The 144,179-nt window shown below is 46.7% G+C and overlaps 1 protein-coding gene across 5 annotated transcripts; it reads right to left on the bottom strand.

The window, feature by feature from the left end:
* Positions 1-23,156: 23,156 nt before the first annotated feature.
* Positions 23,157-143,707, bottom strand: LOC310823575 (KH domain-containing RNA-binding protein QKI-like; the record flags this gene model as incomplete). 5 transcript variants are annotated; one of them, XM_083696459.1, is made up of 7 exons in its annotated part: positions 23,157-23,269; positions 26,833-27,147; positions 27,672-27,759; positions 37,333-37,476; positions 64,039-64,155; positions 87,644-87,786; positions 143,566-143,707. In XM_083696459.1, the coding sequence occupies 7 exons, from the start codon at positions 143,705-143,707 to the stop codon at positions 23,187-23,189; spliced, it is 1,032 nt and encodes a 343-aa protein (XP_083552585.1). The 5 variants fall into 5 exon arrangements, with proteins under 5 accessions (XP_083552585.1, XP_083552586.1, XP_083552587.1 ...); XM_083696460.1 differs by having other exon boundaries at positions 26,851-27,147; XM_083696461.1 differs by having other exon boundaries at positions 23,157-23,266; positions 26,851-27,147.
* Positions 143,708-144,179: the final 472 nt, after the last annotated feature.

Genomic DNA, 144,179 nt, shown 5'->3' with positions numbered 1-144,179 from the left:
GTCCACCAACTAGCCTGCCTAATTTGACTGCAGCCTTGCACTTCGCCAGGAGAGGTCACTGTAACTGAAGCTTCGAGTAATGAACCCATTTTCGAAACAATTGGCTCAAGTGGTTCAGTGCTTCACAAAAGCTTCATTTGACAATCACTAGGGTTGGGTCATCAGTCCCCTGATTTAATACTTTGTAGAGCCACCTTTTGCTGCAATTACAGCCATCAATCTGTTTGGATATGTCTCTACTAGCTTTGCACTTCTAGTAGTGGAATCCTCAAGAAACAGCTGGTTTTATTCTGAAGTAATCAAAACCACTACAATTGATGTCAGCTGGGGGGCAATTAGCCTGGTGTTTGATCTGGAAGTTGATTGGTTGCACCTGAGCAAGTTTATAATGGTATACTCTAAGGGGTTGATCACAAGATGGCGGCGCGCATGCATCGCGACGCTCAGTGTCTCTCCAGAGTTTGCGAACTAGTAGTTATTTGCTTGTTTATCTTAAGTATTCTCGCTAAAAACAGTTTAGCGTACATATCGTACAGCCGACAAGAACTTCTGGACATCGGTTCCGGCACTCCAGTCATCTTTATCGACGATATACCCGAGATTAGCAAAACAGCGGGTCCAGCTAACTCCGCTACACCGACCGGAAGAGGCCCCAGACCGGCTCGGAAACGAAAACACAGGCGAGGGAGCCGAGGTGGGCTGAGAGCTAGGCTAAAGCTAACTCCACACCGACTCTCACTACCTAGCCTTTTCCTTGCAAATGTTCGTTCCCTGGCAAACAAGATGGATGAACTGCAGCTGCGGATCACCACCCACAAATGGATTAAGGAATGTAACATCATGGTTTTCACTGAAACCTGGCTCAACAGCGAGGTACCCGACAACGCTATCGAGCTAGCAGGGCGCTGCGTTCTCCGAGCAGACAGAACAGCAGGCGACTCCGGTAAGACCAGAGGTGGAGGTTTGTGCATTTATGTGAACAAGACGTGGTGCACGGACACTACCATCACCGAGAGTCACTGCTCAGCTAACCTGGAGTTTCTCATGGTTAAGTGTAGACCTTTCTATCTGCCCAGAGAGTTCACGTCTACTGTTATCACGGCAGCCTATATCCCCCCTGATGCTAATGCTAAGACTGCTATGAAAGAACTGTATGCTGCCATTAGCAAACAACAGACTCTGCATCCCGAGGCAGCCTTCATTGTCGCGGGTGACTTCAATCACTCCAACTTAAAGACTGTACTGCCCAAATTCCACCGAAATGTCTCTTGCCCCACCAGAGGAGACAGGACATTGGACCAAGTATACACCAGCATGGCTGATGCGTACAAAGCCGTTCCCCTCCCCCACCTAGGTCAATCAGACCACCTCTCATTGTTCCTACTGCCCAAGTACTCAGCACTCATCAAACGAGTGAAACCTACAGTGAGGACAGTCAAGGTCTGGCCAGAGGGAGCTGACTCAGCGCTCCAGCAGCGTTTTGGAAACACTGACTGGGGTGTGTTTGCCACTCAGGCCACCCATGACTCCCACACGGACATTGATTCATATGCCTCATCTGTTTTGGACTACATCAATTCCAACATCAGCAGTGTCACCACACTCAAGCGGATCACCACTTTCCCTAATCAGAAGCCATGGATGAACAGTGAGGTCCGACTCCTGCTGAAGGCACACGACATTGCCTTCAGATCAGGGGATGCTCGGGCCTATAGCTCATCCAGGGCTAATCTGCAGAGGGGCATCAAAAAGGCCAAGCACAACCACAAGCTGAGGATAGAGGATCACTTCAGAAACAACTCTGACCCCCGACGCATGTGGCAGGGCATCCAGGCCATCACAGACTACAAACCAACTAACACCTCACCCCTCTCCGTTGACGCCTCCCTCCCTGATGAGCTGAACCACTTCTACGGCCGCTTTGACAGGGACAACAAGGAGGTGGCCATCAAGGCTGTGTTCCCTGCGGATCACCAGCCCCTCACTCTATCTCCCACCGACGTGTGTGCGGCACTGAGCAGGACTAACGCACGCAAGGCTGCTGGTCCTGATGGGATCCCCGGACGCGTCCTCAGGGCCTGCGCTGTGCAGCTGACTAAGGTTTGGACTGACATATTCAACCTGTCCCTAGCCCAAGCAGCTGTCCCCGCGTGCTTCAAAACCACCTCCATCGTGCCGGTGCCAAAACACTCCACTGCAACGAGCTTAAATGACTTCCGACCAGTGGCACTCACGCCCATCATCATGAAGTGCTTCGAGAGGCTGGTCTTAGCTCAACTCAAGACCTGCCTACCACCCACACTGGACCCCTTTCAATTCGCCTACCGGCAGAACAGGAGTACAGAGGATGCCATTTCAACGGCACTTCACTCCGCCCTGTCCCACCTCGACAAGACTAACTCTTATGTGAGAATGCTGTTTATTGACTTCAGCTCAGCATTCAACACCATCATCCCCTCCAAACTGATCTCCAAACTCAGGCAACTGGGCATCAACCCCTCCCTCTGCAACTGGATTCTAGACTTCTTGACCAACAGGCCGCAGTCTGTTAGGCTTCACAACCACACCTCCTCAACCCTCACCCTGAACACCGGCGTTCCACAAGGCTGTGTGCTGAGCCCCCTCCTTTACTCCCTCTTCACCTACGACTGCACACCTGTACATGGCTCAAACACCATTGTTAAGTTTGCAGACGACACAACGGTGATCGGTCTCATCAGCAACAACGATGAGTCGGCCTACAGGGAGGAGGTCCAGCACCTAACAGTGTGGTGCAACGACAATAACCTGGCTCTCAACACCAAGAAGACCAAAGAACTCATTGTGGACTTCAGGAAGTCTAAAGCTGGCGCACACACCCCCATCCTCATCAACGGGACTGAGGTGGAGCGAGTCACCAGCTTCAAGTTTCTGGGTGTCCACATCTCTGAGGACCTCTCCTGGACCCTCAACACCTCCACCCTGATAAAGAAGGCTCACCAGCGTCTCTTCTTCCTGAGGAGACTAAAGAAGGTCCATCTGTCTCCTCAGATCCTGGTGAACTTCTACCGCTGCACCATCGAGAGTATCCTTACCAACTGTGTCACAGTATGGTATGGCAACTGCTCGGCATCGGACCGGAAAGCACTGCAGAGGGTGGTGAGAACTGCCTCACTCCCCTCCATCGAGGCTGTCCAGGGCAAACGATGCTTGCGTAAGGCACGCAGCATCGTCAAGGACATTTCTCACCCCAACCATAGACTTTTCACCCCACTCCCCTCCGGGAGGCGCGACAGGTCTCTCCGCACCCGAACCAGTAGGTTCAGAGGCAGCTTCTTCCCTGCGGCTGTCACCCTACTGAACTTGAACACTGCACCGACCTGACAACCTACCACCCCTGCAACCCCCCCCCGGACAATTGCACTACTACTCCCCTCCCCTGCTCTTACTCAATACCACTGCTCTTCTGTACATACCTGTCCATACTGTTCATACTGTTCATAATGCACATATCCTTATATTTTCTTTAACACTACTGCACATACCTGTTTATACTGTTTATACGGCATTCCATATTTATATTTATTCTGCTATCTACCTCATGTTACTGTTAATACATATATACTGCTAGACTGCATTACCCATACAGCTCATATGCTGCTACACTGTTCATACTGTAACTATTTATTCTGCTATAATGCTACTGCTACTCATATACTGCTATACTGCACTGCTTATATTATACTGCACTACTTACTGATCATATATTGCACTACCTGTAAATACTGTGCATTGCACTTTCTGCTATTTTGCACTTCTGGTTAGACACTGCATTTCGTTGTCTCTGTACTTGTACTCTGCACAATGACAATAAAGTTGAATCTAATCTAAAAAAAAAAACTTAACCAAACCAGGTATTTCACTAATTATTTTTTACATTTTTATTTTCACTTTGATGATGAGGGTTATAATGTGTACATACAGCTCAAAAAAGTTAGATTTGATTTATTTTAATTTCCAGGGTGTAATGTGACAAAAGGTAAAGATTTCACAGGGTATGATGACTTTCTATAGGCACTGTAGCTCTGTTAGGCCGGCTATTAGCATCAGCATCAGTCCCTCTTGTTAAGCTTGTGTGTGGTTTTCTCTTTGGTCTTGCACCAAACTTATGCCAGCATATGGTGCCCTCTTGCTCAAGTTGTTTAGCTTGTGAAGTACCAAGTACATGGAAAAGTTAGAGAGTCATCCAAAGCCAGTGTTACTTCACCATGTTGTGCTGGCTGTGGATTTGTAGGGCTCAGTGTAACAGACTCACCGGTGGGCATCCAGGGTACTGTGTTATCCATAGCATCTCTTTTATCTTCCAGTGCAAAAATCCTGGTTTCAAGTAGGGCTATCTTCTGTAATAGTTGATGACACCTGCATTTCGTACCCGTAAAGTCCACTGCGTGAGGAGGCATGTTCTGGACAAGCCTGACTCTGAGTTTAAGTAATCCAGGTAGCTAGCAATGATTAGCGATTATGCTAACACAAACTTCGAAGGCTCAAATAACCGAATAATAAAGATTAACGTGTACCAAACATGAAAGGTAGTTTCATAAGCAGCTAGAAACGACAGTAAAAACGACAGTAAGCAACTAGAAATTACTAGTGGCAGAATTGGTATAAAATGGGATGACAAGAGCATGTCAACGGGCATTTCCATAAGACCCCACGGAGGACGGATCCCTAAGAGACCAGGAGGTCTAGCCCAATCGGGGAATCCATGACCAAAGTCCTCTCAGGAGAGAGTTTAGACTTGGGAGCCCCCAACCTGGAGGCTGATGGTATCGGAGTAGACTCCCTCTTAGCTACCTTGAGACTTAGTCCTCACTCTCTCAGTAGTTGTCATTGCCCATAACTGTCTGTGGTTGCGACTCTGTTAAAGGTTTGGAAGGGGTTGAGTGAAGCGTGGGTTGTCGAAGTCCCTCGGCTGAGGGGCTCGGTGCTGCTCCGGAGAAATCAGCTGGGCTGATAGAGGAACCGAGAGTATTCGGTGGTTGCAAATGCCGATGCTGGATGGAGCCTCTCTAAATTTATACTAAGTTAGACAGAGTAGGGACAGATAGGGTAAGATTTAATTTATTTAATTTACTTTAATTTATTTTATTTCTTAAATTACTTTATTGCTACATTGCATTACCATGCTGTAACGCTTAAAGCTTAAATAAAGTACAAATTTGCATTGAAAGAAAAATAAGTATTTTAGTTCTAGTCAGAAGTTTAGATAGAGTTGAAATAGTCACCAAGTTGTGTTATCCTCCTTGTTAAATTGTAAAACGCTTGATTTCAATGCGCATATTACATCATAGGATCTAAATGGTTATTCTAGCCTCTTTTTAAAATATCCCGTTTGGATGAATTGTCCTCATCGATAAATTAAATTCCTGCAACTACACCAACTGGCACTCATATAAGAATAGAGCCGTCCTTAACTACTGGGGCTTTCACAGGCTGTGTTCCATTGCTTACAGAACAAAGCCAGAAAGAGGAAGCAGGGGAAACTGTGGGAAGTAGATGGTGAACAGCAGGGTGAATCTATTCGACACCAGCCTAAGTATATCTTTAGAAACCTATTAGGGTAAGACCTTTTAGGCTGAGGATCTAACCCGTTGAACAGAGAGCTGGTCCGGGACTCCTCTATAGGGTCAATTACCGGGAGCCATTTTTGGCGGCCAACGTGGAGCAGTGCTGGAGCACTGATCGAGTGATGATGACCCGGAGGCAGATAGCCGCTGGGGCTTATGAAATCCAGATAGCCGTTTTGAGGCTTAGGAGGTCCGGATCAGGAGATCCAGATCAATAGAGGAAAAACCCAGGCTGGGCAAAACCTGGTTGTGAGCCCACTAACTCCCATGTATGAATCAGTACAGGAGCTGATCGGGAGGAGAGATTAGACTGCGAGAGACTCAGTCTAATTGTATGTGTGACTGGGGTGAAAGAGCGCTCTGCAGGCGTTTGCTTTAACCCTATGATAAGTGACCTAAAAACCTTCAAATGGGGTCTGGAGTGAGTTGGCCCCTGCTCTATGAATTAGAATTCGGAAATGCATCGAAACCCTGGTGGGAGGTTTATCGATAAAGGAAAATCCTGGTAACCACCAGGTTGTGAGCCTCCTAACGCACTTGTGCGGATCAGGACAGGAGCTGATTGGGAGAAGAGATTAGACTGAGAAAGACAGTCTAGTTGTGTGCGTGTCACTGGGGAGAGAGAGCGTGCGCTGAGCAGACGCTTACTTTAAACCTACGACAACTGCCCTAGAGAGCCTCCAGACGGGGTCGGGAGAGGCCGGAGCTGATTTCAGTGGGTATTAATTTAGAATTCAATCCAGATGGCGACCGGAGGGGTTGTTAATGAGGACCTCGAGCTAGTGAGTATGCGCTTGGAGAAGGGACACAATACAGAGGTTGAACCTGCAGTGGTGCTCTCTCTGGTAACGGGATGGAAAGACTGGGATCCGGCCGTGAGAGAATGGGTCCGTACAGCTGCTGTAGCCCGTGGGAATCAGGCTCCCTGTAAAGATTATGTCCCAGCAGAGGAATTCAATAAGATAATACCGGAACAAAAAAAGGCCCTATTCCAGTCCCGAAAGGCGCGGGAGCTGGAGTGGGGCAAAAAATAATGGCTGCCAAGCCACGGGTCACCCTGGAAAATGCCTACTGGGTAGGGGAGGACATCTCCAGACATCTTTGGTGTCCCCTATCTAGTGGACTCCGGGGCTGAGGTATCCATGACTCGCAATAAGCTTAGAAAAGAAGGGTACCTAAAAGTAATGCTGGCTGATGAGACGATAAGGAAAGTGCCGTATGGTACCTGGAAAGGTATTGTATGGTTACTAGGACCAAATAATCTAATGTCAGTTAAAGATCTGGCAGACACACAGAGGAAGAGCATCTGGAGTGGCTGCGACAGGTGCTGGAGAGACTGACCGCGGCAGGTCTTAAGTTGAACCTGAAAGTTAGTTTGGGAAATTCCAGGTGAACTATTTGGGTTTCCAGGTTTCCACAGATTTGGGTCTGTCCGATGGCTACAAGGAAAAATTCCAAGCCCCGAGACACTGTACTTTGTTCCGCATACATGATGACATGAGATTTCACCCCTTTATTAACATGAATAGCTACTGTAATAAACCATTTGTAAGTGCATTTATTAAATATGAAGAAGGCTTTGTGAATGTATTAATTCATGTTTACTATGGTGCTAATTCATGTTTATGAATGTATCCATATTGTGAAGTGTTAACAACAATAAACAACATCAGTATGTTTTTTACATTAATTGAACAAAAAGGCCCAATGATGTTACCGTAGACAGATCTAGTGTTTCATAGCTGCTAATATGATTAGCTCCCATTGTTTTTAGAAACAGTCTCATTTAAAGTTACCCTGAAGATGGTAATAAAACAGACTGTGCTTTGTTAATGCATCTGTAGGGAAACATTTATTAAAATAACTATGGGTATCAGGAACACTTCACAACCAAGCCCCCTAAATGGGGAGGAACGAAAGAAAACTGCAATAACCAGATCAAATTAGTAGTAGAGATAAGGCTTTATTGAGGAGTCATTTTAATGAACTACAAAGAATCTCAAATGAAACAAATCATGTAGCTGGTTTTGTTGTTTATGTATTCAAACCTCGAAAGTCATTTTACATTATTTTTTTCTTACACACATAGAAAAATACATTAGAAACTTGTAACAATGGCTACAAATACACAGTTAGTTTTCTCATAGGTAATCATTTGGGTATGGCTACACACAATCCATGGATTAAATGTTAACAGTAAGTCAAGTTTTGACAGCATAAACAAGCTTAAAAAACCCCCCCACCAGATCATGAATGTTGCTGTCAACATGAGACAAATAAAATCTCTAAATAGCATAACATGAACGTTACTAAAGGATGGGATGTCATGCTTTATTGATTATGATATGTCTCACCCACAAATTAAATAATTTGTTTGCAACCATTCTTTGATCACCAATTATATGACATGCAAAAAGTAGGTCTATCATTTGCCTTACTTGAAAGTAAACTTTACGACTACTACTACTACTACTACTAATTATTATTATTACAGTAATAATAATCATATGCAATTGCACTACAGAATCAATGATGAAACTTACTGAGACAGAAAATAAATGGCACACAGGAAAACACAGTTTGAGACACAGAAACTCCCCCATACACCATCAGAGGTCATTCTGTTGCATAGTAAATAAAGATGGGGGATGTCTAGCTATGTTTTGGTGCAGTCTAGGGAGTACACGCTTGACAGTCAACCACATGTTAGCACAATCACACAAACCCTTCACCTCAATTTAGCACAGCAAGTGTTGAGTCACCAGTCTGTGTAGTCAGTCTAGTCAGTGAGAGTGCAGGTCCCAGCTACTCTACTGGAGGTTCATTAGAAGAGCAAACATAGGAAACAGGCTTCTTACACCTCTTATAATGTGTAATGAGTGGGACACAGTCTTTTAGAAACAACCACGGCCACTTTACTCCTGAGAAGTAAAGAGACTGCCCAGGGCATGTCAAGATGTTTTTGTGTGAACAACCATGGCGCAATACCGCGTGTGCTAATCAGGACACACTACATTCCTAACTGGTACTAAACTGTACTCTGAGAACCCTTAATAAACAATCATGATGAGATATCAAAAGACCAGACATTTTCTTCGGAAAGGACGTGTAAGACACTAAGGTCTATATTTTAACAGCGCTTACAGGTCTTAGCACAAACGTGGGCGCTGGCGAGGGGTGCTGGCTGTGGCGGTGGTGCTATGGGGTGTGTATGAAATATTTGTGCTATTTTCAAGGCCAGAACTTTTCAGTGCAACTGATGGCACTTGACATGCTCATTGTCATGAACATGCCTCTATTACCGCTACTCCACCAACCTGAACATAGACGAGATACTGCTTCAGCACTGTGGTATTTTCACCAGTTACCTCCAACACAAATTGCCGATATGCCTGCGTTTGGACTGAATAACTGGAACAATCATGGTAGTAGATCTAAGGGCTTCAATTGAGATCAGGAGTCCCTGCACCAACCACATCGTTTTTTTTCGATAAAGCTGTAAGTAAGCTGCTGTGCTTACCCTAAAAAGTCTTACAGACTTAAGTTCAAATTAATTGATAGTGTGCATACGCAATAAGTACAAATTTGTTCTTGCATGCTTTAGATGTATTGAATTCAATAGTAGGCCAGCCCCGACATTTCACCAGCATCCCTTGAAAAAGACAGCAATGGAAATGGCTGGTCTAATAATGAATTTAATAAATCTAAAGACTAAGCAAGAACAAACATGTACGTATTGTGTGTGCACCCTATCCTGTTCTACCACAGCACCCTATGTTAACTACTCTACAGTGCCTATAGAAAGTCATCATACCCTGTGAAATCTTTACCTTTTGTCACATTACACCCTGGAAATTAAAATAAATCATATCTAACTTTTTTGAGCTGTATGTACACATTATAACCCTCATCATCAAAGTGAAAATATATATTTTTTTAATTCTGGACATTATTAAAAATTAATTAGTGAAATACCTGGTTTGGTTAAGTGATCAGCCCCTTAGAGTATACCATTATAAACTTGCTCAGGTGCAACCAATCAACTTCCAGATCAAACACCAGGCTAATTGCCCCCCACCTGAGATCAATTGTAGTGGTTTTGTTTACTTCAGAATAAAACCAGCTGTTTCTTGAGGATTCAACTACTAGAAGTGCATGGTTCTGCAAAGAATTCACCATGGTTGGAAAAGTACTTTCAAAAGGCCTCCGGGATAAAGTTGTAGGAAGGCACAAGTTAGGTGAAGGCTAGTGATGGGCAAATGAAGCTTTTGTGAAGCACTGAACCACTTGAGCCAATTGTTTCGAAAATGGGTTCATTACTCGAAGCTTCAGTTACAGTGACCTCTCCTGGCGAAGTGCAAGGCTGCAGTCAAATTAGGCAGGCTAGTTGGTGGACAGGAGGCTTTTTATTACACGCACGCACGCACGCACGAACACACACACACACCTCAATGAGCAGTGTTGGAGAAACTACTTTACTGTTGTAGAAAAGATCTTTTGTTCTGAAGCATCTTTGCTTTGATCACCCTTGGATTTAAAGTATTGTAACGACCCTGTGAAAGGCCCGTTAGCAATTCTGCCAAGGGAGTTACCGCTCTTGGTGTTGTGGCTAGCGCGGCCGGTTTGTAAGCGAAAGATTGCGAGTTCGATACCCGCTTAAGGCAAGCTGCTCTACCCCGCCGTTCGCTACAGTATCTTTGCTTTGATGAAATTCTTTGATGCACACACACACTAAGACTGAAGATCATGTTCTATTTACAAATAAAGATTGATGAATGTGTGTATTGTGTTATTGAGGAGAGAGTGCTGGGGAAAATATGGCATAGGTTGGGTGTGTTTGTGTAATTATGGCAGGGGGTGATTATGTGGGATGGGGAACACTCAAAGATTACAAGAAGAACACTCAGAGAATACAAACGCAATACCAACAACTCAACAGCAACAACGCACCTACTACGACAATCCACAAATTGTGCATTGTTTAGAGCGGTTATAAAGTGTTGAGGCACTCAAATTCTAAACTGTCGCAACCTATCACCTGTCAGAATCGAGACGAGGCAGTGCCAGTGGATCACTTGATTGGACCGCGAAACAGTCAGGTGATTCATTCAGGCAACGAAGCAGTTGCTGCTTCGGACGTCATATGTCACGTGATTATTTTCGCACCAAAGCAAGCTTTGAAGCAGTGGTTCGATGGAATTGTTGTTCAGTGTTTGAAGCACGTATCGAAGCTTCAGTGTCGCACTGCCATCACTAGTGAAGGCTACAAAAAGATTTAGATGGCTTTAGCTATCCCTCTGAGTACCGTTCAGAGCATCATTAAGAAGTGGAAGGCGTATGGCACCACCAACACCTTGCCTAGATCAGGCCGTCCGTCCAAACTGGATGACCGAGCCAGGAGGACATTGATCAGAGAAGCTACCAAGAGGCCAAAGGCAACTTTGAAGGACTTACAAGTCTTTATGGCTGGGACTGGTCTGTCTGTGCATGTGACAACAATCTCACAAGCTTTACACAAAGCTGGCCTGTATGGCAGGGTAGCAAGAAAGAAGCCTTTTCTGAAAAAGTGCCACACTCAGTCTCATTTGTGCTATGCAAAAACACACCTGGAAGATTCTGTTGCCATGTGGAAAAAGGTTTTATGGTCAGACGAGACTAAGATTGAACTTTTTGGACTGAACTCCAAGCGCTATGTTTGGCGAAAACCAAACACAGCACACCACCCAAAACACACCATACCTACTGTGGAGCATGGTGGTGGCAACATTATGTTGTGGGGATGTTTCTCTTCAGCGGGGACTGGGCAATTGGTCAGGATTGAAGGGAAAATGGATGCTGCCAAGTACACCCAAATTCTTGAGGACAACCTGCGTCCCTCTGCTAGACAGCTGAAGATGGGCAGGTCATTCACCTTCCAACACGACAACGATCCTAAACATACCGCCAAAAGAACAATGCAGTGGCTGAAGGATAGAAAGGTGAATGTCCTTGAGTGGCCAAGTCAGAGCCCTGACTTAAATCCGATAGAAAATCTGTGGATGGACTTGAAGAGAGCAGTCCATCGCCGCTCACCACGGAATTTGACTGAACTCAAACAATTCTGCAAGGAAGAATGGGCAAATATTCTCCAATCTAGGTGTGCAAAGCCAGTAGAGACATATCCAAACAGATTGATGGCTGTAATTGCAGCAAAAGGTGGCTCTACAAAGTATTTTTTTTTAATGGGTTTTGATTTCAGGCTGTACGACAAATATAGTAACTATTTCAAAGGGGTATGATGACTTTCTATAGGCACTGTATATTCACATGCTGAACTCTACCTGAGGTCACACATCGATAATGTGTAGTGTATGAGTCAGATGAGGAGGTGGTGCAGGGTGAGGTGGGGTGGGGTCAGGGGCAGTGGTGGAATGCGAACTTCTCCCAGTCTGACTGGAGAGTGTAACAACAGGGCTGATTGGCTGTGTGTACTGACCTGGTATGCAGCCTGAAGGCTGATGATGACACATTCACATATCAGAAACGTACCATGAGTAAAATAAGGCACTTTGTTCAATTCTCCCCCTTCAGTTAAATGCTCAACCCTACATTTAAAATGAAAGGTTGTTTTGGTCTTGAACACTTCTCCATCCGTGTAAAGAAAACAGGATTGTTTTCATGACAAAGGGTTTCATTGTTCATTTTTCTTTACAATACTTCTTGAAGGTACAAAAGACTATGTTTTTGAAAAAAATTAAAAATTCTCTTCGCCAGCAGCACCCATGTGAAATAGAAATTTTCTTTCATTGCTGTTTTCTTTCCGCTTTACACAATTATCTACAATTTCAATACATTTGTACATCAGATAGGCAAGCATGGCTTATACATCCTCAAATAAATGGTTGACAGCAAAATCTCCCTTCATGGTAAAACAAAAGAATGCCAGATAACTGGAGTGTAAATTATTGTAAATACAGGTTCTGTACCTTCTCTGCTGTTGAAACGTTCTGTTTTAGCCACAAACTCACATCTTAAATGACACCTCCTCATTTTTCATGTCATAACCAAACCAGTGTAGCGACAGAGCTAGTGAGAGGGATCCTCTGTCAGCAGTGATAGATAGGTGGGCAGAGAGGGAGAGAGGTGCACAGTTGCTTAACAATGATTCAGTGCAGTCTAGAGCCAGGATCGCCCCCCCTCAAAAGCAGACGGGACAGGCAGGAGGTGACCGCCAAGTCATTTGTCCATTTGTCAGGTGATGAGAAGCTGTGCCTTGATTGACTGTTACACGCCAAGGCTGCTTTGTGTGTTCTTTTTTTCACTACCAGATAAGTAATTTGCAGGCAGGCAATAGCCAGGTCATTTGGGTGAAGAGTTCAAAGGTCAGAAGGTCAAGGGTTAGTTGCCAGTGGAGGCTGGGTGGGTTAGAAAACAAACAAACAAACAAACAGAGGGGAAGGAAAAAATAGAAGGAGAGAAACAAAAAGGAAAGGAAAGAAAAAAAGACAGAGGAGATTAGTCTCAGCTAGTGACAGCAGGATGATAACATGACTTTATTTACCACAACTGAGCCCTGAAACCAGTCAACCCACCATAGGATTGTCTGTAACTGTCACCAACACATCTACCCGTCACCTTGCACAATATGTACCTCATGTCTTGCACAATATGTTTGAGCAAACCCAGATCCCTGGACTGAACGTGTTGTGGAAGAAAGGAAAAAGGGGTGCATTTGTTACGGTTCCCCCTCCTAACCATCCCTCTGGCGCCACCTTGAGGCCCCGGCGATCATCGCTGGAGCGTCCAGCCCCCAGTCGACAGCGCACCTGCGACCCATCCCCAATCAGCACCCTATAAGAACCCTGCCCGCTCAACACTCCAGTGCCAGAACGTACTGTGATCTTACGGTAACATTTGCGCATCGAAACCTACAGACGCTTCAGCCCTCCTATATATCCTGCAAATTCCTTGTGCCTTGTCTTCCTCCATGTAACCCAACCTGTTCTCCTGTGTTCCCCATCCAAATACCTCGTCCTCCCTGGTTTTCCCCTCGTCGACCCTTCCACGGACCTAGCCCCCTTATCTATTACCGGACCTCCCTGCCTGCCCGACCGCCTGCCTGTTCGACTACCCGTCTACCTGCCCGACCCCCTGCCTATCTGACTACCTGCTCTCCTGCCGACCCCTGGACAGAACCTCGACTACTCTCTTTGGATTCTCCACTTGTCCCCATTCCCCTTTCCTTTACTATTATCATTAAATACGCCTTCGGGCTCCATCTACCCTCTCTGTGTGACGTCGTTTGGTTTCTCAGACTTTCTGTGTAACAGCATTACTCTATTAGTAAAGATATTTTTTTTAAATCATATGGTGGGTAGATTCAATCCAAAAGTTCAAGAAGAACTATTTATATACTGTTGTAAAATCAAGAGCATGATTTACCATAATGAAAGGCATCCCCCTTAGCTCACTCAATAAAAAATGCATCAAGGAAATTAAAATAGGACAATTACAGTAACATTTCTAATAGTTAGTAGCAGTCAAGTGAATGGACAGGAGATTTGGACAGAGGGACAGTTCAAATTAAATGAGGAAGGACAACAGTCAGTAAAGTTTTTGTTATCTGACTGCTATTAAGCATTAGAGCTCTTCAGAGGTCAAGCTGCTAGTAATGATGGAAGTGAATATTATGTTTCATTGTTGTAGCAGAGATTAATTTAGAAAGGGTACAATGAGAAATTCAAGAGGATTCCACATTGTGGAAAAATAATTTAGGGCCAAAGTATTGTTTGTTGTTTTTTTATTGTAAACAAGTCCTAAACACAGGCGGAGTCGGTGTCGGTAAATAGGGAAATCTCCCGTTTATTCAGAATGTTTGTTTTCAAATGTTCGTTGGGACTTTCCAGTCCCCGCTTTCCAGCCCCTCTTCTGAAAAAGCAGAGGCACACACTACTTAAGCACTAGTCAACGAGGCTTATTTGCAACAGGTGTGCAACGAAGCCTCGCCGACATAACCATGGCCACGGTCCTGTAGCTCCCTCTACAGGCCGAACCCCCACCGCCCGACACAGGCCGGGGACACGACGGCCGACAACCTACTCCCCCCCCCCCTGCACGGGAGAGGAAGTCTGCCACGACCATCTGCGCCCCCGGTCTGTGCGCGACCGAAAAGTTGAAGGGCTGCAACGCGAGATACCACCGGGTGATCCTCGCGTTCACATCCTTCATGCGGTGGAGCCACTGGAGGGGAGCATGGTCGGAGTAGAGGGTGAAAGCGCGACCCAGCAGGTAGTAGCGGAGGGCGCCGACCGCCCACTTGATGGCCAGGCACTACTTCTCCACCGTGCTGTACCGGCCCTCCCTCTCCGAAAGCTTGCGGCTCAGGTACAGCACCGGCCGGTCAGCCCCCTCCACCCGCTGGGTCAGCACTGCTCCCAGGCCTCTATCCAACGCGTCCGTCTGTAGGGAGAAAGGGAGGTTAAAATCAGGCGCATACAGGACCGTTTCTCCACAAAGAGGTCCCTTAAGGGCCTCGAACGACCCCTGGCACTGGCCCGACCATTGGACCGGATCCGAGGCACCCTTCCGGATGAGGTCCGTCAAGGGACTGGCCAGCTCTGAAAACCCCGGCACGAACTGCCGGTAATAGCCAGCCAGCCCCAGGAAGGCCCTCACCTCCTTCTTCGTCTTGGGCCGCGGAGAGGCGGCGATGGCCGCAGTCTTTTCAATCTGCGACCGCACCTCCCCCCGACCCAAGTGGTACCCCAGATACCGGATCTCCCTCCGCCCGATCACGCACTTTTTTGGGTTGGCCGTCAGCCCTCCTGCCTCAGGGACCGCAGAACAGCAGCCACACTCTGCACATGCTGCGCCCAGGTGTCACTGTGAATGACAATGTCATCCAGGTAGGCCGCAGCATAGGCAGAGTGCGGCCGCAGAATACGGTCCATGAGGCGCTGAAAAGTGGCTGGGGCTCCGAACAACCCGAAAGGGAGCACTGTGAACTGGAATAGCCCGAGCGGAGTGGAGAATGCAGTTTTCTCCCGGGATACCGGCGAGAGTGGAATCTGCCAGTATCCCTTCGTGCAATCCAATGTCGTGAAATACTTGGCCGTACCAAGCCGGTCCAAGAGCTCGTCAACCCGGGGCATCGGATAAGCATCGAACTTGGAGACCGCATTAACCCGTCTATAATCCACACAGAACCGTATAGCCCCATCCTGCTTGTTGACAAGCACGATGGGGCTACACCAGTCACTGCGGGACTCCTCGACCACACCCAGCTCCAGCATGGCTTCCAACTCCCTGCACACAATGTCTCGTTTGTGCACAGGCAACCTATAGGGACGCGTGCGCACCGTTAAACCCGGCTGCGTTTCTATATGGTGGTCGATGAGCGTAGTCCGACCGGGCAGGGGAGAGAACACGTCGGCGAACTTAGCTTCCGTGGCCTGGCTAGCAGAGAGATGGTTATCAATACCGACCGGAGTGCTAACTTTCGATTTTGGGACTTCCGGACCGAACTCCTCTCTCTCTGGAATTATTGTAGCCAGAGCAACAGTGACCACGTCGTTCCATTTTTTTAGGAGATTGACGTGATACACCTGCAAGCTATCCCCCCGGTCCGAGCGTACTACCTCATAATCCACGTCCCCCATGCGACGTGTGACCACAAACGGCCCTTGCCACTTCGCGAGTAATTTCGTGCTGGAGGTGGGTAACAGTACGAGCACCTTGTCTCCCGATGCAAATTCTCGTAGGGTAGTTCCCCTGTCGTATAGGCGCTTTTGACGCTCCTGGGCTTGCAGCAAATGCTCGCATGAGATGACCCCCTAGGGCGTGGAGCTTTGTGCGCAAGTCCAGGACGTATTGAATCTCACTTTTACTGTCACTAGACCCTTCCTCCCAATTTTCTTTAAGAAGGTCTAGGACACCCCGGGGCTTATGCCCGTAGAGTAATTCAAACGGGGAAAACCAGGTGGAAGCTTGGGGGACTTCCCGTACCGCAAACAACAGGAGATCTAGCCATTTATGCCAATTCCGACTATCCTCGTGTACAAACTTCCGGATCATTGACTTCAAGGTCCGATTGAACCTCTCACAAGGGCCATCAGTGGCCGGGTGGTAGACACTGGTTCGAACCGCCTTGATGTTCAACAAGCCATACAGTTCTTTGAGGGTGCGTGACATAAAATTAGTGCCCTGATCGGTGAGAATCTCTTTCGGGATTCCCACGCGGGAGATTACTTGAAACAATGCCTGCGCTACACTCCTGGCAGAGATATTGCGCAGCGGTATTGCCTCGGGGTATCGGGTTGCGTAATCTATCAAGACCAACACAAATCGATATCCCTGTGTACACCGATCAAATGGGCCGATAATATCCATCGCAATGCGGTCGAATGGGTTCTCGACCAATGGTAAGGGCCGCAAGGGGGCCCGTGGAATGGCCGGGGGATTTACCAACTGACATTCGCGACAAGAAGCGCACCACCTACGCACCTCTGCCCGAATTCCCGGCCAATAAAATCGAGCCATTATACGGTTCAGTGTCTTATCATACCCTAAATGGCCCGCCATGGGGTTGAAATGAGCCGCCTGGAAGACCATTTCCCGGCGGCTGCGGGGAACCAACAACTGGGTTACTTCCTCCTGACTATGTGAGTCACGACTTAATCTATATAACCTGTCGCTGATAATCGCAAAACAGGGGTGGGCGCACACTGTGTCTGGCCGTACCAAAGTACCATCAATTGCTATCACTTGGTCATAGGCCGATCGTAGGGTCTCGTCACGAGACTGCTCGAGGGGGAAGTCGCCTAGCAGCGGATAGTTCGGCGGGGAAATCTCGGGTTGAGACCCCCCCGCCGGCAGTGTCGCGAGGCACCGCCTCAGCACAGAGCACATTACACGCCTCACACCTCCCTCTCTGTCATGCACGCACCCCGGTAGCCCTCTTTACCGCTTGAGGAAACCCCTCCCAATCTACACCTAGAATCAGGGGGTGCGTGAGGCGCGGGCTAACCGCCGCCTGTACACTATGTTTTTTTCCCTCATAATGAATTTCGATAGCGACCACAGGGTATTCGTGGATGTCCCCATGCACACACTTCACCAACACCCTCGACGCCTTCAACAATGCCCCCGGTCGAACCAGGCGCTCCTGAATCATGGACTGCATGCAGCCCGAATCCAAGAACGCCTGGTGCGTATCATGCTGTATCCTTACCGGAACACGATACGCCGCTCCTGGTCCGGGGGGAGGGCCCAGTATGTCGCCGATGCGGACGACCTGCCCCACCTCCATCACCGGGCACTCGGCCTGCACATGGCCCGGCCGTCCGCATCGCCAACACACCCCCCCTGTCGCTCGGGGTGCTGCCTGTGGGGCCAGGGCTGGCTCCGGATGTGCGCGCCCCTGCCATCTAGTCCTCGGGGCGGGCGCCGGCCTTTCCCCTTCCGGTCCTTCGGCTCCTCCCGTGCGCCGGCCCGCCGCCCCCTGGCGCGGGGCCGGGGTTGGTCGACCTAACTCCCGCGGTGGGAGGGAGAGATGGTCCTCTGCCAACCCTACGGCGGCCGCGAGATCCTGGGGACGGTGGTACTGGACCCAGGCGGCGGTTCGGGCCGGGAGCCCCGTGAAGAATTGTTCTAGCACCACCCGGTCCCCGACCTCCTCCGCCGAGCTGTTTCTCGGGTCCAGCCACCGCCATGCGCTGTCCCGCAGCCGCTGGGCGTAGGCAAAGGGCCGGCTCCCCTCCTCCATCGTCAGGGCCCGGAACCGGCGACGGTGTTCCTCCGGTGTGAGGCCCAGGTGGTCTCGAATTGCCCGAGCCAGGGACGGGTAGTCCCGTTGGGCGGCCGCTGGTAGGCTGTGGGCAGCGAGCTGCGCCTCCCCTGACAGGAGGGGCAGCAGATGGTACGCCCACTTGCCGTCCGGCCACCCCGAGATCCTCGCCGTCCCTTCGAACACCGCGAGGAACGCCTCCGGGTCGTCCAGGTCCCCCATTTTCTGGAGGTGGACCTTGGGGGGACCTTGTGCCGACCCGGGCGCCGGCCCCGCCTTGATGGCCCCGACGAGCTCCCGGAGGAGGGTACGGTCCTCAGCCCTCGCCGTCGCCATCTCCTCCACCGCGGCCTGGTGCTCCTGCTGCAGGTGGGCCTGCTGTTCGAGGATCCTCGTCATCCCGGCAATGGCCGCACTTAGTGTCTCCATTTCCTCTGTGCCCCACATTGGGCGCCAATGTAAACAAGTCCTAAACACAGAGGCGGAGTCGGTGTCGGTAAATAGGGAAATCTCCCGTTTATTCAGAATGTTTGTTTTCAAATGTTCGTTGGGACTTTCCAGTCCCCGCATTCCAGCCCCTCTTCTGAAAAAGCAGAGGCACACACTACTTAAGCACTAGTCAACGAGGCTTATTTGCAACAGGTGTGCAACGAAGCCTCGCCGACATAACCCTGGCCACGGTCCTGAAGCTCCCTCTACAGGCCGAACGCTGCATGTCCCCCCACATTTACTCAATAGCATTTTTTATTGCCTTTTCAAAGAATGCTTTCTATTTACAACAAACATGAACATCTTTGCCTTAATGACACAAAGCCACACTACATGGTATTTTCAAAGCAGCATACTAGCCATGGATGTGAGGATGCTAAAGCTGTCACTTCAGCCGGTGTCCTCAGTTTAGGAGAAAATAGACAATTCAGGACATATATTATAAAATGCACTTGCATATAAACACTGAAAAGGTCCTGTCTTTTGTATAAAGTATATTCCTAAAACATACCCTAAAATATATTTAAAAATATAGGACATTTTCTAAAGTGGTGCTATTAAGCTGCTATGGTGCATATTTGTGTTTCCTACAAATAGCTCTCCAGAATATCCTTGCTATATATTTGCAAAATACAGTAAAATCTGACATTTCATGTACATTCATGCTTTATTTTATTTATTTCTCTCTCTCTCTCTATATATATATATATATATATATATATATATATATATATATATATTTCAATAAGTCATGGAAGTAAATACGTTTTTTTTTACTAATACTTTTACTTACTTATACTTTTCTTTGCAACAACAAAAATAAAAAAGAAGCTTACAGTAAAAACATACAACAAATTCATATACATTCCTGCTTTATTCTCTCTCTCGATATATATATATATATATATATATATATATATATATATGTATATACAGTACCAGTCAAAAGTTTGGACACACCTTCTCATTCAATGGTTTTTCTTTATTTTTTATTATTTTCTACATTGTAGATTACTATTGAAGACATCAAAACTGTGAAGGAACACATATGGAATTATGTAGTAAACAAAAAAGTGTTAAACAAACCAGAATATGGTTTATATTTTAGATTCTTCAAAGCCACCTTTTGATGACAGCTTTGCACACTCTTGGCAAGGTGTGTCCAAACTTTTGACTGGTACTGTATATATTTCAAGAAGCCATAAGTAAATACTTATACTTTTCTTTGCAACAACAAAAATAAAAAAGAAGCTTACATAAAAAAAGAAGAAGCTTACATTGTAAAACATACAAACAATTCTCAAGCGAAGAGTACTCTGCCCACTTCACTGTGGTCTGTATAAGACTCTGCAGCTTAAATGATACATGTATTCACTTGTTCATTTTATCTAATGTTCTGAGGTTTGTTGTAGTTTTCACTATTTAAACATCTGAAACATCTGAAAACGTCTGCCCAGGGGAGATGAAGAATGCTTTTCTGAAATTGTTCAGTGCAAAATTTGTGCCATAGTCTCTCTTTTCAAATGAAGCAAAATTCAACAGATGGAAAGAAATAAGAAATGTGTGGATTCTTTACCAGATTGAAAAGAGATAGTAAATCTGAGTAAGAATTTGGGAAAACATATATTGTTGAAAGCAGTTGCAAAATGGTTTTAAATTGTCCAGATTGAGGGGAATAAAATGTACCTGACATTTGATTTGCATGTTTGATACTATCTAGTTCAACATACACTTTATTAGGTACACCTGTTTGTTAACGCAAATATTGTTAATTGGTGTGGGGGATATTTTCTTGGCACACTTTGGGCCCGTTAGTACCATTTGAGCATCGTTTAAACGCCACATCCTACCTGAGTATTGTTGCTGACCATGTCCATCCCCTTATGACCACAGTGTACCCATCTTCTGATGGCTACTTCCAGCAGGATAACGCGCCATGTCACAAAGCTCACATCATCTCCAACTGGTTTCTTGAACATGACAATGAGTTCACTGTATTCCAATGGCCTCCACAGTCACCAGATCTCAATCCAATAGAGCACCTTTGGGATCTGGTGGAACGGGAGATTCGCATCATGGATGTGCAGCCGACAAATCTGCAGCAATGATGCTATCATGTCAATATGGACCAAAATCTCTGAGGAATGTTTGCAGCACCTTGTTGAATCTATGCCACAAAGAATTAAGGTAGTTCTGAAGGCAAAAGGGGGTCCAACCCGGTACTAGCAAGGTGTACCTAATAAAGTGGCCGGTGAGTGTATGTTGTGAACTGATAAAGAGGCACACATTTCAGACACCGTCTTGACCACTTCCTCCCCTGCCTCCACCAGAGGCAGCCTTGTACTAACACACAGGCTTGATAGTATTGGCCTGGACTCAATACACGTACTACATCATTTGACCCCCAAATGTCACCGCTGGGGACAAATGCTCAAATGTCAATTCTATTACATTGCATTATCAACCTGTTTGGATTCAGGGCTGACCAAACTTTGAATGGAGTAAAACTGTTAATAATCAGGGTGTTGGGCCAAATCTATGAATAGATGGATTCAATACAGGCCTTTGTGCAATTTCATGTGAAGTTTGTTTCTCATTAATTGTGTCAGTGTTACCTATCCATTATAACTTAGTTTTCATTTATTGTTAAGGTTTGACCTTTCAGTAATAAAACCCCTTGTATATGCACTCCTTAAGTAACTCTAATCATTTGTTTTAGAGCAGTTTTGATTGAACCATACTTTTTCGGAGGAAATTCAGTCTGATCAGCAGTGTCAAAAGCTTAGTATCCTTTGACCCAGTTTATAATACATGCACATACCTGTATGTGTAGTATATCTGTAGACATGTGTACAGAACTGGTTGTATCTGTAGAATAGAATAGAACTGCAAAAGCATGTCTTATGGATTTGCTGGTGAATGTGAATGACAGCCATAAAGACATCTTGTATTTGTGACAGAATGGGTTTCAATCATGCCCAACAATATAAAGTGCAACATTATTACTGTGCATAAATACAGTGATAATGTTTATTGATCCACATCATTTAGCAGCAAAAAAACATTAATGACTGAGTTCAACTTTTAAATTTCACTTGATCAAAATAAGTGAATAGTAGAATGATCTGTTGTTGATGTCCTATCTGTAATTGGTATTATTGGCATCAACTTATCAGGCACATTATAAACTGCCACTTATTTGGGTATACGTAAACAGCTGTTAAATACGTGCTCCTAAATGCTCCTGTCAATGTGTTAATACAAAGACTGTGGTGTGGTGCATAGGCACACTGCACACCTGTTGTGTTTACTAGAGCAAAAGAATACAACAGAGACCACTGGTCGACTACAGAGCCTGCAAATTCCTCATTGAGCAATTACGTTTGCATGTGTGTAATTACCGGTATATAAAACATTACTTCTCAAATAACTACTTCAAATCAACTCTGGTCTGACTTTCACTTCTATGTGGACTTAAACAATAGAGTCAAAATGTGTGTCTTTCTAGTGCTCAAAATGTGTTCTTGTGAGTAAAAGGTTTGGCACACTGTGTTTGTGTAGACCTGTGTTCGGTCTATAGCCTACCATGTGACCATCTCTCCCTACTCATAAGGCTGGCTTTGACGCTTTTGACAACAAATCAACTGACAATTTGTATCAAAAAGTAAGAGAAAATGGGAAGATATTGCAGTCCAATTCGACAGTGAAAAAACAAATATGACATGGCAGGTTTACACCCACTTCTGTTTTGTTCTTCACAATAAAATGTGTCAGATTCTTTCAATTTGATTTATATGAACAAATAAATACAAATGGAATAGTTTATCAGTCAATGGTACAAGTGAAGACTTCAGTGCATTGAAAACATTGCAACCTTCTTATTGAACAGAGGGGGAAACTAAAACACTCATAATTGTATTTTTCTTTCTTTTTTGTGTAAAGAAGGGGTGGGTCCATTATTTGTCATGAACATCATGTCTGATTCATAAGGTCATCAAAATAATGGAGTTGAGTGAAGCAGTGTTGTGTTTTTTAAATGCAGGTGTGTATGTTTGTGTCCCTAGCTAAACAACAAAAGCACTACTGTGGTGTGGTCACTATTCATCAGAACCATATTGTAAAACCCTCCACACGCTAACTCTGAGAACAAACGTATCTAAAATCAATGTTCCCATCTCAGAGGCTGAGAATAGGGAGGGGAGTGGGGGGTGCAGTATGTTGCATCACATCACAAACCTAGCAACTAGCTTAAGAATTTGTACATGTTGCAAAACAGATCAGGACCAACAGTGAGCAGGCAGATAAAACACAAAAGCATAGGAGCTAAACTAACCTCTGTCTGCGGTCACAACCCTTTGGTAAGGATGGACCCGCAATTCGTGCCTTCGAACTTTAGCAGTCACTGCACCTGCTCGGATTGCAACAACATTACCAAAACAAGGATTAGGTACATCATCCTTTGCCATTTCCATCTCGTCAACTCGTCATACCATCAGTGTTTGTATATGTACTGTATATGACCAAACACATCTAGAAAATTATGCAAATCATTAGAAATTAATGTTAAGGCACAAATTATACTCATTGTTTTGTAACAAGTAGATCTCTCACATAGTAGTATTCCTGACCATGGAATAACCTAGATCATATAGATCCATTCATAAGGATCCATCCAGATTCACAGACATTAGGCATTTATGCGCCCACGCACACACACAAGCTTTACTAGTTACATAATCTCAGGTTCAACATCAGGAAGAGCATCTCTCCAGTTATTCCTTTTTTTAAATACAATGCCCTCCATAAGCATTGGAAAAAGTAAGTAAAAGTCTTCTTTTAGCTCTATACTCCAACAGTTTGGTTTTGAAATCAAACAATAACGAACTAACTACTTACTATGAGGTTAAAGTAGAGATTAACATTTAGTGTTTTTTTTTTTAATTCAGTGTTTTCTTTTTTCAGATTGGTTTCCTATTTCAGGGAACCAAAAATATTGGAAAATTGGCTTGGCAGGTGTTTCTGGTTAGTCAGGTGTTTTTCCGTCACATTATGTATGCAGGCATAAGAGAGCTGTCAATGTCTAGTATTGATTTTAGGCCTTGCATTTGCCTTTGGAATCTGTTATTGGTGTCTTAACATGAGGACCAAAGAGACGTCAATGAAAGTCAAGGAAGCCATTATGAGGCTGAAATGTCAGAAAAATCCATCAAAAACATAGCTAAAACATTAGACTTACCAAAGAAAGAAAGCACTGAGCTCAGCAAACGCAAACAGGCTGGTAGGCCAAGGAAGACTTCTACAGTGGATGACCGAAGAATGCTCACCATAATTAAGAAAAAAACAACAACAACTGTCCCACAGATCAGGAACATTCTCCAGGAGGTAGGCGTGAATGTGTCAGAGACTATCATCCGCAGAATACGTCACCAGCCAAACTACAGACGCTTCACTGCAAGGTGCAAACCACTAGTTATCCTCAAAAAGGATGGTCAGGTTACAGTTTGCTAAAAAGTACCTAAAAAGCCTGCAGAGGTCTAGAAAACGGTCTTGTGGACAGATAAGACTAATATTATCATGTACCGGAGTGATTGCAAGAGGAAAGTTTGGAGAAAAAAGGATCAGCCGAAGATTTACAGCATGCCACCTCATCTGTGAAACATGGTGGAGGAGGTGTTATGGTTTGGGCATGTATAGCTGCCACAAGAACTGGCTAACTTGTCTTAATTGTTGATGTTACTGCTGACAGCAGCAGCAGAATGTATTCTGAAGTGCACATAAACATCTTGTCTGCTCGAGTACAAGGAAATGCCTCCAAGTTAATTGGATGGCGCTTAATCATACAGCAAGACAATGACCTCAAACATACTGCCATAGCATCTAGGGAGTTTTTCAGAGCCAAAAAGCAGAACGTTGTTGACTGGCCAAGTCAATCTTCAGATTTAAATCCAATTGAACATGCATTTCATTTCCTGATGATAAGATTTTAGGGTTAGACCTCAAAATTAAAAAAAACAACTGAAGATGGCTGCAGTACAGGGCTGGCAGAGCATCACCGGAGAATATACCCAGCGTTATGTGGGGTCAATGGGTCGCAGACTTCAGGCAGTTATTGTATGCAAAGGATTGTTGACCAAATACTAAACATGAGTACTTTATTTGGACATTATTTGATTTTTTCCAATACCTTTGGAGCCCTGAAATAGCGAGTATGTTAGGGAGTATGTTTAAAAAATGTTGTACTTTCTAAATGGTGAACCCAATCTGAAAAAAAAAAACCATTTAATTAAAGCTGAGAATCTCTACTTTGACCCTATAGTTATTGTTTGATTTAAAATCCAAACTGTTGGAGTATAGAGCTAAAAGAAGACAAAATGTTTTCCAATACTTATGGAGGGCACTGTATAATACTGATCACTCACTTTCTGGTCAAAGCCCAGAGATGAAAGCTTTTAGGCACATTTGCAGTAGTAAACAATATCTTATTTAAAAAAAAAAAACAAGTAGAAAAAAGGCAATGAATTAAGTGATTAGTAAAGCGAGACAGTATTGTGAATTTGAAAACCCAAACATCAGTGAAACAGTCTAGTAAGTATATGTACACATGCATGTATGTGTGAGTGTGTGTACACACACCTACAAACCAGACACACACATACTGTATATGGCATAAAGATCTGTGCCTCTTTGGGGGGAGGATTGGCCAGTGTAAACGTCAGTAGTGAGGGAGCCGTCTGTCTGTCTATTATCTGTCCGCCTATTGTCTGTCTGTCTGTCTCACAGTTCATCATTACTCAAAAGGCAGCTTTGAAACAAAAAGTGCATGTGTGTTAACACTCAGATCGGGTGAGGGGCTCAGTAAGGATCCTTGAAACTCTTTGAGCCTTTTGTGGGGAAAGCCACACCTAAAGAATAAAGGAAGGGAATTAGTGCCAGGAGTGTCTCTGGGTCCTTTGAGAAGCGACACACACCAGGGCCCTATTCCCAAAGCCATTTTAGGACAGTCCATTTTCATCGTCATAAAAAGCACTTTCAAAAGGCTGTGCTAACTGGGGACTCTGCAGCAGTGTGGGGCTCAGTGCTTTTTCTCCCTCATCATCATACACAAACATACCAGGGCAGGAAATAAAAAAGGGTAATCAGTAACACGCACACACGTGTGTGTTTTGTGAGGGGGAAGGGGGAGAAGGGGGGTGTATTTCTTTAAAAAGGAGGCCGGTTGGAGTGCTCTCCTCGCTGCACAGTGATGGGAAAGTGACAGGTCTGAAACCCCAGGTAGAGGGGCAGCTCTTCCGCCTTTGAGGACGCTGTATAGGTTACACAAGAGAGAGAGAGACAGTGTGAAATCTTCGCCAGGCTCCACTGCTCCCCTCTCATCAACCCCCTCCACCAAAACTCCCCCCACCCACCCACTTTCCCCCGTTCTCCCTTCAACCAAACACACAGTCGAAGGCTAGTTCCACTGTACTGGGACGCAAATCTAGCTGCTACCGGCTGAGAGGAAACACACAAGTGTCTAAAATACAGTTAACCCAATAGGACAAAGCTGCTGTTGGCATTTTGATGTGCAGTTCTAGTTAACACTGTGCCGGTGGGTGCAGTCTCTCTTAATGGGAGCCACGTGCTGTTTGTAATACAATATTTTCGAATACGATTTTTCTGAAGTCCCTTAACAAAGCCATAGGGCCACATAAAGCCACCTGCTTCATTTATGCAACACATCTTTTTTTGTGTGAGAGAGAGAGATGTGTCTCGTGAAAGGTAAGACTTGGAGAGAGCTGGAGTGTTCATATTGTTGACCCTTCTCTCTAAGTGGGGATCTCCAGGGGGGCCTGGGAGGCCGCTGTGGGGCAGGAGAGGGAGGGGGGAATTATTCTGAGGAGGGCTGTTTCTAAGAAGAGTGGCGCAGTAGCAGCGTGGGGTTTGGGTTCCACTGGCCGTGGGGGTGGTGGTGATGAAGGGCTGCGGGACACTCACAGGGGCACGCATGCTTACCTAATACACCGCTAGAGTCGATGGGGTACTCAAGGATGGAGGTGGCAGGGGCCAGTGTGTAGGGGTAGTCGTAGGGTGATGCGTATATGAGCCCGGATTCAGGCCCCTGGGGCAACAGGGTGGCACCCGGGTGGGACGAGCCGTTAGGCATGCAGGTCTGGATCTGTCGTATCAGGGGCATGATGGTGGGGCCGGCCGGAGTGGGTGTGCGCAAGGCACCCTGGGGCAGAACGTTGGCGGGGCCGGTGATGAGGCGGGGTGCCTGGGCGGTCGCTGCAAGAGAGAAGGCAAGGGCAGCTGGAATGAGCGGAAAACAAGGGGGGGGGGGTAAAAATACAAAGAGGGGAGGAGATGTGGAGGTGTGTGAAAAAAAGGTGGAGCCATAACACACGTTAGTATCTGTCATGCATTTCATACTGCACAATCAAAGCATATCACATACTGTAACTCGCAATAGGAGAATCAGCTATGCATACTGTTGGACAAACTAGCTTAGAGCTTACACTACATGTACACTACACAGCAATTAGCATTATCTGAGGGAGGTATTCATGAGTAACCATTCCATCTCAGGTATTGGGTTAGGGTTGTTTGTGACCAACATGTGATTAGAACACAAATACTCAAGAGAGAGACACTAAATGGACACCCAGTCCGAGCCAGACCACCTCTTTCACTCTGTGAAAAGATTATAAACAGACGGACTGATTTGAGTCCCTGTTACCCACAGAACCGCTGGGGAAACTAAAGCAGCACAATGCACTGAGGTGAATGTGGCAAGCCAAGGTCAGTCAGAGAGAGAGAAGTGATGTCATTCTTACGTGACTTGATGTTGGCATCTCGGTAGGTGCCGTTGAGGATGGCCAGTTCCATCAGCTGCATCTTCTTCAGACTATCTTCCCCCTCGGCCTGTCAAACAAACACACACACACACACACACCATGAAAATCAACAGATCAACAAAATGACAGCCAATACAGAGACAGTCAAACACACAGACAATCACTTTACCACCAACCCTCATCAGACATCAACTACAGTACTAAGCTCCCAAAAAGTTCCATTGTTTCCAGTGTGTTTCTACTGTATTGCAGAATGAAGTCATTTGCTGGGGGGGGGGGGGGGGGGTCTTATCTGCTCAGCATCTGTCATATTCACATCATCTTTAATCTGATCATCTGCAAACAGTCGTAAAATAATTTGCTAATCTGAGTCCAACTCTTCTCACATCACTAGGATGTGACCTCATGGGGGGGGGGGGGGTGTCCTTCAGTGGTCCAGTTCAAATGGTGCGCTGTCCTTGAGTGGTACAGTTCGATTCTCTTTGAGCAAGCAAGGGAGGCGAGGTGAGGTGGTCTTTCTGTTTTGGACTGAAATAAATAAAATAAAATAAATGAAACCCCTGCTAACTGTATGCCTGCAAGGTATACTGTAGACAGAACTTGCACTGGCCAACTGGCCATATACACACTAAACACACACATTCTTGGTTTCTGTCTCTCTCTCCCTCTCTCTCACGCACACATGGGGGCTCAATTATCTCTCCTTGAAGGATACAACTCACTCAACATCAGTCTAAGATGACAGCAGGGAAGAGTTTCTCTCAACAACTCAACTTTCACATTCTCTCATCTTCAAACAGAGGCTCTCTTATTGGGCTGCTGTTTGACTCCTTTTGAAAGTAAAAAAAAATGCATGACCTTGTTCATAATTCATTTCCAGCTGGCATTCAAATTCAAATTCTGTCTGCTTGTGGTGAGATTGCAACTCGTTGTGTTTGATAAGAGCGTCTTAATCTCCATCACTATCAGACCCAAACACTGGATGTTGAAGGATATTGATACAGCTACAAGATTTGAAATATAAAATGTCATGATTAAGGATGTGTACAGTAGCCTACAAAACATCTGTAATAAAATACACTGAAGTGATATAGAAAATATATTACTGTCAACATGTCTGAAGACTGCAACTCCAAAATGCTGTGATGGTGACCCGCTGAGTTTTGCAGAATTTTTAATACATACATTTTAATACATACATCTGGCTTCACACAAAATGCCAAAATAGCATAGAAGTCAAGCACGCCATTATACAGCAATAGCCCTCCGTGTGAAAAATTGAAGTTGTCTTGACCTTCTGTCAAGACAACTTCAGAACAGGCCTTATTTCTGACGTGACATTTTGTTTCGCACACCTGAGGGTGGCAGCTGCTGAAATGAAATATCTAAGCAAAACAGAACGGCAGAGGTAGATTCACTTCTCAAAACATTTTATCTTGTTTTTTTCTCAACAGATCGAATCCCTCACTACTAGGGGGGAGGAGAGGGGAGGAAGGGGGCAACAGGGTGAGGATGGAGATAGATAGCTTGCTTCCCAAAGCTTGGGGGTGGGGTCACTGCTCTATCCTGTGGTCTGAAAACAGGGGCAGTTTGGGGAGGAATTCAAGCCTCTCTTTTTACAGTCACATGACCCCTGCTTCTTTTAAAGGCCCGGGACAAGAGCCAACAGGTTACCTTGGAGACGCATATTCTAACCCCTTTCCACCCACCCCCCCCCCCCTTTTCTCTCCGATCCCTGATGTAAGAAAGAGAGAGAGGAGAGGGAGGAAGGGGGCCCGTTGGGTGAGTTCCCAAATATGTCTGTTTGCTCAGGACAGGGTGGGTCACCCAGAGAGAGAGAGAGATTCAAAATACTGCAGTCTCCAAAATAGACAGAGAAAGAGAGTGGGGGAGATAGTGTGTGAGAGAGACACAGAGAGATGAACTCTATGTGGAGGGGGAGAGAGCCCCACAGAGAGCATTATCCAGCCCTGCAGGAGCAAAAGCCCGGCTCAGGATTTCCACACTCCAGTTGTAAACAAAGGCTCTTTTGATGGTCTTTCAGCCTCAAAGACCTGGATGACTACTCAATCATGTGAGAGAGGTCCCTGTTGTTCACACATACAAGAACTGGAGCCATATACGGAGCCACACACAGTCTCACAAATTCACATTGCTACACATCAGTCACATGCATAATCTGACATGAATCAGAATCACAGAGCGACACGCACGCACGTACACACGCACACACACACAGTCTCACGCACATCTGAACTCTATCCAGAGTGGCTCCCTCCCTCCTCTGCACTCTCAGAAACAGCGAGCAGCAGAAAAACATGTCATGTAAGAGAGAGCCTATTGTGCTGCAGAGGGAACAGATGGGAACTCCCACAAACCAGTGGGCTTTTGTTCAGCCACTCTCAGCACTCTCTTCACTCATAATACAACAAGGGCACAAAATACCAATGCTTCCCCTCACTCACCTACTGTAACAAACGGGTGACTCTCTCTCGTCTTGGTTTGTACTTGATTTTAGTTGAATTCCCACAACCCCCTAAGGATGTGGACGGACTGCCGAGGCCTAGCCACCTCTTTGAAAGACCTGCGAGTGAAAGTGTACATCTTTAATTCTGTCTACAATGTGAGACAGTCAGATGTCTCTGACTAACTCCTCCACTGGACATGTTGGGAAACATTTAGTGCCGGGATTCAAACAGAATCCATGGTAGCATCTATGTGTGAAGAGAGTCTACAGTAATGAACCCTGGATCGGACCCCGACGACCCCCTTGGATTATCCTTCTCTCCCCTACCCCTCTCCCTGTTTTTGTTATTATTAAATACGCCTTCGGGCTACACATTCCCTCTCTCTGTGTGCTGTCATTTGGTTCCTCAGACAGTGTAACAAGAACATAGAAGAGAGAGTGTGAGAGACTGAGGCAGATATGGAAAAGAGATAGAAAGGTGACGTAAAGAGAGTTGTAGCCAATTGCTCGCCGTTTCGCTCGAGACAGCCAGCGTTTAAAAAAAACAAAAACTGTCAAGTGTAGATATTCCACAAGCGGAGGAGCTAAGGTGCAGGTAGCCTGGAGGTTAGAGAGGCTGGCCAGCAATCGGAAGGTTGCTGGTTCGATCCCCGCTCCAGGAGGGAGCCGGATGTGAGCTGGTGACTGGAGGGTTACTGGCATCATATCCAGGTGCCCACTGCCGTTGTGCACTTGAGCAAGGCAAATATGGCTGACCCAGAGCCCAGTGCTCTGTTCTCCCTGGGGGTGTGCATGTGTGTTGTCTCAGAAGGGGGGGTGTGCAGTGCGTGTGTGTTGTCTCGAGAATTTATTGCGTGGCATAATCTTTCTTTTCTTTCTTTCTAAGGAGGTGTTTGACAGGCTGGGCTGCAGAGATTCAGGTCCCAGCAGCTTATGTGTGTGTGTTTGCTGAGGTTCGCCTGCGCTCAAACATTGCAGTGGCACAACTGGCCATGCCATGCAGAGGGAATGGGACAGACACACACATCATTTGAATCCCACTTTATCTTTGGGCCCTGACAATTAAAGCAGGCTGTACAGTGGCTTCGGAAAGCATTCAGACCCCTTCACTTTTTCCACATTTTGTTGTGTTATAGACTCAATTTAAAATGGATTAAAACAAAACATTTTGCCATCAATCCACACACAATACCCCATAATGACAAAGCAAAAACACGTTTTTAGAAATTTCTGCAAATTTATTAAAATTGAAATACAAAAATGTCTTCAACAACTCAATCAACTCAAGTTGAATTGAGTCCATCTCAATGCAAGGATAATAGTTCATGTGATTTCGGAATGAATATCTTTTGTTTTTATAGTCTGCATAGGAATCAATGATGCATCTACCACTAGTCTTCACACAAGGGAAGGTGCGTAAACTGCATTGCATGTGCTGGATTTGCACTACTTAACTTAATGTTTGGTAGCAAAACCAAATGAACACATTTCCAGCCACTTTCTTTGCTGCATCACTTGAATTCATTGTTGCAAACACAATTATGGATGTGAGATAGATTCTTTTCCATGAAAGGATTCTTTTTGGCCACCAATTTTGTAGAGTGACTGAGATTATGTTGTCCCATCGACTGTGCTTTTTCCTCTCCACCATTCAACTTTGTAGATTTTTGTAAGTCTCCCCAAGTCTCAGGGTAGCATTCCTGAGCAGTTTTGTTCCTCTCCATTTGCGCAGTTTGTAATGACAACCTGATCCAAACAAACAATATTAATACAAAATGTAATACAAAAGTATACGAAATATTTATTCTGAAATCACATTAACTATTATCCTTGCATTGAGATGGACTCAATTCAACTTGTTGAGTGACTTGAAGACATTTTAGCATTTGAGTTAATTTTAAGTGTCATAGCAAAGGGTCTAAATGTAACGTCCCGTCCTGTGCGTTAGTGTTGTTTGTTTTTCTTATTCTTTTAATTCCTGTTTTACTCATGTTGTTTTTCATTTCTGTCACTTCGTTATCTGCCCTTGTGTATTGTCTACCCTATCTTGATTGATTTCACCTGTTCCTCATCATCATTCCCTGTGTATTTAGTCTGTGTGTTTCCCCTGTCTCGTTGCCAGTTCGTCTTTGTACCTTGAGTCAAGTGTTCCAGCGTTCTTTTCGAGTGTTTAGTATTCCTGGTTTTTGATCTTTGATATTATTCCGACTTTGCCTTTTGGCTGCCCCTTTTTGGATTATCTGCCTGTATTTTTTGATTTGCATACTCGTGTACCAAACCCTACTTTGTCTTCTCCTTTCCTGGATTACCTGCCTGTATTTTTTAACTGTCTACTGTTATGGAAAATACATTCATAGAACTATTTTCAGGTTATACACTTTCATATGACTGATACAACTTGTGTAACTACTGTGATGACATTTTCTCTTGCCACACCTCTAAAGTTCTATAGCCATTGTTCTGAGAAGCACTGTATGATTTACCATATGAACAGCGGTGATCTCTGAGGGAGTGGTAGGAGAGAGCAATAATGGGGGGACAGGCGCATCCTGTCGATAGGTGTGAAATGTTGAACGGCGATTAATCAGTAAAGAAAGCCTCCCCATTGTTCATTCTCTCCCGCCCTTTCTCACGTAAGCACAAGGCCATCAGCCGATAGCCTTGTAGGCGCCTGGCAATATGTTCAAACTGTATAAAAGACAAACCTGATCATTGTCTCTTTAGACTTGTGCTGAACGGACCCCCGGTTCTACGCTGGGCTGCTGTTACGCTCTTGTCTCTTGTTTGCAAGCAATAAATACCGGACTCAGATATTGTGGCTACTCAGGACTTGTTTCTTGATTCTTACCTCCGAAGAGCTAAAGTACAGAGTGGTAAATCCTAGACTTCCACCACACTACCCGTGTACCGAACCCAACTTTGCCTTGTCCCTTTCTGGATTATCTGTCTCTCCATCATTGTCTACCTGTGTACTGAACTCTTTGCTGAATTAAAAGGATTACTCTTTTGGATTAAGCTTGTGTCCTGAGTCGTGCGATTGAGTCCTCTGCTTTGGTCTACTGCATTACACTGAATACTTATGTACATGAGGTATTTCTGTATTTCAATTTGAATAAATTTGCAATAACACAACAAAATGTGGAAGAAGTGAAGGGTTCTGAATACTTTCCGAAGCCACTGTATATCAGGTTGGCGGGGGCCAGGAGCCATGGTGGGCCCTGCTGATAGACAGGACTTTAATTAAAGCAGTCCCTTCACCCAGCACACTGTTAGCGTTCAGACCCGGCTAATGCTACTGCTAGAGAGGGGACAGAGGAGAGGGGACAGGTGACAGGGGAGAGACTTGGAGTAACACGGACCAAAGAGGGAAACTGTGTTTTTGCTCCAGGATGCTGGTGTCTCCAGTTTGATAACCAGAACACTGCTGCCTGTTGCCATGGGAGCCTGAAGGTGAGTGACATCCCTATTCTAGGTGGCCAGGGGGCAGTTGCCATGGCAGTCCAGTGAGCCATCGCTTTATTACTGTAGTGTGAAGGCGGCAGAGTTGTCAGATCACTAAACTCACTCTGAATACAAATCTGGTCTGGAGAACAACAATCTAACCAACAGAAGAGTAACATGAAATACTTTCGCGTCCATTAATCCTAATGACTCTTCAGTGCAAAAACAACCTAAAAAAGAACTTGAACAGTTGATGTACTTGTCAAAATACTTCCCCAATTCTGGGGTGTCAACACATTTTACCACTCAAATTCAATGACAGTACCAATGACAAACTTCTCTTCCAGTTACAGCTATGCTATGTCTACACTGGTCAGGGACGGGAGAAACATGTTGGCACTGTGATGACAGTCACATGACTATCATTTCCTCCTTTTATATCCCTTATTAGCAAGTACAGTTAGTGAGTTACTTCCCCCAAATCAGCCCTGACCAACCCTCCGACACACAGTTGGTAACCTCTCCCAGTTGATCACAGCTCCAACCTAAATACAATTCTCTCTCTTTTGTCCCCTGTCCCCTCTCACTTGTCCCCTTGCCCGTCCTCTATCCCGTCTCTCCTCTCCTGTCCCTTCTGCTGCCCCCTCTCACCTGTCTTCTGTCCCCTCTCCCCTGTCCCAGTTGATCACAGCTCCAACCTAAATACAACATCCCATCAACCCAGCCAGGTCCCTCATCACACAGACCTGACCTTGCCGTCTTGTGTTCTCTCTCTTTTGTCCCCTGTCCCCTCGCCCGTCCTCTATCCCCTCTCTCCTCTCCTCTGTCTCCTGTCCCTTCTCCTGCCCCCTCTCCCCTGTCCCAGTTGATCACAACTCCAACCTAAATACAACATCCCACCAACCCAGCCAGGTCCCTCATCACACAGACCTGATCTAGCTGTCTTCCATTCATTTACAGTAGGAGTGATCATTTGATCAATAAGGCCAACTGGCCTACACTGGTCATGCGCTCTCTGTTAGCAGGCTAAACAGACTATGTATGACAGCTTTCGTAACCCAGACAGCATCTGTGACCCTCCATAGGGGCCAGTCACATGATCCCAGTGGTGGAGACCCTGCCGTGTCACATTAACTGTAAAAAGCCCCCTCCACACCCCCACCCACTCACACACACATACACAAATCTGTGAATAGGGCATTCAATAAATAACATTAAAAATGTCCTAAAGGAAGCTTGTGGACAGCAGACTAAGGGCGCTTTTACACCTAGTTTGTTTGCTAAAGTTCGACTCAAAGTTTGCTTGGTTGTTAGATTGTATTTTTTTCCATTTGGTCCGATTCGTTTCACATTGCCCAATTGTAAGCACACCACAGTTCTATACAAAATCATGTCCTGATGCGGGATCGTTCGCTCATTGGCCAGAAATTTAGCGGGGGTTCAACAAACAAATCGCACACCATATCAAATCTCACACTTCACAACAAGAAACAATGGAGCAGCATTGGCGTTGTGTTACAACTTTGGTGTGTAATAATAATGTGCAATAATGTCAGATGTCAAGGGGAGGGGTGGGGGTAGTATAGAGCTCGAGTTCAAAGGGGGTGAACAAGGAGTACAGTACAGAGGTGATGCTGCCTACCCTCACCACCTGGGGTCTACCCGTCAGGAAGTCCAGGATCCAATTGCACAGGGAGGTGTTGAGACCCAGGTCCCTGAGCTTAGTGACGAGCTTGGAGGGGACAATGGTGTTGAATGCTGAGTTGTAGTCGATGAACAGCATTCTCACATAGGTGTCCCTGTTGTCCAGGTGGGATAGGGTGGTGTGCAGGGCGTAGGCAATGGTGTCATCTGTGGATCTATTGGGGCGGTATGCAAACTGAAGAGGGTCCAGAGTGGCAGGTAATGATGAGTTGATGTGCGAATGAATTAGCTTCTCGAAGCACTTCATGATGATTGGGGTGAGTGCAACAGGGTGGTAGTCGTTGAGGCAGGTTACCTTGCTCCTCTTGGGGACTCGGGTGATGGTGGTTGCTTTGAAACAGGTGGGGATTACAGACTGGGACAGGGATAGATTGAATATGGCCATGAAGACATCTGACAGCTGGTCGGTGCATACTCTGAGGACACGGCCAGGGATGCCGTCTGGTCCGGCAGCTTTGCGGGTGTTGACGCACTTGAAAGCCTTCCTCACGTCGACCGCGTTGATTGCTAGCACATTGTCATGAAGGCGGCCTCGGGATGAGCCGATTCCTGCCTGTACACTGTCGCGTACAGTTCTTTGAGTGCAGTCATAGTGTTCGCTTGTGGAGGGATGTAAGCCGCAGTAATGATAACAGATGAGAATTCCCGAGGGAAATAGAAAGGTCTGCATTTTAGCATCAGATATTCCAAGTCAGGAGTACAGTAGGAGAGTGGCTCCATATCAGTAGACCAGTTGTTATTAACCATGAAGCATACCCCTCCGCTTCCCAGAGTCAATAGTGCGATCATGTCAGTGTTATGAATAACCGGCTAGTTTAATGGCTGCGTCTGGTATCGATGGAGATAACCATGATTTGGTGAAGATGAACATGTTATAGTCCCTGATGTCTTGTTGGAAAATAATCCTCCCCCTGAGTTCATCCAGCTTGTTATCCAGTGACTGGACATTGGCAAGGAGAATAGTCGGGACAGTTCTTGCGGCGTCTCACTCTGACCATGACACCAGCCCTCCATCCCCTGCGGTGCTTTCTTTTGCCGGCACCCGCCAGGTAAACATAAGCCTTTGGCGAATGATGCAGTGACGGGATCCGTGTGCAGTAGGTCAAATTTATGGTGAGTGAAAATAGATCTTATGTCCAGAAGAGCTTGACGGTCATAGGAAATAAGAGCAGAAACTTGCTGCACACAAAGGGCAATAATAAGTAACAAAATAGTAAGAAAATAGCAGATAGCAGAGCCGATTACAGCCATTTGCCGCGACCATCTTGAATCTATTCCTACATAAATTAAGGGGCATAGGCTTACGTAATAATTTAGTAACTCACCACTGTCTGGTTCATCTGTATGAATTAGCGGAGATGATTGGGTAGGAGTCAGAGGGTTCTTGACAAACGACTCGATAATGTTGGGTGGTTACTTGCTGGTCTTGTCCAGGTCATCATACAGTGGGAACTTGTCCTTCTCATCCCCCAAGCTGCCACTTCTCCTTAGGACATTGCGCACCTTGATATACTGTTGCCAGAGTTTTTTTTACCTTTAAGCGGCACTGCTCACCGGTTCGATGAAATCTCCAGTCGCGCAACTCGTTATTGTTGAATGTATCAGCATTTTTATGTGTTTTCTCGAGCTGTTCTTTATGAAGTCGTCCGCCCATATTTCCAAGAGGCATTTGACCTCTTCATCGCTCCACGTGAGCCCCTGACTAATTTCTTTAACAGCTTTTTGTCTTTTTGCTAGCTTTCATTTCACAGCTTTCTGCTACCTGCATTCTCTTTTGGCTAACATCAACAACATCCGCCAAACGTTAAAGTTAAAAAGTTTGCCAAGTCCGCACCAAACGAGGTAGGTGTGAAAGCGCCTTAAGATTACACCATCCTGGACCTAAACTTCCCCTTTTAAAGAGGGACAAAGAATTTCTCACTTCCTCGTCATCAAGTGACATCAAGGAAATGAAAGGAAGAAAATGCGTATCAGCAAAAACATACCATGCAATCTCTCTCACACTCACACACACACACACACACTCACCGCAGGCACCAGTAGTTTGTTGACCTCCTCCACAGCCTGCTTCAGCTTAATCTCAGCCCGGTTCTGTGCATCCTCCACCGTGATCAGAACATGCAGGTCCTCGTTGAGGTGCTCCCAGTTGGGCTTGCCTCGGTTCTGCTCCTCCTGAAGGGGGGGAAAGTAATGATTAAAAAACTGGTGATCAATATCAATATAATGGTCACATTAAATGTTTTGTCCCCTCCAAAATTATACCAAAACATCATAAAGAAATTGTACACAGAACAGTCACGCTGATTTATCGTGGTAGATGAGAACTGTGAAAGAAGTACAGTAACAAATCCTTAAAAAGACCTGGTTGAACTCACATACCCACATTCTTTAGTAACCTCACTAAGCGGTAAATGTCGAATTTAACCCATTTCTCTTTATTCAATAAAGCTAAGCTGTTCTAAATCAGTCCAACACAGCTTTGTTATTTCTCCTTGTCTCCATGTGAGAATCTAAAAGTCTCTGTCTGGGTGAAAACAATGGAGACAGACGGACGTTAAACAAAGTCACTTGTCACTCTTCCCTTTTACCACTATAAAGGGAGACCAGGGAGTTTGGACACTGATGCTTCGCTCCCCGACTAGCTAAATTCCTTTTACGCTCAGTTTGAGGATAGCGACATGGAGCTCCCCATTAAAGCTCCCGTTACTAGCGAGGACTGTGTGCTATCATTTATCGAGGCTGAAGTGTTTAATCATGTCAACATCAGTAAAGTGGCTGGCCCAGATGGCATCCCGGGCCGGGTCCTCAGAGTGCTGACCAACTGGCGGGTGTTTTCACACACATATTCAACATGTCCTTGTCCCAGTTTGTAATCCCCACCTGCTTCAAGGTGACCACTATCATTCCGGTCCCAAAAAAGACCAAGGCTACCTGTCTTAATGACTATCGCCCTGTATCTGTCACGTCAGTCATAATGAAGTGCTTTGAGGGGCTGGTTAAGTCCCATATAAATTCCTCTCTACTTGCAACACTAGACCCCCTCCAATTTGCATATCGTCCCAACAGATCCACTGATGACGCCATTGCTCTCACCCTACACACTTCTCTCTCTCACCTGAACAAGAAGGGCACCTACATGAGAATACTGTTTATTGACTACAGCTCAGCATTCAACAACAGGTTGTGGTGCCAGGATAATAATCTCTCTCTTAATGTCAGCAAAACCAAGGAGCTGATTGTGGACTTTAGGAAGAAACCGAGGGGGGGGGGGGGGGGACACCCCAATTCACATCAGTAGGGCTGAAATGGAGAGGGTTAACAGCTTCAGGTTTCTTGGTGTCCACATCACTAAGGATCTAACATGGTCACACCACGCCAGCATCTGTTTTTCCTCAGGTGGCTAAGGAAATTCGGCATGTCCCCCCAGATCCTCACAAACTTTTACAGCTGCACTGCAGACGACTGTAAAGCCCTGCAGAGAGTGGTGAAAACAGCCCAGTCCATCATGGGCCATGAGTTCCCAGCCGTCCACGCCATCTACACCGAGAGATGTAAGAGGAAGGACAGGAAAATCATCAAGGACACCAGCCATCCCAGTCACACCCTGTTCTCTCTGCTTCCATCTGGACAGTACTGAAGCATCCAGTCCCGGACCAACAGGTTTCAGAATAGCTTCTACCCTCAGGCCATTAAACTGTTAATTAAACTCTATCCCTCAGACACATCAGGCTCCTTCTCCCCCCCAGCCCCCCCCCGCCAATTGACTCTACCTCCACCCCCCCCCCCCCCCCCCCCCCGCTCTATGACACTGCACTTCTTTCAGATAATGCACCACTTCTCCCAGAAAATTGTTGCAATTACAAATGTTTTGGTATTGACATGTTTATTTATTTTCTTTGCATTAGAACAGTGGTTCTCAACCGGTGGGGGGCGCGGGAAAAAAAAGAAAAAAAACACGAAAAATCATGGACTCACTGGCTATTAGTAGACCTACAAAGGAGATGCAACAGATTCCCCCCATGTCGAAATGCAAGTGGTTGGACTATTATAACACACAAACAAATCAACCACACAGTTTCATTTCAAATCTACCAATACAGGGGGTAGTATTTTGAGCCTGTGACGTGACGTCACGTAAGTGCTACTATATAAGCGTCCGCACACGCGTCGTAGCTCCATTCACTCTAGTCTAGTCTCTTGCCAAGTTCGCTTGTGCCAGCTCTCGCTAGTCTATCTGTTATCAATCTCGATATCGATTTACTTAGGCCTATACTTCAAAACCCAAACAGTCTTTTTAAAGACTAACCGCACAAACAGTCTTTTTAAAGATTATCCCCATCTCAGCCCTAGCCAGTAATTTTTTAACTACTAGGCGTGCACTTAGCTAACTAGCTAGCAACTTTTTCACCGTGTTGCAACACAACTATACGACCCACGCGACTAAGACACACACACACTCACCCACTCACTCACTCACTCACAAAGGACTACAATTGTTAAGTCTTAAAATAAATTCTGCATTGCCTGCAAAATCGTTATTGTGTACTGTTGTATTAAAGATCGTGCCTAAATCCCGACTGATTAGCCCCCGATACTAGTCTCTCAACATAGCCACACACATGCACACATCGTTACATCATAGCCTAAACTTTATTGAAAACACAACTAATCCACATCCAAATTATTTCAAAACCAAACAAAAATGGAGAGATTTCTAGTGAGGACCAACAAGGCAACCGACACACCACCAGCTGCAAAAAAGCTTCGAAGGTACGATGAAGCATACCTGCAGTTTGCGTTTACAGTCACGGCTGATCTGAGACCTCAGTGTGTTGTGTGTGCCGAGGTGCTGGCAAACGACAGCATGAAGCCCTGCAAACTAAAAAGGCACTTCGAAACAAAGCATGCTGGCATTAAGGATAAACCGGCTGAATATTTTAAAAGAAAGCTTGATGGCCTCCATCAGCAACAGGCAACCATTTCAGTGCACAGCACTGTGTCTAAACAGTGTTTGGAGGCATCGTATGCAGTGGCCAAAAGAATAGGTAAACTGGGTAAACCGCATACAATTGCCGAGACTCTCATTTTGCCGGCCGCGCAAGACGTGCAGAATAATGATAGGAGATAGTGCAGCAGCCAAACTCGGTACAGTACCACTGTCCAATGACACAGTCGCTAGGAGAATTTCAGACATGTCTAATGATATCAGAGAGCAACTGATAGAGTTCATAAAAAAGAGTCCTTACTACACGCTGCAGCTGGACGAATCCACTGATATTGCTGGGCAGGCCCAGCTCCTCACCTATGTCAGGTATCTGCGGGACAAGGCGATTGAGGAGGATGTCCTGTTTTGCCGGCCTCTTCAGTCGCACACTACAGGAGAAGCCATCTTCAATGTCCTCGATATATTTATCCATGAAAATGGTTTGGCTTGGGACCGATGCGTTGGCCTATGCACGGATGGTGCGCGGGCAATGACGGGCCGTGAGCGTGGCCTAGCTGCTCGCATTCAGCAAGTAGCTCCACTTGTGAAATGGACACATTGCATGGTCCATCGCGAAGCACTAGCTGCTAAAAAAATGCCGGTTCTCTTTGACTCTGTGCTGAACCAATCCGTGAAAATGATAAATCTCATCAAATCACGGCCGCTAAACTCTCGCTTGTTTGGGGTCCTCTGCCAGGAGATGGGGTCAGGGCACGAACAGCTGCTTCTGCACACTGAAGTTCGCTGGCTCTCCAGGGGGTGGGTGTTACAGCGGTTGTATGAGCTGCGAGAGGAGGTGAAGTGGTTTTTGACAGAAATCAAATCAGATCTGGCGAAGCATCTGGATGACACTATGTGGCTTGCGTCTCTGTCCTATTTGGTCGATATATTTGACCGCTTGAATGGCCTCAACCTGTCTTTGCAAGGCCGCGAAACTCATATTTTGATCCTCGCAGACAGAGTGGACGCCTTCACACAAAAACTTGACCTCTGGCATGGCCGCATCAGTCGAGGGAACTGCGACATGTTCCCCAGCCTTGCAGACTTTATCACTGATGCAGGCACGTCACACGATTTCTCCTCTCTATTTCAATCAGCGTCTGAGCACCTGTCAGCAATGAGAAAACAATTTGCGACGTACTTTAAAGAGGATTATCGCGCTTTTGCGTGGGTTCGAGATCCATTTGTGTGCACAGCAAACGAACTGTCAATTGATATGCAGGAACAGCTTATTGAGCTGAAGAGTGACAGTAGGCTGAAGGAACTCTTTACCTCCTGCCCTCTTTCGTCATTCTGGGCAGCATTGATGCAGGAATACCCTCAACTCTGTGACGTCGCCTTGAAGATTCTCCTCCCTTTCGCGTCGACATATTTGTGTGAGGCAGGATTCTCAAAAATTACTGCACTCAAAACGAAATACCGCAATCGTGCACAAATCGAGGATGATTTGAGGCTATGTTTATCAGACATTGCGCCAAGAATTGAGGATCTTTGCAAGGCAAAGCAGGCTCAGGTCTCACATTAACATCGCCTACCTGCAAGCTTCTGTAAAAAATGCAGATGATATGCCTACTATTAGGCCTAGTAATAATAACAATAATAAAGCATAAATTCATATCAGAGGTCTGGTGCCAATTCCCAATTATAGCAATAGCCTAGTAATGATAATAGGCCTACTGATGATGATGATAATAATAATAATAATAATAATAACAACAACAATAAAGCATGTAACCTCATATAATTATATAGCAATAGCCTAGTAATGATAATAGGCCTACCACTACTCGTAATAATAATAATAATAATGCCTGCAAGCTCACATTAGAAGTCTGGTGCTACTGCCAATTATAACAATAGCCTAGTAATGATAATAGGCCTACCTACCGCTACTGATGATGATAATAATAATAATAATAATAATAATAATAATAGTGTGGGCCTAACAATAATAGCCTAGCCTAGGGCTATCTATCTATCTATGCAAGGTGGTGTAGTGGGGGTGGCGCCCCAACTACAATGAACCAGCTTTGGGGGGGCCCAGCTTGCAAAAGGTTGAGAACCCCTGCATTAGAACAATACAAAAAAAACAGAGAAAAAAAGTCAAATCTGAACTCCAAAAATGGACTGGACAAGATTATTGGCACCTTTTCAAAATTGTAAGAAATAATTGGATTTGAAGCATGTGATGCTCCTTTAATTTGTATTTAAACTCACCTGTGGCAAGTAACACTTGCAACCAGTTTAAATGGAGAAAAGTTGACTCAACCTTTGTGTTGTGTGTCTGTGTGTACCACACTGAACATGGAGAAAAGAAAGAAGAGCAAAGAATTGTCAGAGGATTTGAGAACCAAAATTGTGGAAAAGCAGGGGCAATCTCAAGGCTACAAATCCATCTCCAGAGATCTTAATGTTCCTGTGTCCAGTGTGCGCAACGTCATCAAGAAGTTCACAGTCCATGGTACTGTAGCTAACCTCCCTGGACGTGGACGGAAGAGAAAAATTGATGAAAGATTGCAACAAAGGATTGTTCGAATGGTGGATGAAGAACTTGATCAACTTCCAAACAAATTCAAGCTGACCTGCAGACACAGGGTACAACAGTGTCAGCTCGCACTATCCGTCGCCATCTGAATGAAATGGAACGCTATGGTAGGAGACCCAGGAGGACCCCACTGCTGACACAGAGACATAAAAAAGCCAGACTGGAGTTTGCCAAAACGTACCTGAGGAAGCCAAAATCCTTCTGGGAGAACATCCTGTGGACAGATGAGACCAACATTTTTGGTAAAGCACATCATTACTGTTTACAGAAAACGAAATGAGGCCTTCAAAGAAAAGAACACGGTCAAACATGGTGGAGGTTCACAGATGTTTTGGGGTTGCTTTGCTGCTTCTGGCACCGGATGCCTTGACTGTGTGCATGGCATCATGAAATCTGAAGACTACCAAACAATTTTGGAGTGCAATGTAGGGCCCAGTGTCAGAAAGCTGGGTCTCCGTCAGAGGTCATGGGTCTTCCAGCAGGACAATGACCCAAAGCATACTTCAAAAAGCACCCAGAAATGGTTTAGGACAAAGCACTGGAGAGTTCTGAAGTGGCCAGCAATGAGTCCAGATCTACATCCCATAGAAAACCTGTGGAGAGATCTCAAAACAGCAGTTGGGAGAAGGCACCCTTCAAAACTGAGAGAGCTGGAGAGGTGTAAGCAACTCATTCATGGTTACAGGAAGTGATTGATTTCAGTTATTTTTTCCAAAGGGTGTGCTACCAAATATTAAGTTGAGGGTGTCAATTATTTTGTCCAGTCCATTTTTGGAGTTCTATGTGGAATGATATCAGGTTTGGCTTTTTTTCTCTGACTTTTTTGTGTTGTTCTAATGCAAAGAAAATAAATAAACATGTGAATACCACAGCATTTGTAATTGCAACAATATTCTTGGAAAAGTGGTGCTTTATCTGAAAGAAGTGCAGGGGTGCCAATATTTTTGGCCATGACTGTATGCATTGCACATTGTATATTGATTATTTTTTATTATTATTATTGTTACTGTTTATATTTTAAGTATCCATGTTACATTCTATTGTTGATGATGATTGATGTTGTAGAGCTGCATTGTACTGTATACTTGTATTCAATGTAATGACAGATAAACAAGACTTGAACCAGTACACTGTACACACACACCTAGAACGCCAACAGCTAGAACCCCAACACCTAGAACCCCACTTTGAGTCTCTCAAAGTTATAATATCACACAAGATAGTGATGGGAATACAACACAACTCAACCATGCTCTCCTCTGCTTCCTCCCCAAACCACAACTGTAGAACAAACAACAACCAGCCATTGCAACAAAGAAAGCACACACACAAAACAAACAAAATACGGAGCATATCGAACAGGCACGTCTTTGATCTGCTTAAACCCATGACACTGTAGTGGAAGACAAGACATGATATGAAAGGTAGCGCTCCTCGACAAAGGGGGCTTTACCCAGCTCACTGCTGTCTGTTAGAGCGAACTAGGCAGCACCAGGGGTGTTACTGCTGAAACAGAGTTGAGTGCATATAACATTGTACACACACACACACACACACACGTACCTCTCTGCGCACACACTAAGTGAAAGTAAAAGTGTGTGAGCTTACTACAATACAGCAGGCAGGACCTAGATACAGTACTGGTTATCTAGATAATATAGCTCCAACCATGTCTTATTTTGATGGTGTTGAAATGACAGGTTAGTGATTCTTAGTGATGTGACTAATGTTAAGGAAAATAAACATGGATTAATGAGAGTGAACCTGACATCCTGTGGTGTCCAATCCAGATACCCGTCCACAACCCTGCAACACGCTGTAGATTAGAAGATCTCCACACATACATTTTAATGAACAAAACATTCCCACCCAGCTGAGAAATAGAGGCCAAGCAAATGTATCCCTCACTCCATCCCCATCCTGTCCTTCTCTTCTTATTTTGTATTTTCTTTTCATGATCCCCAAATGGAAAATCAAGACCTGATTTATACAACAATCAGATATGCAAAAAAACTAATTTCCTCTCTTTACTGTAGCTGAAAATGGAACATTAATGGCTTGTAGTCTGTGATTGTGTCCTTCTATTTTGAGAATATCAAATATCATATGATGATGTTAATGAGTCGTCATAGCGACCATGTTTTAAAAAAAAAAAATCATTTAAAATAATGTTTTTACAGTGGTTATTTCAATGATCTATAAAGACATTGGCCACTAGTACAGTACTGTATCTTTGAGCACAGTTTCAAACACGATCAGGAATCTCTTACAATTTCTCATGACAAGCACTAACAATGTATCCACAGTGCCTAGCTGCCAGAGATGAGCCAGCCAGCCACCCACTGACATGGCATCAATAACAGACCTAAAAAGCCAAGAGTGGGGTGGACATGGGGTGTGTGTGTGACTGTTGGCTGTGACAACTGCTACATCTGGAGATGGGAGGAAGAGTCAGCTCATCTCAACAACATTAGTCCTGCCTCCTTGCCCTCCAGGACTAAACATGACATGGCGGTAGTCAAGGTGATCTACCCTCAGCCTTTTTAGATGCCTGAGCTGTCCAGCTGTGCATCCTTCCATAACACCTGTTTATTCCGTCTCTCTCTCTGTCTCTTTCTCTCTGTCTCTGCACTCCGACTGGTCACAGCCACAGACCTGGATCATTATTAATTACCATAAATCCATTGGTCTGCTCCTTTGTAATCCTAGCCTAGGCAATAATGCCTCTCTTGAAGGTAGTCCGCCCCACAAAGGAACAGCGAAGGACAACACAAGGACTGGGCCAATATGACAGGAGAGAGGAAGACAAATTGTGGGGGGAGTGGAACTGCAGGAGAGGGGTGGGGGTTAGGGGCTATGAAAACTTAGAGGGCGGTATGGTGCACTAAGGATGGCAGGACGAGAGGTAATGCAAACCTAAACTGCATATTTGTGTCTGCTAGTGTGCACTTGCATGTGTGCAGAAAGAAAAACATTATTTATCTCTTGGCACCATTTCAAATAATTTGTCTCCCCTCAGTGAGGCAGTGTGGGTCAATGAGATAAAAGAAGAGGAGGTCTCTGGGCTGTACCACCTGGGGGTGGATTTACTCAACAGAAAGGTTAATCAAGGTGAACACCTCCACTCCAAATCAAAGTTCTGAGCTATTGAAGTAGAACTTACGGCATCTGTAATAGTCAGTGAAAGAGAAGAAATGACTGAGTGTGTTTGTCACGTCAATGTAAAAAATAAGCAGTATAAATTAATTGTATTCGTGGAGAAAAGGAGAATGTCAGGTTATGTCTGTGGGGGGACATGCAGCGTTCGGCCTGTAGAGGGAGCTACAGGACCGTGGCCGGGGTTTACGAAAACGAGGCTTCGTTGCGCACCTGTTGCGAATGAAGCCTCGTTGACGAAATGGTTTAAGATGTGTGTGCCTCTGCTTTGGGAGGGGACGGCTGGAAAGCGGGGACTGAAAAGTCCTGACAGAGACTGATAAAATAAACAGGATTTTCCCACACAGCAACCTCGAGTCCGCCTCTGTGTCACGGATCTTATTACAGTGGCGCCCAACCTGGGACACAGAGTGAAGGCGGAGGAAAAAGAGGAAAATGGAGGGGTTAAGCGCGGCCATCGGAAGAATGGCCCTCGTACTGGAGCAGCAGGCCCACCTCCAGCAGGAGCAGCAGTCCGCGATGGGAGAGATGGCGGCGGCGAGGGCTGAGGACCGTGCCCTCCTCCGGGAGCTCGTCGGGGCCATCAAAGCGGGACCAGTGCCCGGGTCGACACAAGGTCCCCCCAAGGTCCACCTCCAGAAAATGGGGGACCTGGACGACCCGGAGGCGTTCCTGGCGGGGTTCGAGGGGACGGCGAGGATCTCGGGGTGGCCGGACGGCAAGTGGGCGTACCATCTGCTGCCCCTCCTGTCAGGCGAGGCGCAGCTCGCTGCCCACAGCCTGCCAACAGCCGCCCAGCGGGATTATCCCTCCCTAGCCCGGGCGATTCGAGACCGCCTGGGCCTCACCCCGGAGGAACACCGTCGACGGTTCCAGGCCCTGACGATGGAGGAGGGGAGCCGGCCCTTTGCCTACGCCCAGCGGCTGCGGGACAGCGCGTGGCGGTGGCTGGACCCAGGGAACAGCTCGGCGGAGGAGGTCGGGGACCGGGTGGTGTTGGAGCAGTTCCTCACGGGGCTCCCGTCCAGTACCACCGGCCCCAGGATCTCGCGGCCGCCGTTACCTTGGCGGAGAACCATCTCTCCCTCCCGCCACGGGAGCCCCGGCGACCCGGAAGGAGCCGTGGCGCCGGACGAGGAGGGGCTGGCGCCTGCCCCGAGGACGAGATGGCAGGGGCAGACACGTCGAGAACCAGCCCTGGCCCCACAAGAAGCACCCCGAGCGGCAGGGGGGGTTGGCGCTGCGGGCGGCCAGGCCACGTCCAGGCGGATTGCCCAGTAATGGAGGTGGGGCAGGTCGTCCGCATCGGCAACATACCGGGCCCTCCCCCCGGACCAGGAGAGGCGTATTGTGTTCCGGTAAGGATACAACACGATACGCACCAGGCGTTCTTGGATTCGGGCTGCATGCAGTCCATGATCCAGGAGTGCCTGGTTCGACCGGGGGCATTGTTAAAGGCATCGAGGGTGTTGGTGAAGTGTGTGCATGGGGACATTCACGAATATCCTGTGGTCGCTATCGAGATTCATTTTGAGGAAAAAAGCATAGTGTACAGGCGGCGGTTAGCCCGCGCCTCACGCATCCCCTTGTTCTGGGTGTAGATTGGGAGGGGTTTCCTCAAGCGGTAAAGCGGGCTACCGGGGTGCGTGCACGACAGAGAGGGAGATGTGAGGCGTGTAATGTGCTCTGTGCTGAGGCGGCGGGGAGCCGGAGCCGGCGGGGGGTTCTCAACCAGAGATTTCCCCGCCGAACTATCCACTGCTAGGTGACTTCCCCCTCGAGCAGTCTCGTGACGAGACCCTACGATCGGCCTATGACCAAGTGATAGCGATTGATGGTACTTTGGTACGGCCAGACACAGTGCGCGCCCACCCCTATTTTGCGATTATCAGCGACAGGTTATACCGAGTAAGTCGTGACTCACATAGTCAGGAGGAAGTAACCCAGTTGTTGGTTCCCTGTAGACGCTGGGAAATGGTCTTCCAGGCGGCTCATTTCAACCCCATGGCGGGCCATTTAGGTTATGATAAGACACTAAACCGTATATTGGCTCGATTTTATTGGCCGGGAATTCGGGCAGAGGTGCGTAGGTGGTGCGCTTGTCGCGAATGTCAGTTGGTAAATCCCCCGGCCATTCCACGGGCCCCCTTGCGGCCCTTACCATTGGTCGAGGAGCCATTTGATCGAAGTACACAGGGATATCGATTTGTGTTGGTCTTGATAGATTATGCAACCCGATACCGCGAGGAAATACCGCTGCGCAATATTTCTGCCAGGAGTGTAGCGCAGGCATTGTTTCAAGTAATCTCCCGGGTGGGAATCCCGAAAGAGATTCTCACCGACCAGGGCACCAATTTTATGTCACGCACCCTTAAAGAACTGTACGGGTTGTTGAACATCAAGGCGATTCGAACCAGTGTTTACCACCCGGCCACTGATGGCCTTTGTGAGCGGTTCAATCGGACCTTGAAATCGATGATCCGGAAGTTTGTGCACGAGGATAGTCGGAATTGGCATAAATGGCTAGATCCCCTGCTGTTTGCGGTACGGGAAGTTCCCCAAGCTTCCACCGGGTTTTCCCCGTTTGAATTACTCTACGGGCGTAAGCCCCGGGGTGTCCAAGACCTCCTTAAAGAAAATTGGGAGGAAGAGTCTAGCGACAGTAAAAGTGAGATTCAGTACGTCCTGGACTTGCACACAAAGCTCCACGCCCTAGGGGTTATCTCACGCGAGCATTTGCAGCAAGCCCAGGAGCGTCAAAAGCGCCTATACGACAGGGGAACTACCCTGCGAGAATTTGTACAGGGAGACATGGTGCTCGTACTGTTACCCACCTCCAGCACGAAATTACTCACGAAGTGGCAAGGGCCGTTTGTGGTCACACGTCGCATGGGGGACGTGGATTATGAGGTAGTACACTCGGACCGGGGGGATAGCTTGCAGGTGTATCACGTAAATCTCCTTAAAAAATGGAACGACGTCGTCACTGTTGCTCTGGCTACAATAATTCCAGAGAGAGATGAGTTCCAAAATCAAAAATTAGCACTCCGGTCGGTATTGATAACCACCTCTCTGCTAGCCAGGCCACGGACGTTGCAGATTTGCAAGCTAGGTTCGCTGACGTGTTCTCTCCCCTGCCCAGTCGGACTACGCTTATCGACCACCATATAGAAACGCAGCCGGGTTTAACGGTGCGTACACGTCCCTATAGGTTGCCGGTACACAAATAAGACATTGTGTGCAAGGAATTGGAAGCCATGCTGGAGCTGGGTGTGGTCGAGGAGTCCCGCAGTGACTGGTGTAGCCCCATCGTGCTTGTCAACAAGCCGGATGGGTCTATACGGTTCTGTGTGGATTATAGAAGGGTTAATGCGGTCTCCAAATTCGAAGCCCACCTGATGCCCCGGGTTGACGATCTCTTGGACCGGCTTGGCACGACCAGGTTTTTTACGACATTGGATTGCACGAACGGATACTGGCAGATTCCCCTCTCGCCGGTATCCCGGGAGAAGACTGCATTCTCCACTACGCTCGGGTTGTATCAGTTCACGGTGCTCCCTTTCGGGTTGTTCGGAGCCCCAGCCGATTTTCAGCGCCTCATGGACCGCATTCTGCGGCCGCACTCTGCCTATGCTGCTGCCTATCTGGATGACAGTCATTTACAGTGACACCTGGGCGCAGCATGTGCAGCGTGTGGCTGCTGTTCTGCGGTCCCTGAGGCAGGAGGGCTGACGGCCAACCCGAAAAAGTGCGTGATCGAGTGGAGGGAGATCTGGTATCTGGGGTATCACTTGGGTTGAGGGGAGGTGCGGCCGCAGATTGAAAAGACTGCGGCCATCGTCGCCTCTCCGCGGACGAAGAAGGAGGTGAGGGCGTTCCTGGGGCTGGCTGGCTATTACCGGCAGTTCGTGCCGGGCTTCTCGGAGCTGGCCAGTCCCTTGACGGACCTCACCCGGAAGGGTGCCCCGGATCCGGTCCAATGGTCGGGCCAGTGCCAGGGGTCGTTCGAGGCCCTTAAGGGCGCTCTTTGTGGAGAAAGGGTCCAGTATGCGCCTGATTTTAACCTCCCTTTCTCCCTACAGACGGACGCGTCGGATAGAGGCCTGGGAGCAGTGCTGACCCAGCGGGTGGAGGGGGCTGACCGGCCGATGCTGTACCTGAGCCGCAAACTATCGGAGAGGGAGGGCCGGTACAGCACGGTGGAGAAGGAGTGCCTCGCCATCAAGTGGGCGGTCGGCGCCCTCCGCTACTACCTGCTGGGTCGCGCTTTCACCCTCTATTCCGACCATGCTCCCCTCCAGTGGCTCCACCGCATGAAGGATGTGAACGCGAGGATCACCCGGTGGTATCTCGCGTTGCAGCCCTTCAACTTTTCGGTCGTGCACAGACCGGGGGCGTAGATGTTCGTGGCAGACTTCCTCTCCCGTGCAGGGGGGGGGGAGTAGGCTGTCGGCCGGTGTGTCCCCGGCCTGTGTCGGGCGGTGGGGGTATGTGGGGGGACATGCAGCGTTCGGCCTGTAGAGGGAGGTACAGGACCGTGGCCGGGGTTTACGAAAACGAGGCTTCGTTGCGCACCTGTTGCGAATGAAGCCTCGTTGACGAAATGGTTTAAGATGTGTATGCCTCTGCTTTGGGACGGCTGGAAAGCGGGGACTGAAAAGTCCTGACAGAGACTGTTAAAATAAACGGGATTTTCCCACACAGCAACCTCGAGTCCGCCTCTGTGTCACGGATCTTATTACAATGTCTCTCTCAGTTAAAGGCCCTGTAATTATGGCTGGTTGGTCAGAGGAAATTAGTGAAATTCACTAAGTATGGATAGATATTGAATGAAGTATACATGGACAGTGGTTTGGATCTCTGTGGCACTGCACACCACAGGTAATCTACTGAGCAATGAGCTCACTTGATGCTCGCACTGTTTGAAGACATTTGGCAATACTGATGCAAACAATATCCCAAAAATGTATGCATAGGGCTACACGTTGTGGCCATCCCCTCGTGTCAAAGGGCTTCAGCACCGCGGACAGCGACCATTCCGCCAGCGGGGCAGAGCAATAACCGGAAAGTACTATCCCTACGCACGGCTGCCCCGCATTACCTTATCAGGTGGGTGGCCGCGGGAAGCAAATCGCGGGCTTGTTAGCCAGACTCGACGCACCTGTGCCTCCTCACAGGAGACACAGATAAGGAGGTGTGACACCCTCCGGGGCGTGAGGGAGTGTCACTGAACCAAACACAGTAAAAGACGTGAGTTCCGCACCAGGATCCAAATTAATTAACTTTATTTGGGGGTCGGGGAGGGGAGAAGGGAGGTGATAGGGGAAGGGAGAATCGGGAGTCAATGCGTCCGCTGGGCTGTCAATTCGTCGTCGGTGGTCAAGCGCTGGGTTCGGTACACAGGCTCGGGCAGTCATGCGGTCGGGAGGGTAGTCGGGCAGGCGAAGTTCGGTACACAGGCGGGCTCTCAGACGGTCAGGGGGTCGGACTTTCCACGGGGTTCTCCTACACAAATGGGTCATACACAGCGCTTTTAAATCTCTCCTTCTCATCACCTACTACCACCTTCTTTCACCACAGTACTTCCTCCCAGTGTTTGTCGGAGTCCTCCTTTTCTGCTGCCTCCACTCACGCTGATCTGGTTCAGCTGCGCTCCGCTGATTGCGTTCTCCTGGTGAACTCACCCTGGCCGCGGAACTCCATATATGGGCAGGCCACAGATCTTGCGCGGGGAGAGAGAGAGAGGCGACAGCAGAGACATAGCGGGGCGAGATATACACCCCATTTACTACCACTCCACATTCCCATGCGCCCTCATTCGCACGGCGGGCGTCACAGAGGAGAGGAACCGGCAGAAGGGGTCGAACGGGGAACTGAGACGGACGTATTCTAAGGGTCAGAGCCGGACTCCGGCAGCACATTTCAGTCGTGTTATACTGACGTGTATCTTCTGTCGCCATAGTGAGCACCGAGCGTTGCCAAGTGAGAGGCCCCGGCAGAACGTAGAACGGAGCTAGAGACCCAGACGACCAGCGCCCACAGAGCCACCCCTGTCTGCCCTCCTACCCCACCTAACCCTGACATGGAGGAAACCTTAGTTGGATTATATTCCACTGAGCCTTATTGTTTTAGTTAAACAACAAACCAAACTTGGACTTTATCACCCTGTTCCTTATTCTTGTATTAAATACGCCCGGAGTGGCTGAACTGAGCGCTGTTGTCTGTGTCGTTCTCTGACGTAGATGTGCATATTTCCCCGGTTTTACTCAGTGGTTGCCACAACGTACTTCAAGCAACTTTGAAACTCAGACTAGACTCTCATAAACACACTCCACACACAGACATGATGCTCACACACAGACACACTAGCCCCCTCTCAGTCACACACACACACAGAGCATGTCTCAGGGTGTGGGGAGCTATAAGTGGTGTGTGCAGCTGAGATGGGCGGTGGGTCTAGGAGTAAATGTGTGTGAAGCGACTCTGACAGTCATAATAGCCAGCAGGCCTCGGGGAGAGCAAGAGCTGACAGCTATTTTCAGGACAATGATGATGTCAACCATGGGGAGGCAGAGACTATCAGCACAGCAGCCCACTCCATGCCCTTGCCTCACAACATGCTGTTTCTGAGGGAGAGCTTGTGTGAATGCTAATACAGTATGTGTGTGTAACAATGTTCGTTCGTGGTCAGAGGCAGACGCAGTGTGTGGGTGAGGGAATAACCCGTTTATTAAGATAATACTCGTAATACTTTAGAGAGTTTCTGACTTTTCAGTCGTCCTTCTTTCTCGCTTCCTCCTGCTCCGCCGTTCCCAGCCCACCTACTGAACAAACAGAGGCACACAAATCTTAAGCATCTAGTCAACGAGGCTTCATTTGTAACAGGTGTGCAACGGAGCCTCGCCGACATAACCCTGGCCACGGTCCTGTAGCTCCCTCTACAGGCCGAACGCTGCATGTCCCCCCACAGTGTGTATACTGTGAAAGTGTGTCTACTTGTATCTGTGAGTGTTCACGTGTGAGTGTTGTGTTTAAGAGTGTGTGCATGTGTCTGACAGAGACTTCTTCTCTCTCCCATGTAGAAGCAGGAACATTGATCAGCACATACCAAACAAGGGCCAGTGTACAAGGCTTAAATGTAACAAAGTCTTGATGACCAATGACCAACATCACACACTTGCATCACACAACAGCTCACTTTCACAACAGCACCTACCCTGAGAATGTGTGTTCCATGAACTCAAGTTAGGACAGAAGATTAGCACTTAAAAGCATTTCATGGACTGGTCTTTGTTTCTATTTTTTATTATAGATAAATAAAATATTTTTTCAAGTGTATGCAATGTATTGAATGATATTGTCCCGATTTTTTATGTGAGCTGCACTGAAGCATTTTCCAAATAATCTCTGATTGGTACAGTATGGCAATACATCTGTAGTGGTTTTGCACTGCTCTAACTGGTGCTGTAACGCCCAGTCTGTGGTTATTATTATTCCTATCAGGCCTTTCTACGAGTGTGGGAGAGCTGCTCCTCCTCACTGATTGTCTATCTTAGCTGCTGTGTTTCCACTGCCTCCTGCATTCCAGAACATAAACACACACACACACTCATTTAAGTGAAACAAATGTGTGTGTATGTGGCATAACACCATACGCAGAGGACAAGGACACCAGCCCCAGTGCACGGTAATCAAAACAATTGTGTGCATGTAGCATGGTGGGCCCATAACCATCGCAACAACAATGCCCGTCAGACACAGACAGAGAGAGAGACAGAGGGAGAGGGGAGATGGACAGAGTGGGGAAATTTCACAAACATTTCTGCAGCAGAACTTTACAAGATTGTCGCCGAGAGCAACTCGTCCACCTCTCGTCTTGACCCTGTCCCCACTGCATTCTTTGACAGTGTTGCAAACCCTGTCTGGACAATCATCAACACATCTCTTGAGTCAGGCATTTTTCCAGATGCTTTTAAAACAGCTGTTGTGAAACCATTGCTGAAGAAATTTAGATAGTGAGAGATATTGACACTCTAACTAATTATAGACCAATATCCAATCTCCCTTTTATTAGCAAGATACTCGAAAAGGTGGTTTATAATCAAATTAACTCCTTCCTACACGATAACAAGATTCTGGAAAAGTTTCAGTCAGGTTTTAGATCGAATCATTGCACAGAGACTGCTCTCACTAAAATTGTCAGTGATCTTAGACGAAACACTGATGGTAATAAGGTCTCCGTTCTTGTTCTCTTGGATTTAAGTGCAGTATTCGACACGATTGATCACGAGATCCTCATCAATCGTCTTCAAAACTGGGTTGGTCTCTCTGATTGCATCCTAAGCTGGTTCCGTACATATATTTGTGGGGGGACATGCAGCATTCGGCCTGTAGAGGGAGCTACAGGACCGTGGCCAGGGTGACGTCAGCGAGGCTCCGTTGCACACCTGTTGCAAATGAAGCCTCGTTGACTAGAGGGTTTAAGATGTGTGTGCCTCTGCGTTCGAGAGAAAAGGACGGCGACTGGAAAGTCTCCGAGTGTTTGGTTTTGGAGGGCTGAAAAGCCACATAATTACGAACTTGATAAATAAACGGGACCTTTCCCTCACTACACCACTGCGTCTGCCTCTGTGTACAATGGACATCTTTACAGTGGCGCCCAACGAGGGACACAGAGGAATGGAGGCGTTAAGCGCAGCCATCGGAGGGATGGCCCGCATGCTGGAGCGGCAAGCTCAATTCCAGCACGAGCAGCAATCCGCAATGGGAGAGATGGCGACGGCGAGGGCTGAGGACCGTGCTCTCCTCCGGGAGCTCGTCGGGGCCATCAAAGCGAGACCGGCGCCCGGGTCGCCACAAGGTCCCCCCAAGGTACACCTCCAGAAGATGGGGGACCTGGACGACCCGGAGGCGTTCCTGGCGGTGTTGGAGGGGACGGCGAGGATCTCGGGGTGGCCGGACGGCGAGTGGGCGTATCATCTGCTGCCCCTCCTGTCGGGCTCGCTGCAGCTCGCCGCCCAGCGGGACTATCCCTCCCTCGCCCGGGCGATTCGGGACCGCCTGGGCCTCACCCCGGAGGAACACCGTCGCCGGTTCCAGGCCCTGACTATGGAGGAGGGGAGCCGGCCCTTTGCCTACGCCCAGCGGCTGCGGGACAGCGCGCGGCGGTGGCTGGACCCAGGGAACAGCTCGGCGGAGGAGGTCGGGGACCGGGTGGTGTTGGAGCACTTCCTCACGGGGCTCCCGGCCCGGACTGCCGCCTGGGTCCAGTACCACCGGCCCCAGGATCTCGCGGCCGCCGTTACCTTGGCGGAGGACCATCTCTTCCTCCCGCTGGAGGAGCCCCGGCGACCAACTACGGCCCGCCCCGAGGACGAGATGGCAGGGGCAGGCATGTCGAGAACCAGCCCTGGCCCCACAGGAAGCACCCCGAGAGACAGGGGGGGTGTGTTGGTGATGCGGACGGCCGGGCCATGTACGGGCGGAGTGCCCAGTGAGGGAGGTGGGGCAGGTCGCCGGATCGGCGACATACCGGGCCCTCCCCCCGGACCAGGAGCGGCGTATCGTGTTCCGGTAAGGATACAACATGATACGCACCAGGCGTTCTTGGATTCGGGCTGCATGCAGTCCGTGATCCAGGAGCGCCTGGTTCGACCGGGGGCATTGTTAAAGGCATCGAGGGTGTTGGTGAAGTGTGTGCATGGGGACATTCACGAATATCCTGTGGTCGCGATCGAAATTCATTTTGAAGAAAAAAAGCATAGTGTACAGGTGGCGGTTAGCCCGCGCCTCACGCATCCCCTTATTCTAGGTGTAGATTGGGAGGGGTTTCCTCAACCGGTAAAGCAGGCTACCGGGGTGCGTGCACGACAGAGAGGGAGGTGTGAGGCGGCGCCTCGCGACACTGCCGAGGAGCAGGAGCCGGCGGGGGGGTCTCAACCCGAGATTTCCCCGCCGAACTATCCGCTGCTAGGTGACTTCCCCCTCGAGCAGTCTCGTGACGAGACCCTACGATCGGCCTATGACCAAGTGATAGCGATTGATGGTACTTTGGTACGGCCAGACACAGTACGCGCCCACCCCTATTTTGCGATTATCAGCGACAGGTTGTACCGAGTAAGTCGTGACTCACATAGCCAGGAGGAAGTAACCCAGTTGTTGGTTCCCCGCAGCCGCCGGGAAATGGTCTTCCAGGCGGCTCATTTCAACCCCATGGCGGGCCATTTAGGGTATGATAAGACACTAAACCGTATAATGGCTCGATTTTATTGGCCGGGAATTCAGGCAGAGGTGCGTAGGTGGTGCGTTTCTTGTCGCGAATGTCAGTTGGTAAATCCCCCAGCCATTCCACGGGCCCACTTGCGGCCCTTACCATTGGTTGAGAACCCATTCGACCGCATAGCCATGGATATTATCGGGCCATTTGATCGGTGTACACAGGGATATCGATTTGTGTTGGTCTTGATAGATTACGCAACCCGATACCCCGAGGCAATACCGCTGCGCAATATCTCTGCCAGGAGTGTAGCGCAGGCATTGTTTCAAGTAATCTCCCGCGTGGGAATCCTGAAAGAGATTCTCACCGATCAGGGCACTAATTTTATGTCACGCACCCTCAAAGAACTGTATGGGTTGTTGAACATCAAGGCGGTTCGAACCAGTGTCTACCACCCCGCCACTGATGGCCTTTGTGAGAGGTTCAATCGGACCTTGAAGTCAATGATCCGGAAGTTTGTACACGAGGATAGTCGGAATTGGCATAAATGGCTAGATCCCCTGCTGTTTGCGGTACGGGAAGTCCCCCAAGCTTCCACCGGGTTTTCCCCGTTTGAATTACTCTACGGGCGTAAGCCCCGGGGTGTCCTAGACCTTCTTAAAGAAAATTGGGAGGAAGGGTTTGCGCACAAAGCTCCACGCCCTAGGGGTTATCTCACGCGAGCATTTGCTGCAAGCCCAGGAGCGTCAAAAGCGCCTATACGACAGGGGAACTAACCTGCGAGAATTTACACCGGGATACAAGGTGCTCGTACTCTTACCCACCTCCAGCACGAAATTACTCGCGAAGTGGCAAGGGCCGTTTGTGGTCACACGTCGCATGGGGGACGTGGATTATGAGGTAGTACGCTCGGACCGGGGGGATAGCTTGCAGGTGTATCACGTAAATCTCCTAAAAAAATGGAACGACGTGGTCACTGTTGCTCTGGCTACAATAATTCCAGAGAGAGATGAGTTCGGTCCGGAAGTCCCAAAATCAAAAGTTAGCACTCCGGTCGGTATTCCTAACCATATCTCTGCTAGCCAGGCCACGGACGTTGCAGATTTGCAAGCTAAGTTCGCCGACGTGTTCTCTCCCCTGCCCGGTCGGACTACGCTTATCGACCACCATATAGAAACGCAGCCGGGTTTAACGGTGCGCACGCGTCCCTATAGGTTGCCGGTACACAAACGAGACATTGTGTGCAGGGAATTGGAAGCCATGCTGGAGCTGGGTGTGGTCGAGGAGTCCCGCAGTGACTCCTCGTGCTTGTCAACAAGCTGGATGGGGTTATACGGTTCTGTGTGGATTATAGACGGGTTAATGCGGTCTCTCCAAGTTCGATGCCTATCCGATGCCCCGGGTTGAGGAGCTCTTGGACCGGCTTGGCACGGCCAAATATTTCACGACATTGGATTGCACGAAGGGATACTGGCAGATTCCACTCTCGCCGGTATCCCGGGAGAAAACCGCATTCTCCACTCCGCTCGGGCTATTCCAGTTCACAGTGCTCCCTTTCGGGTTGTTCGGAGCCCCAGCCACTTTTCAGCACCTCATGGACCGCATTCTGCGGCCGCACTCTGCCTATGCTGCGGCCTACCTGGATGACATTGTCATTCACAGTGACACCTGGGCGCAGCATGTGCAGAGTGTGGCTGCTGTTCTGCGGTCCCTGAGGCGGGCGGGGCTGACGGCCAACCCGAAGAAGTACGTGATCGGGCGGAGGGAGATCCGGTATCTGGGGTACCACTTGGGTCGGGGGGAGGTACGGCCGCAGATTGAAAAGACGGCGGCCATCGCCGCCTCTCCGCGGCCCAAGACATAGAAGGAGGTGAGGGCCTTCCTGGGGCTGGCTGGCTATTACCAGCAGTTCGTGCCGGGATTTTCAGAGCTGGCCAGTCCCTTGACGGACCTCACCCGGAAGGGTGCCCCGGATCCGGTCCAATGGTCGGGCCAGTGCCAGGGGTCGTTCAAGGCCCTTAAGGGAGCTCTTTGTGGAGAAACGGTCCTGTATGCGCCTGATTTTAACCTCCCTTTCTCCCTACAGACGGACGCGTCGGATAGAGGCCTGGGAGCAGTGCTGACCCAGCGGGTGGAGGGGGCTGACCGGCCGGTGCTGTACCTGAGCCGCAAACTATCGGAGAGGGAGGGCCGGTACAGCACGGTGGAGAAGGAGTGCCTGGCCATCAAGTGGGCGGTCGGCGCCCTCCGCTACTACCTGCTGGGTCTCGCTTTCACCCTCTACTCCGACCATGCTCCCCTCCAGTGGCTCCACCGCATGAAGGATGTGAACGCGAGGATCACCCGGTGGTATCTCGCGTTGCAGCCCTTCAACTTTTCGGTCGTGCACAGATGGTCGTGGCAGACTTCCTCTCCCGTGCAGGGGGGGGGGGAGTAGGTTGTCGGCCGTCGTGTCCCCGGCCTGTGTCGGGCGGTGGGGGTATGTGGGGGGACATGCAGCGTTCGGCCTGTAGAGGGAGCTACAGGACCGTGGCCAGGGTGACGTCAGCGAGGCTCCGTTGCACACCTGTTGCAAATGAAGCCTCGTTGACTAGAGGGTTTAAGATGTGTGTGCCTCTGCGTTCGAGAGAAAAGTGTTTGGTTTTGGAGGGCTGAAAAGCCACATAATTACGAACTTGATAAATAAACGGGACCTTTCCCTCACTACACCACTGTGTCTGCCTCTGTGTACAATGGACATCTTTACAATATTACAGGGAGAAAATTCTATGTCAGTCTTGGAGATCACATATTGGATGAGTACGATATACATTTTGCCTTGGTCCCTTACTATTCTCACTGTATCTGCTACCGCTTGGCGACGTTATCAGAGCACACAATGTAAACTTCCATAGCTATGCGGATGATACTCAATTATACATCTCTGTTGAACCAAATGATACTAATGCTATTTGTCCACTCACTAACTGTCTATCAGCTGTCAATAAATGGATGAACAATAACTTTTTAAAGCTAAATGAGGACAAAACTGAAATCCTCTTACTTGGCCCCAAAGACAAACGGGCTATGCTTTTAAACAACCTTGGGAATCTAACTCCCTTGATTAAGTCAGAGGTTACAAGTCTTGGTGTTATCTTAGACTCTGATCTGAGTTTTAATTCCCACATTAGCAAGGTGACCAAGACAGCCTTTTTTCATTTGAGAAACATTGCCAAGGTGCGGCCGTTTTTAACTGATTCATGCTTTTATTTCAAGTAGACTTGACTACTGTAATACACTTTTTACTGGCCTCCCTCTTCCCTATAGACAGGCTCCAACTAATTCAAAACTCTGCTGCTAGGCTACTGACAAAAACTAAGAGGAGAGAGCATATCACTCCAGTCTTAACTGCTCTGCACTGGCTCCCTGTATCGTTTACAATTGACTTCAAAGTCCTTCTACTCATATTTAAAGCACTCAATGGACTGGGACCATCCTACCTTACTGATTCGCTGACAATCTATATGCCCTCAAGTGCACTCAGCTCCTCTGCTGCTGGTTTATTAAAGGTTACTATCAAGCAATGGTCAGCCCCCAAACCCCTGCCCAATCAGTCCGCTCTTCCACCTCGGCTGGCCGCCTGGCACCGCCGTCTCTATGTGTATGCAGCAGCCGCACTACTCACGGCTTTTCACTGTCCTGGCACCCCGCTGGTAGAACGAGCTTACCACTGCTGTCATAACTGCAGAGTCACTACCAATCTTCCGCCGTCGATTGAAGACCCATCTCTTCAGGCTACATCTTAACGGTCCCTCCTAAAGACCTCTTCACCCCTACTACCCCCCTGTACAAGTTTCTCTCCTGTTAATAAAAAAATCTAATAAAAAAATAAAAATAAAAATAAAAATCCTTCTTCTAGCATTGTGACTGCCTATGGCCCCTGGTCCGAGCATTGATTACTTTATCTTATGATGACTGATGGATAGATGATTGACTTACTTAAGCAAATGTATTGTTGTAAGTCGCTTTGGATAAAGGCGTATTTAAATGTAAATGTAAAACCCAAAAGAAAGTTGGTGATGCGGCATTTATTAACTATGCCCCTAAACTGTGGAATACGGTACCTCAAGAAATCAGGGAAGCAAGCTCAGTAAACATCTTTAAGCGCCAGTTAAAAATCTCTCTTTCAATTCGCATTTTATCTATGCTGCTATCTCTGCTGTTTTTATTGTACTGATCAACTATCTATGCAACTAGATTGAGTGATGCTACTTTTATTGTATTGACTAATATGTTATAGTTGTTTTTGTTTTTAATCGGCTCTTGCACTGTATTGTACAGCACTTTGCTGATGTTTTGGTTGTTCTCGTTTTCCTTTTTTATCTGTTTACCTGTTCCTTTTTTCTTTCTTTTGCGCAGTATTGTACAGCACTTTGAGCTGCATTCTTATGAAAGGTGCTATATAAATAAAAGCTTATTATTATTAAATAAGAGAGCTAGAGAAATATAAAATAAAAGAGGGGGCCATGAACTATGCTTTATTATGTGAGAAAGACCAGTAGTTTGACTAAGCCCCGTAAATGTCATTGCTAACAACTCTTAGAGAGGGTGAGAGATAGAGCAGCTGGGTTTCAACAGGATACAGAGCTGAAGCAGATGTGGGGGAGCAGAGGAGACCGCAACAAGGATATCAGAGACACTTGTTTTATTTTTTCCAGCCAGAGTCTCCACAGAGACACTGTGGAAGAGCTCAGATCTCCAATAACACCACTTGTCCAAATAGAGGCCGGTCCCACTTATACAGTGAAAACAAGCAAGTCTTTCTCTAAGATAGATAGGTACTTTATTGATCCCCGAGGGGAAATTAAGGCATTACAGCAGCTCATATCACAAACAACAACAACAAAATAAAGTGACAATAATATAATAAAATAGACATCTGAAACATTATATACAGTAAGAACAGTCCAGTATAATTTAACATCCCCCAGCCTGACTGGTCATCGAGCCAGCTGGAGGAGGAGTTGTACTGTCTTATTACGGCAGGCAAAAAAGATCTCCTATAGCGCTCCTTCGTGCAACATGGTTGTAGTAATCTGTTGCTAAAAGAGCTTCTCTGCCACAGTGTCATGCAGGGGATGGGAGGGATTATCCATGATGGCCAGGAGTTTGGTCCTCATCCTCCTATTGGCCACCTCCTCCACAGTGTCCAGGGTGACACCGAGGACAGAACCAGCTTTCCTAATAAGCTTGTTCAGCCTCTTGGTGTCACCTTCCTTGATGCTGCCCCCCCCCCCAGCATACCACCGCGTACAGCACTGCGCTGGCCACTAGAACATGTCCTGTACACGATGCACACAATGAGAAATAAATAACTGCAGTGTGTGTGTGTGTGTGCGTGTATTACATAGACCCTGGTCAAAGACCCCCTCCCATAGCTCCTCTCATGCGGTGCTGAGGAGCACATGTTCCAGCATGGTCACGTTCCATAGACTGGTGCTGGAGTCCCCAATGGAGGCCCCACAGATCTGAGGCCAAGGACAATGTTTGAACACCTGCCCATCCCTCTCAGGGCTGTGTTGCAGCCTTGGGGGAATGATTGTTGTTTCCCAGTAGGAGGAAATATCTGCCTCATCAGAGCCCTCAGATGGGGCCTACAGACACGTCTTTCCATCACTGGATGTATGGTGCTGTTCATGTGGAGCTTAGAAACAACACACTACTAGTCTTACACCATGAGAAGTGCCCTGCATCAATAGAAATATAGCTGAGGGAGAGGGGGGATTAGGGCGGTCAATGGTTAACATGATCAATAATACACCAAAAACAAATGGCAAAATGCCTTCTGTATACGAGGGTGGGCTTATATGTGCCTAATGTGTGTGTGAGACAATGACTGTATATAGGAAGGGACACATTGAAGTCTGACGTCACCCGATTCATTTCAATGGTAGTAGCTTGTGTTGTTAATCTGCCAACGAAATGCGTACATCCTCATCGCCATTTTAGTCTGTCCGCCCACAGAACGTGCTCAGTATTCGCTCTCATCTAGAATGCTGTGAGAAGAACACATGAGCCAAAGGAACGCGCCTCAGCCCTCAGTCAGCAACCATCAATGCCAGCAACAGACAGAGCACAGTATTCAGCTGATGAAACAATACCCGTTATAGAAGTCATTTTTTCTTTAACCAAGGCTAAAGATAAACTGCAGTAACCTTAATGGATAACCTATCGTAATTTTGTTCGTACTGTAATTATTTTGTTCTGACGTTTAATCATTGCCCTATTGGATACCTATAGTGTCATTTATTCTGATTCTGTGGAAATCCTTTTTTAATTATTATTTATGAGAAGCTCCTAATCTGCCTAGCTGTTGAAAATATACCAAGTGATTAGTTTCAATATGGCCATGATATTTCATCATCAACTTTTTTGTCAATCCATCTAGTCAACTAAATCAGATTTTATTCTCGATGTAGCCTAATCATAAAAGTATAGGAGTTAGGTAATGTGAGAAATGGGAGTACTGCATTCAAAGTTGACTCAAATTGTAATGAATTAACACTGTTTTGATCCAAAGCATATTGACCACCAGAGAACGGTTAAAGTTTCATGATACTAGAAAGACTTACCTTCAGCCATGATGTGTACAGTGTAATCCACTTGATATCATCCGAAGTAAATTAGCATCCCACAGAAAACATGTTCAAATATCACACTTTTAAATAGCCAAATAGGCCTTCTATAGGCTAATATCTTCCATCACTAGCCACAGTTGACAAGATTGTTGATCTAAAATCATGATGTCTGCTCATGACAGAGTCCCTCATTCTATCAAGCCTTGTTATAAATAAGATATAGCATTTATAATTTTTCTGTTCTGAAGCTGTGATGTCTAAAAGTTCATTGACACAAGTTTCCAAGGAAAGTATTAGCATACTTTTGAGTCCTGTAGCCAAATTATTTGATATTATTTGATAAAACAACAATAGGCCTATTGTGCGCATTTGTTTGATCCAATGTCAATCGCGAGAGAATATCATTGATTTTGCCATCAAGCCACATCTGCTTCCGTCAGCCATCGATTGACAAGATTAATAAATCAGTCGTTGTCCGCTCATAAAAACGTCTCTCAGTTCTAAACCTGGTTATGAATATGATAATAGCCTATCAATTTCTGTTCTAAAGGTGTGCATGTCATTAGAAATATTGAATGTTCGAGTTGGACAAAAATTGTAATTTTAGAACATCAAGACGAATGATTACAATCATTCCTTTGTCATCGCATAATCTATATTAGGCTACATTACCATATTGCATGATCTTGCAGTAGGAGGTTCGAACTATTGTGGAGAACATACAAACTAATTAGGCTACAGTGGCCTACACTGTACAGAGTATTGAATATAATGTACAGTAGCCTAGTTGCAGCTGTTTCCATCAGTTTTCCACCTCCTCACGCGCGTGCCCTGGCTGGCATAGACGCTACAATATGATGTCAGCACTTTATAGAAGTAGGAGAAATGCCTATATCGTCCGATCTGGGCTATAAAAATGTTTACGATGGCCAAGGCATGAATTTGTATATTTGAAAGTAATTGTAGAACATGAAAGTCACACTGGAATCGACCTAATTTGGCGAGGAACAATGACATGACATGAACATGACTCTGCCATTGGAATTACATTGGGAATTGTCTTTTTGGGCAGAACAGAACCACGAGTGGCCACCGGCGTGCCCGCCAGACGACCAATGGTGTGAGGGTGAGAGAGTGTGTACTGTATGTGTGTGTGTGAGTGTGAGAGAGTGTGTGCGTGCATGCATGTGTGTATGTGTGTGTGTGTTCGCCTCACCTTCTTCTTGTCTCTCATGGAGCCTTTCCCACGAACCATGATTTTACATCCTGTCTCCGCTTCCAGCTGCTTGGCTGTAAGCCCCCGTGGTCCCAGGATCCGGCCAACAAAGTTAAACTGCCAGAGAAATACACACATTAACATCAAACTCAGTAGTACAACTACTGCGGTTTTTGTCCATCCAAGCAGCATTTATGTTTGAGGCAGTGGAGGCTGGTGGATGTAGAAATCAGAGGACACGTGTTTGATACCATTCCTTATTCCATTCCATGCATTACAATGAGCCTGTCCTCCTATTTCCACTGGTTTGAGCATATAGTTTATAGGTGACACTGGATAATATTGTAACAAATATTCTCCTGGCAGAACCTGACATGTTGATAGCAATGGTTGATGAAAAAGAGAGAGAGAGAGAGAGAGAGACAGACAGAGTGAAAGAGAGATTCTCTTAGGGGAGCCTCTCGTTTGAACCAGACACCTCAGCTCTCTCACACCCTCATCATCCGGGCCACCCTTCTGACAATGGCACTATATGGCTGAAAAGCAGCCAATATCCGAGAGTGTCTGGCAACCAGCCCCGGGCCGGTGGTGACAAGTTGGCCCATCGATCAGGAGCCAGAGCTCCTTTCCTCAATGGCCCACACGGCAACTGTCAATCATTAAAGGTTGCCTATCGATGGGCTGGCACTGATATTGACAGACAGGAAGGCTGGGAGCCATGATGGAAAAGGGACAGACACAGAGAGACATTGACTGACTGACAGTCTTGATGTAAAAAGCTACTCTGTAGGAAACTAAGAGACTACTTACACTCACTGGGCACTTTATTAGGAACTGTACTGTCATGCCCTCCACTGTCTGTCATGCCCTGTACTGTCATGCCCTCCACTTCCTCTTAGTCTGTGCCTGTGCCTCCCTCTCTCCTGTCTGTCTGTTTGTGTTGTGTGTGGGCGTGGCCAGGCTCCGGTTCTCGTTTCAGTTCATCATCTCCACCTGCCCGATCTACACACCTGCTATTCAACTCTCATCACCGTGCTATATTTAAACCCCAGCTTCCCATTCACTCATAGCCAGGTCGTTGTTTAGTGTTTCAACACGTTAGTACCGTTCTCGGCCTCTTTGTCTAGTAATACTTAGTCTTCGTGTGTATACGCTGTTTTTGATCTTCTTTCCTTTTTCCTCCAGAAACCCTACCCGGCTGTCCACCTGTCAGTCTGCCTGGCCGCACTACCCGCCTGCCTAGTCTGCCTGCCCTGCCTGCCTAGTCTACCTGCCCGCCTGCCCTGTCTGTCTGCCTGCCCTACCCTGTTTGACATTCCCCCCGCTTGTCCCATTCCCTGCTGGTTCCTTATTAAATACCTTATTTTATATTTGTGTCCTGACTCTGTGTCTGTGCTTGGGTTCTTAGATCTTACGATAACATGCCTCAGCCTATTTGAGTATTGTTGCTGACCATGTGCATCCCTTCATGGCTACAATTTACCCATCTTCTAATGGCTACCTCCAGCATGATAATGCACCATGTCACAAAGCAAAAGTTGTCTCAAACTGGTTTCATGAACATGACAATGAGTTCAGTGTTCTTCAGTGGCCTTCCCAGTCACCGGATCTGACAATCATGTCATCATGGACCAGAATCTCAAAGGAATGTTTCCAACATCTTGTGGAATCAATGCCACACAGAATTGAGGCTGTTTTGAGAGCAAAAGGAGGCCCTACCCAGTATTAGTATAGTGTTCCTAATGAAGTGCTCAGTGAGTGTATGTCTTCTGTAGCTACAACAGTCTTGTATGTATACACTGACTGACTGACTCTGTAGGAAACTTGTGGTCTAGTCTATGGTTACTTCCTCTCTGGACGTAACAGTGCTGTACAACACACATAATTGAGTCTGAAGTATGGAGAATCTACTGAAACAAGGTTTGGAGCGGGAAGACATATCGTCTTCCTGTCTGCTTCGCCGCTCTCCTGTCAGACGTTATGTACTACGAGAGCAGCGATCAATGTTTATCTTATGCTCTGTCCTTAATTTGAATCACATCTTTTCATTTTGCCATCGCTCCCCTCTCTCACGGAATTCTGTTCATCGGTTTGACATCATTGGACAACTTCAAGATCTTATTTGCTCATATCCCAATATCAGCCAAAAACAAAACTGTAACATGGAACAAGTCAACAGAAATTAGTGGATCTACAGTTTGACATTTGACCTGTGACTCTACTATGTGGAGGGAGTGCAAGGTGGACCCTGTGCTGTTGCACAGATTTCTGCCCTTGCTGAGCATCGAGTTGTCTTAGCAGTTTGTCAACTGTCACAGTAAGGAGTTTGCACCTGGCATGGTTGAAAAGGGCACATTCTCCTGCTCTGCCATGTACAGTACATGTTCCAAGCCTCCTTCCACAAGGCACCAATGAAAAGCCTAACAGAAGGATAGTTCTCTAAATACCACTCCATTGAGACCTTAGTCAGCACAAAGACCAAACTGCCTAGACTGCCATCTTAAAACCTATTAACTTAACTTGCTCAGTTTGATTTAGCATCACAGGGATATATGGACATTACACTGTTCTTAGATTGCTCACTTGTGTCAATCTAGTCACTGATTTAAAATGTTGTATTTAACTTTAGTTATCCAGGTTAGTAAAATCTATTTTGCAAGAGAGTCCAAGACAGCAGCAGGGGGGAGCAGTGTTTCAGACAAATGACAAACATACAGTAGACACACACAGACATACACACTACAAGAAACAAATGCGTTATTGTCTCCTGGAGGAAAGACATTCCAAGGTGCCCTCAGGATGGGAACGAGAAACCACAGGACAGCGCTGCTACAGTACAGTAGTCCACTCTCTGATGCAGCTCTCTCAATACCTCAGTATTTGTCCAGTACAGAGTTGCGGAATGACCTTCACTTTCCGCCGACATTCAGGACACATCGTCAGGGCAGCTGCCTTTGAGGCTCAGCACAGAGAAAGGCTCTGTCTATTCCACCCTTTCTCCTCCTGGCTGCATTTAGAATGATGACCATGATGATGATAATGATGAAGTTCTCCTGCCTGTCAGATTCAAAAACATCCCTGACTCCGTCATTTCCACTATATTCAAAAGCATGAGTAGTCATACGCGTATCATAGTGAAACGTCCCCTCCTGGGCAAAATGGGTCACGAAAGAGCATGTGTGAAATCTGTGAGTGGCAGTGACGCTTTTACACAAGCTGCCTTATTCATGCGACACAATGGAGCACACAAAACGTAAATGACAGCCAGGGCGCTGAGAAGGCCTGGATACCTGACTCAATGCAACACTTCCCAGCCCCCCTCCGCTCTCACACTGTCACCTGCATTCTGATGTCCCTTCTTCAGGACTTCCCATACAATGCCTCTCTCTCTCTCACCGCCTCTGTGTGTGTGTGTCGAGAGAGGAGTGTGTGTGTGTGTGTTTTGAGATGAGGAGAGAGAAAAGGGGACAGAATGGGCTGAATTAGAATCCCATGTGGCTTCCTTGTCGGGGGAGATCCGTGCAAGTGACTGACAATGTGATAGCGATAGGTTATGTGGAGGTTATTAGTGGTGACAGGTCAGTGCGGCACAGACAGGGATACACATTATGTGTTCGTGGAGAACGTGTCTCCTCCTTCATCCAAATAGTGCTCCTAAATCCCATCCAATGTTGTATTGATCTGAGAGGTAGGCATCCTTAGTGGACTAGAAGAGGCCAACAGGACAGAGACAGATTGATTCAATGTCCTCTGCAGCGGCACTCAGCCTACCTCCACTCCACTAGAGCTCCTGTTAAACAGAGAGAGAGAGACAGTAAGAACATCTATTGAAGCTAATGGAATGCCTAATATCTGTTTTTAAAGGACTCCCCCTATTTACCCAATCTGGGCAGCCGAGATTAAGTGTGTTTTCCATCAACTACAATAAAAGGGAAAGCTGAACGTAATTACAGCCGTTTAAGACTAGGAGCACGGTGGACTGTGAGACACTCACACTGATCTTATTATCTTATGAAGATAACTGAGACAGTCGCTGTAATTGGCAAATTCATTATTGCATGGCTTCTAATAGCACTGCGCTCTAATTGCATTTTGTTTTCATTATTATGATGGATAAGGGGCCTGGAATGAAGGAAGAAAGGCCAGATAGATTTTTAGGAGAATAGGAGAAAAATAAAGAAATCCATTATGTGTAACTGCAATCAGAGTTTTATTCTAATGAAAGTACTTTTTTAAATCTTTATTTTTAACAGGGAGTCACATTGAGACCAGAGTCTCTTTTTCAAGGGAGCCCTGCAATAGAAATAATACAAACAAGTAGGATACAAACAAGAAAACAAACAGAAGATACAATTTCATGCAAAACATGAACACTCCTCTGTAACCAGGTCCCCTGGAGCAACCGAAAATGCCCAAGCGGTACTAAGGAGTTTAGTTTTAGTATCAGAGTTCATTCCACTGTTTCGGACCATACTGGCTAAAAGCTGTTTTTCCAAGGTTGGTGGAATGCGGGACCTTGAGAACTAACCACTCCTGTGATCGGGTGGAATAATGAGTGGTTCTATAATTTAGGAGTGATGTAGATTGGAAGTTTAGTGTAACAGAAAGCAATGCTGTTTTCTCCTTGTAGAGACGGATGGCCAACCTACTTCTGATAGAGATGGCAATGATGTGTGTTATATTTGTCTCCCATAATGAAGCAGAGGGCACTATGGTACGCGTCAAGAGGTTTTAATGAGGATGTAGCGGCATGCATATATATCACCATAATCCAATGTGGCCATGACTGAATGATTTTTCTCCTGTTTTCAATTGTGAAACAGGCCTTGTTTCTATAGAAGAAAATTAAAAGTTTCATTGAAAGCACATCTACAGTTAGGTCTGGAAATATTTGGACAGTGACACAATTTTCATAATTTTGGCTCTGTACGCCACCACAATGGATTTGAAATGAAACAATCGAGATGCAATTGAAGTGCAGACTTTCAGCTTTAATTCAAAGGGTTGGACAAAAATATTGTATGAAACATTTCGGAATTGCAACCATTTTTATACACAGTCCCCTATTTTCAGGGGTTCAAATGTAATTGGACAAATGAACATAATCATAAATAAAATGTTCATTTTTATACTTTGTTGAGAATCCTTTGCAGGCAATGATTGGAACCCATGGACATCACCAAATGCTGGGTTTCCTCCTTTGTGATGCTTTGCCAGGCCTTTACTGCAGCTGTCTTCAGTTGTTCGTGGGTCTTTCTGCCTTTAGTTGTCTTCAACAAGTGAAATGTATGCTCGATCAGGTTGAGATCAGGTGATTGACTCAGCCATTGCAGAATATTCCACTTCTTTGCCTTAAAAAAAACTCCTGGGTTGCTTTCGCAGTATGTTTGGGTCATTGTCCATCTGTACTGTGAAGTGCCGTCCAATCAACTTTGCTGAATTTGGCTGAATCTGAGCAGACAGTATATCCCTAAACACTTCAGAATTCATCCGGCTGCTTCTGTCTCATCATCAATAAACACTAGTGACCCAGTGCCATTGGAAGCCATGCATGCCCATGCCATCACACTGCCTCCACCGTGTTTTATAGATTATGTGATATGCTTCGGACCATGAGCAGTTCCAAGCCTTCTCCATACTTTTTTCTTCCCATCATGCTGGTACAGATTGATCTTAGTTTCATCTGTCCAAAGAATACTGTTCCAGAACTGGGCTAGCTTTTTTAGATGTTTTTTGGCAAAGTCTAATCTGGCCTTTCTATTCTTGAAGCTTATGAATGGTTTGCACCTTGTGGTGAACACTCTGTATTTGCTCTCGTGAAGTCTTCTCTTTATGGTAGACTTGGATAATGATATGCCTACCTCCTGGAGAGTGTTCTTCACTTGGCTTCACTTCACCATGTGAAGGATCCTGCGATCATCCACCACTGTTGTCTTCCGTGGACATTGTGGTGGAAGTCTAGGATTTACCACTCTGTACTTTAGCTCTTCGGAGGTAAGAATCAAGAAACAAATCCTGAGTAGCCACAATATCTGAGTCCGGTATTTATTGCTTGCAAACAAGAGACAAGAGCGTAACAGCAGCCCAGCGTAGATCCGGGGGTCATTTCAGCGCAAGTCTAAAGAGACAATGATCAGGTTTGTCTTTTATACAGTTTGAACATAATGCCAGGCGCCGCCAAGGCTATCGGCTGATGGGCTTGTGCTTACGTGAGAAAGGGCGGGAGAGAATGAACAATGGGGAGACTCTCTTACTGATCAATCAGCGCTTTCTTACTGATTAATCGGCGTTCAACATTTCACACCTATCTGCAGGATGCGCCTGTCCCCCCATTATTGCTCTCTCTCTCACCACTCCCTCCTGAAACCACTGCTGTTCACATAGTAAATTATACAGTGCTTCTTAGAACAATGGCTATAGAACTTTAGAGGTGTGGCAAGAGAAAATGTAATCACAGTAGTTACACAAGTTGTATCAGTCATATGAAAGTGTATAACCTGAAAATAGTTCTATCAATGTATTTTCCATAACAACATTCAGGCCTTTTTGTGTTACCGAGCTCAACAGTGCGTTCTTTTTCTCTCAGAATGTATCCAACTGTTGATTTGGCCACTCCTAATGTTGCCGCTATCTCTCTGATGGATTTTTTTTGTTTTTGCAGCGTGAGGATGGCCTGTTTCATTTGCATTGAGAGCTCCTTTGACCGCATGTTGTGCGTTCACAGCAACAGCTTCTAAATGCAAATGCCACACTTGGAATCAACTCAGACTTTTTACCTACTTAATTGATAAAGAAATAACAAAGGAATAGTCCACACCTGTCCATGAAATTGCTTTTGAGTCAATTGTCCAATTACTTTTGATCCCTTGGAAAAGAAATTAAAATTAAAACTGAGAGTCTGCACTTTAAGCCCATATTCATTATATACAGTGCCTATAGAAAGTCATCATACCCCTTTGAAATAGTTACTATATTTGTCGTACAGCCTGAAATCAAAACCCATTGTACAGCTTTATGTACAAATTTAGCCATACAACATCAAACTAATGAAAAAAAAGGCGACAGTTCTGAAAATGTATGAAAAACAAAAAACAAGAATAACAGGGTTGGAAAAGTCATCAGTCCCCTGATTTAATACTTTGTCGAGCCACCTTTTGCTGCAATTACAGCCATCAATCTGTTTGGATATGTCTCTACTGGCTTTGCACACCTAGATTGGAGAATATTTGCCCATTCTTCCTTGCAGAATTGTTTGAGTTCAGTCAAATTCCATGGCGAGCGGCGATGGACTGCTCTCTTCAAGTCCATCCACAGATTTTCTATCGGATTTAAGTCAGGGCTCTGGACTTGGCCACTCAAGGACATTCACCTTTCTATCCTTAAGCCACTGCGTTGTTCTTTTGGCAGTATGTTTAGGATCATTGTCGTGTTGGAAGGTGAATGACCTGCCCATCTTCAGCTGTCCAGCAGAGGGACGCAGGTTGTCCTCAAGAATTTGGGTGTACTTGGCAGCATCCATTTGCCCTTCAATCCTGACCAATTGCCCAGTCCCCGCTGAAGAGAAACATCCCCACAACATAATGTTGCCACCACCATGCTTCACAGTAGGTATGGTGTGTTTTGGGTGGTGTGCTGTGTTTGGTTTTCGCCAAACATAGCGCTTGGAGTTCAGTCCAAAAAGTTCAATCTTAGTCTCGTCTGACCATAAAACCTTTTTCCACATGGCAACAGAATCTTCCAGGTGTGTTTTTGCATAGCACAAACGAGACTGAGTGTGGCACTTTTTCAGAAAAGGCTTCTTTCTTGCTACCCTGCCATACAGGCCAGCTTTGTGTAAAGCTTGTGAGATTGTTGTCACATGCACAGACAGACCAGTCCCAGCCATAAAGACATGTAAGTCCTTCAAAGTTGCCTTTGGCCTCTTGGTAGCTTCTCTGATCAATGTCCTCCTGGCTCGGTCATCCAGTTTGGACGGACGGCCTGATCTAGGCAAGGTGTTGGTGGTGCCATACGCCTTCCACTTCTTAATGATGCTCTGAACGGTACTCAGAGGGATAGCTAAAGCCTTCGAAATCTTTTTGTAGCCTTCACCTAACTTGTGCCTTCCTACAACTTTATCCCGGAGGCCTTTTGAAAGTACTTTTCCAACCATGGTGAATTCTTTGCAGAACCATGCACTTCTAGTAGTTGAATCCTCAAGAAACAGCTGGTTTTATTTTGAAGTAAACAAAACCACTACAATTGATCTCAGGTGGGGGGCAATTAGCCTGGTGTTTGATCTGGAAGTTGATTGGTTGCACCTGAGCAAGTTTATAATGGTATACTCTAAGGGGCTGATCACTTAACCAAACCAGGTATTTCACTAATTAATTTTTAATAATTGTCCAGAATTTTTTTCATTTTTATTTTCACTTTGATGATGAGGGTTATAATGTGTACAAACAGCTCAAAAAAGTTAGATTTGATTTATTTTAATTTCCAGGGTGTAATGTGACAAAAGGTAAAGATTTCACAGGGGTATGATGACTTTCTATAGGCACTGTAACTGTAACTTGAATGTTTTGGTAAACAGCTAAAATAACAAAAATTGTGTCTGTGTCCAAATATATATAGACCTAACTGTATGTGGTTTAAATTATAGCTTGTCATTGATCCAGATACTGAGATATTTATATGATGGGACTTTTTGGACTCCACTCAGGCTGCTAATATTTAACTCTGAGGTATTACATTTACATTTATGGCATTTAGCAGACGCCTTTATCCAAAGCGACTTACAACAATACATTTGTTTAATTAAGTGAATCATCTATCCAACAGTCATCATAAGACAAAGTAATCAATGCTCACACCAGGGGCCATTGGCAGTCGTAATGCCAGTCGGCAACATTTTTTTTGTTTTCTTTTAAAAAAATATATTTTATTAGCAAGGGAGAAGAGGTCTTGGGGTTAGCGTTAGTATAGGGGGGGTAGTGAGGGTGAAGCGGTCTTCAGGAGGGACTGTTAAGATGTAGCTTGAAGAAATGGGTTTTCAATCTACGGCGGAAGATCGGTAGTGACTCTGCAGTCCTGACCGTAGTGGGAAGCTCATTCCACCAGCGGGGCGCCAGGACAGTGAAAAGCTGTGACCGAGTAGCGCGGCCACTGCATCCACGTAGAGGCGGCGGTGCCAGGCGGGCAGCCGAGGTGGACGAGCGGAGTGATCTTGCAGGGGTTTGGGGGCAAACCATTGCTTGCAAGTAGGGAGGGGCTGTTCCCTTTGCCGCCCGGTAGGCAAGCACCAGGGTCTTGAATTTGATGCGAGCTGCTACCGGGAGCCAGTGGAGGTTTTCTATCGGATTTGAGTGGAGAGTTCACCAACAAGTGAACTCTCATGGCCAGTGGCATTCCACTGTTTAACCATGGTTGAGTGTTGCATACTCGGCTCTTTTAAACCTTGTACCTGAGACATGTGATGATGTTTTGCATATGTGTGAATCAGATGTCCTGCGGCATTCGACTTAAAGTGTCCCGTCTGAACTTACGGAAACTTCATTTCAGTCAGGACATTTACGTCGGTTAAACATGTTTAACCCTCTCGACCCCACAACAGCCGTAAAATGAGTTACTACTCAAAGGCAACTAGCTACCGGTGCTAGCTATCTGGCTATACAAATAACCATGCAAAAGTGACTAAAAACAAAACTGTAATTTAGCAAATGAAAGCAAAATGCAGGTGAAAACCATAACAAGATTACTGCACCTTTGGTGATCGATTTGTGTCCAGTAATTTTTCATATTAGAGCCAATAATCCAGTGTGGTGTGTAATGATGTCAGTGTAGGCAAGTAATTAGCTGAGAGCCACACTGTAGCTGGTTAGCTAGCTAATGTTTTCATAAGATGATGTTCTCAGTAGATGACACTTCACCAAATTAGTTTTATATTAACTGGCAAATCAATTGAAAATAAAGTTTAGCCTCTCATCTAAGTAAGTATATTAACATGTATCCTTAGATTGAGTTATTCATCATTATTTCAGACATTAGAGAAATATAATAAAAACTCCAGTAAACTGCAGGTATGTTCTAGAATTGTATTGGGGTCTAAAGGGTTAATGAAAATGGTAATACATTTAAGTTTGGAGTAATGTAATGGCTCCGCTCTGTATAGCTCCCTGCCTGAAGTTTAAACAACATAAAATACAAAATAACATAAGCAGGGAGCCCATAACTATCAACCCCCAACAAAACAGAACCATCCAAACAACTATGTGACCTGTGTATCAGGAAAACTCTCCCGGTGTCCCCCCTGCACTTTCTTCAGTGCAGGGACAAAATGACTTCATCAGACAGAGGTCATTCTAGAATTATGAGAATCTAAGACTAAGTGTCTGCGGTAATTGCCCCGGTGCCTGCTTTAACAGGGTGACCCTCCCTGTATCCTTCCGCACCTTCTTCAGTGCAGGGATGAATGACTTGCATCCTGGATCAGACAGGGGGCCATTCTAGCATTATGTGACCTCAACTATTCACTATTACCCATGTATCACAGCGCTGCCCTTCTCATATGTATTATAGGGCAGGGTCTTCTAAATGCAACAGCCCTTTAGAGATTCTTCACTCTAAGCTCGTCAGCACCCATACAAAACCAGATGTTCTCCTACATCATCTAGGCACATGGGAATATTCTACCTTGTGAACTGTGTGTTGACAGTGAATCCATCACCGCTTCTATCTAACCAGTCTAACGATAGCTGAAAGGGGCATGTTGCGGGCCAACGTCCAGGTGGCACCTTGAGCAGGATAATTCGCACCATGCTCTGAACCCAACTCGACACGCACGTCTACACAGCAAGGACAAGCGCATGTCGGGCGACACCCTGCATCCAACATAACAGTGCAATAGTTAATAAGTGTAACATGTCTTCCCCCCACAAATTATGTAGTGCCTCTCTACAAAAAGAGAGTGAAGGAGAACATATAAATTAAGCAATACATTTATCCATAAACTTTTAATATGACACACTGTTGTCTGTGCTAAACAGTGCTGTGTCCCCGTTGAGCACAGGGAGGCTTTTCTCTTTGTGTGATCACCTTCTGTGCCCAAAGAGAAATAATGTCGGCGCCAATAGCTACTATCGTACTAACTCTGTATTGACATAAGACGCCTTAACTTCAACACAAATTTCACCAAGAGGCTAAGACAAAATACTGCAAACAAATATTTCCAACAGTCTTGCTTCTTACAATTTGCATTGATTTCTCAAAATATTATTCTCAATCCATTAGATAAAATATTTGCACAGCAAATTATTTGGTTACAAATGCGACTGTTAAACCAAGGTTACACAATGCTGCTTACTGTATAGCCAGTTCGGCAAGAAATGATGCTGTAGAACAGACTTCTCACAAATATTATTCCCAATTCTTTAGGCTATTGCCTACAGCTGCATTCATTGCCAGAATGTACATTTACCTGAACCTGTAGTGCTTATTGAGTCATCATCAGTCTTGCTTCTTACAGCTTTGCTTCGATTTCTCAAAATATAATTCCCAAATTCGTTAGGCTACATGCCTACCGCATTAACCTACACTTCTAGCTCTCCAACCTATATGATGTGTTTGATGATGTCGCCTCGAAACTCCTCAACAATCTCTGTCAAGACGCATCATATACCCAAGTTTAATAAAAAATTGTCCAGTGGTGTCGGAGAAAAGCTTGTGACATACGATCAGACAAAGACCGAATCATAATCCCCTCTCCGATTTCATTGGTGGGGGACAACAAACCAGAGATAAAAAGCTGGAAGGTTCAGGCTCAAGGTCCTGTCTGCATTCTGAGTTAAAAAGAATGCACGATTTCCAATGCAGGAAACGGTAGAGCTGTAAACATCATGTATTTAACATAATATAGGGTACTCCTTAACTCCTAACCACTTGAGAGGAAAGGTACATAGGGCTGCTGAGGTGACCAATGCAAGACACACAACCAGTGTAACACCAAATTCAACTTGAATCTGATACCTATGACTAACTGTTTACAGTAATTCAAAGCATTCCATTATGAATGCGTGTTAAACGCTAAGTAGGCCTATACAGTCCTTGGCACTGAGTCAGACAGCTCCTGCAAGTACAGAAACATTAAGCCATTCCAAACCTAGTAACCTACAACACGCATTAAATGAAGCATGATGATTGTGCAATGTATTCCGAAACATAGTTAAAGTCGCATGAAACCTCAGTCCTACATCATGACACGGTAACCATGAAGAACTGAAACACTGGTGCTAGCATATAAGAACGAGCTGCTATCTGCTGTTTAGCACCTCTCGTTTAATGGAGCTAGCTCAGACGTTACCACTGAACTGTGCCCAGTATAAGCAAACCCAGAACCCATGGTTCCATTGTTGAAGCTAGAAAACACCAAGCAAGCGCACGTCAGACTCTCAATAAAGAACCCCAAAAACGTTGACACTGAACTGATACCGCGCACCCTCAAGCTATTGAACATACATACTGAAGATATCTTATAACTATTCACTACATAAACTCCTCACCCGGTACACACTGCTGTAGCCTACCGGCAACATAAACCCGATGGTGTGGGTAAAATTAAAGTTATTTATTAACCAGGAAATTTCAATGTCTTTTATGTTACACTACAACAAAAAGGAGGCAAATTCCCTATGGGCGCTGAGGAAATCAAAGAAACAAATAAACAATAACCACAAAAGAAAAACTGGACTCCAAAAAGAGTGAGTCCCTGCTCCTATCTGAGCTAAATAAAAGTAAATACCAATAAACCAAAAACCTCTAAAAACGCTAAACTAAACAACAGTCTCAAACAAAAGTACATAAACCCACAGTCGCCCCTTGCCCTAGTGTCTCTAACATTAACAAACTATGTGACAAGGTGACTTTATGTGAATCAGTGAATAATAATATAAAGTGAAATACTGTTACCTGTTCCTCAACCTCCTCAAAATCTCTCACACACAGCAACAAATATCCCTATATGGATGATCACTAAATACACAAAACAAGATCTGAATCAAACAAACACAAGCAAGGTGGTGAGCTATCACAGCTCCAGAACACTGACTCAGCAGGCCTTTTATTGTCCATGTGGCTTGGGCTGATTGGTGGAATGGTGATTGGATCAACCAGGAAGTGGGCGGAGCCTTCGGACCATGGACTAGTGATGGGCAAATGAAGCTTTTGTGAAGCACTGAACCACTTGAGCCAATTGTTTCGAAAATGGGTTCATTACTCGAAGCTTCAGTTACAGTGACCTCTCCTGGCGAAGTGCAAGGCTGCAGTCAAATTAGGCAGGCTAGTTGGTGGACAGGAGGCTTTTAATTGCACGCACGCACGAACACACACACACACACCTCAATGAGCAGTGTTGGAGAAACTACTTTACTTTTGTAGAAAAGATCTTTTGTTCTGAAGCATCTTTGCTTTGATCACCCTTGGATTTACAGTATTGTAACGACCCTGTGAAAGGCCCGTTAGCAACTCCGCCAAGGGAGTTACCTCTCTTGGTGTTGTGGCTAGCGCAGCCGGTTTGTAAGCGAAAGATTGCGAGTTCGAAAACCCGCTTAAGACAAGCTGCTCTACCCCGCCGTTGATACAGTATCTTTGCTTTGATGAAATTCTTTGACTAAGACTGAATATCATGTTCTATTTACAAATAAAGATTGATGAATGTGTGTATTGTGTTATTGAGGAGAGAGTGCTGGGGAAAATATGGCATAGGTTGGGTGTGTTTGTGTAACTATGGCAGGGGGTGATTATGTGGGATGGGGAACACTCAAAGATTACAAGAAGAACACTCAGAGAATACAAACGCAATACCAACAACTCAACAGCAACAACGCACCTACTACGACAATCCACAAATTGTGCATTGTTTAGAGCGGTTATAAAGTGTTGAGGCACTCAAATTCAAAACTGTCGCAACCTATCACCTGTCAGAATCGAGACGAGGCAGTGCCAGTGAATCACCTGATTGGACCGCGAACCAGTCAGGTGATTCATTCAGGCAACGAAGCAGTTGCTGCTTCGGACGTCATATGTCACGTGATTTTTTTCGCACCAAAGCAAGCTTTGAAGCAGTGCTTCGATGGAATTGTTGTTCAGTGTTTGAAGCACGTATCGAAGCTTCAGTGTCAAACTGCCATCACTACCATGGACCATATGGAGCCTGCTGCACAACATTAAGGAGGCAAACACAGAACATGCACAACAACAAACACAGACCCGGGCGGAGCGTAGCTGCGAGAAAGATAATGAGACAATAAACCAATGTTAAAGTTCCCTGTTTACTAATGGGTTTGGCGGGCTTGTCAGGCCTTGCCCGACCGAACACGGTAGGAATATCTGTATCCGAGTCATCATGAACGACACGAGGATGCGACCTCCAGGTGAAACAATATCGAAAATGCGGCCCGTGGGCCCAATCAGAATTTCCAACTATGTGGCACCTAGTGAGTAGTACACTGAACCTTACTAGCTGACAAGAACCAGAAACCACGTTGGTGATTCCAGTTGTAAAACCTGGTTGTTGAACCCTTGTTGAAACCATCCAAATTAGGGTCCAGAAAATCGGGCCAAAATAACCCCAACCGGATGAGGGTAAGTGCACGACCAACAAGTGAACTCTCATGGCCAGTGGCGTTACACTGTTTAACCATGGTGGAGTGTTGCATACTCGGCTCTTTTAAGCCTTGTCCCTGAGACATGTGATGATGTTTTGCATCTGTGAATCAGCTGTCCATCACCTGCGCCGTTCAGCTGAAAGTGAGGGTGAGACAAAAGAGGGAGGCCAACAAGGGTGAGATTTTATCAGGGAGGCCAGGCCTCCACTTTGAGCTGTATGGCCCGAGTAAAGAGCCATCAAAATTTACCAAGACATCGCTTTAGACTCAAATTCACCTGATCCGCATTCTAGAAGTTGTGGCGAGTAGAGTGGTACCAGAATTGAAATTGAAATTATGGAAAAATAGTTCTGTACAGTCCAGCTATTCTGGGGCAATAGTAATTCATCAGGGTAATTAGGATATTATAACAATTACAACCTTTCTGGGGCAATACTATAATATTATATGGTGATTGATATATTTGTTAAGATAATTAGCATATTGTTTGTCATTCCCTGATCCCTATTTACTATGTTTAAAAGCTAAATAAAGTTTAACTTGGGCGGTCTTATTTTGGACTGGAAAAATGCAAAAATGCATGAGTTTCTTTGGGCCTGAAGAGAGAGGAATCCAGAAGTTAAGTATAAGTCTGCAGTGACTAATGTTCTGTTAACTAAACTTGCACACATTCAGAATCACATGACTGCTCTTGGGATCAACCTACCAGCATACTTGGAAACTGATTGTGAGAGTGTTGTGGCTTCTAACGTTCAAATTCAATTAGCCACATATCCCGTATGACGGCGCCTACATTTCAACGCATCTCTGATATCTGATGTTTGTCCAGTAATTCACCTTTGCTTGCATGGTGGTGGTGGTCCAAGTTGTTGATGGTGATAGACATTCACTCAAATCAAAAAATAACTGTTCCAAACAAAAACAAATAGGCCTGACCTTCATAAAGCTCAAATTATTGTAATTGAAATGTCCAACCAAACAAAAGGTGAAAACTAAATGGATCAGATATGAAATTAGACGGTTGAAACCTATATCTCTTCGACGCCTCAGCACAAGCTACTCAGGTACTAACTGATTGCAAGCACCTGTACTGGGTCAGGTGCTGACCCTATATCCTGTTCCAAATAACTTTTCAGGTGTCCACTAGGGTGCAGCATTGCAAACTATATACAACTATTTACATGTTCTTCTTTTGTACAAAAATGGCTCTTACACAGAGGACGCTGGTTTTGAAACTGATGGATGCAGAAACAGTGTTGGTCAAATCAAAGCTGCTCCATTTCACATAAGGGAACACTGGACTTGCAAAAGACTAGCACAAGATTATGGTCAACCCACCACACACTATGAATATGAACAAAGACATGAACATGTTCCACTGTCTATCTTGGATTTGGGAAACCTCTGCAAAAGTGTAAGGCAGTGGGATGGGTCCTGTGATCCACAAACATACTTAGCAGAATTGCAGAGGCAAGGTACAGCAAATGCAGTTTAGATGATCAAGACTGTTGTCAAATTCTGCAATTGACTGTTCCTGTGGATTTAGTGGACTTGTTGCCTGATGTATCAGAAGACCTGCAAATGGAGTGTGGGCAACTGCTCAACAGAGAGAAAATGCACTGATCGCTCTTATTGACAATACACAACCAAACTGGCGACTTATTCAAAACACAACACCAGAGAGGAGTGAGAATCCTGCAACCTACCTAAACAGACTGTTCCTGCTACACAAGATGTTCTGGGATTTCAAATCCCCAACAAAATGATGCAGTTTTTCCTGGGCTTGATCGTGCAACAGCATGACTCATTAATCAATGAGGCCACCAAATACGACCAAGATGGCGGCGCGCATGCATCGCGACGCTCAGTGTCTCTCCAGAGTTTGCGAACTAGTAGTTATTTGCTTGTTTATCTTAAGTATTCTCGCTAAAAACAGTTTAGCGTACATATCGTACAGCCGACAAGAACTTCTGGACATCGGTTCCGGCACTCCAGTCATCTTTATCGACGATATACCCGAGATTACCAAAACAGCGGGTCCAGCTAACTCCGCTACACCGACCGGAAGAGGCCCCAGACCGGCTCGGAAACGAAAACACAGGCGAGGGAGCCGAGGTGGGCTGAGAGCTAGGCTAAAGCTAACTCCACACCGACTCTCACTACCTAGCCTTTTCCTTGCAAATGTTCGTTCCCTGGCAAACAAGATGGATGAACTGCGGCTGCGGATCACCACCCACAAATGGATTATGGACTGTAACATCATGGTTTTCACTGAAACCTGGCTCAACAGCGAGGTTCCCGACAACGCTATCGAGCTAGCAGGGCGCTGCGTTCTCCGAGCAGACAGAACAGCAGGCGACTCCGGTAAGACCAGAGGTGGAGGTTTGTGCATTTATGTGAACAAGACGTGGTGCACGGACACTACCATCACCGAGAGTCACTGCTCAGCTAACCTGGAGTTTCTCATGGTTAAGTGTAGACCTTTCTATCTGCCCAGAGAGTTCACGTCTACTGTTATCACGGCAGCCTATATCCCCCCGGATGCTAATGCTAAGATTGCTATGAAAGAACTGTATGCTGCCATTAGCAAACAACAGACTCTGCATCCCGAGGCAGCCTTCATTGTCGCGGGTGACTTCAATCACTCCAACTTAAAGACTGTACTGCCCAAATTCCACCGAAATGTCTCTTGCCCCACCAGAGGAGACAGGACATTGGACCAAGTATACACCAGCATGGCTGATGCGTACAAAGCCGTTCCCCTCCCCCACCTAGGTCAATCAGACCACCTCTCATTGTTCCTACTGCCCAAGTACTCAGCACTCATCAAACGAGTGAAACCTACAGTGAGGACAGTCAAGGTCTGGCCAGAGGGAGCTGACTCAGCGCTCCAGCAGCGTTTTGGAAACACTGACTGGGGTGTGTTTGCCACTCAGGCCACCCATGACTCCCACACGGACATTAATTCATATGCCTCATCTGTTTTGGACTACATCAATTCCAACATCAGCAGTGTCACCACACTCAAGCGGATCACCACTTTCCCTAATCAGAAGCCATGGATGAACAGTGAGGTCCGACTCCTGCTGAAGGCACGCGACATTGCCTTCAGATCAGGGGATGCTCGGGCCTACAGCTCATCCAGGGCTAATCTGCAGAGGGGCATCAAAAAGGCCAAGCACAACCACAAGCTGAGGATAGAGGATCACTTCAGAAACAACTCTGACCCCCGACGCATGTGGCAGGGCATCCAGGCCATCACTGACTACAAACCATCAAACACCTCACCCCTCTCCGTTGACGCCTCCCTCCCTGATGAGCTGAACCACTTCTACGGCCGCTTTGACAGGGACAACAAGGAGGTGGCCACCAAGGCTGTGCTCCCTGCGGATCACCAGCCCCTCACTCTATCCCCCACCGACGTGTGTGCGGCACTGAGCAGGACTAACGCACGCAAGGCTGCTGGTCCTGATGGGATCCCCGGACGCGTCCTCAGGGCCTGCGCTGTGCAGCTGACTAAGGTTTGGACTGACATATTCAACCTGTCCCTAGCCCAAGCAGCTGTCCCCGCGTGCTTCAAAACCACCTCCATCGTGCCGGTGCCAAAACACTCCACTGCAACGAGCTTAAATGACTTCCGACCAGTGGCACTCACGCCCATCATCACGAAGTGCTTCGAGAGGCTGGTCTTAGCTCAACTCAAGACCTGCCTACCACCCACACTGGACCCCTTTCAATTCGCCTACCGGCAGAACAGGAGTACAGAGGATGCCATTTCAACGGCACTTCACTCCGCCCTGTCCCACCTCGACAAGACTAACTCTTATGTGAGAATGCTGTTTATTGACTTCAGCTCAGCATTCAACACCATCATCCCCTCCAAACTGATCTCCAAACTCAGGCAACTGGGCATCAACCCCTCCCTCTGCAACTGGATTCTAGACTTCTTGACCAACAGGCCGCAGTCTGTTAGGCTTCACAACCACACCTCCTCAACCCTCACCCTGAACACCGGCGTTCCACAAGGCTGTGTGCTGAGCCCCCTCCTTTACTCCCTCTTCACCTACGACTGCACACCTGTACATGGCTCAAACACCATTGTTAAGTTTGCAGACGACACAACGGTGATCGGTCTCATCAGCAACAACGATGAGTCGGCCTACAGGGAGGAGGTCCAGCACCTAACAGTGTGGTGCAACGACAATAACCTGGCTCTCAACACCAAGAAGACCAAAGAACTCATTGTGGACTTCAGGAAGTCTAAAGCTGGCGCACACACCCCCATCCTCATCAACGGGACTGAGGTGGAGCGAGTCACCAGCTTCAAGTTTCTGGGTGTCCACATCTCTGAGGACCTCTCCTGGACCCTCAACGCCTCCACCCTGATAAAGAAGGCTCACCAGCGTCTATTCTTCCTGAGGAGACTAAAGAAGGTCCATCTATCTCCTCAGATCCTGGTGAACTTCTACCGCTGCACCATCCAGAGTATCCTTACGTACTGTGTCACAGTATGGTATGGCAACTGCTCGGCATCGGACCGGAAAGCACTGCAGAGGGTGGTGAAAACTGCCCAACGCATCACCGGTTCCTCACTCCCCTCCATCGAGGCTGTCCAGGGCAAACGATGCCTGCGTAAGGCACGCAGCATCGTCAAGGACATCTCTCACCCCAACCATAGACTTTTCACCCCACTCCCCTCCGGGAGGCGCTACAGGTCTCTCCGCACCCGAACCAGTAGGTTCAGAGGCAGCTTCTTCCCTGCGGCTGTCACCCTGTTGAACTCGAACACTACACCTACCTGACAACCTACTACCCCCGCAACCCCCACCCCCCCCCCCCACCCGGACAATTGCACTATTGCACTATACTCCCCTCCCCTTCTCTACTCAATACCACTGCTCTTCTGTACATACCTGTTCATACTGTTCATAATGCACATAATGCACATATCCTATATTTTCTTTAATACTACTGCACATACTGTACATACTTGTTTATACTGTTTATACGGCATTCCATATTTATATTTATTCTGCATCTACCTCATGTTACTGTTAATACATATATACTGCTAGACTGCATTACCCATACAGCTCATATGCTGCTACACTGCTCATACTGTAACTATTTATTCTGCTATAATGCTACTGCTACTCACATACTGCTATACTGCACTGCTATATTATACTGCTTATATTATACTATATTATACTGCACTACTACTGATCATATATTGCACTACCTGTAAATACTGTTCATTGCACTTTCTGCTATTTTGCACTTCTGGTTAGACGCTAACTGCATTTCGTTGTCTCTGTACTTGTACTCTGCACAATGACAATAAAGTTGAATCTATCAAAGCTCTACTGAACCAAAAACAAAAAGAGGGAAATTGGACTTTTGTAGAAGGTATGAAAATAACACAAAGTTCTCCAAGTAAAAAATGGAAAGTCTCAGCAATAGCCACCAAGGAAGGTGGCAAGAAAGTTAATCACAGAATCAAAAGTCACAATTGTGGAAAAATCGGCCACGTACAGAGAGATTAGCAGGTCAAGGGAGGCGGTGCAGCCAGAAAACATCCAAAACAGCAGCACCCAGTGATTCTGAAAGATCTCTGCAGGACTATCAACTGCATTTAGGGTTAGGCCATGGAAACCATCAGTAAAAGTACTGGTCCACATGAACTACAGACATGCAGTGAAATGCCAATGATTCACCCCAACATGGGAACATGGCCAGAGCCAATCGAAGATTTGGTTACACATCACAATCCCCTGGAAACTTATCAGAATCACTTGGAAGAAGTCCTGGATGGTGATGGTGTGAAACACAATACTCATGCATTTGAGAGATGAGACCAAGGGATGGTCAAGAGCTACCTCGAAAAAGAACAAATTGGACAGGATCACATGAGATTGTGGACACTTGTAGGGAGGGGAATTTTAAAGTTACAGTGAAGAAGGGGAAGAAAATACCAAGATACAATGGTATCATGCTGACAAATGCATCTTTAACTGCAATAAGAATAAATACTACACTTGATGTTTTTCAGATACCACAACAGGGCCAGAAATCACATGAGAACTCTTATCTGCATTGACCGACAAAGCCCTTGATCAACGACTTAACTGTTTGGCTGTTGAAGGCATTGACTGACAAATGACCCTTGACCAATGACTTGCTGTCATGTCAATAAAAGGAGCAGAAAATACTTTCCATCTCTGCACACACCATTTTTAGACTGGGAGCAATGTCTTTAAAGATCACAACATACTCTGGGATTGTTACTGCTCCTTATGCTATTTTTCTTTTTATAATTTTATTTTGCCAATTTTAATCTATGCACATTCGTTGAATGTGACAAGAGCCATCACATTAATCAACACAAAGTTTTAATTTTACTTTTATGGACATGTTAAGACATAGAATACTGCTTCTGACTGGGATAAGGATCAAAGGTGGAAAATCACCATTTGAAGTGAATTCAACTCATGTTAGCCTGCATAATATAGATTCTGGGAAGCATAATAGAGATACTCAACAAAGACACTAAACAATTGTGATTACATGCTTTGACCAATTGAGGTGCCCAATGTGCAGGACTGTCTCCAAAGATCAAATTGTTATCTTTAAACAATTGCTTTGATTAAGATTCAAGGGGGGATTATGTAAGGGAATTTGATCAATGATAATACTATCAAACAGGTCTGTCTAGTCACCATATGGGAAAAATGAATAAGCAACACCACTGAAACTGCTATCTGCCACTTGAATGGTGGACAGGAAGGCTATTGTTAACGACCCCCACATTCAGGTCACCACACATTTGGGGTCTCGTACAAAATGTATGTCTCTTAGACATGTAGTTGTATTTGAACTGCTTTTCATTACTCGGGATACTCTGTGTACCGCACAATACTATTTTGTCTGGACAATAAACTTGTTACTTCACGAAACGCTTTTGGAACTACAAGACATCTTATTTCACAAGGGTGAAATTCCTACGATTCCTCTCATACCAGGGACCAGGTGGGAGGTGCATCGCTGGATAATAAGTGTGAATAAATAAGTCAAATCCATTGTGACTGCCAATGGCCCCTGGTCCTAGCACAGATTTTTTTTTTTTTATGATGACTGATGTATATATGATTAATTTACTTTAGACAAATGTACTTGTTGTAAGTCGCTTTGGATAAAAAAGTAAATCCAAAGCTGTAAATCCATATTGCAATGAATACTTTAGCCTCTGGAAATAGGTTTAGTGCTTTGTTTGTTGACTTACAAAATCACACACACACACCATGCTGTCTCTCTCTCTCTCACACACACACACACACAGGTGTGTGTAAGAGCTACACTTTCAGCTAAGGGCTATTTCATCTCTCAGTCCTCCTAATGAACCCATCCTCAGTAATAATGATCCTCTCCGTCCTTCAGAGCAGCAAGGACAGCCAGCATCCACACTCACTCACTCAGCTGCCCTTTACTGTAGCGATTAGAGCAAGCCAAGACAGACGCAGAGAGATCCCACTACACTATCACACTCCACCTCACTACTCAACATTCCTAGAAGAGCGCCACAGCAGCATTCAACTCCTGAACAAATGCCATCAAAGGTAATTGGGTACATTTAGTCATACATATAATGTATAGCTATAATATGTGTGTGTTGATCTCACCACCAAAAGAAAATTCATCAGCTACCTTTACAGGAATATCAATGTTCTTCTGTATACAATCCTCATTACAAATTAAAGCCATACAATATGAAAAGGTCAATCATCCTGTGAAATAATGTGACTGGCTTATAGGGCTCCGAATGTGTGTAACAAAATGTAGTTTGTTGAACTTCCACTTCAAGACAAAAATCCCAAGTTACATTTTCCATAGGAAACTTTTTCAAATAGCACTTTCTTGTACGTTTTCTTTCCTGATTAACTAGTGTTTGGTTAGTCTCTAAGTTAGCTAAATCTTGTCTCTAAATTGCCACATTCTATGAAAATTCTAGCTATAAGAGTGGAGCTGTAATGTAGCCTCGAGGGTGACGGTTTACTTTCCCGGCGTATACGAGTTGTCTGTTTCCAAGCTGTGTAAACTTGACCAATACCGTTTCCCCTGTGGGGAAATAAAGTGGCATAAACAACCTTTTTAAAATCCTTAAACTAATCTGCCGCAGCATTTAAACCTCAAATAGAATGGCTCGATTAATGCTACCCACGCAAGAATCAACCACTCACCCAACAATTTCATTGGGATCAATCAACCCGGTTCGCAGCTCGTTCCCCTGGGCCAGGAAGCTGAGGTGAGCAGGATCTGAGGCCGATTGCTTAAAAGATTTGTTTACTACTCAAAGGCTAGTTTCAGGTGTGTTTGAGTCAGAATTAACACACACACACATGCACATATGCAGTGGAGGTGAGGTAGAGTTATATGTGACATTCTGCATAGATTCTAAAAGCAGATACAGTAATCATCTCCCAGTGACATTTCTGTATGATTGGACTGTCACATTTCTGTCACAACCTTGTACACTGCAGTATGTGGGGTTATAGTGAAGTAAATGAAAGGACATGGCAATAAAGTATAGAAATAATTACCATACCGTGCTATCCAATCAGTAATGCAAAATTCACAGCGGGTTCCTACCACAACAACAGGCCAGTGTGGCGTTATTCAAGACAATGTCAATAAAAACATGCAAGCTGAGACTACTACACACTTCTCACAGTGACAAACAGTCCAATTATACTCGTTTCTATACTAGCTTCACCACAGGTTTACATGGTACACAGAGTAGCAAAAACATCCTCCCACTTCCCCAGCTCCTAACATCATCAATAAATGGGACATGGTCCCAGATCCTAATGCAGAGAACTAACCAGATTACCTATTAAAACTAGTGTAGTGAAGGAGTAAGACAGATGAGAGAAGACGAAACAGGTAGGTAAGAGGTATGAGGTACTCACATCGGGGTACTCTTTTACAGGCACGTAGAGTTTCTCCTGGAGCTGCACGATGGGGCCCACTGCATCAGGGAGCTCACTGCTCCTCTTCTCTGTGCTGCCGTTTAGCGTGTCGTTGTACATGTCCTTTCGTACCCGGCTGATCTCTGTGAGAAGAGTAGAGAAACACACACACACACACACACACAGGCCAAATACAGATATAAGACCAGTTCAGACAGATAATAAGGATCTGTCAGTGTTAGGGAAGCTACTCTGAAAATGTATTTAACTAAATTACCAATTACTTTGCAAGGGAACAAGTTGAACTACACTAAAGCTATCCTTGAGAGAAATATAGTTTGTCAAACTACTTCATCCAACAAACAACAGTCAGTTACTGACAGATGACCAATCTGTATGACAGAAACTGAAATGCTAAAGAAAGATAAAAACAGGTGAGGTGGAGCAAAGTGGGGAGACGTGAAGCAGTGAAGTTCAAGGGCTGGAATAATAGTTAAATTCCTATTTTTTATTTGTTTTGGGGGGAAAATGTTGTGAGTAGTGACAGTAGCTCACAACACTGCTACATGGCAAAAATGTTGTTACATTTAAGTCATTGTGGGGGGACATGCAGCGTTCGGCCTGTAGAGGGTGCTACAGGACCGTGGCCAGGGTGCGAGAGTGAGGTTTTGTTGCACACCTGTTGCGAATGAAGCCTCGTTACCAAATGGCATAAGATGTGTGTGCCTCTGCTTTTCAGTAGGAGAGTGGCGGTGAAGAACGGAGGACTGAAAAGTCGCGGAGCTGGAAACATATTACTCACTGCAGACTGAACAATAAACGGGTTGATTCCCAGACCACTACCTCTGTGTCCGGACCATTCCTACATTGGCGCCCAACCTGGGACAGAGGTATGACTCACTGACTACGGCCATCGCGAGGATGACGATGATCCTGGAACAGCAGGCCCTCCTGCAGCAGAAGCAGCAGACCGCGGTGGGAGAGCTGACGACGGCGAGGGCTGAGGACCGTGCCCTCCTCCGGGACCTTGTCGGGGCGGGCGCCCGGGTCCGCACAAGGTCCCCCCAAGGTCCACCTCCAGAAAATGGGGGACCTGGACGACCCGGAGGCGTTCCTGGCGGTGTTTGAGGGGACGGCGAGGATCTCGGGGTGGCCGGACGGCGAGTGGGCATACCATCTGCTGCTCCTCCTGTCAGGTGAGGCACAGCTCGCTGCCCACAGCCTACCAGTGGCCGCCCAACGGGACTACCCATCCCTGGCCCGGGCAATTCGAGACCGCCTGGGCCTCACACCGGAGGAACACCGTCGCCAGTTCCGGGCCCTGACGATGGAGAAGGGGAGCCAGCCCTTTGCCTACGCCCAGTGGCTGCGGGACAGCGCGTGGCGGTGGCTGGACCCGAGGAACAGCTCGGCGGAGGAGGTCAGAGACCGGGTGGTGTTAGCACAGTTCCTCACGGGGCTCCCGGCCCGAACCACCGCCTGGGTCCAGTACCCGCGGCCGCCGTGGGCTTGGCAGAGGACCATCTCTCCCTCCCACCACGGGAGCCTCGACGACCAACCCTCGCCAGGGGGCGGGGGGCCGGCGCCCGGGGGAGCCGAGGGAACGGAAGGAGAGAAGCCGGCGCCCGCTCCGAGGACGAGATGGCAGGGGCGCGCACATCGAGAGCCAGCCCTGGCCCCGCAAGAAGCACCCTGAGCGACAAGGGGGGTGTGTTGGCGATGCGGACGGCGGGGCCATGTTCAGGCCGAGTGCCCAGTGATGGAGGTGGGGCAGGTCGTCCGCATCGGTGACATACCGGGCCCTCCCCTCGGACCAGGAGCGGCGTATCGTGTTCCGGTAAGCATACAGCATGATACGCACCAGGTGTTCTTGGATTCGGGCTGCATGCAGTCCATGATCCAGGAGCGCCTGGTTCGACCGGGGGCATTGTTAAAGGCATCGAGGGTGTTGGTGAAGTGTGTGCATGGGGACATCCACGAATATCCTGTGGTCGCTATCGAAATTCATTATGAGGGAAAAAAACATAGTGTACAGGCGGCGGTTAGCCCGTCCCTCACGCATCCCCTGATTCTGGGTGTAGATTGGGAGGGGTTTCCTCAAGCGGTAAAGAGGGCTACCGGGGTGCGTGCATGACAGAGAGGGAGGTGTGAGGTGTGTAATGTGCTCTGCGCTGAGGCGGCGCCTTGCGACACTGCCGAGGAGCCGGAGCCGACGGGGGGGTCTCAACCCGAGATTTCCCTGCCGAACTATCCGCTGCTAGGTGACTTCCCCCTCGAGCAGTCTTGTGACAAGACCCTACGATCGGCCTATGACCAAGTGATAGCAATTGATGGTACTTTGGTACGGCCAGACACAGTGCGCGCCCACCCCTATTTTGCGATTATCAGCGACAGGTTATACAGAGTAAGTCGTGACTCACATAGTCAGGAGGAAGTAACCCAGTTGTTGGTTCCCCGTAGCCGCCGGGAAATGGTCTTCCAGGCGGCTCATTTCAACCCCATGGCGGGCCATTTAGGTTATGATAAGACACTAGGTGGTGCGCTTCTTGTCGCGAATGTCAGTTGGTAAATCCCCCGGCCATTCCACGGGCCCCCTTGCGGCCCTTACCATTGGTCGAGAACCCATTCGACCGCATTGCCATGGATATTATCGGGCCATTTGATCGGTGTACACAGGGATATAGATTTGTGTTGGTCTTGATAGATTACGCAACCCGATACCCCGAGGCAATACCGCTGCGCAATATTTCTGCCAGGAGTGTAGCGCAGGCATTGTTTCAAGTAATCTCCCGCGTGGGAATCCCGAAAGAGATTCTCACCGACCAGGGCACTAATTTTATGTCACGCACCCTCAAAGAACTGTACGGGTTGTTGAACATCAAGGCGGTTCGAACCAGTGTTTACCACCCGGCCACTGATGGCCTTTGTGAGAGGTTCAATCGGACCTTGAAATCAATGATCCAGAAATTTGTACACGAGGATAGTCGGAATTGGCATAAATGGCTAGATCCCCTGCTGTTTGCGGTACGGGAAGTCCCCCAAGCTTCCACCAGGTTTTCCCCGTTTGAATTACTCTACGGGCGTAAGCCCCGGGGTGTCCTAGACCTTCTTAAAGAAAATTGGGAGGAAGGGTCTAGCAACAGTAAAAGTGAGATTCAATACGTCCTGGACTTGCGCACAAAGCTCCACGCCCTAGGGGTTATTTCACGTGAGCATTTGCAGCAAGCCCAGGAGCGTCAAAAGCGCCCATACGACAGGGGAACTAACCTGCGAGAATTTACACCGGGAGACAAGGTGCTCGTACTGTTACCCACCTCCAGCACGAAATTACTCGCGAAGTGGCAAAGGCCGTTTGTGATCACACGTCGCATGGGGGACGTGGATTATGAGGTAGTACGCTTGGACCGGGGGGATAGCTTGCAGGTGTATCACGTAAATCTCCTAAAAAAATCGAACGACGTGGTCACTGTTGCTCTGGCTACAATAATTCCAGAGAGATGAGTTCGGACCGGAAGTCCCAAAATCAAAAGTTAGCACTCCGGTCGGGATTGATAACCATCTCTCGGCTCTCATCTCTCATGCTGGAGCTGGGTGTGGTCGAGGAGTCCCGCAGTGACTGGTGTAGCCCCATCGTGCTTGTCAACAAGCCTGATGGGGCTATACGGTTCTGTGTGGACTATAGAAGGGTTAATGCGGTCTCCAAATTCGATGCCTACCCGATGCCCCGGGTTGACGAGCTCTTGGACCGGCTTGGCACGACCAAATATTTCACGACATTGGATTGCACGAAGGGATACTGGCAGATTCCACTCTCGCCGGTATCCCGGGAGAAGACTGCATTCTCCACTCCGCTCGGGCTATTCCAGTTCACGGTGCTCCCTTTCGGGTTGTTCGGAGCCCCAGCCACTTTTCAGCGCCTCATGGACCTCATTCTGCGGCCGCACTCTGCCTATGCTGCGGCCTAACTGGATGACATTGTCATTCACAGTGACACCAGGGCGCAGCATGTGCAGAGTGTGGCTGCTGTTCTGCGGTCCCTGAGGCAGGCGGGGCTGACGGCCAACCCGAATAAGTGCGTGATCGGGCGGAGGGAGATCCGGTATCTGGGATACCACTTGGGTTGAGGGGAGGTGCGGCCGCAGATTGAAAAGACTGCGGCCATCGCCGCCTCTCCGCAGCCCAAGACGAAGAAGAAGGTGAGGGCCTTCCTGGGGCTGGCTGGCTATTACCGGCAGTTCGTGCCGGGATTTTCAGAGCTGGCCAGTCCCTTGACGGACCTCACCCGGAAGGGTGCCTCGGATCCGGTCCAATGGTCGGGCCAGTGCCAGGGGTCGTTCGAGGCCCTTAAGGGCGCTCTTTGTGGAGAAACGGTCCTGTATGCGCCTGATTTTAACCTCCCTTTCTCCCTACAGACGGACGCGTCGGATAGAGCAGGTGGAGAGGGCTGACCGGCCGGTGCTGTACCTGAGCCGCAAACTGTCGGAGAGGGAGGGCCGGTACAGCACGGTGGAGAAGGAGTGCCTGGCCATGAAGTGGGCGGTCTGCGCCCTCCGTTACTACCTGCTGGGTCGCGCTTTCACCCTCTATTCCGATCATGCTCCCCTCCAGTGGCTCCACCGCATGAAGGATGTGAACGCGAGGATCACCCGGTGGTATCTCGCGTTGCAGCCCTTCAACTTTTCGGTCGTGCACAGACCGGCGGTGCAAATGGGCGTGGCAGACTTCCTCTCCCGTGCAGGGGGGGGGAGTAGGCTGTCGGCCGTCGTTTCCCCGGCCTGTGTCGGGCGGTGGGGGTATGTGGGGGGTCATGCAGCGTTCGGCCTGTAGAGGGTGCTACAGGACCGTGGCCAGGGTGCGGGAGCGAGGTTTTGTAGCACATCTGTTGCGAATGAAGCCTCGTTACCAAATGGCGTAAGATGTGTGTGCCTCTGCTTTTCAGTAGGAGAGTGGCGGTGAAGAACGGAGGACTGAAAAGTCGCAGAGCTGGAAACATATTCCTCACTGCAGACTGAACAATAAACGGGTTGATTCCCAGACCACTACCTCTGTGTCCGGACCATTCCTACAGTCATTTAGCAGACACTTTTGCAAAGCACCAACTTGTTGAAAATATGTTTAACATGTGTTTAAGTTTTAGTGTAGGAACTAAACATGTTAATAATGTGTACATTTCCAGTGGGGATAGATAGAGAATGTGTCAGGAGGGGCGTTTGTGGAGAAAATCAACTTAGTCCACAGATGTATGACCTTGATCTGCACCTGACCTGCTGTTACCTACACAACTCCTGACACAGATGTGGAGAACGCCAGCGAAATGCACATACTGTACATTAACACACATTCAACATGATGTGAGCTGGCTAAACTACATACTACATTCAGCCAACAAGGTGATACTCTTTGATTGGGGCACTTCACCACTTGTTAACCTCATATATATTATCTATTATGATACCACTGTCTACAGTGCCCTCCATAAGTATTGGAAAGAGGAAACATTTTGTCTTCTTTTAGCTCTATACTCCAACAGTTTGGATTTAAAATGAAACAATTGCTATGAGGTTAAAGTAGAGTTTTCTCAGTTTGAATTCAATGTTTTCTTTTTTCAGATTGGTTTCGCCATGTATAAGTTAAACACTTTTTATACATATTCCCACACGTCCCCCTATTTCAGGGCAGCAAAAGTATTTGAAAATTGGCTTGACGGGTGTTTCTGTAACGTCTTGTCCTGTTTCTTAGTTCATGTTTGTCTTTGTTTCATGTTATTATTTTTTTGTTTCCTGTTTTGTGTTCCTCACCTTGTCTCTCGCTTCAGACACTTCACCACCTGCCCTTGTGTGTTTCCTGCCTGTGTGATTGTCGACCCCGCCCTGATTAGCTTCACCTGTTCCTCATCATCCTTCCCTGTGTATTTAGTCTGTGTGTTTTTTTATTTTTTATTATCTGTGTGTTTTTGACTTTGCCATTTTGCCTTCCCCTTATCAGATTATCTGCCTGCCTTTTTGAACTGCCTACCTGTGTACCGAACCATGCTTTGCCTACCCCCTTCCTGGATTATCTGCCTACCCGTTGGCTGCCTACCTGTGTACCGTACCTTTATTTAAAGTAAAGACTATTCTATTGGATTTAAGTTTTGTCTCCGAGTCGTGCATTTGAGTCCTCTGCCTAAGTACTTCAGCCATTACATTTTCTGGTTAGTCAGGTGTGTTCCATCACATAATTTATGCAGGCATAAGAGAGCTGTCAATATCTAGTATTGATTCTAGGCTTTGCATTTGCCTTTGGAGTCTCCTATTGGTGTCTGTTAACATGAGGACCAGAGAGATGTCAATGAAACAGTCAATCAGAAACATAGCCAATACCCGAAATCAACAGTTTGTAACATCATTAAAAAAAGAAAGAGCACTGGTGAGCTCAGCAATCGCAAACGGCTTGGTAGGCCAAGGAAGACTTCTACCGAAGAATGCTCACCATAATTAAGAAGAATTCCAAAACTACTGTCCCACAGATCAGGAACACTCTCCAGGAGGTAGGCGTGAATGTGTCAGAGACCACCATCCGCAGAATACATCACCAGCCGAAATACAGACGCTTCACTGCAAGGTGCAAACCACTAGTTATCTTCAAAAAGGATGGGGTCAGGTTACAGTTTCCTAAAAAAGTCTGAAAAACGGTCTTGTGGACAGATAAGACGAATATTATCACCAGAGTGATTGCAATAGGAAAGTTTGGAGAAAAAAGGATCTGCTCAAGATTTACAGCATACCACCTCGTGTGAAACATGGTGGAGGGGGTGCTATGGTTTGGGCATGTATAGCTGCCACAAGAACTGGCTAACTTGTTTTAATTAATGAAGCTACTGCTGACAGCAGCAGCAGAATGTATTCTGAAGTGTACAGAAACATATTGTCTGCTCGAGTACAAGCAAATGCCTCCAAATTCATTGGATGGCACTTCATCATACAGTAAGACAATTAGCCCAAACATACTGCCATTGCAACTAGGGAGTATTTCAGGGCCAAAAAGAGGAAAGTTCTTGACTGGCCAAGGCAATCTTCAGATTTAAATCCAAATGAACATGCATTTCATGTACTGATGCAAAAACACCTCAAAACAAACAACAATTGAAGATTGTACAGTACAGGCCTGGCAGAGCATCACAATATTGCATCTGGTGGGGTTAATGGGTCACAGACTTCAGGCAGTTATTGCATGCAAAGGATTGTCAACCAAATACTAAACATGAGTGCTTTATTTGGACATTATATTATTTTTTCCAATACTTTTGGAGCCCTGAAATAGGGGGAGTATGTTTAAAAAAAGTTGTACTGAGAATCTCTGACCCCATAGTAATGTGTTTCATTTCAAATCCATACTGTTGGAGTATAGAGGCAAAAGAAGACAAAATGCTTCCTTTTTCCAATAGGCAAGGGCACTGTATGTGGAAAACTAAAATTCTCTATGTTCTGTTGAAGTGTCTGTTTAGGCATGCCAACAAGAGCTGAGGGCATGAGAATAACTGATTCCACCCATTGGCTGAAAGTCCAGGGCTGTTTTGTTGTCCCAGTCCATCCCTGCTCACCATTGTGAAACAGTTATGACCGTTATAACGATTATTTGCATGACAACCAACTGTTATCCAAAATTCCATGAACGTCACAGGCCTAGATATAAACACACTTGCGCCCTTGAACAAGTGGAGTGTAGTTCTCTTCTCTTCTCTTTTCTTTTCTGCCTGCCGCAATAAGACTGTACAACTCCTTCTCCGGCTGGCTCAATCGGGGTGATCAGAGTCAGGCTGGTGGATGTTAAATCATATTGGACTGTTCTTACTGTATATATTTCAGATGTCTATTTTATTCTATTATTCTATTGTCACTTTATTTTGTTGTTGTTTGTGATGTGAGCTGCTGTAACGCCTTAAATTCCCCTCAGGGATCAATACCTATCAAGTACCTATCTATCTATCTATCTAGCATGTTCTGCCTGTGTGCAACAGAACCAGGGAGATAGAGGACCGATGATCACAGTCAATTACATTTGATTTACATTTTATATTTTAGACATTTAGCAGATGCCTTTATCCAAAGTGACAACAAGTACATTTGTCTCAGTAAGTGAATCATCTATACATCAGTCATCATAAGAAAAACAAATCTATGCTAGGATCAGGGGCCATTGGCAGTCAAATGCGAGAAGAAGGAAGAATTGCAGCCTAAATAGATGGGTCTTCACTGTACGGCGAAAGATAGGTAGTGATTTGATCCATTCTGTCATTTAATGAAGGGGGTAATAACTCTCCATTTCTTAAACCAACGGATATTATCCCAAAGGAAGGAAAGGAGAGAGGAAGTGTGGGAGAATGAGAAACAGAGGGAGAGCATTGACAAGATACTGGAGAAAAATAGATCGAGAGAGAGAGAGCATTCTAATGGTGGGAAGGATAATTAAAAACACCAACTAACCAACTCATATTTCATAAAATACATTAAATGTCCCAGTCCCTGACTGCTGCGGCAGGCGCTGCACACATTGTGTAATTCTATTACTGTGGGATGAATTCTCTGATGTAATCTTCAGGGGCAAACCAAGGAGGAGTGAGAACTGTAATTATAATGGAGATGGCTCCCTGCCATTGCACTGCCTCAACATTGATGCACTGATATGCACACAACATCTATGACACATAGTTTGTCAGGAGGACACATCGACGCTACACCTCCACCCGCAACCCTTCCAATCTAATATAGGCCCACCGTCCACCTCTGCCTAGCATACAGTGGGGGAAAAAATTATTTGATCCCCTGCTGATTTTGTTAGTTTGCCCGATTACAAAGAAATGAGCGGTCTATAATTTTTATGGTACTTTTAGTTTAACAAATAGAGACAGAATATCAACAAAGAAGTCCAGAAAAAACACGTTATATAAAGTTATAAATTAATTTGCATTTGATCGGAGGAAATAAGTATTTGATCCCCTACAAACCAGCAAGAATTCTGGCTCATACAGACTGGTTATATGCCCATGAGGCACACAGATTAGTCCTGTCACTTTAGGAAAAGTACTCTGCTTGTTATGGGTATAAAAGACACCTGTCAATAGAATCAATCTCTTCCATTCCAACCTCTCCACCACCATGGGCAAGACCAAAGAACATTCAAAGGACATCAGGGTAAGAGTTGTAGACCTGCACAAGGCTGGAATGGGCTACAAGACCATCAGCAAGAAGCTTGATGAGAAGGAGACAACTGTTGGTGCAATTATTAGAAAATGGAAGAAATACAAAATAACCATCAATCGCCCTCGGCCTGGAGCTCCATGCAAGATCTTGCCTCGTGGGGTAAGGATGATCATGAGAAGGGTGAGGGATCAGCCCAGAACTACACGGGAGGAGCTTGGTAATGATCTCAAGGCAGCTGGGACCACAGTCACCAAGAAAACCATTGGTAACACACTACACCGTAACGGATTGAAATCCTGCAGTGCCCGCAAGGTCCCCCTGCTCAAGAAGGCACATGTACAGGCCCATCTGAAGTTTGCCAATGAACACCTAAATGATTCAGAGAAGGCTTGGGAGAAGGTGATGTGGTCAGATGAGACCAAAATTGAACTCTTTGGCATAAATTCGACTCTTCGTGTTTGGAGGGAGAGAAATGCTGAATGCTACAATCCCAAGAACACCATCCCCACCGTCAAACACGGAGGTGGAAACATTATGCTTTGGGGTTGTTTCTCTGCTAAGGGTACAGGGCGACTTCACTGCATTGAGGGGCCAATGGACGGGGCCATGTACCATAAGATCTTGGACGAGAACCTCCTTCCCTCAGCCAGAGCACTGAGGATGGGTCGTGGATGGGTCTTCCAGCATGACAATGACCCAAAACATACAGCCAAGGCAACAAAGGAGTGGCTCAAGAAGAAGCACACTAAGGTCATGGAGTGGCCTAGCTAGTCTCCAGACCTTAATCCTATCGAAAATTTGTGGAGGGAGCTGAAGCTTCGAGTTGCCAAGCAAAAGCCTTGAAACCTTCAGGATTTGGAGAGGATCTGTAAAGAGGAGTGGACCAAAATCCCTCCTGAGATGTGTGCAAACCTGGTGACCAACTATAAGAAACATCTGACTTCTGTGCTTGCCAGCAAGGGTTTCTCCACCAATTACTAAGTCATGTTTTGCTTGGGGATCAAATACTTATTTCCTTCGATCAAATGCAAATTAATTTCTAACTTTATATAACGTGTTTTTTCTGGACTTCTTTGTTGATATTCTGTCTCTATTTGTTAAACTAAAAGTACCATAAAAATTATAGACCGCTCATTTCTTTGTAATCGGGCAAACTAACAAAATCAGCAGGGGATTAAATAATTATTTCCCCCACTGTATGTCTAGCAGTATGATTATCATGCTACTTTCTGGTTGACAATTATCAGGATTAATGGTCATTATTACCATATCACCAACAACCATGCCACGTTCAAAGTCACTTAAATCACCTTTCTTCCCCATTCTGATGCTCGGTTTGAACTTCAGCAGGTCATCTTGACCATGTCTACATGCGTAAATGCATTGAGTTGCTGCCATGTGATTGGCTGATTAGATATTTGCGTTAACGAGCAGTTGAACAGGTGTACCTTATAAAGTGGCCATTGAGTGTATATTGGCTTATTGCGCAAAAACTATTCTTGGCGTCACAGTCAATATATTGGAGGGAATGCTCACTAGGGTCTCTACTAACCAAATAAAATTTGTTTTGGAGGGGCAATGTGTTTTTTCTGGACTTCTTTGTTGATATTCTGTCTCTATTTGTTGAAATAAAAGTACCCTAAAAGTTATAGACCGCTCATTTCTTTGTAATCGGGCAAACTAACAAAATCAGCAGGGGATCAAATAATTATTTCCCCCACTGTACTTCTTGCTAATGTCCAGTCTCTGGAGAACAAGATGGATGAACTCAGGGCGAGGATTACTTTCCAGCGAGACATAAGAGACTGTAACATCCTTTGTCTAACAGAGACATGGCTAACTTTGTTGGTACCGGACCGAGTCATCTGCCCTTCCGAGTCCTTCTCTGTTTTCCGGGCAGATAGAACGGAGGAGTCCAGCAAATCCAGGGGTGGTGGAGTTGGTTTCATGACCAACAACAACTGGTGTCATCCTAACAACGTAACAACGCTTTCTCGGTCCTGCTCGGCGGACCTGGAGCATCTGACCATCTCATGCCGCCCATTCTACCTTCCCGGGAGTTCAGCTCAATTATCATCACAGTCGTCTACATTCCACCGCAGGCGAACACAGAGGCAGCGCTATCGGCCCTACACGATACGTTGTGCCGGCACCAGAGCAACCACCCTGATGCGGCGATGGTAGTAACAGGTGATTTCAATAGGGCTAACCTTAAAAAAGTTATGCCTAACTTCCGCCAACACATTACGTGTGTCACCAGGGGAGATAGAACTTTGGACCACTGTTATACTCAGTTTAAGAATGGGTACAAAGCTGTTTCCTGCCCTCCCTTTGGGAAATCAGACCACTCCGCCATTTTGTTGATGCCTGTTTACAAACAGAATCTTACAGGAAGCGGTCGTGAAGAGAGAGGGAAAGCGGTGGTCCGACCAATCAGAGGCCGCGTTACAAGACACGCTGAGTGACGTTGACTGGGATATGTTCCAATCAAGTTCCAGCGATGTCAGCAAGTTTGACTGTCTTGGACTTCATTTCAACACTAGCCAACAGCATTGTACCAACAAAAACGGTCAAGATCTACCCCAACCAAAAACCCTGGGTCGACAGTTCCATTCGCGCCGCTCTGAAAGCCCGCACTGCTGCTTACAACTCCGGCCTGGCATCCGGCAGTATGTAGGAGTATAAAGCGGAGTCCTACAAACTGCGGAGGGAGCTATGCAGAGCTATCTGCGCCAAGAGGAGTTATGCAGACAGGATGCAGGTGCAGATGGAGAATAACGACACCAGGAGCCTATGGCGAGGACTACGGTCTATTACGGACTACCGGAACACACCCCCCTCAACTGGGAGTGCAGGTGCCTCCCTAGCCGAAGACCTGAACTCTTTTTATGCACGGTTTGAGGCTGGCAACACCACCGCTAGCGTGCCGGCTAACAACAACAACAAGAGAGCAGAGCAAGCACTCTCCGTGACGGAACACGATGTGAGGAGGGCTCTGCTGAGGGTGAATATAAGGAAAGCTGCTGGCCCAGATGGCATACCTGGGCGAGTACTGAAGACCTGTGCTAACCAGCTAGCTCCTGTGTTCACCACTATACACTCACCGACCACTTTATTAGGTACACCTTGCTGGTACTGGGTTGGACCCCCTTTTGTAGCCCATCTGCTTCAAGGTTCGACGTGTTGTGCGTTCAGAGATGGTCTTCTGCATACCTTGGTTGTAACAAGTAGTTATTTGAGTTACTGTTGCCTTTCTATCATCTCGAACCAGTCTGGCCATTCTCCTCTGACCTCTGGCATCAACAAGGCATTTTCGCCCAGAGAACTGCCGCTCACTGGATATTTTCTCTTTTTCGGACCATTCTCTGTAAACCCTAGAGATGGTTGTGCGTGAAAATCCCAGTAGATCAGCAGTTTCTGAAATACTCAGACCAGCCCGTCTGGCACCAACAACCATGCCACGTTCAAAGTCACTTAAATCACCTTTTTTCCCCATTCTGATGCTCGGTTTGAACTTCAGCAGGTCGTATTGACCATGTCTACATGCCTAAATGGTGTAAGTGGTGTCTAAGTGGTGTAAGTAAGATGGCAGCGCGTGTACACGCAGCGACCACTCGCGCTCCAGAGAATGCGGTGTTTTGTTTGTTTAATAAGTGTTTGCCCGAAAGTTTGTCGTGTTCGTCTCGTCTGTCTGCGTCAGAATATAAGTACAGTCGACAGGCTCTGCTAGACATCTGCGAGAGCAAGATTTACAACGTTTTGGACACCACAACAGAGACACTCAAAGAGCTCGGATTACTTCGCCGGCCTGCGACTACTCGACTCGACCCGACTCGACTCGACTCGACTGCCACCACTCCCCCGGAAAGGAGAGGTCGGAAGCGGTGCGCGAGGAAGCAGAAGAGGGGCAAGCGCGGAGGTATCCGGGCTAGGCTAGCGGCTAGTCCAACTCGCCCAGCCATACCATCCATCATCCTGGCTAATGTACGATCCTTGGACAACAAAATGGACCACATACGACTGCTGAGGTCAGCGAATCGGACAGTGAGTAACTGCTGTGTACTTGTTTTCACCGAAACATGGCTTAACGACAACATCCCCGACTCCGCTGTACAACTTGAGCAGCTAACATGCTATCGAGCGGACAGAGCCCTCGTCAACGGAGGTAAACAGCGTGGCGGCGGGGTTTGTGTTTACATTCGTGATGCGTGGTGCCGGGACGCTGTGGTAGTATGCAAACACTGTTCACCACTGGCGGAGTTTATGATCATAAAGTGCCGTCCTTTCTATCTGCCGAGGGAGTTTACTGCGGTCTTGCTAGCCGCGGTATACATCCCTCCAACCTCCAGCAACAGTGACAGGAATGCGGCACTTTGTGAACTGTATCAGGCCATCAGTGAACAACAGACAGCACACCCAGATGGATTTACCATCCTCGCTGGAGATTTTAATCATGCTGATCTTAAGACTGTCCTACCAAAACTCCATCAGCATGTCAATTTCCCAACAAGAGGGGAAAACACCTTGGACTTGGTCTACACCTCACACAAAGGAGCATACAAGGCCTCCCCCACATCGGACTTTCTGATCACATCACTGTTATGCTAATGCCAGCATATAGACCCAGAGTGAAAGTCGGAAAACCGGTCCGGAAAGACATAACTGTGTGGCCGGAGGGGTCCAGGTCTGCTCTCAAGGACTGTCTTGCAACAACAGACTGGGGCATGTTCAAGCAAGCAGCCACACATAACAACCATACAGACAATGAGGAGCTTACAGACACTGTCCTCTCTTACATCCGTAAGTGCTCTGATGATGTGACCCACACAAAGACCATCATCACTCGGGCTAACCAGAAGCCATGGCTGACAGGGGTTGTCCATCGGCTGCTGAGGGCCAGAGACAAAGCCTTCAGAGCCGGGGATGAAAATGGCCTGAGAACAGCGAGAGCCAGCCTGTCCCGTGGCATCAGGAAAGCAAAACGGGACTACACCAACAAGATTACCTGCCACTTCAGGGACAGCAGAGACACGCGGAGCCTGTGGCAGGGCATTCAGACCATAACGGACTACAAGCCTGCGCCACAGACCTGCGACAACAACATCTCTCTGCTCAACAACCTCAACAGCTTCTTTGCACGGTTTGAAGCAACAAACAGCACAAGCCCACAGAAAACTCCACCCCCCCCACGATCAGGTCCTGTGCCTGTCTGCTGCCAGTGTGAAGAGGGCACTCTCTACCATCAACCCCCGCAAAGCAACAGGCCCAGACAACATTCCAGGCCGTGTGCTGAGGGACTGCGCAGAGGAGCTAAAGGATGTCTTCACGGACATCTTTAACACTTCTTTGATTCAAGCTGCTGTTCCATCACATTTCAAGACCTCCATCATCATACCTGTGCCAAAGAAATGCGTTCCATCCTGCTTCAACGACTATCGCCCTGTAGCACTGACCCCCATCATCATGAAGTGCTTTGAACGGCTAGTCATGTCCCACATCAAGTCCATCCTCCCCCCCCACCTTGGACCCCTTTCAGTTTGCATACCGAGCAAAACGTTCCACAGAGGACGCAATCTGCTCTGCTCTCCACCCAGCCCTCACCCACCTGGAAAAAGCAGACTCATATGTGAGAATGCTTTTCATAGACTTTAGTTCAGCATTTAACACCATAATCCCACAACAACTGATCTGTAAACTGGACCAGCTGGGGCTCAACACCTCCCTCTGCAACTGGCTGCTGGACTTCCTCAGTGAGAGACCACAAGCAGTACGAGTCGGCAACAACACCTCGAGCAGCATCACACTCAGCACAGGGGCCCCTCAAGGCTGTGTGCTCAGTCCCCTGCTCTTCACCCTGCTGACTCACGACTGCACACCAACCTACAGCACCAATCACATGGTGAAGTTTGCGGACGACACAACTCTGGTGGGTCTCATCTCCAAGAACGACGAGACCCACTACAGGAAGGAGGTCAACCTTCTGACCACGTGGTGCAGAGACAATAACCTCCTGCTGAATGTCAGCAAAACCAAGGAGATTGTAGTCGACTTCCGGAGAGGCCACACCGAACACCCACCACTGACCATCGATGGTGCTGCTGTGGAGAGAGTGAGCAGCACCAAATTCCTGGGGGTGCACATCAGCGAGGACCTCTCCTGGACCACCAACACTGCATCACTGGCGAAGACAGCCCAGCGGCGCCTCTACTTCCTCCGCAAGCTGAAGCGAGCGAAAGCTCCTACACCAATCCTGACAACATTCTACCGGGGCACCATTGAAAGCATCCTGTTCAGCTGCATCACTGTGTGGGGCAGTAGCTGCACCGAACACAGCAGGAAAGCACTGCAACGCATAGTGAACACAGCTGGTAAGATAATTGGTGCCCCACTCCCTTCCCTGCAAGACACCTACTCCACCCGCCTCACCCGAAAAGCTACCTCGATTGTGAGCGACGCAAGCCACCCCGCACACAGACTGTTCAGCCTCCTTCCTTCTGGAAGAAGGTATAGGAGCCTCCGTGCCCACACCACCAGACTCATGACAAGCTTCATACCCCAAGCTGTTAGGAAGCTAAATTCTCTCCCCTCACCCCCCCCAGCCACATCCTCCAGGCTGCCAGGAAGCTGAAACCCCCCCCCACCCCCCCCCTTAAAAACACTACTCTGGACAATCTACCGATCTATTGCACTATTAGTATTACCAGCATTTGCTATTTACTGTATTAACTGTCTTTACTGACTGTTCTTTTTGCACTGTTTAAATTATTTTATTGTCTGTCATTGAATGTTTCACTTTTAGTATGTCTTGTCTTATCTGTTGTGCCTGTGCACTTTATCTGTCTCACCGTGGGAGAGTGAGAAACGTCCTCTCGATTCCTTTGTATGTCTTGACATGTGAAGAATTGACAATAAAGCCACTTTGACTTTGACTAAATGCATTGAGTTGCTGCCATGTGATTGACTGATTGCATTACCGAGCAGTTGAACAGATGTACCTAATAAAGTGGCCGGTGAGTGTATTCAACCTCTCACTGGCTAATTCTGTCGTACCCACCTGTTTTAAAAGATCCTCCATCGTCCCTGTGCCCAAGATCACCTCCCCAGCCTGCTTGAATGACTATAGACCCGTGGCTCTAACCTCAGTGGTCATGAAGTGCTTTGAGAGGCTGATTAAGGACTACATCTGCTCCTCCCTCCCTCTGACCTTAGACTCGCTGCAGTTCGCATACAGACCAAATAGATCCACGGATGATGCAGTCTCCCAGGTCCTACATACCACTCTCTCTCACCTTGACAGTCAGAAGGGGGGCTATGTGAGAATGCTGTTTATAGATTATAGCTCAGCGTTCAACACCATAGTCCCCACCAGACTGGCTGAAAAGTTGATTGGATTGGGACTGAATACTCCCCTGTGTGCCTGGATCCTGGACTTCCTGACGGCCAGGCCACAGGTGGTCAGGGTGGGTAGACACACCTCCAGCTCACTCATCCTGAGCATAGGGTCCCCCCAGGGCTGCGTCCTTAGTCCCCTCCTCTACTCCCTGTACACCCACGACTGTGTGGCTAAGTCCAGCGACAACTCCATCATTAAGTTTGCGGACGACAGTCGTGGTGGGGCTGATCTCAGACAACAATGAGAAAGCCTACCTGGACGAGGTGGCGGACCTGTCACTCTGGTGTCAGGAGAATAGCCTCTTCCTGAATGTCTCCAAGACAAAAGAGCTGATTGTGGACTTCAGGAGAGCACAACAACCAAGGACCTACACGCCGCTGGACATCGGTGGGACTGCTGTGGACAGGGTGAGCAGTTTTAAATACCTGGGAGTCCACATCACAGAAGACCTGACCTGGACTACCCACATCAGTACACTGGTGGGAAAGGCAAGGCAACGCCTGTTCCATCTCAGACAGCTGGGGAAATTTAAAGTCTCCTGGAGGATCCTTCAGTCCTTCTACTCTGGAGCTGTGGAGAGCATCCTGGCTGGTAAGATCACCGTCTGGTTCGGTAACAGCATGGCCCAGGACAGGCGAGCTCTGCAGAGGGTGGTACGCCTTGCAGAAAGGACCATGGGAGCTCCAACCCCCCCTCTATGTCCTGTACATCAGGAGGTGTAGGACCAGAGCCTGCAGGATAATGAAGGACCCTCACCACCCGAAAAACGGACTGTTCCAGCTGCTGCGGTCAGGCAAACGCCTTGGCTGTCATGCAGCAAGAACAGTGCGTCTAAGACAGAGTTTCTTCCCCCAGGCCATCAGGATCATCAATGACGACCCCACCAGTGCCCCCTTCAAGTCACTCACACACTCACTGACATCATAACACATACGCACACACATAATTACCCATTGCGGACTCATCTTTCACCGTAATTAACTGTACTGACAACCTGTCAATGCCATTGTACATAATCATTCCATTGTGTACATTTGTGGGGGGACATGCAGCGTTCGGCCTGTAGAGGGTGCTACAGTACCATGGCCAGGGTGCGGGAGCGAGGCTTTGTCGCACACCTGTTGCGAATGAAGCCTCGTTAACGAATGGTTTAAGATGTGTGTGCCTCTGCTTTCAGGAGGAGGCCGGGAGAGCAGCGACGAGGGTTTCGAGAGGACGACTGGAAAGTCGCAGAGGAAAAGAAAGATTCAATAATAAACAGGTTGATTTTCCTTACCACTACCAAAGTCCGCCTCTGTGTTACGAACATTGCTACAACATTGCTTACATTGCTATTTATACTGCTGTTTATATTCTATTTATTTTAAATGTATTGTTGCACTCCTCTGTGGCACTGTCACTTTTGCATTTCACTGCATACTTGTGACAAATCTTGAATCTTGAATCTTAAAAGACTGTCCGGCTGTTTCCAAATCAGAAACCGTGGATAAATAGCGCAGTCAGAGCTGCACTCACCGCGAGAGATACAGCCTTCAAATCCGGTGACATCACCAGCGACAAGAAAGCCCGCGACGACCTCCGCAGAGTGATCAAGGTAGCCAAACAGGAATACAGCAATAAGATAGAGTCACAACTATACAGCAACAACACACGCAGCATGTGGCAAGGGCTACACACCATCTCAGGCTTCAAAGGGAGACCTGGCTGTGCAGCTACTGAAGCTAGCTCTCTCCCGGACGAGCTGAATAGCTTCTACGCCCGCTTCAAGGACTCCAACGCCATCCCACCAGAGAGGACACACACCGCGGCCAGCGCCCTGGTCATCACCGAAGCAGATGTGCGCAGGCAGTTTGGGCGCATCAACATCCGCAAAGCGGCCGGACGAGACGGCATCCCAGGCAGGGTGATCAGAGTGTGCGCAGCGCAACTGGCTGGTGTGTTCACGGACATATTCAACCTCTCCCTCTCCACAGGAATAGTCCCCTCCTGCTTCAAGTCATCCACCATTGTCCCAGTGCCGAAGAAGAACAAGGTAGCATGCCTAAACGACTGGCGCCCTGTTGCTCTCACTCCCATCGTGAGCAAATGCTTTGAGAGGCAAGTGAAGGCCCAGATCTACAGCATGCTCCCTCCCACCCTGGACCCTCACCAATTTGCCTACAGGCAGAACAGATCCACTGACAACGCCATCGCCACCGCACTCCACTCCGCCCTCACCCACCTGGAGAAGAGGAACACCTACGTGAGGATGCTGTTCGTTGACTACAGTTCATCATTCAACACTATTGTCCCCTCCAGGCTCGACACCAAGCTGAGAAACCTAGGCCTCAACCCTGGCCTATGCGACTGGATACTGGACTTCCTGTTGGACCGACGACAGGTGGTGAGAATGGGCTCGAAGACCTCCACGACCCTGACCTTCAACACAGGAGCCCCCCAGGGCTGTGTCCTGAGTCCCCTCCTCTACTCCCTGTACACCCACGACTGCGTGGCCACTCATGGCTCCAACTCTGTGATCAAATTCGCTGATGACACCACAGTGATTGGCCTGATCACAGACGGCGATGAGAAGGCCTACAGGAGAGAGGTCGACCGCCTGGCCCAGTACAGCCAGGAGAACAACCTCTCTCTCAACACCGACAAGATCAAGGAGCTGGTGGTGGACTTCAGGAAGAAAGGCCGGGAACAGGACCCTATCACCATCAATGGGTCCGCAGTAGAGAGGGTCAACAGCTTCAAGTTCCGACGACCTCACCTGGGACGAGCACACCAATCAGGTAGTGAAAAAGGCTCAGCAGCGCCTCTTTTTTTTTAGATTAGATTAGATTAGATTCAACTTTATTGTCATTGTGCAGAGTACAAGTACAGAGACAACGAAATGCATTTAGCGTCTAACCAGAAGTGCAAAATAGCAGAAAGTGCAATGAACAGTATTTACAGGTAGTGCAATATATGAGCAGTAAGTAGTGCAGTATAATATAAGTAGTGCAGTGTAAGCAGTATATGAGTAAGCATTAGCATTATAGCAGAGTAAATAAGTTACAGTATGAACAGTGTAGCAGCATATGAACTGTATAGTAATGCAGTCTAGCAGTATATATATGTATTAACAGTAACATGAGGTAGATAGCAGAATAAATATAAATATGGAATGCCGTATGAACAGTATGTACAGTATGTGCAGAGTATTAACAGTAGTATTAAGAAAAATATAAAGATATGTGCATTATGAACAGTATGGACAGATATGTACAGAAGAGCAGTGGTATTGAGTAAGAGCAGGGAAGGGGAGTGATAGTGCAATTGTCCGGGTGGGGGTTGCAGGGGTAGTAGGTTGTCAGGTAGGTGCAGTGTTCGAGTTCAGCAGGGTGACAGCCGCAGGGAAGAAGCTGCCTCTGAACCTGCTGGTTCGGGTGCGGAGAGACCTGTAGCGCCTCCCGGAGGGGAGTGGGGTGAAAGGTCTGTGGTTGGGGTGAGAAATGTCCTTGACGATGCTGCGTGCCTTACGCAAGCATAGTTTGCCCTGGACAGCTTCGATGGAGGGGAGTGAGGAACCGGTGATGCGTTGGGCAGTTTTCACCACCCTCTGCAGTGCTTTCCGGTCAGATGCCGAGCAGTTGCCATACCATACTGTGACACAGTTGGTAAGGATACTCTCGATGGTGCAGCGGTAGAAGTTCACCAGGATCTGAGGAGACAGATGTACCTTCTTTAGTCTCCTCAGGAAGAAGAGACGCTGGTGAGCCTTCTTTATCAGGGTGGAGGTGTTGAGGGTCCAGGAGAGTCCTCAGAGATGTGGACACCCAGAAACTTGAAGCTGGTGACTCGCTCCACCTCAGTCCCGTTGATGAGGATGGGGGTGTGTACGCCAGCTTTAGACTTCCTGAAGTCCACAATGAGCTCTTTGGTCTTCCTGGTGTTGAGAGCCAGGTTATTTTCGTTGCACCACACTGTTAGATGCTGGACCTCCTCTCTGTAGGCCGACTCATCGTTGTTGCTGATGAGACCAATCACCGTTGTGTCGTCTGCAAACTTAACAATGGTGTTTGAGCCATGTACAGGTGTGCAGTCGTAGGTGAAGAGGGAGTAAAGGAGGGGGCTCAGCACACAGCCTTGTGGAACGCCGGTGTTCAGGGTGAGGGTTGAGGAGGTGTGGTTGTGAAGCCTAACAGACTGCGGCCTGTTGGTTAGGAAGTCCAGAATCCAGTTGCAGAGGGAGGAGTTGATGCCCAGTTGCCTGAGTTTGGAGATCAGTTTGGATGGGATGATGGTGTTGAATGCTGAACTGAAGTCAATAAACAGCATTCTCACATAAGAGTTAGTCTTGTCGAGGTGGGACAGGGCGGAGTGAAGTGCCGTTGAAATGGCATCCTCTGTACTCCTGTTCTGCCGGTAGGCGAATTGAAAGGGGTCCAGTGTGGGTGGTAGGCAGGTCTTGAGTTGAGCTAAGACCAGCCTCTCGAAGCACTTCGTGATGATGGGCGTGAGTGCCACTGGTCGGAAGTCATTTAAGCTCGTTGCAGTGGAGTGTTTTGGCACCGGCACGATGGAGGTGGTTTTGAAGCACGCGGGGACAGCTGCTTGGGCTAGGGACAGGTTGAATATGTCAGTCCAAACCTTAGTCAGCTGCACAGCGCAGGCCCTGAGGACGCGTCCGGGGATCCCATCAGGACCAGCAGCCTTGCGTGCGTTAGTCCTGCTCAGTGCCGCCCACACGTCGGTGGGAGATAGAGTGAGGGGCTGGTGATCCGCAGGGAGCACAGCCTTGATGGCCACCTCCTTGTTGTCCCTGTCAAAGCGGCCATAGAAGTGGTTCAGCTCATCAGGGAGGGAGGCGTCAACGGAGAGGGATGAGGTGTTAGTTGGTTTATAGTCTGTGATGGCCTGGATGCCCTGCCACATGCGTCGGGGGTCAGAGTTGTTCCTGAAGTGATCCTCTATCCTCAGCTTGTGGTTGTGCTTGGCCTTTTTGATGCCCCTCTGCAGATTAGCCCTGGATGAGCTATAGGCCCGAGCATCCCCTGATCTGAAGGCAATGTCGCGTGCCTTCAGCAGGAGTCGGACCTCACTGTTCATCCATGGCTTCTGATTAGGGCCACCTCAGGCGGCTGAGGAAAGTTGGCATGGGGCCCAAGATCCTGCGTACCTTCTACAGGGGCACTACAGAGAGCATCCTGACGGGATGCATCACTGCCTGGCATGGCAACTGCACCGCCCTCAACCGCAAGGCGCTGCAGAAGGTGGTGCGGACAGCTGAGCGCATCAGTGGATGTGAGTTTCCCTCCATCCAGGACATATACAGCAAACGATGTGTCAGCAAAGCCCGGAGAATCATCAGAGACCCCAGCCACCCCAATCACAGCCTCCGTCCAAAAGACGGAGCCTCCTCCGGAGCCTCAGGGCCAAAACTCAGAGGCTCTCCAACAGCTACTTCCCCCAGGCCATCAGGCTCATGAACAAGCCTACCCCGAACCCATGACTTTACCCCCAGCACAACCACAGAATGGACTCTACCAGCACAGTCACTTTAACAACACCTCTTACACCAACGGCACAGTGCAATAATAATGACATTCCACTTAACACTTTACTTTTTTACTCTACTATTTATACTGGAATTGTGTCATGTCTACTGTCTTGTGTCCCCAACATCGTCACTGCCCAACCGTCTCACTTATCTTGCACTATGTCACTTATTGTCTTGTCCTTACCTCATTGCACGACTGCGTATTTGTATTGTATGCTGCATTGTCATGGAACCGAGCCCAATAATTTTACTCCCTGCACTCGTGTATGAGACGTAACAAATAAACTTGAACTTGAACTTCTTATCTAAAACCCTTGAATGTGCTGTCTCTAACCAACTGTCTCTAACTACCTCCTTCAGAACAACTTCCTCGACCCTCACCAATCCGGCTTTAAAGCTGGGCACTCCACTGAAACTGCTCTCCTCGCTGTCACGGAGGCCCTCCACTCCACTCGAGCTTCCTCCCTCTCCTCTGTTCTCATTCTTCTGGACCTGTCCGCTGCATTCGACACAGTAAACCACCCGATCCTTCTCTCCACCCTCTCAGAATTGGGCATCTCTGGCTCTGCACCCTCCTGGTTTGCATCCTACCTGGCCGGTCGCTCCTACCAGGTGACATGGAGAGGATCGCTGTCCTCTCCACGAGCCCAAACCACTGGGGTCCCCCAGGGCTCTGTTCTTGGGCCTTTACTGTTCTCTCTCTCTACCAAATCTCTCGGCTCTGTAATTTCTTCACATGGTTTCTCCTACCACACCTACGCAGATGACACTCAACTTTTTCTCTCTTTCCCCCCTTCTGACTCACAGGTGGCAACACGTGTCTCGGCATGTCTTGCAGACATTTCTGCTTGGATGTCAGCCCATCACCTCAAGCTCAACCTTGACAAGACTGAGCTGCTCTTCCTCCCCTAGTAATGCTGGGACGTATAGGTAGGAAGTACTATGACGAACTGGCAAAGAGTGGACAGAAAACCAGGGTATAAAACACAGATGGGTGATGAGTAGACGAGCCGCAGTTGTGTAGATCAGCAGGTGGAGATGATGACATGAATGGGCCGGCAGGAGCCTGGAGCCACGGCCACACATGGAACACACAGGCTAGGTGGAAGTGGAGGGCGTGGCAATATTGGCTGCTCTGGCTGTATGGTCATTATCTGTTAGCGGTGGACCCAATTGCGGAGAGATACTCAGACGACAGCGTAAAGTATATTTCGAAGGGGGTTTTAATCATAAAACTGTGGAACGGCATACAAACAAACACTGGGACAAAAGGGTAAAACAAGGGTGGAGAAAACCAGCTCCATAAACCAAAGTAAACACTTAATAAGTGGAATAACTAGAACAACGGGATAACAACTGGAAATAGCGGAACAGACGGGCAGACAAGGTACTTACAGACAGACAGGGAGAATCTCTGACAAAGACATGGGGAACACACAGGCTAGATATAACGAACAGGGGACAGAACACACAGGTGCAACAATTCAGGGTAGATTGGGAGGCCACTGGCCCCGTATCGCCAGAGGAGGGCGCCAGAGTCACCAGACAGCAACCTCAATTATCAAGAGGCCGATCATGATCACACTGATCCCACACAACAAGGTGCCCTGGAGGATGCCAGAGAGAGGCTGCGGCTGGCAGATGGCTTTATGGTTGTATTGTTATGAAACACGATTTAAGTGTACTGGGAGAGCACTTCGTCTGAGAGAAGGGGCTGAAATATGACCGCAGCACTGAGACATCTCTCCCCTCTACACCACTTCAGAGAGAAAGAGCACTAACTCCAGTGGTAGCACATGTCATTGCTGTCAAATGATGGAATCTTGTCTGTATTTCAATCACATGAATTCACATGGAACCACTCTGCTTAGCTTTGTTGCAATTATCTACAGTAGGATTTCTACTTCATTTCAGAAACTGTCATAATCCACAACACGTCACTCACGTGGGAGTACAGCAGCAGCAACATATGAGAACGCTCATTTACGTGGTGTGTGTTGTGTTGCATATGACATTGTTGACCATGAGGTACGTAGGGAAAGTAAATAGTCTTGAGACCGATTGTTGAGAATATTATATCCCAGTTCCAATTGTCGGTGCCTGCCTGGGAGGCATCCAACCTGGATCCCTTTCTTAAATATCCAACATGTAGCATGCAGCCTAGCTTAGCACTGCATGTAGAATGTCACACCGAATACCACTTGTCTGCTTTGACATAAATAACAGTGTTGTTTTCTCAGCCCCTGGCATGCCACCTCCTAAACACAGAAGATGTGGACAATTTGCCTGAGACATATAGAAAGGCCGAGGCCCTTTGTTGGAGCGTGACAAGGGCCAATTCTGCTTTTATTTTCCCCCACCTTGGAACGGCACACATATCTGCTATTGCTTTTCAGTCCTGAATGCTGCCAGTGTTTCACAGCCTCTTCTCTCCCCCATCAGATGAAATACAGCTCATAAGCATAATAAGAATACCCTGGAAGTGCCTGGGTTAAATAGTGCCAAGTTCATTTTAATGAACGATTTCAGGGAACAATGTGATCTTATAATAGCATGCTGGTAAGATTGTCAGATTAATATTTGACCATAAGCAGATGTTTATTGATGCTCTCATTCACACTCTGAATGCAGCAGACACAAATCAGTGTGAATGTATTGTGTACTTTGGGTTGTTTTTCCTTCAGCCAGTATTGTCCAGTGGTCAGACTGGGCCACAGTCCTAAGGATGATTAAACTGTCACTTGTGATTTATGGACATGGTTATTACGTTTTAAAAGCATTTTTTGTGATTTATCTGCTTTCTAAACCTCAAAATTCAATCAATGTCCTGCTCTGGCCTGAAGGGCTGCTCTTACTGCACTACTGAGCACACCACTGCCACCTGTTTGTGCACACACACATGTCTATGCACATACACGGACGCATGCACACACACACACACACAAAGAGAGCATACAACCATTTCTCAGTGAGGAACAGCTCCAATCTGACAAGGATGTGGCATTCATAATGTGCATGCATGCCAGCGATCCAGAGGGAGAGAGGTGAGTATCCCTGCAGATCAATACACTTTAATTCATTTACCCTTCAATTGAACACAATCTGCTGCATATATCTGAAGCAATCAGACACAGCTTTCCTAAACATTACAAACTATGAGCTGAGCCTCTGAACAAATGACCCTTACAGATACAACCCTTCACCCAGAAAACCCTGCAGCTATCTCACACTGTAACATCTCGCCCTGTTCCTTAGTTTATGTTTGTCTTTGTTTCATGTTATTCATTCATTCATTGATTGTTTCCTGGTTATTTTTGTGTTCCTCACCTTGTCTCTCGTTTCAGACACTTCACCACCTGCCCTTGTGTGTTTCCCACCTGTGTGATTGTCGGCCCTGTGTATTTAGTGTATTTAGTTTGTGTGTTCCCCTGTCTCTGTGCCAGTTCCCTGTCTCTGTGCAAGTGTCATACGTCCCAGCATTTACTAGTGATAAGTATTTTTTATTTATAAGTAGTGATAGTTTTTGATCTCCGAGTGTGTTTCTGACTTTGCCTTTTTGCCTACCCCTTATTGGATTATCTGCCTGCCTTTGTGTACTGCCTACCTGTGTACCAAACCCTGCTTTGCCTACCCATTTACATTTATGGCATTTAGCAGACGCCTTTATCCAAAGCGACTTACAACAATACATTTGTTTAAGTAAGTGAATCATCTATCCAACAGTCATCATAAGACAAAGTAATCAATGCTCACACCAGGGGCCATTGGCAGTCGTAATGCCAGTAGGCTATTTTTTGAAATTTGAATTTGATGCGAGCTGCTACCGGGAGCCAGTGGAGGGTGTGGAGGAGGGGCGTGACATGGGAGAATTTGGGGAGAATGAATACCAGACTAGCGGCAGCTTTCTGTATGAACTGCAGAGGCCTGATGGAGGAGGCGGGGAGTCCGGCCAAGAGTGCATTGCAGTAGTCAAGGCGAGAGATTACAAGTGTTTGGACCAAAAGTTGTGCTGCTTCTCTGGTGAGGAATGGACATATCCTTCTGATGTTGTAGAGGAAGAATCTACAGGAGCGTGCTATCGCTGTGATAAGTGGTTGTCACAGGATAAGTGGTTGTCAAGGATCACCCCAAGGTTCTTGGCTGTATGGGAAGAGGTCACAGTAGAGTTTTCTACTGTGATGGAGAAGTCTTGGTGTGGGGGGACATGCAGCGTTCGGCCTGTAGAGGGAGCTACAGGACCGTGGCCGGGGTTGTGTCGGCGAGACTTTTGTTGCACACCTGCTGCGAATTAAGTCTCGTTGGCGAATGTTTAAGATGTGTGTGCTTCTGCCATTTCTCTAGCGAGGCTGGAAACGGCAAGAAAGGCGAGGAGAGCGGACAGTGGAGAGAGAGAGACGCTCTGGCGAGGCTGGAAAGCCAACGAACTCTTACTGAACGATTACTGACTGTATGAATAAACGGGACCTTTCCCTCACTACACCGCTGCGTCTGCCTCTGTGTACACGGACACCACTACATTTGGTGCCCAACCTGGGACACAGAGGGAAGGAGGCGCGAGCAGCGGCGATGTCGAGGATAGCGCTTGTCCTCGAGCAGCAGACGGCCCTGCAGCAGACCCAGCAGGCAACGCTGGAGGAGTTAACGGCGGCGAGGATCACGGACAGCGCCGGCGTCGGGGACCGGAGCGGCACCAGGTCCCCCCAAGGTCCAGTACCACCGCCCCCAGGACCTCAAGACCGCCGTGGGACTGGCTGAGGACCATCTCTCCCTGCCACCGCGGGGGCCACAACGACCAACCCCGGCCCCTCGGCAAGGGGGGGGGGGGGGGGGGGCGACGCCCAGGAGGAACCGAGGGAGCGGAAGGAGAGAGGCCGGCGCCCGCCCCAAGGTCGAGATGGCAGGGGCGCACCTATCCAGAACCGACCCCGGCCCCACAGGGAGCACCTCGAGCGACAGGGGGGGTGTGTTGGCGGTGCGGACGGCCGGGCCACGTGCAGGCCGAGTGTCAGGCGATGGACGTGGGACAGGTCGTCCGCATCGGCGACATACCGGGCCCTCCCCCCGGACCAGGAGCGGCGTATCGTATTCCGGTAAGGATACAACATGATACGCACCAGGCATTCTTGGATTCGGGCTGCATGCAGTCCATGATCCAGGAGCGCCTGGTTTGGCCGGGGGCATTGTTGAAGGCATCGAGGGTGCGGGTGAGGTGTGTGCATGGGGACATTCACGAATATCCGGTGGTCGCTAGCGAAATTCATTTTGAGGGGAAAAACCATAGTGTACAGGCGGCGGTTAGCCCACGCCTCACGCATCCCCTGATTCTAGGTGTGGATTGGGAGGGGTTTCCTCAAGCGGTAAAGAGGGCTACCGGGATGCGTGAACGACAGCTAGGGAGGTGTGTGGCGTGTAATGTGCTCTGTGCCGAGGCGGCGCCTCGCGACACTGCCGGGGAGCCGGAGCCGGCGGGGGCGCCTCACCCCGAGACTTCCCCACCGAACTATCCGCTGCTAGGCGACTTCCCCCTCGAGCAGTCTCGTGACGAGACCCTAAGATCAGCCTTTGACCAAGTGATAGCAATTGATGGTACTTTGATACGGCCAGACACGGTGCGCGCCCACCCCTATTTCGCGATTATCAGCGACAGGTTATATCGAGTAAGTCGTGACTCACATAGTCAGGAGGAAGTAACCCAGTTGTTGGTTCCCCGCAGCCGCCGCGAAATGGTCTTCCAGGCGGCTCATTTCAACCCCATGGCGGGCCATCTAGGGTATGACAAAACACTGCACCGTATAATGGCTCGATTTTATTGGCCGGGGATTCGGGCAGAGGTGCGTAGGTGGTGCGCTTCCTGTCGGGAATGTCAGTTAGTAAATCCCCCGGCCATTCCACGGGCCCCCTTGCGGCCCTTACCATTGGTCGAGAACCCGTTCGACCGCATTGCGATGGATATTATCGGGCCATTTGACCGGAGCACACAGGGTTATCGATTTGTGTTGGTCTTGATAGATTACGCCACCCGATACCCCGAGGCAATACCTCTGCGCAATATCTCTGCCAAGAGTGTAGCGCAAGCATTGTTTCAAGTCATCTCCCGCGTGGGAATCCCGAAAGAGATTCTCACCGATCAGGGCACTAATTTTATGTCACGCACCCTCAAGGAACTGTATGGCTTGTTGAACATCAAGGCGATTCGAACCAGTGTTTACCACCCGGCCACTGACGGCCTTTGTGAGCGGTTCAATCGGACCTTGAAGTCAATGATCCGGAAGTTTGTCCACGAGGATAGTCGGAATTGGCATAAATGGCTAGATCCCCTGTTGTTTGCGGTGCGGGAAGTTCCCCAAGCTTCCACCGGGTTTTCCCCGTTTGAATTACTCTACGGGCGTAAGCCCCGGGGTGTCCTAGACCTGCTTAAAGAAAATTGGGAGGAAGGGTCTAGCGACAGTAAGAGTGAGATCCAGTACGTCCTCGACTTGTGCACAAAGCTCCACGCCCTAGGGGCTATCTCACGTGAGCATTTGCTGCAAGCCCAGGAGCGTCAGAAACGCCTGTATGACAGGGGGTCTACCCTACGAGAGTTTACACCGGGAGACAAGGTGCTCGTACTGTTACCCACCTCCAGCACGAAATTACTCGCAAAGTGGCAAGGGCCGTTTGTGGTCACACGTCGCATGGGGGACGTGGATTATGAGGTTGTACGCTCGGACCGGGGGGATAGCTTGCAGGTGTATCACGTCAATCTCCTAAAAAAATGGAACGACGTGGTCACGGTTGCTCTGGCTACGGTAATTCCGGAGAGAGAGGAGTTCGGTCCGGAAGTCCCAAAATCGAAAGTTAGCACTCCGGTCGATATTGATAACCATCTCTCTGCTAGCCAGGCCGCGGACGTTGCAGATTTGCAGCTTAAGTTCGCTGACGTGTTCTCTCCCCTGCCCGGTCGGACTACGCTCATCGACCACCATATAGAAACGCAGCCGGGTTTAACGGTGCGCACGCGTCCCTATAGGTTGCCTGTGCACAAACGAAACGTTGTGTGCACGGAGTTGGAAGCTATGCTGGAGCTGGGTGTGGTCGAGGAGTCCCGCAGTGATTGGTGTAGCCCCATCGTGCTTGTCAACAAGCCAGATGGGGCTATACGGTTCTGTGTGGATTATAGACGGGTTAATGCGGTCTCCAAGTTCGATGCATATCCGATGCCCCGGGTCGACGAGCTCTTGGACCGGCTTGGGACGGCCAGGTACTTCACGACATTGGATTGCACGAAGGGATACTGGTAGATTCCACTCTCGCCGGTGTCCCGGGAGAAAACGGCATTCTCCACTCCGCTCGGGTTATTCCAGTTCACCGTGCTCCCTTTCGGGTTGTTCGGAGCCCCAGCCACTTTTCAGCGCCTCATGGACCGTATTCTGCGGCCGCACGCCGCCTATGCTGCGGCCTACCTTGACAATGTAGGCCTACTGCGGCCTACATTGTCATTCACAGTGACACCTGGCCGCAGCATGTGCGGAGTGTGGCTGCTGTTCTGCGGTCCCTGAGGCAGGCGGGGCTGACGGCCAACCCGAAAAAGTGCGTGATCGGGCGGAGGGAGATCCGGTATCTGGGGTACCACTTGGGACGGGGGGAGGTGCGACCGCAGATTGAAAAGACTGCGGCCATCACCGCCTCTCCCCGGCCCAAGACAAAGAAGGAGGTGAGGGCCTTCCTGGGGCTGGTGGGATATTACCGGCAGTTCGTACCAGGGTTTTCAGAGCTGGCCAGTCCCTTGACGGACCTCACCCGGAAGGGTGCCCCGGATCCGGTCCAATGGTCGGGCCAGTGCCAGGGGTCGTTCGAGGCCCTTAAGGGGGCTCTTTGTGGAGAAACGGTCCTGTATGCGCCTGATTTTAACCTCCCTACAGACGGACGCGTCGGATAGAGGGCTGGGAGCAGTGCTGACCCAGCGCGTGGAGGGGGCCGACCGGCCGGTGCTGTACCTGAGCCGCAAGCTGTCGGAGAGGGAGGGCCGGTACAGCACCGTGGAGAAGGAGTGCCTGGCCATCAAGTGGGCGGTCGGCACCCTCCGCTACTACCTGCTGGGTCGCGCCTTCACCCTCTACTCCGACCATGCCCCCCTCCAGTGGCTCCACTGCATGAAGGATGTAAACGCGAGGATCACCCGGTGGTACCTCGCGTTGCAGCCCTTCAACTTTTCCGTCGTGCACAGACCGGGGGCGCAGATGGTCGTGGCAGACTTCCTCTCCCGTGCAGGGGGGGGGGAGTAGGTCGTCGGCCGTCGGGTCGTCGGCCTGTGTCGGGCGGTGGGGGGACATGCAGCGTTCGGCCTGTAGAGGGAGCTACAGGACCGTGGCCGGGGTTGTGTCGGCGAGACTTTTGTTGCACACCTGCTGCGAATTAAGTCTCGTCTGCGAATGTTTAAGATGTGTGTGCTTCTGCCATTTCTCTAGCGAGGCTGGAAACGGCGAGAAAGGCGAGGAGAGCGGACAGTGGAGAGAGAGAGACGCTCTGGCGAGGCTGGAAAGCCAACGAACTCTTACTGAACGATTACTGACTGTATGAATAAACGGGACCTTTCCCTCACTACACCGCTGCGTCTGCCTCTGTGTACACGGACACCACTACACTTGGAGAGGGCAGGCTTTCCCTGGGAGGAAGAGCAGCTCAGTCTTGTCAAGGTTGAGCTTTAGGTGGTGGGCTGACATCCAAGCAGAAATGTCAGCAAGACATGCCGAGACACGTGTTGCCACCTGTGAGTCAGAAGGGGGGAAAGAGAGAAAAGGTTGAGTGTCATCTGCGTAGGTGTGGTAGGAGAAACCATGTGAAGAAATTACAGAGCCGAGAGATTTGGTATAGAGAGAGAACAGTAAAGGCCCAAGGACAGAGCCCTGGAGGACACCAGTGGTGAGGGGTCGCTGTCCTCCTGATCGCTGTCCTCTCCACATCACCTGGTAGGAGTGACCGGCCAGGTAGGATGCAAACCAGGAGAGTGCAATACCCCCTTCCTGGATTATCTGCCTACCCACTGACTGCCTACCTGTGTACTGAACCTTCTTGAAAGTAAAGACTATTCTATTGCATTCATGTTTTTGTCTCCGAATCATGCGTTTGAGTCCTTTGCCTGAGTACTCCTGCCATTACACACACCACTGCTAAATCTAAAACCTCAAGCACTTGCTTATTCAACAAACAGAATATGCAGGGGTCATAGTGAACATCTAAATAAACATCCACAGCTGTTAACGTCTCTCTTCAATTTCTGTAGTAGCCTGAAGATTATGTGACTTTTGGCAGGAGATTAATCCTATTATTAAAAAGTAGTTTGTGAGTTCACAGTGCTTTACTAGAGATGAGTTGCTTGCTTTTCCTCAGCTGATCCCCTCCCCAGTATGTGAGATCAGAGGCAGGCAGGGTGGCATGTGAGAGGAGAAGGCGCTGTGAAAAGCTGACTGGTGTAAGGGTCTGGTGTTGTAAGCGGACCCAGGTGCGGTGCAGAGGAAGAGAGGCGGACGAGTAGTTAGCGGTGCCAAACAAAAGGATCTTTACTTGGAAGAGTCGACAAAACAGGATAGGCTACAAAACACAGACTCAAAACTCGAAAACAAAAGGGGAGATCACAGTCTCCAAATAGTACTAGTATACTCATATAATTTGCGCTCGTGAAGCGACCAACAAATGGTGAAGACTAAGTGGGGAGTGAAGGGAAGTGAGGGTACATATAGCATGAGCAATGCCAACTAATTAAAGTTAAAAGCTGTTTACGTTAGAGGAGCCTTCGTGTTAAACGTGCAGTTAACAGGGGCTGGAGTAAACAAGTAAACAACAGCCACACGCACAATTAGATGGCAATGTCTAGGGGCTGTACTCGTCACACGATAGAAGGGGGAATGTCATCGAGGGACTTTTGGTGTCATATTTAGGTGGCCTTCCCACAGCTGTGCCCTAAAGAAAGCCACCAAAATCCCTCACTCTGAGTCCGCCGCTGTCACATGTTCTGAAATTAGCAGGGACACTCGAGCAGCAAAAAATTCCTGTCATGAAGAAGAGAGAAGAAGAGGGAGGGAGGAGATGGTGGAGGGGGGAGGGATTACGCACCCTGCACTGCCTGCTCTAGCACAGACCCACTTCAATTAGCTCTGTGTGGCGATGTGGGGAGCTAGCAGAGCCGATGGTGTATTTATGAAAGCCCATGGCGCACTCCTGTACAGACCTGATCAGGGAGATGAGGCTGACGGGCCGCATCATCCACCCTGCTGCCTAATCACAGGCTACAGGGATGGTACATACACACACACACACACACAAAATACTTCTTGAAATGTGTGTTGTGTGACTGAAAACAGTCTGAAACCAGTGTCTCTCTCCCTGTGTAAAGCAATGGTTTTCGCCCTATTTCAAAGATGCAAGGCTGCATCTTTTATTGTAGTTAGTCAACCCCTATGTACTGGGTTTAAGGCAGGAGCTCAGCTTATCACAAAAACAAGACCAGGACGAAGTCAGCTTGTATGTGTACACTACTGTAGTTATACATTCTCTCTCTATATAATATATAATAATATATTGTTCATGTGAATTATTGAATGTCTGAGTAAATGTCTATACTGAATGTGTTTTTATATACGTGTGTATATGTATGCATGTGTGTGTGGACGCATGATCAGGGCTTCTTTTGAGCAGTTTCTGCCTCAGGAGGTGTTGACACAGAGGAAATGATGAGTCTCCGTGGTGAGGGCTATTGACATGAGATACAAACTGCCCTCAGTGATTTAATTTCTCTATGAACACTACAACATACGATGGAAATTCCTCTGCAGCTCGACATGCTCTGGCCTGACATAATTGGGTTGTGGTGTCATGAGTCGTGGTAAAGTAGTTAATGGTTTAATGCTTATGAATGAGATATCACATGTTTTGGGGGACGGGAGGTCAGATCCCAGCTCCGGACATGATCAACACTCTATGGTCAAGCTTCCCACAGAACCAAACCTATTTAGTGTAGTTGACGGATTAAAGTAGGATGTTTAAAGTAGTATGTTTTGGGAATAGGTCTACATCACAGTAACACTTTCTATGAGGCATACACACATAATGCTTTATAACTCATTCTAGGCATCTATGATGCCTTATAATGTTTTCATAATATATCATAATACAGTATGTTATGTCTGTCTTTAAGAAAAATGGCTTATCATAGCTCAGCTCAGGAGCTGCTCTGACAGAACACCAATTAACTCTCACCCTCTGAGACCTGCATTTTAAAAATTCTACAATCCAGCCCATAAGGTTTACATCAAGATTAAGATAGGCAAGCAATTTGTTAGCTAAAACATGTGGCTGGATTGTATTAAAAGCAGACGTTGCATGTGTTTTGGAACATTCTAGGTGTTTATAAATCTCACAGAGTTGCTCTGCACAAGACTTAAGGAGATTTCGTGTGATACTGTCTGGCCCTGGGATTTTAATAACAGCATCCTCACAAAATGAAATATAGCTACAAACAGCATCAGTAAGTTCATCAATATCAGAAGTGGAGTCCTTAAATACTGACCAATCTGTGCAATCAAAACATCCCTGTAACTCAAGAACAGAATCATCAGTCCAAACCTTGACCTCTCGTCTGTACCTTTTCCCACTTCAGAACGGGTTTACCCTGTAAACAGGGGTAAGGTGGATGGTGCTCTGGTCAGATAAGCCAAGGGAAGGCCTAGGAGAAGCCTTGTATGCCCCTCTTATAGACCCATAGCATGAATCCAGAGACTTACTGTTCCTAGTTGGGCAGGTGATGCACTGGTAGAAGTTCATTGATTTATTCAGCTTGCAGTGGTTGAAATCTCCCAGTATTAGGCTAGGGGCATCAGGGGAAAGAGACTGTAGTTTTGTGTGACTCTGTAGATGGTATCAGCAGCGATTTGGGCATTTGCTTTTGGGTGGATATATACAGTTGAAGTCGAAAGTTTACATACACCTTAGCCAAATTTTAAACATTTAAACTCAGTTTTTCACAATTCCTGACATTTAATCCCAGTAAACATTCCCTGTCTTAGGTCAGTTAGGATCACTACTTTATTTTAAGAATGTGAAATGTCAGAATAATAGTAGAGAAAATTATTTATTTCAGCTTTTATTTCTTTCATCACATTCCCAGTGGGTCAGAAGTTTACATACACTTAGTTAGTATTTGGTAGTATTGCCTTTAAATTGTTTAACTTGGGTCAAACATTTTGGGTAGCCTTCCACAAGTTCCCACAAGGCCCATTCCTCCTGACAGAACTTGTGTAACTGAGTCAGGTTTGTAGGCCTCCTTGCTCGCACACACTTTTTCAGTTCTGCCCACACATTTTCTATGGGATTGAGGTCAGGGCTTTGTGATGGCCACTCCAATACCTTGACTGTGTTGTCCTTAAGCCATTTTGCCACAACTTTGGAAGTATGCTTGGGATCATTATCCATTTGGAAGACCCATTTGCGACCAAGCTTTAATTCAAGTTCAAGATTCTTTATTTGTCACGTGCATACAAGTACACAGTGAAATGCAAAAGTGACAGTGCCACAGTGTAGTGCAACAATAAGTTTTAAAATAGAATAAAATAAAATAAAATAGAAGTACAAACAAATATAAACAGTATAAGCAGTATAAACAGCGGTGAAGCAATGTACGCAATAGAATGGCAATATACAATGGCAATGACAGGTTGACAGTACAGATAATTACAGTGGAGGATGAGTGTGCAATGGATAATTATGTGTGTGCATATGTGTTATGATGTCAGTGAGTGTGTGAGTGACTTGAGGGGGGCACTGGTGGGGTCATCGTTGATGATCCTGATGGCATGGGGGAAGAAACTCAGTCTTAGTCTCTCTGTTCTTGCTGCAGGACAGCGAAGGCGTTTGCCTGACGGCAGCAGCTGGAACAGTCCGTTTTTCGGGTGGTGAGGGTCCTTCATTATCCTGTAGGCTCTGGTCCTACACCTCCTGGTGTACAGGACATGAAGAGGGGGGGTTGGAGCTCCCATGGTCTTTTCTGCCAGGCGTACCACCCTTTGCAGAGCTCGCCTGTCCTGGGCCGTGCTGTTACCGTACCAGATGGTGATGTTGCCAGCCACAATGCTCTCCACAGCTCCAGAGTAGAAGGACTGAAGGATCCGGGAGACTTTGAATTTCCTCAGCTGCCTGAGATGGAACAGGCGTTGCCTTGCCTTTCCCACCAGTGTACTGATGTGGGTAGTCCAGGTCAGGTCTTCTGTGGACTCCCAGGTATTTAAAACTGCTCACCCTGTCCACAGCAGTCCCACCGATGTCCAGCGGCGTGTAGGTCCCGGCACGAACTGCCGGTAATAGCCAGCCAGCCCCAGGAACGCCTTCACCTCCTTCTTAGTCTTGGGCTGCAGAGAGGCGGCGATGGCCGCAGTCTTTTCAACCTGCGGCCGCACCTCCCCTCGACCCAAGTGGTACCCCAGATACCGGATCTCCCTCAGTCCGATCACGCACTTTTTCGGGTTGGCCGTCAGCCCCGCCTGCCTCAGGGATCGCAGAACAGCAGCCACACGCTGCATATGCTGCGCCCAGGTGTCACTGTAAATGACAATGTCATCCAGATAGGCAGCAGCATAGGCAGAGTGCGGCCGCAGAATGCGATCCATGAGGCACTGGAAAGTGGCTGGGACTCCGAACAACCCGAAAGGGAGCACCGTGAACTGATACAACCCGAGCGGAGTGGAGAATGCAGTCTTCTCCCGGGATACCAGCGAGAGGGGAATCTGCCAGTATCCCTTCATGCAATCCAATGTCGTAAAGAACCTGGCCGTGCCAAGCCGGTCCAAGAGCTCGTCAACCCAAGGCATCGGGTAGGCATCGAATTTGGAGACCGCATTAACCCTTCTATAATCCACACAGAACCGTATAGACCCATCCGACTTGTTGACAAGCACGATGGGGCTACACCAGTCACTGCGGGACTCCTCGACCACACCCAGCTCCAGCATGGCTTACAATTCCTGGCACACAATGTCTCGTTTGTGTACCGGCAGCCTATAGGGACGCGTGCGCACCGTTAAACCCGGCTGCGTTTCTATATGGTGGTCGATAAGCATAGTCCGACCGGGCAGGGGAGAGAACACGTCAGCGAACCTAGCTTGCAAATCTGCAACGTCCGTGGCCTGGCTAGCAGAGAGGTGGTTATCAATACCGACCGGAGTGCTAATTTTTGATTTTGGGACTTCCGGTCCTAACCCATCTCTCTCTGGAATTATTGTAGCCAGAGCAACAGTGACCACGTCGTTCCATTTTTTAAGGAGATTTACGTGATACACCTGCAAGCTATCCCCCCGGTCCGAGCGGACTACCTCATAATCCACGTCACCCATGCGACGTGTGACCACAAACGGTCCTTGCCACTTCGCGAGTAATTTCGTGCTGGAGGTGGGTAACAGTACGAGCACCTTGTCCCCCTGGTGAAAATTCTCGCAGGTTAGTTCCCCTGTCGTAGAGGCGTTTCTGACGCTCCTGGGCTTGCTGCAACTGCTCGCGTGAGATAACCCCTAGGGCGTGGAGCTTTGTGAGCAAGTCCAGGACGTATTGAATCTCATTTTTACCCTTCCTCCCAATTTTCTTTAAAAAGGTCTTGGACACCTGTACCGCAAACAGCAGGGGATCTAGCCATTTATGCCAATTCCGACTATCCTCGTGCACAAACTTCCGGATCATCGATTTCAAGGTCCTATTGAACGGCTCACAAAGGCCATCCGTGGCTGGGTGGTAAACACTGGTTCGAATCGCCTTGATGTTCAACAACCCGTACAGTTCCTTGAGGGTGCGTGACATAAAATTGGTGCCCTGGTCGGTGAGAATCTCTTTCGGGATTCCCACCTGGGAGATTACTTGAAACAATGCCTGCGCTACACTCCTGGCAGAAATATTGCGCAGCGGTATTGCCTCGGGGTATTGGGTTGCGTAATCTATCAAAACCAACACAAATCGATATCCCTGTGTACACTGATCAAATGGCCCGATAATATCCATGGCAATGCGGTCGAATGGGTTCTCGACCAACGGTAAGGGCTGCAACCGGGCCCGATTTAAATCGATAGGTTTCATCTATACTGTAGCATCGCTGGATGACTTACTCAGCGTTCTCCAGGAGAGGGTTTCAATTCACAGAGAGTGCTTTTAAAATGAGATATGTGAAAGCATTATAGAAGTGGACACTGATGTATTCACTAATAATGGCCACATCGCAGGGAGCACAGAATAATCATACATAATCATTTAGAGCTCTGGTAATAGCTGTAGAGCCGTGGTCTTCGAGAATGAAGAATAAAAACCTGGGTGTGATTGATCTTCCCCTCAAATGAAGCGGTATCTCCTGAACCCAGACTAAGCGAATAACATGTTGATCCCGTGACTTTTGTCTGTTCCAGATCTGGGTCAGAGGTGCTGAGGGGGCCATTAGGGTTGGAGGCCTCTTGTTCAGTCAGAGGGATAATCTCCAAAGGATAAGGGATTGAGAGGCTCCACATATCTACCTCGATGGAATATTGCACTTACATGTACAGTGGGCGAAATAATTATTTGATCCCCTGCTGATTTTGTTAGTTTGCCCGATTACAAAGAAATGAGCGGTCTATAATTTTTATGGTACTTTTATTTTAACAAATAGAGACAGAATATCAACAAAAAGTCCAGAAAAAACACATTATATAAAGTTATAAATTCATTTGATCGAAGGAAATAAGTATTTGATCCCCTACAAACCAGCAAGAATTCTGGCTCATACAGACCGGTTATATGCCCATGAGGCACACAGATTACTCCTGTCACTTTAAGAAAGTACTTCTAATCTCTGCTTGTTATGGGTATAAAAGACACCTGTCAATAGAATCAATCTCTTCCATTCCAACCTCTCCACCACCATGGGCAAGACCAAAGAACATTCAAAGGACATCAGGGTAAGAGTTGTAGACCTGCACAAGGCTGGAATGGGCTACAAGACCATCAGCAAGAAGCTTGGTGAGAAGGAGACAACTGTTGGTGCAATTATTAGAAAATGGAAGAAATAACCATCAATCGCCCTCGGCCTGGAGCTCCATGCAAGATCTCGCCTCGTGGGGTAAGGATGATCATGAGAAGAGTGAGGGATCAGCCCAGAGCTACACGGGAGGAGCTTGGTAATGACCTCAAGGCAGCTGGGACCACAGTCACCAAGAAAACCATTGGTAACACACTACACCGTAACGGATTGAAATCCTGCAGTGCCCGCAAGGTCCCCCTGCTCAAGAAGGCACATGTACAGGCCCATCTGAAGTTTGCCAATGAACACTTAAATGATTCAGAGAAGGCTTGGGAGAAGGTGATGTGGTCAGATGAGACCAAAATTGAACTCTTTGGCATAAATTCGACTCGTCGTGTTTGGAGGGAGAGAAATGCTGAATACTTACAAAATCAGCAGGGGATCAAATAATTATTTCCCCCACTGTATATGATGCTCATAGGGTCACAGCCACATGTCTTTTTGACCATGGTGGTTGTGTTATCACAGGGTAAAACACAACTGTATACTGATAACAACAACTGGTGAGACCGTGGCGTGCATATCAGTCAAAACATTTGACTGATTAATATCAGTTAGGTCTGTTCAATACAGATGTACAAAAAAAAACAGGTTAGGCAATGCACCCTATATTAAGTGACAGACAAAACAATATTATTGATGTTGTTAAGCACGTTGTAACAGAACTGTTTTTGCGAAAAGAGTTATACAAATAAACTGGACTGATTTATTGATTGGTTGATTGATTGAACCACATAACCACACTATCCAGTGGAAGTACAGTAAACATGTCTGCTTTTAACAGTCACTCCTAGAAAACATTTTCACTCTTCAATGAGATTTGAGACTAGAAAATTCAGTCTCTATCATTGAAAAAAGACCACGTACCTTGCTAATAACTCAACAAAGACAAATTACTTGTCACATACTTCCAATAAGAGTTAATGTGGGCTATTAATTTTGGTTAAACAACAAGTACATTAAGAGCACACCATGGGGAAAATACACGGCACACACACACAGACATGCACACACAAACCAAGAGAAAAAAAAAGTGCTTCACCATATTCATATTGACCTTACAATGTTCTGTCATACACAACAGTTCCTTGTCTCTCCTTGAGTTTCAAATTTAGGCTCGGGTCGGGTCTGATTTTCTGATAATTGATTCTGGCCAGGCCAGGCTTGGGTATGCTGGACAAGATTGTTTTTAGTTTTTTTTGCTGTGGCTGTGACAACTTGCAGCACATTCTAACGTTCTCTCTGTCTTTTTCAGTCAGTCTTTCTTCGGTCAGCTTACTTTATTTTGCAGTAGTAGTAGCAAATCATAGTAATAATAATGATAAGAAAGTTAAGAAAAAAAGGATAGCGCTGACTGTGTGGATCTATGTGTGTGCCAGGTGCTATTTGAGGGTATACGATAAGGATGATTGCAGGTGCAGTAATATGTTTCAGTTGTTGATCATAACTAAGGTGAGTTTTCCAGCAATCTCTCTCTTCAGCAAGTGGCTTTCTCCTCTCCTCACTCTGGCGCTGGTCAATTGTTCTGTTGTGCAATATGCTCTGGATAAAGGCACAGCCTTTTTCTAGAATTCAGTTTTTTTTTGGCCTCAGGCTCATAAATTGCTTGGGCTCCATTTCAGGCCCGTTTAAAGCTCTCGTTTCTCCCACACCCCCCAATCCACACCATTCCCATTCAATTGAGTGGGCATCAGGCTTTCAGAGGTTGGGACACAGACTGCAGTACGATTTGCCAGTGATTAAATTCATCACCTTTATTACTGAGAGGACTGTATGGGTGGCTGCTCTTACTGTCCACTGTGAGAGCGTTCATCTGCACTCACTCACAGGTGATAGCTCAGGGGCAGGCTCTGTGTTGCTGAGCTCACACACTCCTCCAGTCAAACAATACTGACTGGAACACCTGTGATTTCACTGACACGTACTGGCCACGGACACCCACACACATTCCTGTTGTATTTCTACTGACACATTGTGCACAGTTAAACATCACAAATGGACACTGACCACAAGTGATCTTGAGTGTCACGAGAGTGCCTCCATGATCTCTGCCGGTGGTGACTAGCACACTTGTCGGCAATCGAGTACTCGACTCTCCACTATTTATACCCTGCACCTGCTGCTAGTCAACGCCGTTTCATTTGCCATTCATGATTTTGTCTTTGTGCCATGCTTCCAGCTCCAGTTCCCTGCCTGTCTGATTACCCGCCTGCCTGCTCGACCCCTGCCTGTCTGACTACCCGTCTGCCTACCCGTCTGCCTACCCGACCTCTGCCTGTCTGACTACCCGTCTGCCTGCCTGCCTGCCTGTTCCTTTCTATTATACCTGTCTTAATCCACTTGCTTTACACTTACCTGCTTGTCCCTAGTCTGCATTTGGGTTCGGTCTCTGATTCGTGACATTGAGTCAGACTGATAGAGACAGGTTCTCATCTGCATAACCAGAACATGACTCATCAGACATATACACATTTTCAAAGTCACCGCTGGTTATAAGCAGCAAATTCACACTGCTAATTTTTATTCTGAACAGTAAGGGGGGGAAACATACACATTTGCCAATTGTGTACAAGATATACTGTATTATCACTATGGTATCAACTCTCAGGCAATGAACACAGTTATCACATCAACATCTCATATAAACAGAGATAACCCTTTATTTTAGAGCCCTGTTTTAGCTAGTATTTACCCAGTATTTAGAACTATGTACTGTATGTGGGAACTATGTAATAACAAGGGGTAACAATTGGTAACTACCTGACACTGACTGGCACAGTGGTGTTTGTGTAAAACAAAAAGCGAGTGTTATTATTATGCAATTATCAAGAAATAACAATTTTACCAAGTACTTTCTCAGTAAGTACCTGCTTAATAACGGGCTGTAGAATAAAGGGTTACCCATCAGTATTCTCTGGGTGGAGATTACAACCCTCTGTCTTTCTCTCAATGATGCTGCTGCCTCTCTCTACTCGTTTATCTCTTTTCATTCTCCACTGCACAGTACAGCAGATCAGAACAGAGGGGAGAAGAAAACACCACTTTGGAGCTTCATGTATGATCAATGTTGCGGCCAAGCACAATGTGGAGACAATATTTTATACACCAGCCCTCTCCAGCGCTCGGAATAACGCTGATGTTTGCAAAAGCCTGTGATTTAGCTTTGCTCTGGGCACTGGCAATGGAAAAGCACACCGACAGAAATGGAATGAGGACACTGTGTATAATGTATATACAGTATGTGCACCCCACCTATCAGAACTAGACCATATACAGTAGATTACATCAAACACATGCATGCACCCTTCTTACACAAACACAATCGATACAACTCTCTACAGTGTCATACTGGTGTCACCCACTAATCCAGTCTGCAGTGCACAGCGAATGCTGTTGGCACATAAACTAACTCCTTTGTAGATGGATCTGTATATTATGCATATTTTGACTTTTTAGCAGGGGGGCGCAATAGCCTAGCCAGACGTTTTCTCTTGACACTGGGCCCCCCAAAATGGCCGGTAAATCCATCACTTCCTATTATTGTTCCGCCAACTTCCTTGGCAAAGGGTTCCAAAAGGGTTTCAAGGGGTTCTGACCAGGCTCTGAGTAGTTTGCGGATCAGAGCCTCGATATGAGCCTCACCAAAAAGTAACCAATAGGCCCTAAACCAAGTGCAGCTTGTCAGAACACATAACCAGTCACACCCCTCTTACTTCATCAAGTATTGACGATAGATGTATGCAAGCAATCAAGCAAACTGATTTCGCATTGAATTTGATTGATTTGATAATTAATTTGATTAATTTGATGTATTCAATTGAATGTATTTATTTCTCTATTGAAGTGATTTATTGAAATACGCCCATGGATCTGTATAATAGATAATCACCATCCTCTGTATCTCTCTAATATACAGTGCCCTGCATAAGTAAAGGGACAGTGAAGCATTTTTTCTTCTTTTGGCTCTATACTCCAAAAGTTTGGATTAGAAATCAAGTACTATGAGGTTAAAGTAGAGATTTTCAACTTTTATTTGATGGTATTTGTGTACATATTGGTTTCACCATTCATAAATTGCAACACTTTTTATCCTATTTCAGGGTAACCAAAAGTAATGGGACAGATTTATCAAATGTCCAAATTAAGCACTTGTGTTTAGTATTTGGTCGACAATCCTTTGCATTCAATAACTGTGACCTATTGACCCCACCAGACACTGGGTGTCTTCTCTGGTGATGCTCTGCCAGGCCTGTACTGCAGCCATCGTCAGTTGTTTGTTTTTAGATATGTTTGCCTAAAATCTTAACATCAGGCAATTAAATGCATGTTCAATTGGATTTAAATCTGAAGATTGACTTGGCCTTTCCACTTTTTAGTTGCTATGTTTTGGGTCATTGTCTTACTGTATGATGAAGCGCCATCCAATGAATTTGTAGGAATTTGCTTGCACTCAAGAAGACAAGATGTTTCTGTAAACTTCAGAATACATTCTGCTGCTGCCGTCAGCAGTTACAAACATCAATTAAGACAAGTTAGCATGTTCTAGTGGCAGCAATACATGCCCAAACCAAACACCCCCTGCACCATGTTTCACAGATGGTAGTATGCTGTAAATCTTGGGCAGATCTTTTTTTCCCCAAATTTTCCTCTTAATAATAATATTAATATTAATTGTTTTCCAGACCTCTGCAGGCTTTTTAGGTGCTTTTTAGGTACTTTTTAGCAAACTGTAACAATCCTTTTTGAGGATAACTAGTGGTTTGCAGTAGTTTGGCTGGTGAAGTATTCGGTGGATAGTAGTCTCTGACACATTCACACCTACGTCCTGGAGACTGTTCTTGATCTGTGGGACTGTGGGTTGTTTTGTTTTCACTCATCCACTGTGGAAGTCTTCCTTGGCCTACCAGCCCGTTTGCGATTGCAGAGCTCTCCAGTGCTTTTTTTTTTTTTAAATTATGTTCCAAACTGTTGATTTCTTTCTGATTTTTTTCCTGATTTTTCTGCCTAATAATGGCTTCCTTACAATAATAACATATGCCATTTAGCTGACACTTTCATCCAAAGCGACTTACATTACAGTGAGTGCATACATTGTTCAGTATATATGGTCCTAGTATGAATCAAACCCACAACCTAAGCGTTGTTAGCACCATGCTCTACAAACTGAGCCACAGAGGACCAATGACACCTCTTTGGTCCTCATGTAGGCAAACTCCAAAGGCAAATGCAAAGCCTACAATCAACACAAGACATTGACAGCTCTCTTAAGCCTACACAAATGATGTGACGGAACACATCTGACTTACCAGAAACACCTGTCAATTGTCCCATTACTTTTGGGTACTCTAAAATAGGGGGACTATGCATAAAAATAATTGTAATTTCTGAATGGTGAAACCAATATGAGTGTAGAGCGACAAGAAGAGAAAATGCTTCACTGTCCCATTACTTATGCAGGGCACGGTACTTCATAAATATCAGATGAGTGGGGTGGACAGCACATCAACACACACACACACACACACACTGTATATCTCAGCTTTATGTAATCTCTGGTGTTGTTGAGAAATCAGAGCTCAGTGTGATACTGGAAGTGAAACCAGTGTCTCAATCCTCCCCAACGTTTATCTGGACAAAGGGCTATTTAGTCAGAGTGCTCTGTCTACACATCACCAGAACCTGCCTTATCAGTCACACACACACACACACACACACACACAGAAGAAGGTACAAACAAGGACGGGACTCACAAATCTAAGTTTACACACCCATGCAGTTTGCACTCACATACTGTACTGTGTATCATACCCACAGGTGCAGAGACAAAAATCCTAGACCACGAGCTACAGACGTAGTATACTGGCAGAAAATGGTCTGATGATTAGTATCATTTGTATGCAATTGAGTGAACAGTTACTGTGAACTGGCTCCCCATTGACTGCTGAGACTGCAGGTAAAATCATTCAACTTTCTAAACTGAAAGCCATCATGCAAACATTGTACAGCAACAGCATGGGTGACTTGTGTTCAGCAAAGCCAGTAAAAGAGGAACTGAGACTGAGGCTGGGAGTTCTTCAGAGTACTTTCATGGGTTTCCTAGTAGTACATGAAAACATATCTTTTATGAGGCCTTAACTGATCCAATATCCAGGCTCTGGCTCAGCCTGACTCAATCGAGGTGATCGAGTCAGGCTGGGGGATGTTAAATCATACTGGACTGTTCTTACTGTATATAATGTTTCAGATGTCTGATTTTATTCTATTATTCTATTGTCACTTTATTTTGTTGTTGTTGTTTGTGATGTGAGCTGCTGTCACGCCTTAATTTCCCCTCAGGGATCAATAAACTACCTATCTATTTATCTTTACCACCAAAACAGTTTAAACATACAGTGCCTATAGAAAGTCATCATACCCCTTTGAAATAGTTACTATATTTGTCGTACAGCCTGAAATCAAAACCCATTAAAAAAAAAACTTTTTCCAGCTTTAGGTTGTCCTCAAGAATTTGGGTGTACTTGGCAGCATCCATTTTCCCTTCAATCCTGACCAATTGCCCAGTCCCCACTGAAGAGAAACATCCCCACAACATAATGTTGCCACCACCATGCTTCACAGTAGGTATGGTGTGTTTTGGGTGGTGTGCTGTGTTTGGTTTTCTGATTGATTTACGGGATTTTCGGCGAACCACACGACATTTGGGTGCTCACGTGGTTTTAAAAAATCAACAAGACCCACCTCATGTGTATTTGAACCAATGACAGTGCATTATATGCTGCACTCATGAAAAGTACGACAAATCAAAAATGCTGCGCCACGCAGCAACTGGCGGTAGATTCAGAGTTGCGTCGCGCAGCATCCGGCACAAATGGGTTAACCAAACCAGGTATTTCACAAATTAATTTTTAATGTCCAGAATTTTTAAAAATTGTATTTTCACTTTGATGATGAGGGTTATAATGTGTACATACAGCTCAAAAAAGTTAGATATGATTTATTTTAATTTCCAGGGTGTAATGTGACAAAAGGTAAAGATTTCACAGGGTATGATGACTTTCTATAGGCACTGTATTTAATGGACATGTCTAGTGGGAACTACGCGACTCACATCTTTCAAATTTGAACGAAAGAGGTATAACATATACGATTGTCTAACTACTTTCTTTGCAAGTAAAGGGAATTGTTTGATATGATAGAGTGCTGTCCAAGCTGTCTGGTGCACAGGGGAGAAAGTGAAAAAAGGAGGATGATGAAAAGAAAGCTAAATACAGAGGTATGTCGAATTACTGTTTGTGTTTATTGACGTTTATTATTATTATCAAGCAAAGTTTTAGCTAGCTAGCTAGCTAAACTAGCATTGGGAGCTGGCTCCCACTACTGCGGCCCCTGTCATCCCTGCTCCTGTCCCAGTGTCTACTGTTCCTGTGTCTGCTGCTACAGCTGCATCCAGGCCATACACAACCAGATCCCAGCACCCACACTCCAGGAGATCCTACAGACCCTGCAACCCACCTGGCACTTCTAAGCCTGACCACCCTCCCCCATCAAGAATAGTCCTAGGGAGCTCCATCATAAGAGACATCAGAGTGAGGGGGGGGCACACCTACTGTTTCCCTGGAGCCTGTGTGTCAGACATCCTGGAACAGCTACCCACTGCACTACAACACCACCCAGAGTGCACCAGGATCATTGTGCACGTTGGGTCGAACGACACAAGGAAACGGCAGTCAGAAATGTTAAAAGAGGACTTCAGACATCTCCTGGCTGCACTACTGTCCACTGGGAAAAGGATCCTGATCTCCGGTCCAATTCCTACTCTTGGGCTTGGCTATGGCCGTTTCACCAGGCTACTCTCTCTCCACAACTGGCTCAAGGCAGAGTGCACAACCCTCGGAATCCATCTTATCCACTTCATTGACCACTTCGATCTCTTCTGGAACCGCAGTGAGTACTATAAGGGTGATGGACTCCACCCCAACCGCACTGGTGCACACTTTCTCTCTGCTAACATGGACTTTGCCATCCAACACACTGACACAGCTGTCTGAGAAAGTCCAGGCCCCCACAGGGTAACGACATCACCCATTCCAACAAAACAAAGTCAATCAAATCAGTTACCTTGTGTGATTACTACAGCCTGTCATGGTCAACACAAGGGTCCTGGACTAATTAACAAATACTCATTAATTTCTCACAGTACAGATGTTTGTTTTCATTCTAATACCATCCCAGTTACTATTGGGAACAGGCAACATGTTAGATCTTTCAACCATCAGCTAAAATGTACTACCCGTGGTATAACTAAAAATAATCTGATCATTATCCGATTAAATGCTCCATCCACTGCACTAAGAAAGCCTGTATGGGAAAAAATGGACATGGCACTTCTAAATGTTCGATCACTTAGCAATAAGTCCTTTGTTATCAATGAGCCCATCTCTGAACATAAACTTGACTGCATGTTTTTAACAGAAACCTGGTTAAATAGCGACGGACCTGCTGCTCTTATTGAAACGTCCCCTCAATGCTATAGTTTTGAACACTTTACTAGGAATGGTAAAAAAGGTTTGCTGATGCCCTGAACTGTAGAAATATCCCTATTGGTGATTTCCGTTCCTTTGAACATCATGCTATACTGTTAAGATCCCAACCTCCTGTACTAACCATATATAGACCCCCCAAACAGTGTCCTATCTTCCAGGATGAATTCTCTGAATTGTTGTCCATTGTCAGTACAAATTATGACAACATTATGCTATTGGGTGATTTTAATCTACATGTAGATAACGTGGCCGACTCTAGAGCTGCTGGGTTCCTAAAAATGTTGAGTTCTATGTGTTAGGGTCCCTCTCCCTGACCGGCCCTCTAGCACCACCTTGAGGCCCAGGCGATCATCGCTGGAGCGTCACCCTCCCAGTCGACAGCGCACCTGTTCCCTGTCTCCACTCAGCACACCTGCGAACCATCAGCAATCACCTCCCTATAAGAACCCTGCCTGAACTCCACTCCGGCGCCAGAACGTACTGTGTCCCACGGTAACTTTTCAAGTATCCACATACGTTTCCAGACAGTTTTGCTATCCTCCCGTGTCCCTTGTGTCTGTGTGTATCTCACCGTGTTCTCCTGTGCCCCATCCAGAACCCTCATCTTCCTCGGATTCCCCTCCTCTACCCATCCACGGACCTAGCCCCAACCCCCTCTTCGCTACTGGACCTCCCTGCTATCGACCCCTCGACCGAACCCCGACTACTCCCCACGGATTACCCCACGGCGCCTTTCTCCTCTCCCGAACACTGGACCTCCCGTTATCGACCCCGGACCGGACCCCGATGACCCACTTGGATTATCCTTCTCTCCCCTACCCTTTTCCCTTTTATTATTATTAAATACGCCTTCGGGCTAAACCCCACCACCTTCTCTGTGTGCCATCATTTGGTTCCTCAGACGTTCCTGTGAAACACTATGGACTTCATTCAACATGTTAATGAGCCGACACACAACCACGGTCACACGCTAGATCTAATTATTACTCATGGCCAAAGGGTTGATGTATCCTCTGTAATTGACTTGGCACTCTCAGACCATTACTGTAACTTTTTCACTGCATTATTATCATCATCTAGCTTTACTACTGAGCAGGTTGTTACAAAACGCTATCTTACCCCGGAAGTTGCTGAAACTTTTGTGAATCATTTTAACAATAACCCCCACAGATCCTTCCGTCCTCTTGTGATGATCTAGTCAACAATTTTAATAATAAGTTAAAGACTACCACTGACACTGTAGCAGCAGCCAAAATCTAAACAGAAACCACCATGGAGAACAGGGGATATTATTAACTTCAAGAAAAACTGAGAGCTGAACGTCAATGGAGAAAAACTAAGCTGCAAGTCCATTTTGACATTTTTAAAGAACACCTCGCCAACTTCAACAGAGCAATTAGAAATGCAAGACAAGCTCATTTCTCAAAGCTGATTTCTAATAATCTTAATAATCCTAGAATACGTTTCTCAACTATTGACAGGCTCATAAATCCAGCCCCAAAAAAACACGCTTTAGTCTCCTCAGTATCAAGAAGTGAAGAATTTGCCACATTTTTCAGGGACAAGAGATCAAAAATCAGGCTGGACCTCAAACATGTTTTTCAGAATGTGTGTGAGCCCCTGTCCCCTGACACTACCCCTCTGCCTAAGATCACTATGAATGGTTTTGCTGCTATTGATAAAGAAATCTGAGGAAAGACGTTATGGAACTAAAACCCTCTACTTGCTCACTTGATCCCATCCCCACCACCTTTTTTACGACTATGTTTAATTGCCTGGAGGATGAAGTTCTAGCGATTGCAAATTACTCCCTGCTCAGGGTTAGGGTTAGAGCTTAGGGTGTCACAATCCATAAACACTTTTAAAAGAAACCTCAAGACACACCTTTTTAGCTTAGCTTTCTCTTAATCCATTTGCACTTCTATTTTTGTTTTCTTTTTATTCACCATTATTTACTCTTAATCCATTATTATTTATATTTCTATTCTATTCTCTATGTATATATGTATGTATGCTTGTATGTTCTGTACTTATGTATTTTAAATTTTACTGTTAAGCACCTTGTATTGCAATTTTGTATGAAAGGCGCTATATAAATAAAGCTTGATTGATTGTTGAACCAGCTAGCTAGCTACCTGTTATTATTTTCTGTTTGTTCCATCTGACTTGATAATTCACAAATGACAATAGACATACAATGATTTTGTGCAGGCTACAGGATAAGCCAGGGTTACATTTTAAATTATGAAAAGAGGTTAGGTTATGAATACGGATGGAATCGAAACCCAGTTCTATGCCGGTCCTAAAAGACGCACCAATTATTGTCTTCGCTTTGCTCATCCGTCACTCACTCACTCCTTGACAACATAGCTAAGCTACATTTCAGTAAGTAGAAAGAAAAGGAGGAAGCGAAATGCAATATGTAGTCGGTTGTTCTCTTGCAACTCGCACTGCTGCTGGAACATCCTCCTCCACTCCAGCCTAGGTATGCCGTAGCCCAGCCACGTAGCAAGCCCCTTTCCTTGACTATGACAGAGTAATTAATGCTAATGCGAAAATATATTCGCTAACTTGATTAATTGACATGATCAGCCCACCCCTCGCCAATGCACCGCTGCTCCAGCTTAACGTTATGTCAAACTCCCTTCACTCTGACTGCTGGGAGAATGCAAAAAGATAAAGTGGACAAGTGTCACAGAGCTTTCACCCAGTTCATCGTGAAAGGCTTGCATCCGTTTGCCACTGTCGACTCACCCAGGTTTCTAATAGGCTGATAATTTGAAAGTGTTTTCAAAAGTAAAACCAAACAGAACAATGATTATAAATTAAAATGCTACCATAATTTCATTAATGTTGAAGTATCACACAGGTTCAGTCAGGCACGGCAAGGAGGACGCAGCTGGCCGTCAAGGACTTGCGCTAGTCCTTCTTACAGTCATGTGCATTCGAGTTGCGATGCAGCTGTTCTATTTGTTTTGGGGGTCTTAACTAATTTGGTTCAGAGCTTGGTGTGAATGATTATCCTGCTCAATGTGCCTGGATGCGGTCTGCAATGTTCCCCCCCCCTTCAGCTATGGTTAGACTGGTTAGATCTAGACTATGTCCCATTTGTGTTCCAAGGCTGTACATACATGTGAATAGGGCAGCAAAACTACAGAACTACAGCCCCTAGGTTCAGGTGACAGGTTGTCAGCTGCGGGCAGTTCCTGCAGTTTTTAAATATTTAGGAGTGCTTTTAGTCTCTCAGGGATTAAGGAACCAATTTAGCATGTTAAGTCTTTATTTTTCTTCTCAGTGAACGTTTGGTGTCCTCTAGGAAGAGGATGTTTTTAAGTCACTGTGTAGATTCAGTCGCTGAGTAGTTTTAGGTTCTCACGGTTGCATGGGCATGGTGAATCACGGTCGTGATTATTCTTCTATCCTTATGATTCTCACACTTTCTGATTTAGATTGGATGACTCGTTACTCACTCTCATACACTAGTTGGATAGAGGCAGCAGAGGAACTCCATTGTAATTCTCAAGTAACAGTTGCTTGTATTCTTTCTTTCCATGTCCTGCTATCTGCTATGCCTAACACCGACGTTGCCTTGAAACGTTGTTCATCATTGAGGAGGGAAACTTAGGACCAGATGCCAGTCTTCCATTCCCTGCGCCACAGAAAACGCAACCAGAAGCCAATGATAAATGTCTTCCTTCGACTCTACGGTGTGCTTTATCAGACGCGTGGATGTTTTACTGGAATTGTGTTTCTTACAGCTTTGACAGGTTTCTTAGGCGTGGCGAATACACTACTCGGAGTGCCGTTTTCAATCTGGCCTACAATCTCACACTTGCTGATTAGGATTGGATAATCACTCATTCTCAAACACTCTAATTCTGATAGGAACAGCAGAGGAATTCCCATTGTTATATCTCAAACTAATACTGCTTGCCCTCCATGTTCTCGATATTTGCATGGTCGACCACGGGAAAGTCTACCGAACCGTTTTCATAACGGAGGATGGTTCCCTGCTTGTCTCTGGTTCCTGTGCAACAATGCGGACTGTCCCTGGACATATACACTCCCACTTTGGCGCGACAACCTCAGCAACTTCAACCACTGACATATCACTGCCACTTTGATGAAGCTGCTTATGAACGTTACTTAGGTTGAATTCAGTAGAAAATGAGAAAGCTCAAAGGCGTGGAGTAATGTTATTTAGAATGCATGGGGTGTTGCAATCATTTCGGTACAGTGTATGTAATGAAAACTTATTCTAGCTGGTGCACATACCAGTGTTAAACCGGACACAAGTTTTAGTTCACATAATGCTAGACCCCCGTCTGATCCAGGTTGGTGCAAGCCTGTTCCTGCACGTGCGTGCAGGGGGACACCGGGTGGGTCACCCTGCTAAGTAGGAACCGGTTGGGTAAATCGGACACACAGTTTTAGTTTCACGTAATGTTAGAATGACCCCCCATCTGGTCCAGGTTGTAAAAGAGTACTCCCGTCCCTGCAGGCGTGGGACACTGGGTGGGTCACCCTGCTTGGCAGGTATCGGCTTAGATCGGACACATAGTCTCGTGGTATTATGGGCTATGGGAGTTATATCAGAGTGGAACCATCCGTTACGCCAAATCAAATTGTACATTCATTAAACTAAAAACATTTACATCAACGACTTAAGTGTCCTGACTCAGTAAGGTTCAGTAAGGCACAGCAAGGAGGACGATGGGACAAGCTATAAGAGCCAGTTCATGTTAGTTCCACTATAGCTTGAACAGCTTAGCTGTTGTTACCTACCTATGGAGGGTTGAATTTCATGGTTCTCCCCGCTTTTGTATTTATTCATTTTAATATTGTTTATTCAAGTGGGGGATTAGAAGTTTATGGCCTCTTTATATAGCGGGGAGCTATATCAGAGTGGAACCATCCATTAAGCCAAATCAAATTGTAAATTTGTTCAACTAAAAACATTTACATCAACGACTTAAGTGTCCTGATTGAATTGTAATTATAAATATTACTAAGAAGGAATATTCAACCCTGTCCTACTTGACACAAGTTTAAAATACATTTTAATTCATAACCACTTAAAAATATGTTTTGCATTTAATTGCCTGGCTTTTATTTGGCTTTTGTTTGGCTGCTCAGTATTATTGCAAATTGGGACCTACATAAATCTACTGCATATGTATGCATGTATGCTACAGCCCACCAATGCACAACCTGGGAACCCTGCTACTGGGGAAGGGAGTCAAGGTTCAGACCCTCCATCTGCATCACAGCCTACACCAGGTGAGTCGAGTCAAGTTTGTTTATTTACTGTGAAATTGCCTGTTGAGTTGTTATTATTTTTGCATATTACAGTTACATTTTTATTACCATTAGCTAAATTGACTTTGCCTGCAGGTGAAAGGACACCAATCATAACACCAGCCCCATGTTAAGTACAACACTACATCCACCCACCCCATCTACCTCCACTGAAACACAGCCTGTCCACTAAGTCCTATAAGGCAGCACCTATCGATCCTCTTGACTGGCCAAACCTGATAAGGTGAGAACAGAGTTTGTAAGCAGAGGACCCTATCAAATAAAATCAGAATTTACTTTTCTGAAAAGAGAGGATGGAAGAAGTTGCCACCACCACAACTTTTACAGGAAACTAGTAAATGGGGAAGAAAATCAAGAGAAGCTGTCTCATGTATTCAAAGAAAAACTTAACGACTGGAAAAACTGCACTCAATTACTCAAAACGCATGAGATCAGGCCAGAACATGCTACGCACGTCATCATGGAGGGAATTGGAGTTTCGCTTTGAAAAGGGGCAAACGATCGATAAAGTAGAAATGGCACTTATGGAGGCTGAGAGGAAGAGGTTATTTGAGAAATATTATATTTTACTAAGTAATAAAATAAAATGTTTGTTCTAATGTTTGTACCCCTGCTCGTCTGACAACCCGCCTGCCTGCCGAACCCTGGACCGACCCTGGACTACTCTCATTTGGATTATCTCTCTCTCCCCTACCCTTTTCCCTTTTATTATTAAATACGCCTTCGTGCTTCATTTACCCTCTCTGTGTGCCGTCGCTTGGTTCCTCAGACCTTCTGTGTAACAGCTTGTTTGATCCACAGGTTTTGATAGTTGGCAATAATTGTATTGTTTCAATAAAAACTTCACTGAGTTTGGATTGACTGTGTATTTTTCATTGTGTGTTGATGCAAATGTGTATGGTGATGGAGTACAGATTGAACAGTAGTGGAAGAATATTAGATGACATAGCCATAGTAGAAAGTACCAACAACCTCAAAAAGACCTATTTTCAACGACATCAGCAAACTTTCATTTTGTGCCCTTTATTGGCCGGTCCTCCGACATCGGAGATAGACTAGATTTTAAGGCTAATCGACATCTAAATGTTTGCTGGGATCGAAGCGTCATCACGAAACAAAACCTGACTTGTACTCATATATATACAGTATATACATATATACAGTGGGGGAAATAATTATTTGATCCCCTGCTGATTTTGTTAGTTTGCCCGATTACAAAGAAATGAGCGGTCTATAATTTTTATGGTACTTTTATTTTAACAAATAGAGACAGAATATCAACAAAGAAGTCCAGAAAAAACACATTATATAAAGTTATAAATTCATTTGCATTTGATTGAAGGAAATAAGTATTTGATCCCCAAGCAAAACATGACTTAGTTCTTGGTGGAGAAACCCTTGTTGGCAAGCACAGAAGTCAGACTTTTCTTGTAGTTGGTCACCAGGTTTGCACACATCTCAGGAGGAATTTTGGTTCACTCCTCTTTACAGATCCTCTCCAAATCCTGAAGGTTTCAAGGCTTTTGCTTGGCAACTCGAAGCTTCAGCTCCCTCCACAGAATTTCTATAGGATTAAGGTCTGGAGACGAGCTAGGCCACTCCATGACCTTAGTGTGCTTCTTCTTGAGCCACTCCTTTGTTGCCTTGGCCGTATGTTTTGGGTCATTGTCATGCTGGAAGACCCATCCACGACCCATCCTCAGTGCTCTGGCTGAGGGAAGGAGGTTCTCGTCCAAGATCTTACGGTACATGGCCCCGTCCATTGGCCCCTCAATGCAGTGAAGTCGTCCTGTACCCTTAGCAGAGAAACAACCCCAAAGCATAATGTTTCCACCTCCGTGTTTGACGGTGGGGATGGTGTTCTTGGGATTGTAGCATTCAGCATTTCTCTCCCTCCAAACACGACAAGTCGAATTTATGCCAAAGAGTTCAATTTTGGTCTCATCTGACCACATTACCTTCTCCCAAGCCTTCTCTGAATCATTTAAGTGTTCATTGGCAAACTTCAGATGGGCCTGTACATGTGCCTTCTTGAGCAGGGGGACCTTGCGGGCACTGCAGGATTTCAATCCGTTACGGTGTAGTGTGTTACCAATGGTTTTCTTGGTGACTGTGGTCCCAGCTGCCTTGAGATCATTACCAAGCTCCTCCCGTGTAGTTCTGGGCTGATCCCTCACCCTTCTCATGATCATCCTTACCCCACGAGGCGAAATCTTGCATGGAGCTCCAGGCCGAGGGCGATTGATGGTTATTTTGTATTTCTTCCATTTTCTAATAATTGCACCAACAGTTGTCTCCTTCTCACCAAGCTTCTTGCTGATGGTCTTGTAGCCCATTCCAGCCTTGTGCAGGTCTACAACTCTTACCCTGATGTCCTTTGAATGTTCTTTGGTCTTGCCCATGGTGGTGGAGAGGTTGGAATGGAAGAGATTGATTCTATTGACAGGTGTCTTTTATACCCATAACAAGCAGAGATTAGGAGTACTTTCTTAAAGTGACAGGAGTAATCTGTGTGCCTCATGGGCATATAACCGGTCTGTATGAGCCAGAATTCTTGCTGGTTTGTAGGGGATCAAATACTTATTTCCTTCGATCAAATGCAAATGAATTTATAACTTTATATAATGTGTTTTTTCTGGACTTTTTGTTGATATTCTGTCTCTATTTGTTAAAATAAAAGTACCATAAAAATTATAGACCGCTCATTTCTTTGTAATCGGGCAAACTAACAAAATCAGCAGGGGATCAAATAATTATTTCCCCCACTGTATATATCCAGCGTACACAAAATACTTAAAGTGAAAAACGGCATAATAAAGTGAAAAACGGCAGAGGCAATATTCGCCTATTAGAAGAAATCGTCTAATGTATTGTAAGGCCCGTTAGCAGCTCCGCCAAGGGAGTTAACTATCTTGGTGTTGTAGCTAGCGTGGCCAGGTTGTAAGCGGAAGACAGTGAGTTCGATACCCGCTTTGGGCAAGCTGCTCTACCTCGCCGTTCGCTACAGTATGGAGATCTGACAAGAGCCCCCTGGCGCCTCACCCACTAACTTTACCAGACTGTACACAAACTTTAAACACCCACTACGTCACGCATTTGAACCCTCAGACCACCATCATTTATTGAAACTCCAGCCTGGCCTAAACGGTTAGAAAACACTGCACCTGGTCGACTGCTGATATACTGTACGTCTTAACATGTATTGGCGGGAAAACATTAGATTATTTTGTCAAAGACGGGGCTGAATAGATTCATTGCGATGGGAGGGAAGACATACATTTATAGTCAAGGAAATGTTGAAAAACTTATATTTATACCTTACATTTTACAAATGAATGTATGTATCATATCAATAGGCTGACTTTTATTTACATTTCCACCCTACTCTGAGCAACATTAAATCTGGAGTAGCCAGTGATGAGCACTATATGGCCTAAAATAACGCAATCGGACTCACTAGCTGTTATTAGCCTTCCTTTGCACGCTATTTTACATCCAGCAGTTGTAGGCAACCCTTACATGCAAATCAAAGTGTTGACAAATACCTTGAGTAAGTTCTGCTGAATTAGGTATATTTGAAAGTGTCCATTCTTGTGTGACATGTTTCAAGGTTGAGCGTTGAGGCTTGAGCAATTTAGCCTGCGTCTCTCTAAGCGTAAAGAGTAGGTACTATACAGTAGTCAACTGTTGTGTCTACATTTATTTAATTCATTTGCCAATGATGACAAAATGGTATGGTAGCGTATAGTCCAAGCAACAAATTATCCAACATACCGACCGTAAAAATGGAGGGAGACGGCACTTTCACTGTGAGTGATGTCTTCTGACATCCATGGGCATATACAACAAATGTACCACATTTCGAGTCCATATTCGTACACATTTAACATTTTACCTTCGTCAAGCAGACGCTCGAGGTGGTTGAAAATCCCGCAGAAGTTGGGTAGGCTGCTCATCAGTTTCTTATCATTCATGAGCTGCATGAGATAGTCTGGGGTTGGCTTCGGCTTCTCTTTCGTTTCCATTTCCCCAACCATATTCCAAAAAATAAAAATGTTCAGGCCAAAACAAACCAAAAATGAGAAAATAATTACGCTCAAGTTGGCTATAAATTAATAAATAAGACAGAAAAAATAGAACACAAAAGTCAGTCTGTCTCACACCTCACTGTCTCTTGCTGGTGAACGCAGTGATCTGTTCTGTCTCCCGGTGCGGCGTTCAGTCTCTTTACGCACTGCACTGCAATTCTACTCCTTCGTCTGACAGCTCTTCCTAGGACAGATAAACAGATGAAATAAAAACAAAAGAAAGGGGAAAATGAAACAAACATATGAGACGATGAGAGGTAGTCTTTCTTATGCTGGTTGCCCTTAAAATTCCACAAGTTACTCGGAATGTATACTCCCGCTCGCCCAGTGCCCGTGATTTATTTTTTCAAACGATTTGTCTTCTGTTTTCTCTTACCGAACGTCTTTGGGAATGTCCCTTTCCCCAAGTTTCCCAGAGTTT

This window comes from Argentina silus, assembly GCF_951799395.1.
Source record: "Argentina silus genome assembly, chromosome: Y".
NCBI lineage: Eukaryota > Metazoa > Chordata > Actinopteri > Argentiniformes > Argentinidae > Argentina > Argentina silus.
The sequence above is the reverse complement of the archived record's forward strand: the minus strand, read 5'-3'. Positions and strand labels throughout refer to the sequence as shown.